We start from the raw sequence: 102,300 nt of genomic DNA, 5'->3' as shown, positions 1-102,300 counted from the left end.
GGGGGGTGGTGGAGGGGTGGGATGTGGGATGTGGGTGAATGACTGATGGTCACATTAGTAGCAGTCATAACACACGCCTACACAGGAATACGCCATTAAATGTTTTATGTACAGTAGTGTTTTATTTAAGAACAATGTGTATTGTCTGTTGGATCCATGTAGCACAATGCTAACTTAAAGTAATCAATAACAAAATGACGTTACCCTCCAGGAAACTTAGCAAAAGTTACGCAATTGCATCACCTGAGTTACTGCCTGTTAGCAGTTATGATTTTTCTAATATTGGTATCTACCTGCTGTACAGAATGTAAGAGAGGTAGTTATTTCATCATTTTCCTTAAAGTCTACCTCTATGCAGGAATACATGCGGGCATGGATATTTTTCTACTTCCAGAATATGGGAATTCTGGGTAGTATGCCCCTCTCCCAAGGCTGAACTGGGATTAAAAATTGGCCCTGGACTTCGGGGTCCCCCACAGTAAACTTTGCTGGCCCACATACCCACGAGCCCACTGTGGAAAATGCTGGTATGGCAGACCGTGTCCCCAGCCCTGCCCTCTTCATTACACTAGTAGCGAAGTGCAACTAGATTAAACTCAGCCATTGGGCAGATTGGGATTCATCCGTCTTAGAGTGTTACAGAGAGCCTGGAATCTTCCCCAGGAAACAGGACGAGGGGCAGAGGAGATGAGGACACGCGGGACATGAGACCAGTCCTTCATACGCTACAGGCAATGTAGAGAGAGTTTTTGGACTATTGGGGTTACTCACAGGAAACTTTCTCATGCACAGGCATATCGTGCAAACGTTTTTGATGCCTTTGGCAGGCTGTGCTGCCCGCACATCTCATTCTTTCTGTTTATTAAGCATATTTTTAGTCAACAAAAAAATAAAAGGACCATATCGCTCATGTTCTCTTCACACCTCACCTACCCGATCTTACAGCAGCCTGGCACAACCCAGGCTTCAGTCCCCATAAATTTCCTCTGTGAAACCCAAAAAGCGAAATCATTTTCTTTGATGCCTGGGAGAACGTTTCTGCCGATTCATGGGTGTGGTTTCCAAAGCGTTGATTAGTATAATAACTTTCTGAAAAGCTGATGTTGCAGTTTACTACTGACAGGACTTTACAACTTCACTGAGTCTGTGAAAGTAAGGGCAGGGTAACCCCCCCACGGAATCAAGCCTCTTCAATAAACCATTTACAAGAAATAATACCTGCACTGCATTTCACTGCAAGGCGGAATTCTCTCGCATACAGCTAATTTCCTGCCATCTTCTGTCCTTAACTAATCACACTAAAGAGTGAAACTGGGGGGGGGGGAGCTGACACCTGATAGTGCCTAAGTACTGTGGACCATGTCAGCTGAAATTCTTTAGGAATAAGGAAAAATGACTCAAACTATGGGTTTAACAGCCAACTTTCCACATGAGCGTGAGTCATGGGGTTTTCTGGAAAAGCCAAAACCTAGGCTTGTATTACAGGTCTGAGCATTCAGTTGAACAGAAAATAAAAATGGCTTTAAATCTCATTTTCTGTGTTTTACAATCCAATAATAAGGCGATACTGAATTTATGAGATAACCGTAACTCATAGTTTGTTATTGCCGATTTTTCTTTGTGTGTGTCGGGGGGGGATTTTTGTGACTTTACTGTGGGCATAGAACACTTGGCATCCTTGAGAATTTTTTCCCTAGTATTACAAACAAGACCACTGTAGTTAGTATTAGATGTGCTTATCCATCAGCATGTGATGTGACCTGCTTAAGTGAAGACAGGGAAATTTATTTAGCTTATAGCAAATTACCCGGAGCCTCCAGTGATGGAATGTAGCACTTGTTGGTGAGGATTGAATCCATCCCTGACAAGGCAGGCAGGGATAGATTGGGTGTCAGGAACAAACCTTTTTCTCATCAAAAACCAGTGCACATGTTCAGTGCCCTCAGGTGGCACTAAAAACAAAACATTTTCTCTGAGTACGGCTATGACCAAATGAAGGTATAGTTCTGATGCTGTAGATGAGATTATGGTAACCATGGCGACAGCCTGAGCACAGTAACCATGGTAATGTGGATCTAATGTAATGGCCTTCAGTGATTCAACAAGAATTTTGGCTTGTAACAGGTTGTTCGCTCCTGGAGCCCACAGAAACTGGGGGTTAACAGTCTGGTGGATTCAACCACGAGGGAGCTGGTCTAACCATTTACAGCAGTGGCTCTCAACCTTCTCTTCGGGGACCCCAGATAGGCCACAGTTTTGTTCCCTGCCAGCTCCCAGTAGAGAGGAAAATGTTTATGGCACAGCAGGGAGCTGGAAGGGAGCAAAAACATGGATTGTCTGGGAGTCCCCAAGTACTGGGTTGAGACACACTGGTTTACCATAATGTGACTATAGTCAAACAGGCTAGTATAATTCACTATTCTCATTTTACCAGGGTGTAATATTCATTCTGGTTATTAAGCTTCCATATTTTCAGCAACAGTTGCACCGTTTTAAAAACATTGCTGATGTGCCTCATTGAGGGACAAGTCACGACAAGCGGAGAATAATCTGCCGCTGTGACCTTTTGAGACACAAGCGTCCAGCCGCGTCATGGGATGTGTGAATTATTGAGAGGAATTTCTGAATAAGTAATGATAAGTAACCTGACTCAAAAGAGAAAGGGAATATCCAGTCTGCCAGACAGCCCTCGCTCACTCCACCCCTGTGTTCATCATGTGACCATCATGTGACTATCATGTGACAATGGCTAATAGGAAACTTGGTGAAATTATTGGGAAGGAACTCAAGACGTTCATTCGCGACTGCAAATCTAACAGAAAGGTAACACTTTAACAGAGGAGGACGACAGCAGCTTTCCTGTGAGTCTAGAGTCAAGTGCTTCATGTTTGGTGTAATGGATGTTGAACCTGCGTTGAGCCTTTGTCACCATGTCTCCCAACAAATGACCACACAAACTGTGAAACAAACACTTTATTTTCAGAAAGCTAAAGCAAATCAGTTATTTTCAGACAGAAGGCAAAAAACCTCTGAATAATAATCTGTACATTTCACAAGGGAACCTTTTTTTTGTTTTCTTCCGATGCCCTGTAAACAAAAACCAGACACTGATTGTTATTGTTCCACATCATTTAAAAAATTACATCTCTATGAACTGTATTCACTGTCGACTTTTACTAGGTTTTACCAAAACAGTCAAAATGTAAATTCTTCCATAAACAGATAAGGTACCACAGTGATGTTTTGTTTTGTAATAGAAAAGATGAGTAAACAAGTACAATGACTTCTAAAACCTTGAATGAAGATGAAGTGGAGATGAACTGCGACAATTTTAAAACATGGGCTTAAAAACCAAAAACGGAAAGAGGCCTTTGGCAGTGGCACAAACGCAGGCTGGGAGGCGGGGGCCGGGAGGAGGGGGCCGGGATGAGGGGGCCGGGATGAGGGGGCCGGGAGGTGCGCCTTGTGCTTTTGGGGAATGGGGTGGCCAACCCACTGGACTGTTGAAAGGGAACGTCACTCATGTGCAGCGTCCAGAATTTTTATATTTATTAATTTTTTTTTAAAAAAAGAATCCCAACTACATATTCACACTTTTTACACCCATCTCCTACTGAACACACCCAAAATGTAAAACACTGGACTGGAACATTGACACACATATTGCTTCTTACAGTATCTATAAACACGCTGCTTGGTATCAAAGTCACCACAGTCACAGGCCATTTCCCATCCTGAAGTTACTTTGTAATTCAAAAAGCATTAAAAGCAAACCGCCACAGTATGAGGCCCAGTGCATGTTGGGAAGTGCAGAGGGGGGTGCAGAATGGACGGCGGGGGAGGGGGCAGCTTCTCCCGGTCTGCACGGGAGGCTGTGTTGTGCCGTTTCGTTTTTAAACATAACACTTTTCTGAAAAGAACATCCCTTTTCACAACATTTGTTCAAAACAAAAAAAAAAAAAAAAAATCAAAAATAATCCAGCACTGACACACATGAACCAGGCGGGCAGGACAACATCATAAACTAAAACAGAGAAGCTCAACTGCACTTCACACGACGGACTTTTGTACCGTTCAGGTTACGCGAAACGTCTGAGTCGGCGTGATGGATCTGAGCGATCCGCAGTGGAGCGGACTGGAACGCCGAAGCCGGTTCTAAGAACGCTTTACCCGAAGACACGTTAGAACAGCTTTAGCGATGGTGTCCCATAGAAAGCAGAGCTGATGTCTTTCTAAGGTGCAGAGTATTAATCCACAGTCCTGAGGGTCAGAGATCTGGTCCCCCGTCCAGCCCGGGGTCGTAGTGGGTCGTCATTCCGAGAGGGAACCGCATTATGGTAACCATAGAAACGAGCGGCCGGGGGGTAGGACCCTCCCGTGGGGGTGGTCAGGACTGTAGCTGGGGGAAACTGGCCAGAATGTAGTTCTGTTATTGCTGGGAGACGTGGGGGGTGTTCAGAGTGAAACAGGAGGCACCAGAGAAGTCCTTCAGTGGTATTTCTGCCTAAAAGCTGTGGGGGGCGGAGGGTGGGTAAGGGTGCTTGTGGGGGGCAAGGGGGGTGGCGACAACTCCAAAAGGTCACAGGTCAGTGGAGAAGTGCAGGCTGATGCTGGGAGAACGCTGTTTGTGGGGGGAGGGGCCCAGAGGCTCCGCCCTCTCCACCACACACGCCAGCCGCTCCTCCTGCAGGCTGCATGCTGAGTAACGGTTGGCCTCGGGGGCGGAGGGGCTGCAGCCCTGGGGGTGGGCCGCATTGCCCGCAGTGAGCGCATTGCTGACATGTTCGAAGGACCGGGAGAAGACGGCACTGGCGGTCTGGGACAGGCTGAGCGTGCCGGACTTGGGCATTGACTGGCTGGAGGTGAGCGTCAGCCGTTTGAGGGACAGCAGCTCCAGGGTCTCGCTCATCGCTCTGCCCCCCGGCTGCTTGCGGCTCAGCTGGTCTCGGCAGCTCTCCGGCACCCCCTCCTTGTCTCTACTGGCCTTGCTGCAGCTGCCCAAACGTCGCTGGCCCTTCCCCGTCGGCCTTCCGCCACTGGGGGTGGCGTTGCTGCTAACCACGATTGCCGGGGGGCTCCCACCCTGTGTGCTCCGGGAGCAGAACCCCTCGTCCACCTCGGAGATTTCCATCAGCTCATCCGGGGAGCCCAGGTCCACCGCGTCTGTTGGCAGAAGGACAAGCCGCTCGTGACTCCTTTCGGGTTAAACGAGGGGCGACCAAACGGTAACAAAAAAAGATTAACTGAACTCTACGGCGGCCCAAACAGACCCACAGCAAGTGCACACCAGAGCTTAATTGAAATGTACCCACAGCACACAGGGCCGAGCCCAGGAAGGGAAGCAGGGATTAAGGTGAGAAGCCAGACCAGCAGGTAGCGGGATTACCACGATCATCACATCATTAAGGGGTGACAGACGAGAGAGAGAGAAGACACCGAAGACTGAAGGCCGGCCGATTCTCACACCGTGACTCCAAATCCCAGTAAGAGTTCCCGTGTGGGCGCTGTAAGTCACGGTGATGTCGTCGGCCTTGTCAGGGCAGCGTGAAAGGCACCTCGTCCTCCCACTTACCCAGGAATCAGCCCCACGATCAGACGGAAGGTTGGCGGCAACCAGGAAGTTAGGAGGCGCGGACTGAGGGTTCCCCCTAAGCCAATCAATGTGCTAGAACTCATGTGATCCCCCAAGTTTAATGAGGAATGATTTGCCAAAAAGGGGGAGGGAGGAGCAGTCCGTGGTACCTCCCCCTCACGGTTACGCATCCTGGAGTTGCAGGTAATGCCCTGTGGTTCAGCACCACGCCACCTAGTGGAGTTTAAGGGACATGGTGCCCTATCTATGGACACACAGCATACACTGCTGCCTAAACAATACACACTCTTGCCTAGCAATCGTTAGGCAATTCAACTCAAGGTAAGTTTTTGGTTGACCTTTCTCAGGCGGATGTGATCTTGAACTCCGTCTAAGTTGAGGTGCAGAACTGTACAATCCATTCCCATGCTCTGTGGTCACTCCTATATTCCAGACATACATTTTTTTTTTCTTCTCCAGGAGGCGTCTGAGTCGCGTTTGGTCAGCAGGTCAGTCATGTGATCAGGTGAGTGGGTGGGGTTAGTCAGCATGCCATGCAGCAGTCACCTGGTCTCCACCACTCCCACACCACCAGCAAACCACAGCCCCGACCCAATCCCACCATACCTCGGCAGCGTCACCTAGTGCTGGACCCGCCCAGAGGAGGACACGCCCTCCTCCACCATCCTTCTGACAGACTTCTGCCTCCTGACCTCTGCTCTAGAATCGGGCCCCGCCTCCGTGCCCCCCAGGGCCTCCCCATTGGCCAGCCGCTCATTGTTCACCCCTGTCACGCTAATCTCAGGGATGGGCCCAGAGAACACCGAATCTGGGGAGTCAATACTGTTCTCGAGAGACTCTAGGGGTGGAAGACACACACGCACACACACACACACACACACGCACGCACACACACATAGATATATGTGATGGCTGAAAATGAACAAAATTAACAAACAGCACAGCAATGCAGAACACAATGTTGTTTTTGTAAGACATTGTTGGCAAGGGGGTCAACAAATGATGACAAAAAGGCATGTTACAGATTCTAATTAACAGTCAGCGCCCAGTTTGAACCTGTTCGGGCCGCCGCTGGATCCAAGACGGTGTTCATATTGACTGGCCCTAAGCTGGTGATGCATGGATGACCGGCGGATACGGATCAGTGCTGAGGACTGTGGCCAGGCCCACAGGGTCCATAAAGGGAGCTGAAAGAGTCCCAGCCTTGGGCTGGATGATTTGATGCCAGAAAATAAAATCTACATATTTAACAGAAAAGGTGTGAAACTATGAGTCACTAACTGATGCTTCTCTATCGCTCTGGCTGCAAAAAGATCATCACATCCCCTTATTGCCATAGCGACAGTGGGAGATCGAATCCTCGTAATGATTTATTCTGCACATAAACAATATGTGCCAGTGGGACCCTAAGGACACCCAGTCACCTGCTCCTGCCCTGTTACTCATCCCTGCTCTCAGCTGTGTACTGACTTACCCCCCAAATCAGATTTTTATGCTCAAATTATTTCCTGCTGATGTTCGACGATACTGTGCTTTAAGTATTACTCTGGGTACATACTTTTGGTTAAACTGAGTGTGTCTGTGTGTGTGGTGAAGAGGGACCCCACCTCCAAAAATGACAGGAAATCTTGATAAAATAAAGTATCCGGAACATTCTGACCAGACGGCTCACGGGGGTACGAGACGGCCCTCATCCCCTGCACGCCTCTCACCGTGTCTCTTCCACCGATGTCCGCGGATGGACAGGCTGGTGACGGCATTCCTGGATATCCTGGAGGAAGTGGGAGTGATTTCGACATGGATCCGGCGGGATCCTTCCTTGTGCGGTTTCAGGGCTCCCCCGTGCTGGGAAGACTTGATTGCGTTACACACCTGAACACAAGCGGTGGTTAACACATGGGTACAAAGGAGTCCACAGACACTCCTGAACACTCAGCACATATTCAAACACACTAATAATCAGAGTCAACGATTTAAGGCAATTGGACAGCCGATGGACCAATCGGGAAGATGTTTATAATAAACAGACAGATCACAGTAATGGGGCCGGGGTCTGTGAGCTGTACCCACCAGCAGGGCCTCTGGAAACAGCTCCAGCTGGGCCCTGTACATCACATCATCCAGCGCCTTGAAGCCCAGCTCCGGCTCTCCATTACACCTGCGGTGTGCATGGGGAGGAAGTGGCATCACAACACTAATGAACGGTGGAACAAAGGTACCAGCAGTAAAATAGTCTAAACGTGCTTCAACAAAACCGGAAAAACTACCCTTTATACCACCTTCATAATGACAAAAGATTTCACCAATAAGGATAAAAAGAAGCAATAAATAAATGTACTTTTGGAACTACTGCTCACAAGGCGTAGTGCACGTCAGTGTGTAAGGGGGCTGCTCACAAGGCATAGTGCACGTCAGTGTGTAAGGGGGCTGCTCACAAGGCGTAGTGCACGTCAGTGTGTAAGGGGGCTGCTCACAAGGCGTAGTGGACGTCAGTGTGTAAGGGGGCTGCTCACAAGGCGTAGTGGACGTCAGTGTGTAAGGGGGCTACTCACAAGTCGTAGTGGACGTCAGTGTGTAAGGGGGCTACTCACAAGTCGTAGTGGACGTCAGTGTGTAAGGGGGCTACTCACAAGGCGTAGTGGACGTCAGTGTGTAAGGGGGCTACTCACAAGGCGTAGTGGACGTCAGTGTGTAAGGGGGCTACTCACAAGGCGTAGTGGACGTCAGTGTGTAAGGGGGCTACTCACAAGGCGTAGTGGACGTCAGTGTGTAAGGGGGCTACTCACAAGGCGTAGTGGATGTCAGTGTGTAAGGGGGCTACTCACAAGGCGTAGTGGATGTCAGTGTGTAAGGGGGCTACTCACAAGTCGTAGTGGATGTCAGTGTGTAAGGGGGCTACTCACAAGTCGTAGTGGATGTCAGTGTGTAAGGGGGCTACTCACAAGTCGTAGTGGATGTCAGTGTGTAAGGGGGCTACTCACAAGGCGTAGTGGACGTCAGTGTGTAAGGGGGCTGCTCACAAGGCGTAGTGGATGTCAGTGTGTAAGGGGGCTACTCACAAGGCGTAGTGGACGTCAGTGTGTAAGGGGGCTACTCACAAGGCGTAGTGGATGTCAGTGTGTAAGGGGGCTACTCACAAGGCGTAGTGGATGCCCGTTATTAGCTGGACCAGGAACTCGGAGGACACCAACATCCGGGTGCTGATGCCCTTGTAACGCCTCATCTGTTGCCGGGGGTAACCGCAGATGCAGACCCTGACAGAGAATGGAAACCATGGGAATCTCCATCTGGCCCACAGTCCAACGGAACGACATTCGGGCCCAAAGAAGCACGTGGGGAATTTTTACACATATGAACGAGTGAGCGAGCAAGCGAACATCCATCTGCCATGGTCAACAGTCACACGAGAAAAATCACACACAGCGACTGTGGCTGCAAACCTGGAGCACTTCCCGGGTCTGTAAAAGGATCAGAAACGGGGGGGTTTATACTCAGGTTTACCGTAATGTTTTTCAGCAGCCGTACTGAGCGGCGAGAGGTAATCAAACATTACAGGGGCTGCCTGTAAAAATGCCTTGAAAAAAGGACAGGAGGGGCCGTGTGTTTGCATATGCTTTCATTCCTAAGAAATGCTCTGACTGCAGCTGATGTAAAGTAAGCTTTCTGAGCAGATCGGCTGACTGTGATGAAATAGGGAGGACATATTTACATAAAGTCACAGGAGCGCAGTGAAAACCCAGAGGAAAAGCAGCAGTAAGGACAGCAGAGAGTTTGCCTTGAGGCCCCAGACAGAGGTCAGGTTGTACAACCTCCTGAGGTCAAACAGATTTTCTGTTCTTCTGGTAATGGTAAAGGCAAGGGGGGGGGGGGGGGTCCTAAGCTCTATGGGTGGTCTGTCTGACCTGATGTGGGTTGGCGGTCGGCAAAATTGCTACAGCTGTGAGATTTCAGGGGAAGGGGGCCTAGGCTTACCTAGAGCCCAGCTGACAGAGGGTCTGCAGTGAGGAGTTGGACATGTGACTCAAGGCTGCGTTGTAGCACAGCAGTAGGAAGCTGAGGACATCAAACCTGTGGGCAGGACCAGAGAAGCAGTTAGCACACCGCTAACACCAGCATTAGCTATGGGGGTTAAACTGCTAGGAGAAGTTAGCACAACGCTGAGACCAGTTTTACATTTGAGCGACAGGTTGCTAAATGCTAATTCTCAGGTCGGGGGCTGACAGAACCAACTGAGGGCAAGTAGCAACAGCATTAATGAAGTGCACACACTATTCACACAATCTTTTAAACATTTCAATTGTCAAGGCTCACCTGTTCTGTGCTGTAAACGTCTCCCTCTGGAGGTGTGGCCCGCTGTACACAACCCTGCTGAGCCCATGATTGGCTAGAGCCCCTTCAGTTAGGGCCAGTGAGCCAATCGTTGAGGGCTAAATGAAAACAGATTTCCTTTCAGGGAACTGCCTCTCAGTTATTTAAATCAGCACACGGGAATTAATCCCTTCTTCACAACATGGTTCATTTGCACTGAAACAGTTGAGTCTCCAAACAGAAGAGAAGCTGAGCCCTGTTCACTGACATCAGGGGGGTGCTCCTCGATGCACGATTAACACCTCGATGTCCTAAACCAGCCCAACAGCTGGACTCAGAGAGCTTACCTCATGGTACACAGACGGCTTGGACAGTGACGGGACTGTGAAGGCCAGCACTTTGCTCTGCCCGTCTTTGTCAACTATTTCCTGAGAGAGAGGAAGGACAGAAAGGGAAATGAGTCCGACAAACAGTTTGCTGGGTTAAGCAGAAAGTTTCGAGGGCTGCATCCTGTCCAGGAGGCCCCGTGATTCCTGGATGGGCTCCCGGCTCACAGAGACGATCCGCTGGATAAGCAGAAGACTGATGCATTCTGATGGACGCAAAAATCTTACACAAACACCTACGAGCAAAGATTCAGAATATATATATATATATATATATATATATATATATATATATATATATATATATATATATATATATATATATATTTTTTTTTTTCCCCTCCAGAATATTTTTGGGCATTTATAAAAGAGGCGGGGGGGGCTGACGTGGTTTATATTTTTTGTAGGGGAAAAAAAATCCATCTACCATCTTGCTTTTGACAACTCAAGAATGTCACTTTAAAAACATTTTATTTTAATCTTAAATTGATTTTACTTTACAGCATACAACACATACACAAAGCAGTGTACAGAGAATACAGGCTCAGACAGTCTCTGCAGTGATGGTGGGTTGAGGGTCTCGAGTTCAATGGTAAAACCATTCTGCTGACCCTGGGATTTGAACCAATGACTTTCAGATTACAGATAGAGTCCCAGCCCACCGAGCCACACGCCACCCCCCAACTAAATGGAAATTTGCATTTGTCTGAACGATTAGAATGGCGGCTTTCATTCACGGCGCAGTGCTGACAGTGATGCTGCTGACATCAGCCGCGGGGAAAATAGCATCTGGCACGTCAGGGTGTCATCGATGTTCTGGGTCACATGGACTCAGGATCTCAGACCAGACACAAACGCGAGCCGGCGGGCAGAGGCTCCACCAATCACAGCCTGGCATTCCCCGGTTGGTCTGTAAGCTGGAAGTAACCGACTGTGCAGAACCGACTGTGAACCCAATCGGCCCAGACACGAGTTACTGAAGCGAGCAGCTGGATGCTGGTTGACTTAGGGGCTCACGTCTCAGGTCAGAACAACTTCTCTTTATTTATCCAGCCTTTTGAACTGAAATTTGTAGAAGTCTGTATTATTGGGTCCAATTCATGACAGCTGATTCAATACACACAGCACAGGTACAGAGGCTGACATTTCAAACCCCCACCCCTTACACAGCAATCCTACAGTATACAAATAAAATGTGACTTCCCACAAGCAAATCGAACTCCCATCCAGGAAGTCTTCTGTACAAAGACTGATGTCAATTGGCCACATCAACCAGCCTCCTTTGCAGCCCTGTTCCAACCTGCACTCACCAGGTTGTAGATGCCCAGCAGAAGCGCCTCGATGCAGCCGCTGCGGTGAGGGTCCCGGCCCGCCCGCACTGACAGGTAGCTCCATATGAGCTCGGGCAGGAACTGCAGGGTGAAGCGCATGAGCCGCGGCTCCCCGCTGCGGTAGAACTCAAAGAGCTGGTGGCAGACCGGCTCCAGGAGCTGGAGGGGGCGGTGCCAGATCAATGGGGAGGGGCCAAAGAGCAGTGGGAGGCGGTCATTAGCAACAATAGTTGTTTTGCTGTGTTCATGAATACTATCCAGTTACATGCATTAATGTTCTAAATGCAAACCATAAAGCGTGCTGAAGTCTGAGCAGTACCCATACAAACAAACCATTTTACACATACTGTAAATATTATAATTTTTTTTTCTAATTTTTTTTTTATAGTACATATATATTTTTTTTAAACAGTTAACAGACAGTGAGCACTGTCCAGCACGTACGTCGCTGTCATTCTCCCGGATGACCCTGTAGATGGCCGGGATCAGAGCCGCCTTCACCTTCAGTGAGACGGCATAGTTGGAGACGCCGCTTTCCGGAAGGGTCTGAAATGCAAAGAGCAGAGATGTGGCCTTCACAGGAGCAGTCACCTGACAGAAGGCAGATTGGTGGATTCAGACCTGCATTTTCTAGGTTAACGATCGTTGAATTGAAAGGTGGTGGTGGGGAGGGGTGGGGGGGGTTGAGGAGGGGTCAATGCTCAGCTTGTGTGCATAGAGAGGCGGGGATTTGACCCCAGCCCCTGTAGGGTACAGGGCCCACGACCGTAACTACTATGCCATCTAGTGTTCCCTATCTTACCATTTTTGAAACCGACATGAGAAAAAAACTCCTCCGCTCTGCAAACCCCAAAGCGTTTTCGCTGCCAGAGAACAGCGACAAATCGAAACCCCACCCACTTTCTCACCAATAGCCCCCGGCGGAGGGAGGGAGGGGGCCTGGGCTTACCTTGAACTCAGATAACCACTCTTCCACCACTCCTCTTTCCATCGCCAGCATCTTCCCACATCTGCTGTCCGCTGATTTCAACCTGCGAGAAGGAGCGAGCGAGCGAGCGAGCGAGAGAGAGAGAGAGAGAGAGAGAGAGAGAGAGAGAGAGAGAGAGAGAGAGAGAGAGAGAGAGAGAGAGAGAGAGGTTCACATCGGGCCGTTATGTAAGAGTCCCGTGTGCACACGTTGTGGCTGGTAGACTGCTCCCTCAGGAGGCCGTAATCAGCCATCGCTCTCCACGGCGATACAAGAGCCGACGAATCAGCTTCACATTAGCCAGCCAATCAGACGGGCAAATAGTACCCCAACCAGTGATTCGGTGGTCAGTGGAGGGAGATGCCGTGATGTGAGCTGGTAAAAAGAGCCTGACGTCGATGTGGCTGCCCCCCCCCAGCCCAGCACCATGTTATTCATTCCCCTGACAGAGACCTCCCACGCGAGACTCACACATCCTCCTGCACATTTCAACAGCGCCACAGGTGAAGACATATCCTGCCCAGTAAGATACAAACAGTGCTGGCCTCCACACTGTACTGCTGCCCCCCCCACCCCCCCAACCCCACACTGTACTGCTGCCCCCCTACCCCCCCAACCCCACACTGCAATAAATATCCCCTCTCACAGCCCCAGCAAAAAGGACTACAGCAATTCTGTAAACAATGATAAAGTCAGGCACTATAAGTGCGAACGCGCTCATCAGCCAGCAGGAGGCGCCATAAGCCCACAGCCTTGGAAAACCAGATTACCACAGTAATCCATCCCGCTCCCCGCAAACCCGAAATGAAATGGTAACATGAGCTGAGTGCAGCCACCCCCGCATGAGGCAGCAGGAAGCCCCGGGTGGCCCCACACTGCCGAATCGTCACGGGTCTCCCCTCCCTTTGGGGGGGGGGGGGTTAATCACGACTTGGAGGAGACAATGCCAGAACATCACTGTACCTATTATCCTAGTGAATGTAATACAGAAAAAAAAATCCTAATTAAGGGAACCCGGCATATCCCATAATGCACTGCCCTCAGAGATTTGTACAAATGAGGTTAGAAGTAAAAGAAATACAAATAAACTGGGTTTGGCCCAATTTAATGTGTAATAAAACAAAGACAAAGTTTCCCTGTTTCTGCTGTAATAATGAGCACCCAGTTTTAAATCCCTCTCATGCTACATGGCTGAAATCAGCAGCCTTGCTCAGTGCGCGATACAGACCTGAACGTCTGCCCACCCCTCTGCTGGTTCCTATGGGACAGAAAGCCAAACAGCCCACAGTCACGGAGTCACTGCTGCTCTCCCTCAGAATCCCACAACCCCCCCCCCCCCCCCCCCAACAGAGATAACAAATGGTAGCAAAAGACTGCCACTGAGGGTGCAACTCCCTTAAACCGAGGAGGGGACCCCCTCAGCCCTCCCTGGGCGGCAGCAGGACGGCACCAGTGAGCCCCCCCACAGCAGGCAAGAAAGGAGCTTACCTCTGCGAGTGGGGATCCCCCCTCAAACACGCTCCGCCGCATGCGGGAGCGGGAACCCCAACGCGTTCATCGCCAATAACGGCGATTCCTCCAAAAGATGCCAGCGACTTCACAAAAAAAAAATACAAATCTGCGTAACGATGCGTAGAACAAAGCGAACAGTGATCCAATAACATGGAGGCGCTACGCGGCAGCGGGTGCCGTGTGAGTGGCTTCTCACGTGTGTGCACGGGGGCGTCTGCTTGCGGGGCGGGGCGGGGCGAGCCCCCCCCCCCCCCCCCCTCGGGAAGGGTTTGTGCCGTGTTAGTCATCGCAGCGAATGGTCCCTGTGGTTCTTGGGGGGGGGGGGGGGGGGGGGGGGGGCGGATGACAAGATGGCCCCAGAACTCCAGGAGACTGCCCACAGAATGACAACAAATGACACACAGTGTTTAATGTCACTGACGGAAAGAAATACATTCCAGGCAGAATAAACACAAAGTGAAACGTGACGTATTTTAACACCCTGGGCACAGTATTGCCAAGGAGGCGCTGTCTTAACGAGCCGTCATTCCCCCAGCCGCTGGCCGTGACTTGAAACAGGAAATTCGGGGACAGAAATCAGCCCAGGTGACAGATGCAGGTGACACACGTGCATGCAGGACGCAGCACTGAGAGGTCTGTCTTCCCGTTCGCTCATGGGTGCAAGTGATGACAATGATGTGATGACAATGACAATGACGGATGAATCTGATGACACGGAAATGAAAAGGATAAGAAACTCCGACCACGGCTTAGCTGACCTGACGGCCACACTGCAGGCTCTGCGGACAGACAGGAAATGGTGGGCGGCCTCTAACCAAACCCACCGGCTTCCTGAAGCATCGTTCGGACCTCATCTCCACTTCCTGCCTTTAAAATTGGTGACCGACCCCCCCCCCCCACACTTTCTAGGTGCCCGAGATTGCTGAAAATAGCACGCGTGGCACGGGGGGTACAGGGGGTACAGGAGAGCACATAAACGAAAAAGGCCGGCACATATTCTACCTAATTATCGTACAGGAAGTGAGCTTAAAATTAGCCGCTTCATTAAGGCCGGCCCACACAGCGCGGAGTGGAAACCCATTATGCCTTTTCAGCCCTCCGATGTAAAATTGCATTTAGGGTCGAGTCCCTTTTAAAACAAGAGGGAAAATGAAAGCATCCAGTGAAAGTGCTTATCTTGAAATATCACACAGATATCACACAAACACACAAATGCACAGCTGATGACACACACAGAACTGTGTGTCCAGCAAGGTCCAGCGGGTCCAACCGCGCTTGTAATAGAACCCGGGCATTAAGCCTAACAGATCCCATGCCAGAGCACGCGTCAACACGCCACAGCGCACGGCGCACCCGGGCAGAAGGAGAAGCAACTGGAGATTGCTTAACTCCTGGAGACCAGCAGACTTGCCCACATTTTTTCAAAACCTGTTTCTAAAGAATAAAGACAACAATAGCAAAATCATACTATTTGAAACACTTGTGGATGCATATGTGGGGGGGTATATGGGGAGGGTGAGGGGTGGGTCACAGAGGCTGACTGTTTCAGTACACACCCAAAACTAACTGACATGAGTACTTCATTCTGAACCGAAGTGAAACTACATTAACTTCCAGACTGGAGCTCAGCTCACAATCCAGTTGCCTACAAACATTTTGCTCAAATCCCTTCAGAACAGAGAGCAACCTAACCTTACCCTAATTAACTTAATCCTAACTCACACATTCATAAATGAGTTAGTTGGTCGTAAAAGCAAGTTAACACCATCCTGGGTACATTTCGACATAATTAGACTTGGCTACAAATGGACTGGTCTGGTTACGTTGTGTCTCTCCCTAGCAGTTGGTTCAGTTGCGCCACTGACAGCCATCGACCTACTGCAGAGGCAAGACGTACCAGATCAGATGTGAAACCGTGGAGATCTCCAAAGACACGCCCACAGCCGAACCCCCCCAAAACGGCTGAAATCTTCTGTCATTTCCTGCTCTCGCCGCTCAGAACGTCCTGCCCGAGCTGGGCAAAGCTGAAACATGTCAGACGTTTGACCGACTCCAAGCTGCTGTATTATACTCTGTGAGGGCGGTGACAGGAAAAAAGTGCCCACCAATCAGCACGCAGAGTGAGAGAAAGAGAGCGAGGCAGGGAGAGAGTGAGCGAGCTCTACTTCAGAGGGGCAGGGTGAATGACCAAGGCGTGTGCTCACTGACACAAATACAGGCCAGAGTTTCAAGTTGTGTAGTTTATTTCAACATCATCAGCATTCAACCATCTCAATATCAAACTAATTCCTTCACAAAGCCAACAAAGAACAAAAAAAAGTGTAGTGAAGAACCTGGCCGGCTCTCCCTGGGACTCCCGACGAACGTCACCTGACCTACAAAAGGAACCGACTGTTGTGCCAAATGTGGTTTAAGAGGTCACAGCTTCCTTAAAACATGGATAATGAAGCTGACTAATCAAGCAAAAAAGCCACCAGAGTAACAGCAGAGATCAAAGGTTCTACTTAATACAGTCACATACTATAATGTTTGCAATAAAACAGGCCTTTTGGACCTCTGGTTGGTGCCATTAGTCTAAACCCTGTGAAAACTTCCCAGTCAGCTCATTCTTTATCCACTGCACCATTAGAAAGCCCATTTCCCCTACATTCCAGCCTGGCTTGCAATCCCTCCCCCAAGTTACTGGTGAGATTTCCCAGCCACTCTGGATGTGGACAGTCATGGGGAGAATGTAAGGTCCTGAACCCCCCAATAAGCCCCGAGAGAAAGCTGGAAGGGGGAGTGATTGCAGTGATGGATTAAGGTACATCGAACTAAGATCTGCAAATCATGAGCCTGGTGAGGGATACTGCAGATAACAGACATATCTCCAGAAACCACCTACATAAAACCCTTCAAAATAACTACCCCTTTAATTCCTGACTTCATTCTCCTCACATATTGCCAGTCTGCTTTAGCAAGCTGTGGATAAATCGATTACCTGACAATGGTGAGGATGAATTCAGCGGAAGATAATACAAGGAGAAAGGCATATTAATATTGTCAAACAAATGTAACCCGAGACTCCAAAATAGCTTCTAGAGCCATCAGCGCCATAGAAACACGGGCAGCCGTCTCCGCAGCCTGAGAGTCCGCACACCCTGTGTAAAATGCGTAATAAAGTGACTCATCATCACCATGCCGATATTCTCGAAGCCCTTGCTGGACTGACGGAAAGAGCCGTATCCAGATCCATCAGAAGCAGTCAGACCACAAGAGTACCCTGCCCTAGATTTGTCAAAGGTTGTGTTCTCCAAAAAACAAACATAGAACAAAATTAAATATGGCACTAGCGGACCGCTGTAATGTGCCTGACGGTTTCAACCAATGACAGAAGACAAACCTGCAGTCACATGACAAGGCTTTTCGACAAAGCTCAGGTTATCAGGAACGCATCAAGCAGGTGTGAGAGAAGTATTATAGATATGCACGTCCCCTGCATTCAACCGAAACAATGATGGAGGCTAGCATAATACCAGCAGTCAACAACAGCTGTAGTTCAGCAACATGTTACTATCTAATCTACATTTTATGCTACAAAGCTTGCGCAGGCTCACAATCAAAGGCCAGCATAGCTTACGACAAAGCAGCTTATACATACAAGGTACCATTAAAGACAAGTTCAAATAGATGCAGTACTTCAATACTCTAATTCTTATTACACCAACTATCTGTCCTGGACATGATGCATTCGCTGGAATTACTTGGGTTCCTAAGAACTGGATTTAGCATTGTATTCCATAAATCATGTGGCACATTAGCAAATGCATCACAGGCCAAGCCCCTGTGTAAAGAGCAGGGTGGATGCACTGAACTACAAGGAAAAACTGGTTGCCTAATACTACAAAGTATCACATTAGTTTACATTTCCATTGCTATTTTTTATTATATAAAACTTTTTATATTTATATTTTTTTTCAGTTTAATGTATTTGTTGCAAACTGGCATCCCATTTGGTCTACCTCAGTCTTTTCACTAAGCTGGCTGGGATGGGTTCCAGGCCCCCTACCCCACCCACACTACTCTGAATAAGATAAGTGGTTATAAGATTGATGGATGGATGGATGGATGGATGGGCTGATACATGTATTAATTGCAGCAAACATTCCAAGCCTGGACCTTTACGTTATTAAATTCCATCAATTACACTAAAGTTAAGAATGAAATATCTTACATAGTAACAATGGGAAAAATGAGGCTTTTAAAGCCACAGCAGACAGGAACACCGAGAAACGTCAAACACGAGCCGGATTATCCAAAACGGAACAGATAAAGCAAGCAGGCATAAGTGGGTCAGTAGGTTACCACTGAGTCGCTGATTGACAAAGTATGATAAACCATCCTACTGAAACTAACCCTAACCCTAACCCTAACCCTAACCCTTTATCAGCAAATGGCATTTAAAATGCCTTCTAAAGAGCATCTACGAGTCAATTTCAGAAACTGCACTCAAGAACAAAACAGACCCACTTTTCGGAATGACAGTCAAAACGGTAAGCGATTTAGTCAGTCGGTCACTCTATTCAAACGCCACAATTCTCAAGTGCAGAAATTTCTTACTATATTTTTACTTATTGTTTAACATTACATTGCATTACTCATGCCAAACACAATTATTTATAGTTTAGACGAATGAGGTCCCTGGGTGCATGGGCACATTCCGCTGCCCCCTGCTGGTAAGGAGAGCACCCTGGTGAATGTGGCCACAGTCTTTGGTGCCTGGTAGGTGCATATTTTGGCTTCATGAACACCACATGTAAACATTACTGGCTCTGGAATGTTTCTCTTCATCATAGTGAGCCATCAGGGCCCTGACAAACCATTACTTACATGTCACATGACTGCTGACAGCTGGAAGCTTCTACAGAAATTAAGTTAAAGAGCAGAGTGCGCATCAGACCCCTCACAGATGCAGGAAGAGATCGCTTGGAAAAGCTGTAATTATGCTGGCGTCTCAAATTCCCCTCTGTCCAGGAAAGCAATTGCACTGTCTTCAGTACACTTAAAGAAAAGGACATCCAAAGAACTGGCATTCCCGCTACTTAAACTTTATTTCAGAGAATCAACCCACGCCACATACTGTCTAATGTGAACAGCAAAAGTTATTGACCTAATATTCTCATAATTGAATTTCACCATAATAAACCAAGACAGAAAATGAGCAAACTGACAACACGGTCACATCTCTATTTATCCGTCTTTATTCTATCTTTAATAACACAAATACCTTCACGTAACATAGCTGACACCTTAAAACATGAATTTATTCAAACGAAAGACTCGCAAACACTTCCTCTTATCGAAAGTACATGGTTTAAGTTTATATTGCAAAATCCACTGGGTATCTGACATTCTTGCAAAATCCTCTTACTTGAGGCTTAGCTCCATTTTCAGACCAAATATCCATTTCAAAGCAGGAAATACTCCAGCAGACATCCTCGTCACATTAAATTTAAAACACCAGCGATAACAGACATACTGCTCTCCAAAACAGCACCTGAAGATGACAGTCTATCGAAGAGGACCTTGAGAGCATTTCCAGGGGAGACAGTTACAGAACGGGAGCTTCCTTCTGGGTTAAATCACATGTTTCCACAGGTCTTTCCCATGAATATCAAGTACCCCTCTTACACTGGGGGAACGCTCCATCCACAAGTCAGCAAACTTTACCGAACTTTTGGGGATTTGCGTCAGAGGAGGCAGTTGATGGACGCCATAACCTCACAGGGTCTGAAGCTACCAGGGTCCCACAGTGTCTGAATTCAGGGTCTGCATCCTTCAAAGGACGCGGTCTATGTTGCCTTTGTAGGCTCTGTCCTTCGAAGGCCCATGGAATGAATCTTGGGATTATGTTGGGTTGTGAAGGATCCATCACGTGGATTCTCAGCAAAAGAAGGACAAATATCTAGACCGCAACTGAAGGCGATAGCCTGGTCGCATTACTGTGACACATTCGGCCTTTGACTGCAGCCTTGAGGATGCAGCTCCTGAATTCGGATACAGCCAGTGACTCAGTGAGCACTTCCCACACGTGTTTCCTAAATGGCCCAAGGGCAACCTTACCTAACCCCTACTTTTCAAAAAGCAATTTTCATTTTTAAAAGAAACATGCAGGGTTGCCAGCTTTGGTCAGCTGGCTGGTGTGAGATTTTCAAAATAAGACAAGTCTGCACACACATGCAGATGAATTTACATGTATGTAACAGTTTCATTACCTTGAAAATAGTCAGTAGGGTTTGCAAGCTACCCCAACGCTTTTGACGCAGCTAATTTTAGGTTTATAATGGAATAATGTAGATTTGCCATAAGATATCTTGCATGAGCGTGAGAGCTGGTAACCCTGAAGCGGCGACAAACTGACCAGACATGTAAAATTCAAAGTGTATGCTTGGGCTACATAGTTACTGCACTATTGGTGTTAATAGCTATATACACATCCCAGTACGTCACCCGAAGAAAAATCGGGAACAACGAACAACATAAAGACATTTTCAGCGTTTATGCTAGCTTTCCAGTTTAGTGTAAAAGTAGTTCTCCGGTGAAAGAAAGAAAAATAATATCTATATGCAAGTGTGCTAAAATATTTATTGACGAAAAGTCGGAGCGCCTGAACGTCACAAAGAAAAGGTCACAGCTTGAATGCAAAATGCGTTATTTATAATTTAATATTAACATGGAAATTATGTGGGAAGCGGGTAGCCATGCAGAGCCTTACGTTAAAACGAAAGTAAAACGGGATTATGGTAAATCATAAGACTGAATGCAGCCCATCTGCTGACCGGGCATGGAGACTATGAGGCTGGCACCCCTGGCACCCCACCACCAACCGCTTCGGGCACTTCACACGGCAATGGGGGCCGTGAATTAACCTCCTTAATGCTTAAAAACCCCGGTAATGCAAGGTTGAGACAGGTACGTTAGACTGCGAACACTCATCATTAATGGTGATCGATCTGCCCCATTTACTGGGCAATAAATTTCCACTAACACAATAACCCACGAGGGAAACAATTAACGTAGAAATCACTAACACATGTATAATTCTTCTAACCTGTTAAGTTTCCCAAATGCTGTAAGTTCAGGTAAATGGGCGTGTCTCCAAATAAAACGTCAAACAGGTATTACGCTTTCACTAATATTATTATTCGTTATAATACACTATATTATATACACATATATGCGTAAACACCCAGCTAAAGCAACAATTACATACTGAAATTCACTCGAAATAATTATATTAGTTTTCTGACACAAACCGTTTTTTTAATGCTGCGACTAGCTTGTCCATTTTTTTCGTTTTTACGGGGTATGAAAGTGACCGTTTGGCGTCTCGCGACCAATTTTAAGTGTCAGATAGCAGCAGATAATCCAGTTCTCATGGGTAATATTGAAAGGTGCACGCTGGCCATATACATATACTTAAAACCACGCTGACAAGTCTGGGTTAACTTACAATACTTACTAGCATGCTATCCTCCAAATATTCCGCTCTCCTGACGCTCGACTGTGCTTTCTGTGTAAGCTGCTAGCTATCAATTACTCCATAAATTCACTTAATAATTAAACAACACCAATTCCTCCATTTTCATTACTTTCGCCGCTCGAACAAACTTGATGCCAAGTATTAGAATGGAGTGGCGGTCGGTCTCAGCCAACTGCAGAGGAGGAAATCAAGCCATCAACGGGGAACGAGCGAATAAGGGGCGGCTTTTGGGGCGTGGCGAAATATTTTCCACGAAAGGGGTAGGTTGTCACAACCAAGGGGAAGATGTCCCGAATCTGGAGCAGGCTAGTGGGATGGGTCGATATTTGAGAGCAAGGGAAATATATATTTCCCCGTATTGTTTGAGTCAAGTTGATTATGATTTTTTGGTCAAATATAACGCATGTATCGCTTTGTGTGTTTTATACTAAGTAAGCGTTTTAACACCATTCTAAAGATCATTTCCTATAGTATCGTTTCATTAAAACACAAGTGTACGTGTACTCTGACAAATTAAAAACAGCATCAACTAAATTTGGAGTAGATTGCAGTCATGTTGCATGCATTGCTATCTTTACCGTGATACTTTGCCTGGAAACTGCTGACAAGGAACATGAAAACGTTTGAGAAAGAAAACAAGCTTTTGGCAGGTGCTAAGAAATGCATAAAGCCGGAGGTCCGACATGTAACGCAATTCCTGGTGAAACTCTTTTGGCGGTACAGACAACAGCTGCTGGTCACCCATAAATATTGTACATACAAAAAAGGTAAAGGTACTTTTAGCTACGCTGGAGATTGTAAAAGCTAGAATGAATGCAATAATATTGGAGGGCATGCAAGAATCTGAAAGAGCTCATTTTCAAAGTTGGGTTTTCTTTTGTATAGCTGGTAGAGTGTAATTTTGATTTATAGATCCCCCCGCCACGAATAACAGGTATAGATTGGAGCCAAAAGGACCGGTTTTATTCAGCTTTATTTGTAAACTGCGCTGTCAAGGACGGACATTTTGCGCTATGAGTCATTTACTCATTAGGAAAGGCTTCGTGCGTCAGAGTTATAAAACACTATACACAACAATTAATTGAAAATTGAATTTGATTTCAAATGAGTTGCAATAATACATAATGCTAAATGTTTATAACTCAGAATTCATTGTAGCTTTGCTATGAATTATACAGCTATTCAAAACAAAAACAAGCTGACGAATATTTAAAAAAAATCTTTTCTATTTCATATAAATGTATCACTTAATCATCTTAATCTTAAATTCAAATTCTGCATCACAGTGATTTCAAATATTGACAATGTTCATGTAAGCCTCCATAAAAACGTTTTTTTTTTGTTTAAAAAAGCAACAGGAAAGTTGCTCTCCAACAGGGGTCGTACTACATATTCTGTCAACTTCTTCCATGTTCACCAGCAAGCATACCTTCATTAACATTTGCATCAGTCACAGTCATTTCAAGGTATGACATATTAGTGAAAGCAACAGTTTTTAAAAATGTATTGATATAGGATTCGATGCACTGTGCTGACTGTGAGTCACCGAAGTACAGTGTTTTTCCTCAGCTTCACTCCGGTGGTGTACGTCATGTTTTGAAACCCCGCGGTAATTACTCAGCCTCTCCGTGCTGACCGTGGGAGCCAGCTTAATTGAGCCATGAATTGACTTGGGAAATGTTACGGTTAATAGCGATCCACCGTCAAATCCAATTAAGGTCACAGCATAACAAAGAATGGTGCTGTAGGCAGAGATCCAGTAGGACAGAAAGATTTCAGTGGGGGTCTTCAATTCAAATGCTTCTGACTCTCGCTGTCTTTGGAAGCCCAGAGATATGACAGGATGCTCATTTCCAGTAGTTCATGTTCTGTTTATCTTCTTATATTTAGCAAACATTTTTACCCAAATCAATGTACAGTTCCTGTAGTAATTGGGGATTAAGGGCCTTGCTCAAGGGTTAAATCACCCTGAGTAGTTTAGGATTTGAACCAGCAACCTTCCGACCACAGACGCAGCATTCCAACTCACTGAGCCGCTCACCACCCCTCTACTCTTGTCTACATAGCTTATATCTGGGAAAAGGAAAAATTGGAGCAGGCAGGACAGCCAAACACTGACCCTCTGATGAGAGCAATGAGCATGTTTACAGCTGGATAAATGGGGAGACATTTGCTTTCAAAACGTGTTCCCCATTTTAACAAAATACTAATTTACTGTTGCAACACCAATCTACAGTATTTCCTCATAGAAAAAAGGAGATTATATTTACAAGTTAGTTCCCTAAATCCCCCCCCCCCCCCCAAATACTGTTGCAGACTGTTTTTTATATGCAACAGGTATTAAGCAATACCATAATTATCCTACGTATTGGGTTTAAGGAGCAAGATTGACACCTGAAAGCTGGGCCACCTCCTTCATCAGGTCACCCGCTTCTTGTCTGTATCTTTGCGACAGATCCCTGGCCCGTTGGACCTCCTCCATGTTCTCCCTGAGGTTTGCTTCTACCCGTCGCTGGTCCAAATACGTCTGGGCAGCATTGCCGACTTGCTGGGCAAACTCTGCTTTGCACTGCAGCACCCAGTCAATCATCTCCTGCAACTTGGTGCTTGTCTCTGTGATGGTCTTGGCTGACAGACATATTGCCCTCAACTGCTGCTGGGTCTCCTGGAGTCGGTTGGGTACTGGGCCCGGTGGAAGCACCAGTGAGAAATCATAGCCCTTCATCTGGAGGCTGGGGCTGTAAGCACCTAAGGTCACAAACAGAACTCTGGTTAAGCTAATGCCATCAGCCACATCTAGCTTGGATTACACGCCTCATAAATAAAGTTCTTGGCATAATCAAGGCTATTTCACGAAGATATGAAGTGCCAACATGGGGCAGTGGAGGGGTCTCACAGTGGGGTCGAGGGCAACAGGGGAGATAACATGGTAAAAATTGCCAACCTGTAGAGGGGGGATTCTCTGCAAATTGTTGCACATTTTGCATGGCTGGCTGTTAAGGGGCACTTGGTAAAATTTGCCAGCCGGGGTGGTACACTGTGGTAAATTTTGCAGTGGGACCATCCACTGGTGCCACCTCAAGCAGGCTGATAGAAACAGCCGTCTGTTTGGTCAAAGCCCCTGCCCAACATGCAGAGAGGTAACTAATAAACAGTGAGAGTCACACATCTGCAAGGTACTCACTGTGCTCGTCCCTTATGTTCCTCATGCAGACAGAAAGGCCGTCTCCATGGGAACAGCGATATCTCCCCCTCAAGTCGGTCAAGCATTCTGTCATGGTCTTGTAATGTTCCTGCTGCCGATTAAAGGTCTCGGCGACGTCCGCGAAGGCCTGATCGATCTCCGGCACCCCCACGCGTTTCGGGGTCATCCTGGTACGCTTTTCCATGGCTGTGGTACAGAGTATAGCTTGTGACCCTCTTTGCAGACGGTGCCTGGACACGTCACACCAACTAATTACATTTACGGCATGTTACAAATTGCAGAAGTAAAGTGAATGCGTTTATAGATGTCATGAGTCCAGCAATGAATCAGAAGTTTACCAGTGGCCGTTGGGGAGGCTTGTGTGACTGGGTGAAGGAGAGACTGTCTCTGAAACAGATAAAGACTGGAGTTACTCTCCTCCAAAGACAGCTAAAGATTTATCACTAAAACCAAAGAGTCAGAAAAATAACCAAAAAATAAAGAAAATGACAAGTGTCATTTTATGTAACAATTTAAAATGATTTGCATATAGGAATATTTAAAGATCACACCTTAAGTAGTGACATCTGATATTTTTTTACATTAAAGAGAAGGGAAATTCCTTTATCACTTTTTAATGCATTCTAAGTACTGCAGAGTTGGTAAATCTGTTTTTTTTTTTTTTACAAGCGTACTAGAAATAGTTAAATATTGTGAACAGAAATCAAATTTCATGATAATTAATGAAGAACGGAAGTGCGATACATTCAAATTAATAGTTTTTTTAATCTGATACCAACAGCAACAAATAAATATTATAAAATCATAAATGGCACTGTACGTGTTCTTTCGCTGTAACGCGAAACATTCATTCAAACTTTTCACGGAATAAAAAGAACATCCATTCGAATCTGTTTATTTAGTTTTATAACTAAAGACAAATTCAGGATATCCATCCGTGTCCTTAGCCACCGTACACCCTGGCGTCTTCTCTGAACATTGACTGCAATGCCATTGAAAAGCCCACTCTTACTTACCGCACAAAACATAAATCCCATTAACTATGAATCAGGACACCACCACCCCCCTCCCCAAAAAAACAAGATTATAAAATCTATCTGAAAGTGCCTTTCATGTCGGTGCTGAGACACGCGCTCAACAAATAAATAAATGAATTTTTCTCATGTGCCGTCATCTTGGGTTACTTTTAAAAGACCTCCACAATCCCAGACGCTAAACACATACCTCCGAAGTATTTTCCCACTTTAAGAAGCGACAGCAACAGCAAAACACAAATGTCATGTTATTTTTTGGTCGGATCAGCAGTGGCAGCGCTACTTGGAGGAGGATCAGATCCAGTTCAACTGCCCCCATGACGTCGCTGTCATGGGATTAACAATAACCAGGTCATTTCATTTTCTACCTGTTTCACCTGTTTCAACTGTACCTACTGTCACCTAACCACGTCGACGGCGCGTTTTCTTTAAACTGGTCTTTCCACTATTGCAATGTTTTTCTAAAAGCACATATTCCCCCAAACTGCGTCTGATCGCTTTTTAATGTCAAACTGTACTCGAACATCGATGTCACCAGGAACTTTTAATTCCATTTCGATGTTTATATATCCCGTTGACCGTTGTAACTGGTGATTAAGTATATGTGTACTTTCACTCATTACGTCGTTGAATAGTCTGATTTACATAGATCTCGCAACAGAGTGGTACCGGTGTTCTGTCGATATATGCTGCCTTGTCGAAAAATGCTACCGTAGTGCTAATCGATAGCCCTAACCCTAACTCTTACCCTAACCCCAACCCCCCAAAAGCCCTAAAACCCTTACCTTAACCTTAACCCTAACCCTAACCCCTAAAACCTAACCCTAATCCCAAAACGGTGGAACTGCACGTGCGCAGAAAGGCTCGATAGAACATCTCGATAGGTAGTATTTTATGACAGAACACCGGACCTATGTGTTTGCATGCAGCTGGTCCTGTTTTTATAAGCTGCATTTCAACATAGTAAGGCTACTAAACAGCTGATCGGGTTATTACTGTAGACACTTATCACGTTTTGCACATTGATATTTCTTTCTTGCTTTTCTATTATCTTATTTTAATCTTTTATTTATTTTGAATTTTACTTATTACTTTGCTACAAGGAGCACTCGGTCAGGGGATTGCATTTCAATATCTGCATCTTTGACTGCATATTTGTTATACGGTGATGCACCAGTGCAAGTATGCACTTGGGGGTGATCAAAGCGTTATTTTTCGGGGAGTGCATCTTAACCCCGCACCGACGGCAGGTGGCGCCACTGTGCCTATTCACGCAGCCTTAGCCGCGGAGATCCACGGGATAGAAACAAATCCAGACGAACAACGCTCCGGGTAGCTGGCCCACGGGGATGCCCTGGCTGCATTGCTTGTAATCCTCACCCGGCGCTGTTTAGCGCATCCCCGCACGGACTGCGAGTGTCCGCAAAGGCGCAGCCTTTATAATATTTCTTTGCTGGCTCCGGATCAGCGCCCGCTGTCGCCGTAGCCCCGCCGCTTTTTCGCCGGGGACCGAAACCATGGCTTCCCCGGCCACTGACAAGGCGTCGGGCTCCAAGAAGAAGGGCGAAAAGAAATTCGCCGTTAAGGAGGAGTACAGGCTGCTCTCCAGCATCATGGGCATGATGAACAACCTACGTAAACAGGTGAGTTGGCGACATCAGTTTTACTGCCTAGAATCATAACGCAGGTTTCAAGTGGGTGTTTTTCTGAAGCTTTGTTGTCTGATGTCTGTGGTGGTTTCATAGGAGGCTTTGGGCAGTTAAATTTCTTTTCTTACACGGTACATGTGGATTTACGATCAAGTGTGTCTGTGTGTGTGTGTTTGTGTGTATATATATATGTATATATATATATATATATATATATATATATATATATGTGTGTGTGTGTGTGTATGTATTTGTGCATACACACATTTATATATGTACATATATCCATATACATAAAACAGATGTATATGGATGTGCATATATACACATATATGTGTAAAGTGTGTGTGTGTGTGTGTGTGTATGTATATATATATGTATATATATGTGTGTGTGTGTATGTATTTGTGCATACACACATTTATATATGTATATATATCCATATACATAAAACAGATGTATATGGATGTGCATATATACACATATATGTGTAAAGTGTGTGTGTGTATGTATATATATATGTGTATATATATGTGTGTGTGTGTATTTGTGCATACACACATTTATATATGTACATATATCCATATACATAAAACAGATGTATATGGATGTGCATATATACACATATATGTGTAAAGTGTGTGTGTGTGTGTGTATGTATATATATATGTATATATGTGTGTGTGTATTTGTGCATACACACATTTATATATGTACATATATCCATATACATAAAACAGATGTATATGGATGTGCATATATACACATATATGTGTAAAGTGTGTGTGTGTGTGTGTATGTATATATATATGAATATATGTGTGTGTGTATTTGTGCATACACACATTTATATATGTACATATATCCATATACATAAAACAGATGTATATGGATGTGCATATATACACATATATATGTAAAGTGTGTGTTTGTGTATGTATATATATATATGTATATATATGTGTGTGTGTGTGTGTATTTGTGCATACACACATTTATATATGTACATATATCCATATACATAAAGCAGATGTATATGGATGTGCATATATACACATATATATGTAAAGTGTGTGTGTGTGTGTATGTATATATATATATGTATATATATGTGTGTGTGTGTGTGTGTGTGTATTTGTGCATACACACATTTATATATGTACATATATCCATATACATAAAGCAGATGTATATGGATGTGCATATATACACATATATATGTAAAGTGTGTGTGTGTGTGTATATATATATATACATACACGCACCGCCTTATTGCACCTTACTGTCTATTGCACTTTAACGTGCTATTTGCACCCACTGTCTATTGCACCTTACTCTACTATTTGCACTCTCCGCTTACATGCTAAACCTCATTGCAGTGAAGTTGAATTTAATCTTATCTAATGGAATGTGTGCTTGTGGTCTTTGACTCTGGCGCACAGAGGACCCTCTGCGACGTCATCCTCGTTGTCCAGGGGAAGCACATCCCAGTGCACCGAGTCGTCCTTGCAGCTGCAAGTCATTTCTTCAACCTGATGTTCACCAGTAAGTTTCCCAAGCTCACGTCCACCGTCATTTTCTGATGCTCAAAATTACCATTCCGATTAAGTAAAATTTTGGTTGGTAACTTAAAGTGCTTAAATTACAGGTTTCAACTCTTTATTTGCTTCCTGACTGTTAATGCGTTAGTAATTATGGACGTCCTCAGTGCGTTTGATTACTGATTGACACTGTCTGCCAGTGAATGACTTTCCAAAAAAATGAGTGGGCGAAGACAAACTGTACCGCTAAGCTGAAGGATGTTATTAAAACATCTGCACATGCAGTTACTGATGCGTGCGTGTTTGCCGTGTGCAAACAGCCAACATGCTGGAGTCCACGTCATATGAGGTGCAGCTGAAGAACGTGGAGCCGGAAATCATCGAGCTCCTTGTGGAGTTCATCTACACAGCCCGGTAAGACCGGGGCATTTGGCCGGACCAGCTAGGAGCTGTTAGAGTTTGCTAAAGCCTTGGGGAGCAATAACAGGGGGGTGGACGTCCTGTCAAGCACTGCTGCTGTAGTCCAGATTAGTGGTCTAATGCTTTTTTGTTGGATTTTATTGGGGTGGGCGGTGTGTGGCTCAGCACGTGCTTGTGAACAGAGGGTCGTTAGTTCTAATCTCATGGTTGACTGAATGCAAGGCCCTTAACGCCCAAGTTGCTCCAGGGACTGGCTCAGCCTACATTTTCAAAGAAAAAAAAAACCAGCAAGCTCCTATGCTGATCCACGATCAGATTTCCCAGTCCCAATCCTAGAATTAACCTATATAAACGAGTCTCGAGTCTGCAAATGCTTAGAACAAAGCTAGTGAACACTCAACCAATCCAAGTAGCCAAACCACAGATGCGTAATTTAAAATTCACTGGTGCATCCAATCAGATTTGTGCGATAAGCATTGATTGCTGTAAATTGCAGAGTGCACTGTATGCTTGATCATAGCATTAATTTGAACCTATATTAGATAGAGGGTTGCGACTGAGCTGGCAGGGAAAAAATTGGGTCGTGGTGCAAAAAAGGTTGAGAACCACTATTTTCGTTGACAGTTATGCGGTGAAATATTCCCGTTTCTCAGGATTTCTGTCAACAGCAACAACGTCCAGTCTTTGCTGGATGCCGCTAATCAGTACCAGATCGAACCCGTGAAGAAGATGTGCGTGGAGTTCCTCAAGGAGCAGGTGGATGCGTCTAACTGTTTGGGTAAAGCCTCTCGCACCCTGGTCTCGTTTGCAATTGATACAGCGTGAAAGTTGTGTATTTTTTATAGAGTTGAAAAGGTTTACGCAGAGGTGGATAGTTCAGGTCCAGGAAGTAAAAATCCAGGTCAAGAATTTGTTTCAGCCAACCAGTTGAGTTACTCTGTGACTGTGACTCTTTATACTGAACTGGTTGGTTGAAACAAAATCTTGACCTGGATTTTTACTTCCTGAACCTGAACTATCCATGTCTGGGTTTAGGTATATAGATTCTTGTGTTCAACCCCCCTTGCTTTGCACTGTAAAAAATACTGTAAACCCCTCCTCTATTGCTGTTTGTATGGTGCACTGTGATGCTGAGGGGGACATTATTTCGTGCCTCTGTATACTTGTATGTGGGTGGTATGACAATAAAGTGCAGTTGACTTGACTAAAGATGCTCTGCGTTTATCTGTAGCCGGAGGTTTGCTATGTAGGTCACAGAGCGGCGGTTATTCCTGCAGGCATCAGCGTTCTCGCCGAGTGCCTGGACTGCCCCGATCTGAAAGTCGCAGCCGACGACTTCATCCACCAGCACTTCACAGAGGTCTACAAGATGGACGAGTTCCTGCAGCTGGACGTGAAGAGGGTCACTCACCTCCTGCATCAGGACACGCTGACCGTCCGTGCCGAGGACCAGGTGAGAGCCGTTCATGCGTTTGTTGGCTGACTGACCCCTTTGTATGGCTGCGTACTTCAGTGGAGCAAGTTGAGTGTGGAACCTCTCTTATAACAGAAGGTTCTTTCCAAGAATGTCTGTGATAGACCCCCTGAATTACAGGTAAATGTCCTTAACCACTGTGCTACCAGCTACTCCACTTAATTTACCAAGAGCAGTATTTCCCAATCCGGTCTTCGGGCACGCACACAGACAGTCCACGTTTTTGCTACAGGGAGCTGGGATGGAGCAAAAACATGGACTGTCTATGGGTCCCCAAGGACCGGGTTGTGGAAACATTGACTTAGACCAGGGTTTCTTCAGTTATGAACACTGAGTCCAAATACAGGCCTTGTTTTCAGTTCTCCCAGGTAGTGAGTTTTACAATTACTGATTTCTGATTGGCCGTAGAGTCTTCACACCTGGCTCACAGGTAAAGGAAGGCTGGAGAATCAGCAGGGCTCGGACCTTGAGGACCATGATTTGAATGTCCCTGACCTAGAGTGTGAAGGTGGAAACACCTTCCATACAACTAATCAGTATGATGAGGGGGAATGAGGTTTTAAAAGCTGTGGTGGGTGAGATTTTCGTACAATGTCAGTCACTGGCTCAACCAAAGGAGAGACGATGAAATAACCAAAAGCGAATGAGCTGACCCAGTCTATGATTGACAGTGATAATGAGCCCACCCACATTTTTGTTTGTTTACATACTAAATGTGCTTTAATGTCGCAATGTGGGCTTGTGCAGATATACGACGCGGCGGTGAGGTGGCTGAAATACGACGAGCCAAACAGGCAGCAGCATATCGTGGACATCCTGTCCAAAGTACGCTTCCCTCTCGTGTCGAAGAACTTCCTCAGCAAGACGGTACAGGCTGAGCCCCTGATCCAGGACAATCCAGAGTGCCTAAAGATGGTCATCGGTAAGTGTTGCAGGATGCTGGGAGATTCCTTATTATATTACTCCCTGTTATTCTGATAGATACATTTAGGCTTTGTGTGAGAACATCATCTATGCTTTGTCATCGTAGCTTAATGATTTTTGGATTGGCCTATTAAAAGGTTCATTAAAATATCATTGACAGAATGGTAGTAGGGCATTTAAGCTTGAGAGTAATCCTAATGGCTGTGTTAATCTGTGCTACCGGACTTTTTTGGAGATCAGGTGGGATGCGCTACCATCTCCTGTCTCCAGAAGATCGAGAAGAGCTTGGGGAGAGCAGCCGGCCTCGCCGCAAGAAGCACGACTATCGCATCGCCCTGTTTGGCGGCTCGCAGCCACAGTCTTGTCGCTACTTCAACCCCAAAGTAAGGAGTGCTGCTTTCCCCAAGCAGATCTGGTCAAGTCCTGAACCAGCAGCGGATCCATAAGAGCTTGGGGTCTGCTAGGTTCTCCTCTCCCTCACATCTAGGTTACTTAGGGAGTTTTCCTAAGATGAGATCTAGGTTCACCCAGAGTTCCAGATATAGATGATCTTTGGCAACAGTAAAGTAACCCGAAGATCCTCAGGCTCTGTGAACCTACACAGAAGAAAGCTGTCTAAACTTGCTCCGAACCTAAAGACATACTCAGTCTGGCATTCTGAATATGCCAAATGAATCCAATATTCAATTGATGACATAATATTTATTTTGTAAAGATCAGCTCTGTTTTTTGCTCAGTGGGTCTGTTGATGGACAGAGTTGGAGTGAGATGCTTGATGCTGATGGACATCTGCATGGGGTTGCAGGAGTACAGTTGGACAGACATCCGGTGCCCCTTCGAGAAGCGGAGAGATGCCGCCTCTGTCTTCTGGGACAACGTGGTCTACATCCTGGGCGGCTCTCAGCTGTTCCCCATTAAGAGGATGGACTGCTACAACGTGGTGAAGGACAGCTGGTACTCCAAGCTGGGCCCCCCCAACCCCCGGGACAGCCTGGCTGCCTGCGCATCCACAGGGAAGATCTATACCTCCGGGGGATCGGAAGTGGGTACGAATCCTGCGCACTCAGGACGAGCCAGACCCTAAAGCACTTTTCCTATTCCAGAGTGTGTAGTTTTTTTTTTTTTGCACCATCAGATGAGGAGCACGCTTTAACACCCTTGAGGTGTGATATACCACAGGATGTGTATTTTCTGACACTCTGGAGTGTAGACTTCACAGCCTTTCTGGTCACATGACTCTCTTCCCCGCACTCGCCCCTCCCCAGGGAACTCCGCCCTAAGCCTCTTTGAGTGCTACGACACACGTACTGAGAGCTGGCAGAATAAGCCAAGCATGCTGATGCCACGTTGCAGCCACGGCATGGTGGAGGCCAATGGGTTGATCTACGTGTGCGGGGGGAGCCTGGGCAACAACGTGTCTGGGAGGGTGCTCAACAACTGCGAGGTGTACGACCCCAGCACGGAGGAGTGAGTCAGCCCTGGCCTTTCGGCATGACGTCGACCTCTCAGTCTTTCGTAGCCACACTGACGTCGTCTGCTCCAACCACGTGGATCTTACTGTGTGACGGCTGTGTTGTTTAAGCTTTAAACTTGGGCAGCTCCATGTTAAGTCCAAACTTTGGTTTGCTGCCTTTTCAGGTGGAGGGATCTCTGTGCCATGAGGGAACCGAGGAAGAACCATGGCCTGGTGTTTGTCAACGACAGAATTTACGCAGTGGGAGGACAGAACGGCATGGGTACGGGACCGATGCTCCTGCTGAGTCTCACTCAATCGAAATGCGTAACCTAAAACAGGGAGCTCTCGATTGCAGTAGATTTCACACCTGAACAAGCTGTCTGTCTCCTGAAGCTTTAAAGGCACTGTGGCCTCCCCCACCGTCGTGGGTCTGATCCCAGCCTGAGCTCTGTGTTTGAGTGTGGGGTTCGAATATGTGTGGGTCTCCTCCCACAGTACCAAGACATGCAAGAATAATCTCTGGTTAATGCAGGCAAGATTGGTTGGTTATTAATGACCAATAAACTGGTCATGAGTAAGAGGGCGTGTCCATCGAGTATTTCCTGGTTGGTTATTAACGACCAATAAACTGGTCATGAGTGAGAGCGTGTCCATTATGTGGCTGTTTTCCCCGTAATGTTGCAGGGGGCCTGGACTCCGTGGAGTACTATGACATCAGCAGTAACGAGTGGCGGCCGGCCTCACCAATGCCGTGGAAGGGCGTGACGGTGAAGTGTGCCGCCGTCGGATCGGTCATCTACGTGCTGGCCGGCTTCCAGGGAGTGGGACGCCTAGCGCACATCCTGGAATATTACACCGAGACGGACAAGTGGGTGGCTTGCAGTAAGGTGCGGGCCTTCCCAGTTACCAGCTGCCTCATCTGTGTGGTGGACATCTGTGGGGCCAACGAGGAGGACACTGGCACCCAGACCCCAGCAGGAGACGTGCCCTCAACTTCCACGGTGTAGCTGGAGGCCTCCCCCCCCCCCCCCCACTTCAGTGTGGTGGAAGGAGTCAGTGTCAGCTTAACTGCCGATTTTGCTATTAGATCCCCTCCCCAACAAAGACATGCCAAAAATGCAAAAACATTTTTGCGTTTTTTTCAATCACAGGTTCCATTATGCACAAATCATTTGCTGTGCTGTTTTGTATGTAGGTGTTTATTTAATAGTTAAATTGGGATTCAGGAAAGTATTCGTACAAGGGGCCCTGTTTAGAGGACCGAGATGAATCCGGTTTCTGTATTTAGGTTATAACAGCTTTGCCCCCAGAATGTCACGGAAGAATATTTTTGGGTTTTGGACACAGGTTGCAAATATTTTTTTTCTGAGTCTCCTCTGAAAGGGCGATTTTCAAAATTTTATTTGACCTGTTTAGTGATTTAGAATTTTTGTACAATGCATTAATATATACAGTATATGCCCTCATTGTGAGAGTCGCAACTGCATCATGTTTCCATTTTACCAACATTGTGCCAAATGCACTTAAAAGAGCTTTGTTAATATTCTTGTTCATTACTTTCTTCGTGAGAATAATTATAAAAAGCCTAAAAATGGACTTAGCAGGTTTTATGCTGAACAGTTTGCTCAGATTTTTGTAAATAAATTTATGTTTGAGACGAAAACTTTGCGTCTTGGTTTTGTCACAGGTTTTTATATCTTATAAGCCTTAGAATCTAAGGTAATTGTTACCAATACCACGTTGTATGTAGGCTATGCATGTATGTTTATATTTCATATTGATTGTTCGATTGTTCAATAAAAATATCATTGAAAATTAGCCACTGCTGGTGGGAAGGGATGAAATTGATTGCTTCAGGTACACTTTTGGTCTCCCTAAAACAATTATGTTCGTTCAAACCAGACAGTTTTTCCTAGCATCAGCATTAGGCAGTGTATAGTTTGCCCTTGTAATAAGTTGCCTATTAGTGAGTATCGAACGTAAATCGTTATGTTTCGCCAGGAGTCCCACATGCATGTTCCCGCCCCGTAAGTAGCAATGCAGTGATTTATGTTTGGTATGGCATTTTAGCCAACAATTTCTGATTTATCAGTTTGTAATCGGTTGCGTCTTCATGGTTAATCGTGAGCTCTTGTCACGGATTTATTAGCGATGGTGCTCGAAGTGTAGTCCCGGCTTTCGTTTACTTCAAGCGTTTTAGATGTTCGCTTTCTATCGGGTTTGCGGTGCATTTTGGCCAGTCACGGCCACCATAAACATCAGATGCTATAATGATGACGTAGTAACATGGCGGCTCGCACCGGGCCTGCCTTAATTTTTTGAAAAGCTGGAAAGTCGAGATTTGTCGTTCTTACATCTTATCACAAAATGACAGTTTGTAATTTTTTTTTACAAGGCCGGTGTCGGTATGGAGAGAGATGCTGGAATGAACACCCACAAAGCGGCGGCGGTGGTTACAACAACAACCGTGGTCAGCAGTCCAGCAGTTACCGAGGCGGAGGTGCACATTTCACCAATCTTCGTTGTTATTACTTGAAAATTGTCAAAATAGTTATATCTACGCTGATAAATCACGTAGATCCTAACATGTCCCTTAACTGGATTATTACCGTAAATATCCGCTAAGACTTGTTTGTTGTTATTACTGCTGTTATGATTCTACAGTTACTGATATAATTACTGTGATTACCGGCGTAAATGTGCATAAATTTGTTTTTCGGTGATTTTCGGATAACGGGAATAATTTTCGTACAATAATGGCGTGTTCCTATATTAAGAGGTGGGGAAGCAGTCAAGCCTTTATATTGTTAATTTATACTGTTACGTGTATGCTGTTGGGAAATAGCAGTTTGTTGCGGCCTTGTTACTATCTGTAATGACAGTGACGGTGGATTTCATGTTTTATTTACCAACCACGTTAATCCAGGTCAGCGTGTACTTGTAGAAATATGACCCAGCGCAAAACGAGGCTTCACATTAGCAATACGATGAAAATGCAGTTAACTGTCATTGTTTTTCTCTTAGGCTATGGAAACAAAGTGTGGGTGAACCCTTCACAAAGGTCTGGACGAGACTATGTTGCACCTCCCTCCTTTGCCAGGGGGGGTAATGACTGGGGGAGAGGAGGTGGTGGCGGCGGTGGTGGAGGAGAGCGGGACATAAAGGCCTCCGGTTTTAGCTTCACTGCTCATAACCGCTTCACTGCCCTGGACACCCAACAGACCTTTGATCACAGTGGTCAAGATGAGAACGATAAACTCTTGTAAGTTCATTTCTGTTACCTACGACACATTTTTCCTCCCTCCCATAAAATATCAGCGGATAGCAACTTTATTGAATAATAAGAAATTATTAGGTTATAAGATTAAATTGAATTTCCATGATCTCTATCCAATGAGGCCTACATGCAATTTAAGTTCTCTTAAACCCAGTGCTTTCATTCTATTATATATGTGCAGTATTTAATTATGCAGAGGCCTTTTCAGGATTACTATAATTGAAGTTCTGTATGTTTTGTGTTCAAAGGGAGACTATCAAGAAGGATATGGAAAGCTGGGAAAGCTCTGGGCAGTGGCCACTTTCCTGTTATTCAGCTCAAAAAGCTTCCATCTCTGGTATCTGCTAAAAGCATGATCAGTCTAATCACTGGCAAAATGTCATTTGTGTCTGTTTATTTGTTATTTATAAAATTGGTTTGTTGTGCATGTTTTTCATAAGTACAAGGACAAAAGTAGTAGTCATAGCGTAGGACGATTGACAGAGTGATTTGAATGTTATTTTTTCCCCCCCCTCCAGGTTTTTCGGAGTTGTCTCCAGATGAGTTAAGGCTGGAATATTACAAATGCAGAGAATCAGGAAGCCTGCAGACCTATGTAAGAGCCACTGTTTCACCTATAAATTTAAAACGCTTGGGTTTGCTCCATGCTGCATGACATCACAGCGTCTTTCCAGAACCACACATGGAGGTCTACAAAACTTATCCTCACTGAGGTCACATGAAACCAGACATGCGGTTTCATGGTGTTTAAGATGTATGCTGACTACTTAACGAATGGTCCATGGATAATTCTGCAGGTGGATATGCAGTAAATACTAAACACAGTTGAAAAGTACTTCTGTGTGTTGTCTACATGCCTGAGTAATAATGGTGTTCTCACTATGTACCATTTTTGTCTGTCATAATAATGTTCGGCACATTTATTGACACACTCATGCCAGTTTTATTCCGCTCGCATGCAGTGACCTATAGGAAGCTCTACGGTCTGACCGTTTGTCAGAATGAGTGTGTCATGCGGGTGCATTTCAGGCCGCCTCCGTGCAACAGCTGTTCAGCCAGTGGAGTAACAGAGTGCAGGAACTAAAGATCTTGAATTCAGACTCACGTGCCCAGCTGGTAAGTCCTATGTATGGATCGGCATTCAGTACTAGAACAATTGGATGAGTAGATGTACAGTACTGTACAAAAGTCTTAAGCAGTCAAAGGAATTGTTTAAAATGATCTATCTGGGTAGTAAATATACATCTTTGCCCAGAACAAAAAACACAGTTTAATATCAGAATAATTGCATATTAAGAAAAACACAAAAAAACTAACAAAAAAATCTTCTGTTCTTTAAAAAATTGTTGTTCTCTCGTTGGCTGGCTAGATGAACACCGTTTCAGTTCCCAAACCTCTCTTCAGGGGCACCCCAGCCATTCTCTGTGTTTGTTAAATTTGATCACAAGTTCACTTAATTGATTTAAATAGCTTAAAAAGTCAGTGAGGTACTGATTAGCCTTATGAGGTGTGCTAGTGGTTGAGTAAAGAAAAAAAAAAGTGTATTGGACAGTTGCTGTAAATACTGGGGTGACTAGGAGAGGTTTTGAAATGGCGAAGCTGACATGTTTCGGCAGACATGACATCAAAGTTTTAAACAACATGAAGATTATTTAAATATTTATTATGACTGCTTAAGACTTTTGCACAGTACTGTACATTATGGTCTGAAATCCAGTTTTTAACATTGGTCAGATGAAGCTTCTGGGAAATACTCTGCTCTGCCATGACCCTGAATAGCACAGGTATAGAGGATGGATGGTGTGGAAGTGGGTTTGAAGCAGCTAAAAGGAAAGTGTTTATAAGATCATGGGTTCTTATGTACTCACATTTTTAAATAGATATCAGAATTAAACAACCCAGATCCTCAGCCATCATCAGTGAGTTTTGCTTCTACAGCACCAACCTTCACAAAAGCAGGTAAGGCTTGCATCTCTCTGTTTTGTTTGGAATGATTTAATGCAGAGGTTGAACAGGATTCTGGGCGTGTCATCTCTGTATGCGTGTACTGACAGGAATGAGCAGATGCTGATACGTTTCTGCATTATTTTCCCAGCAGGCTTTGGAGCTGTCAGTTCAGACATCAACAGCTTCAGTTTCAAAGCTTCCAGCAGCGGCTTCGGGTCTGCAGACACGCAGAGAAGCCCATCAGGCTTCGGGGCCACAAGTCTGGCACCGACCGGGTTCGGGTTTTCGGACAGCGGCCCGTCCACCGCCCCCTCTGCTTCCTCCTTCTCCTTCGCCGCTCCCGTTCTGACTGACAAGGAGAAGCCCACCGGTATTGGCGGAGCTGTTAATGTCTCTGAGTTCTCCTTCTCGCTGCCCTCGGTCGGGAACGTGTTTGTCTCCAAGGGGGACAGCTCCTTCGCACAGCCCAGTGGCACGATCGGTGCGAAGGGGCCAGCGCCGACAGTAGGTGGCGCTGTGAGCATGACGGGGAAACTCTACACGCCGCAGAGTGAGCTTACGGCGGAGGAGCTGAAGGAGTTTGCAGGGAAAAGGTTCACATTGGGGGAGATCCCTCTCAGACCCCCACCTGCAGACATGCTGGTTGTGTGATGCATGGACTCCATAAAGAAGGCTTTGTTTTGTGTATCTATTTTGTATTGTAATACATTTTAAGAATAAATTACCTAAACATTAAGTGTTGATGTTTCTCTGAAATCATGCACATCATACACACCAGTAAGGATTAAGAAATAAGGTAATTAAAAGTGATCAGCAAGTAGGAAGTAGTTACGTTTAACACAAATTAAGTAAAACAATTGAAACTCAAAACAGATGGTTAAGGATGGCATTCTTGTTTCATCTCTAAGACTAAGCTAGTTAATGTTGTGTGGTAAAGTTAGGTCTTACCAGCCATTCTTAGCCTTCTACTTGGGATCATTAGAGAACATCCTCACCATGGGAATCTCTGCCCTGGACCACAAAGCTCTGCAGAGGGTGGAATGTTCAGCTTATTGTAAGATATTTACCTCTGAAGATACAGGAGCAGAGCTGCCAAAATCTGCAGGGACACGTCCCACTCATGCAGTGACATTTTCACCAGGCTGAGGTCAGGTAAGCGCTTCCTGTGTCCCAGTGAGAGCTGAGAGGCTCAACTTCTACCCTCAAGCCATCAGACTGCTTAATTCCTGGCTGACACCTGAATTCACATCCCCTCCTGCAGCTTGTACTTTATACGAGCTGTCCTGCATATCTCAGGACCATTTATTGTACAGTATAACTTTTGTTTTTTATTTTTGCTTTCAGTATAGCCATTTTCCATATAACTTTCATTTTTTATGTCCATTCATTAGCATGTCGTTACTTTCTGCTGTCTTTATATGGTGGAGTTGGCCACCTTGCCTTTCAACTGCAGGTTATAGTCTGACTATATCTTGAATGTGACATATAAAACCCTTGAACCCTTGATGCGTTCTAGCCATTACATGCCTTTTTTGGACTCTTCATAACATAAGTGAATTCGGGTGTTGGAAAAGCCGTAATTTTGGCGCACGTAGTTGTGTGTTTCTCACATCATGAATCAGAGGAATACCGGCGTGAACGCTGTTGATCTTATGATCATCGCCCCTTCGTTGTTTTATTGGCTCGTATGAGTTGATTGACAGCCGGTATTTCCCGCGATGCAAAGTTTCCCTCGCCGTTTTTGCAACCCGCCTACCAGCTGAATAGTGGATTTTGATTGGTAGGTGTATACGCCCTTTCATTGGTAGAAATGTGGAGCGGTTTGCCGGTCCTTCACTGAAATACACGTTTTAGTGAACTGGCGGAACGTGCAGGATGTCATCCTACAAATCTGTTAAATTAACTTAACACAAACATGGCAAACAGTGATGTGACCCGGGTCCTTCGCTTAATTCGCTCCGTTTATCCGATCGTGCGGACGGCCCAGGAGTTCTCGGACACTATAGTGTTCAAGGAGGGAAGGAAGGTGTTGCTGGTGGAGCCGTCGGACAGCGCGCGCTACACGTTATTTATCGAGGGACTGCTGATCTGCTCGGACAGGGTTTTGCAGCAAGTCCCCAGCTGCACCCAGGTCAGTTTACCCAGGATTAAAGTGGATGCAGAGGGAGAGAATTTCCAAGCAACGAATCTGCTAAATAATTAATATAACACATACGTAATGCAACAATTCTATTTATTAAGTATTCAAACTAAAAGTTGGAAAACATATGCATGCTCTTATGATGTATATATGTAAAAAATATACCATTGAAGAGTATAAATACGAATAGCAATATTACATGGATGATTTATTTTGTTATATTACTAATGGATGATGCGACGTGAACGATGTATATGATTTAGGGTGACGCTCACTTGCATGGAATATAAAATAAAATTACGTGCTACTACCTCTTCGTTTTGCAATGGCTGTTATACCCGTATTCTCATATCTCTCGCACGTATCCTGTCCCATTCAGCCGTCGTCTCTCAATCCCGTTGTGCAGGTCATTACGCTGGCAGAGCTGCTGGCTTTAGTGCTGAATACCCTGAAGAGGAGGAGGAGGAAGAACGTCTTGTCTCAAGGCTATTCCCTCTATGAGGGCAAGCAGATGGACGCTGACGTGCTGAAGTTCCATGGCAACATCTCCTTGAGCGCCGCCTATGTCTACCATAGCGACTTCTGGAAGAAGCTGCACAGTAGGCTGGGCACAGACTTGACCAGATACGTGCTGGAGAGCTGTACTGTCTTCACCACAGTGCCCCCTAGCTGCCTGTTACAGGTGTGCGGCCCTCCTTTTTATGACTGCGTCCCTGCTGGGCCAGGCTCTGCATTTCAGCTCAGCAGGTTTAGATCCGCTCATGGAGCCGCAAAGCCGAGACTGGGGCAGGCGGCAGGGGACCAGAGGATGAGGGAGAGGAGGAGGAGTAGGAGGAGGGCGAGGAAGCGAAGGCGCAGCAGAGGGGAGGAAGCTGGAGAAGGGGAGGCCCAGGAGGACAAGGAGCCGCTCTCCAAGCGGGTGAGGTTGGAAGTCACGGGATTTAAACCCACAGCCACCAGGGGGCCGAGATTGCCTACCACCTTCCAGGGGGACGGTCCTTCTGGGAGAAAATTACCGCTGCTGAGGCCCACCGACTGCTTCTTCCGCGCGCTGGGGCTGCTGTACGGAGGGCGTGGCCTGGGGAACTTCCTGCTGAACAGGAAGTTGAGGGTGGGGGCTGCGGTGCCTCGGCGCCTCCAGGGGCGGGACTTGGTGCGGCTGGTGTTCTTTGAAGGCCCAGTGTTTGGGAGCAGCACCGAGAGGAAGCCCCGGAGGCTGCCGGTGCGGTTCCACGGCATGGTGGGCCTCTTCGCCGCGCTCCTCCGTCGACACCGCGGCTGTCCCTACATCCAGCTCTTGCGACGGACGTGTCCGGTGGGAGACACCGATGCTGATGTCACCGTCCTCCTGACCCGCCACAGCACTCCCCGTCAGGTTTACCTCTTCGTCCGGGAGTGCCTCCATCGGGTCGTCCCCGAGGAGTTCTGGGGATCTGCCCACAACCGGGTCCACTTCCTGCTGCGTGTGAAGCGTTTCCTGTCCATGGGGAAGTTCGACCGGCTGTCTCTCTCTCAGCTCCTGTGGAAGATGAGGGTGAATGACTGTGATTGGCCCAAGCTCAGCAAGACCGGTAAGGCGCCTCCCACTCAACCCCACCTATCCACCGTGAGTGTGTCCTACAGCTCCTCATCCCTCCTCCTTTCCCCATTTCAGGTCGCTGCCCTGCCAGCGAGCACCGATACCGGGAGCACCTCCTGAGCCGGTTCCTGGCCTGGCTGCTGGACCGCTTCGTGATGGGCCTGGTGCGGGCCCTGTTCTACGTCACTGAGAGTGCCGGCCAGAAGAATGCCCTGCGCTTCTATCGGGAGCATGTTTGGGTGAAACTCCAGGATCTGGCGTTTGGGTAGGTCTCTCTGCCTCAGAGGCGGCCCCTGCAACTGCAGGCCTCACCCGTGTCGCCGTTCCATCTTCATACCTCAATTTCCTTCATCCTATTCAGAAATTAGTGCTTTTTCATGTCGAAAACATGGAATGTGTCCGAGAGGCGGCGTACTGTTTAAGGACCAGGAGCCAGTTGCACAAAACACCTTAAGTATGACAATTAAGTGAAATTGTGCAGTTTCCATGGAGACTGTGTTTGTTTGCCCTCACGCCTGCTCCTGATACCTGTTATCGCCTCCAGTGTTAAATTTCATTGACAGAAATGTTGAGGAGAATATAGCCTGATGAAGGTTTTTTACGTGACCATAATTAAAACAAGAATGTGATTTAAGTTTTTATACCTTACTTTGGTTGTTAAGATGTTTTGTGCAACCATTAAGGGACCTTTAAGGGATTCCTTAAGTGTAAGACCAAGATAAGGGGAAAAACTTAAATACTTAAATAAAGATTTTAACGAAACCTTAAGGAGAAGACTTAAGGGTGTTTTGTGCAACCGACTTTATTTTAAGGAGATCTTAACTCATGCAACCGGCCTCAGAAACTTAGAATCCCTTCTTTAATGCTGTAGAACAGTGTTTCCCATTCCAGTCCTCAGTGACCCACAGTTACACCAAACTTTTGCTTCCTCTTAGCCCCTGGTAGGTCCATGTTTTTGCTCCCTCTGAGCTCTTTGCCAGACGATACACATTTTCGCTCCCGCCCAGCTCTTTAGCAGCTTGGGAAACACTGCTGTAGAACAATGTACAGTAGTTAACCCAGACTGCTGCAGAAAGACAAAACTGGTAAGTAGATGAATGCAAAACAAGCTATGATGGGTTGAAAATTATGCTGGTTTCAGCTTTTCTGTCAGCCCCGGGGTACGAATGTTGGCCGTCTCCGTCCGTTAGGAAGCACATCCTGAGGAGTCAGTGGGAACTCCTGCCCCAGCAGCGTCTCCCTAAAGCTACGGTGGTGTCCCGCCTGCGCTTCATTCCCAAGCCTGGGGGCATGAGACCCATTGCCAGGATGGCGAAGGCAGACAGCCGGACGTGGGTACGAGTCTCCAAGTTGCCCACTTGTACTGGTAGCTTTTGAATGTTTCCTGTAACCTTAGGATGGGTCAGTACTGTGGCTCCCAGCTTTGTGCTGCCTAACCCTAACCCTAACCACTGTCTGTTCCATTCTGCACCTTACTGTTGTCATGTCTCAGCCCTGCCTAATGGCCACGTTCTGCCTGATGTCATCTGTACTTCTGAATTCGAATTTCAGGGAGATTTTAATTCCAACTCCAGTTCCACTTCCTGAATTGGATTGGAATTGATGAATGCATTCCGGAATGGCCACAACCCTGCTTCTGTGAAACCAACCACTTTATTGACGCTAAAATGCACAGTCAACCTCTTTGCTTTAACCTTTAACCTACATGCAGCTTGGTCACTGGTATAAATCTTTTTTATTTACTGTATGGGTTTCAGACGAGTGATGTTTTATGGTCTCTGTCTCGAAGCTCTTTCAGTCTCGAATCAAGGACTTGCATGACTTCCTGCGGTTTTGCGTCCAGAAAAGACCGACACTCCTTGGCTCCACGGTGTTTGGCGTTCGCGACATCCACCAGACATTGGGCCCGTTCACGGCCCTCCATAAGGAGAAGCCCCGCCCCCTCTATTTCGTGAAGGTGATATTACGGAATTGAATGGCATTAATGTGAGCCAATGGCGATGCATATGAAAGATGCATTTGGAAACTTGTGCGTCTGTTAATGCGTGCCCTGACTAGGTGGACGTTAGCGGTGCCTATGACAGCCTGCCCCACGACAAGCTGCTGCAGGTCGTCACGGAGGTGCTCTTCCCCATATGGAACGAAGCCTTTGTCATTCGCTGGTGGGCCCAGGTGTGGTCCGAGGCCAACGACAGCATGAAGAGGGCATTCCGAAGACGGGTGAGCTGTTGGTATGGTTTTATTAACGGGGTGGAAATTTTAAATTTGTGTGTAGATTAATGCATTTGGTGGTTGTTAAATGTTGGGATCTTTGTGGGTTTTGGAGTAGTGAGTTACACTGCTGCTTAGGACTCTATTCCTGTGATCGGAAGTTTGCTGGTTCAAATCCCCTGGCTGACAGAGTGATGTCATCATTGGGCTCTTGAGCAATGCTCTTAACCTCAATTCGCTGCAGGAACGCCAGCTGACAATGCTCTGTGAGCCTCACTTGTACTTAGGATAAAGGCATCTTCTAAATAAAAGATAAATGCATCTCTGTGGTAGGTAGAGAAATGGGGCGAGACGGACACCACGGTGAGGGGCTTCATGATGACGATTCAGCAGAATAGCAAGATTCACGACTCCATTCTTATAGAGCAGGTGAGAGGAAACATGGAGCCAAACGGGCTTCCCCATTCTATTGGAACATCCATCCATCCATCCATCTGTCCATCATCAAGCACTAATACTGTACTTTTCTGTGAGCCTGGGGTCTCTCCCAGATGACACATAGCTTGTGGCTAGCAACACCTTGGTTAATTAAAGTTTTTTCGTACTTTCAGTGCCCACTTAATATCTCCCAAATTAATTGAACACGCAGACAGAATCCATTCTTGTTTGAAGGGTTTAAAGGTTTAATGTTAAGCTCACCGACTGTGGCGCATAAATGAAGCAGCTTAGTTCTGATGCTGGATAATTTTAATAATGCTAGAAGTTTCTAGAAATATATTATTGAAAGGTACAGAAGTTCTTACAGTTTAAATGTATTTTTTCCCAGCGATACTCACTCGACACATATGGTAAAGACGTCTTTGAATTCTTCAAGCAGATGTTGGCTAACTACGTCATTCAGTTTGGAAAGAAGTAAGTCCATTTTCTCAAATATCACCTTCCTGGGTGCTGGAGGTGGCGGTTCTCGTGCGTCTCCACATTCATCGCTTTTAACGTTTCTAGAATGTTCCGGCAGTGCCGCGGGATTCCACAGGGCTCTGTGGTGTCTGCCTTGCTCTGCTGCCTCTGTTACGGACACATGGAGAACTCCCTGTTTCGAGACATTACAGATGGAGGAGGGTATGGCTTTGCTGCATGTCATGTGACCTTGCCTGTTTGTTCCTACCAAATCTTAGGGTACATCTGAAATGTCATACTTTACTGTGTAGTAGTGAGTGGAATGTAGGAATCCTCAGTATGGATGAGGCAGTAAGCGAACGATACCTGGATGATGTAACTACATTCTGTGAAATTCCTAAGTAAACGATGGCGGCTGTGCTGTCCCACAAGGCCACTGGAGCGGCATCCAGAGACAAAGATTGTTTCTTGCTCAGAAATTTGTGTCAAGATGGTGGAGGAAGTGCCGTTTCTGTACAAACAGTACCGTTGCATAAGTTGACCTGAATATGAATATTTTTTCATTGATGGTTTTTAACAGTTTTTGAATCTAGTGTGTGTCATTAGTAAACATCCGGGTGAGGTAATATGAAAGATGGCGACCGCGGTACGTCCTTATGCATACATACTGCTCTCCTGTATATTGTGCATATAGTATGTACTACATTAACGGTCAAATATTAGACTTCAGGAATTTCAGTATGTACTGCCGTCAGTGGGCAATTTTTAACGCATCCTTAAAGTCTTAGTGTTGGTTCTTCGCAGAAATAAGCACACTAAGCAGTCAAATCATCACCCTGCAGAACTAACTTTGGCCAACAGGTAGCACTGTGGCAACTCATAGAATTTAAAAGTATGCTTCTTACACTAGAAACTCTTGAGGTTACGCCTACTAGGGATGCCTTCTTTACAAAGATGATTTCATGTCTTATTGTTTAGGCTGCAGTTTCTGTTTATGTGCGTTTTGCTGAGGTTTGCAAAGACTTTTGGCCTTTAGTACATGCAGGTTCTGTCAAAAGCTGTGTGGTTGGTTCTCCTCTTTGTGCGGGTTCAGGGCGGACTGCCCAGGTGCTGGCCAAGGCTTAAGGTACGTGTGTTTGGTCTTCACGCTGCTAGGTGTTTGCTGAGGCTGGTCGACGACTTCCTGCTCATCACACCTGAGTTTGACAAGGCCCAGATGTTCCTCAAGTGGGTCCATGACCTTCAGGGGTTATTTGGCATGAAACTATGCAGCCATTTTGGTGATAAATGGTGCAATATCATTCCGACACCTCTGGCGTAACAGATCCCTGCTGGCGGGCGTTCCGGAGTACGGGTGCTTTGCGAATCCCACGAAGGTCGCTGTGAACTTCCCTGTGGATGACATGGAGGGCATTCCCAGTGTCCGCCAGCTGCCCTTCCAGTGCTTGTTTCCATGGTGCGGGCTTCTTCTGGACACTGATAACTTGGATGTCTATAATGACTACTCCAGGTGAGGATGCGGGTTGGACATGACAAGCACCACTGGTAGCTCCTCAGGATGGGTTCAGGGCACAAAGCAATTGGGCCACAGACACCTAAAGTGGTGCTTTTTAAACCCCTAGGTCCCTATTATTCAACTCACGGTCCTCGAGGCCCGAGCACTGCTGGTTTTCCAGCCTTCCTTTACCTGTCAGTCAGGTGTGAAGCCTCTGACCAATCAGAATCAGTAATTATTAAACTAACTACCTGGGAGAACTGAACACAAGGCCTGGATTTGGAATCGAGGTCCAGATTTGAAGAACCCAGCCCTAGGTGAATACACTGAATATAGGGCTGCACGAAATCACCTCTCCATGTGCTCGTGATTATATGGTGCGATAATCACCAGGGCTTTAGATGACAGGCGAAAGGGACACCAGCTTTTCGATACTTTATGGGCATTTATTTATGCCCACAATTTGGTAAACAGATTAGCAGTATGCCTAAAACATTAATGAGATGCGTATTGTGATGCCCATAAGTTAGTAATCTGTATAAATTCTGCGTTTCCTTATGTGCATTACATTAGATTAGCGGAGCACGCCACATACAACTGCACGGTATGCACCGAAGTAGCGGTGAATTGCAGTTTATTCATATAGTACCGAAAAGCTGGTGTCCAATCAGATGTTTCGTTCGTCATCTGAAGCCCTGGTGATTATCGTGCATGCACCATGTAATCACCAGTACATCGCGATGTGTTATTGTGCAGCCTTGCAACCCTAATAAAAAATATAATTATTTCAAAGTGGATGTTTGCTAAGATAAACGTTTATTAGCATGAAGATTGTCATTCCCCTTGAAGCTGTGCTTTAGAGTAACTTGCTCTGAGTGAAACACTACAGATGTTCCGATTTCACAGGTGTTCCGACTATAGAAAAATGGCCTCCTTTTTATCACTGATGCCCAGAAATGTCACTTTAAGAAATACAAATAACTGAATGAAAATAGATTTTTTAAACCACTGAAATTTTATACTATTTTGAATGCTGGCAAAGTTCCCAACCCGTGTTAGTTATGCATATTATCTGTTAATAATTTATCTGTGTTGTAATGTGTGACACATTTTTTCCACATATTCTGGTTTAGCCCTAGTGAAATAGCTGCAATAAACCATCTGTTGTAGTTTAGTCCTCGTGGAATAGCTATGATAAAGTTTTGTTGCTACGTTTTATTGCCATCCTGCATCACAAGAAGATGCTGTCGTGACGAGTTCGTGGTTAAAGGCGCCATGCGAAGGGTTTTATGGGGAAGACGTTATGATGCGTTTAAATGTTAAAGGCCCAAAGCCACTTGATCTCATAAAACCTTTCGTTTGCTATGTTCTTGATAGAACCAGCTGTTCCCATGCTACAATGATGTGTGCTAATGATCTGTCCTGGTGGCTTAGTCCCATGGCTGATAATCCAAGTCAGGACTCGTATGTGTCTGTAGACTCTAACTGTGGACCCCCCACCCCCTCCCCCTCCCCCGCATCCACCCTGTCAGTTATGCCGGCCTGTCCTTGCGGAGCAGCCTGACCCTCGGCTCCTCGCCCTTCCCCGGACAGCACATGAAGAGAAAGCTCCTGTCCATCTTGAAGCTCAAGTGCCTCCCCATGTTCCTGGACCTGAAGGTGAGAACCTGGCCTTTGTCACCTCAGGGACGTTTGGACCTGATCAGTCATCTCCGTCAGCCGACACGTTTCTCGTTTAACCAGTTTATAAAGTTTGATATGTTACTAGAGCAGTTAAGTACCTTGCTTAAGGGTACGTTAGTAGAGCTTTTCATAATATTTTAATTATTTTACATTTGAACCAGGGGGCAGTGTTTACCTAAGTGGGTTCGCGATCTGTGCTTTTGTCCTTAAGGTTGTAGGTTCAAGTCCCATACCTGTAAGGCTCCTAAGCCCAGCTTCTCTATCTGACCCTGATCCCTGACTCAAAGCTTTCTGTTCTTGTACATTGTCTTGTACAAAAGCATTTGCTAAATGTATGAATGTATTGCATCTTCTGGTCATGAATCTCTGCTCCTAGGATCACCTGTTTGCCGGTGTTTTCTAGTCTCTTGTGGCCTCAGTGGTAATGATGTGAACATTGTTTTGTCTTCACGCAGATGAACTCTCTGCAGGCCGTCTACCTGAACATCTACAAGATCCTGCTGCTTCAGGCACATAGGTACTGCACCCAAACCTGAACCTGCCGTGTAGAATAATCTTTAAATCATCCATCTTATTTTGCAGGGATTGTAGAACGAGACTCATCGACCAAACATCTGTTGAGTCTTATAAGGAAGAGGTGGAATTATCTCTTTAAAAAGACAAATCCCAACCCTTGTTACATGTAGTCATCATATATGCGGTAATAAATGGACTTCAGTCTCTCGTACTTAGAATGCAGCTCGAATTCCTAACATCATTCAAATGGAGGTTGATGTTTAACATGTCTATTATTGCACAGGCCGGACCTTAGAGGTTAATCATTCTGATAGCAGTGGGATGTGCTCAGCTGGTGCAGATCCATAAGTGTAACCACCCCCTTCCCGTTACCCATCATTCAGCCTGGCTGCCACACAAACATTGCTGTCAAAGGCCCTCATGAAATTTAGAAACGCGGTCCTGTTTTTCACACTTAAAGATAAGAGCCCAAGGTTATTACTGAATACACATAGTGTGGCTTTTAGACTGTAGGGATGGGGAATTCCTGTCTTTGAGGGCAACTGGGTTTGCTGGTTAACTGCTTAGTCCATTAATTTGATAGGAAGTCACTTTGCATGGTGTTTCACGGGTAAATAACCTATTTCAACTGACAGGTTGGATGCAGCATGTCACCTTACTCACTCAGTATCTGCATCGGAGGCTGGTGGACCCAGCAGTGCTACTCGCCTTGCTCCGTGGGCATCACCATCTGTGACCTCCTCTGCCCTTGGAAGTTGTTCTCCTTTGTTGCAGATTCCATGCCTGCGTGCAGAACTTGCCCTTCGGCCAGAAGGTCAAGAACAACCCACGTTTCTTCGAAGTCATGATCTGGAACATGGCGAAGCTCTGCAACCTGCTGATCAGGAAAAATAACCAGGGCAAGTCCTCCCTCCACCGCTGGTACTTTATATAGGCCTGTACCAGTAGCGTGGTTTCATAACGTGGTGCATCTCCACCTCTCTCAGGAGACCATCTGGGCTTCAGGAACATGGGAGGCTGCCTGCAGTTTGAGGCTGTGGAGCTGATGTTCTGCATCTCCTTCCTCACCATCCTCTCGCGTCACAGAAGCCTCTACAAGTGCCTTCTTCCACGGCTGCGGACACGTATGTACTGGTGTCCATTCTCTCGGTTCCGATACTGCTGCTCCACCGGGGAATGATTGACAGCACTCAGTAAGCCCCGCCCTCTTCAAAAGCCTTATTGGTACAGGGATCAGTTCATGAGAATGTGTCTGGTCACCTACCCCTTTTGCTCTGCATATACTGATGAGAGACACACTTGGGGTACAAGCACAGAGTCACCAATTCAGCATTTTTCAGGGGGATAAGGACCTTACTTAAGAACCTAATGGTGATGTGACCGAGCACGGGATTCAAACTGAAAACCTTCCGATCACAGACATAGACGCCTAACCCACTGGGCCACACACCACATCCCATCTCCAGTTATTGTTGTATCCAGATCTTGACAGGTGAACAATTTCTATGACTCATCACCCCAGTTACCTTGTTAATTGTGTTTTTTTTTTTTTACATCATTTTCCTGGCACTGTTTTGTTGGACCAGCAGTTTCCTGATTGCTCAGTTACAAATGACCTACAAATGACCTTTGTGTAGTTATACCTGCAATGCTCTGGTTCCCTGTCACCTTTCCTGATTTTTCTCCATATCCTACCAGGTAAGAGGCAGCTGGAACGGAAGCTGGGAGCAGTGCGACTGGCCGTCGTCCAGCGAGCGTCGACGCCTGAAATCCCCGAGGACTTCCGGTGCATCTATGTCTAAAAGTCTGTTGATTTTCGTGAGGCCTGAATGATGTCCAGATGTTTTAACTGTTCTGTATGATATCCTGTACGTATTCTCGTGAAAATGTTTCATAAATCCTCAAATAAACTCTTTATTAAACAGCAAAATCCATCTCAAGTTTGGAAACCATGTAAAATGAGAAAGCAAACTCTGAATTGATGTTCGCATCGCAAACAATGATTATTGCTCCCCCCCCCCCCCCCCGGTTCTGCTGGGTGTGATTAATAGTGTTTCCTAAATTGCATTAGTGAGCCCTTTCACTCTACACGGTCCATTTGCCTCTTCAGTACAGTCTACAGTTGGCAGCGGGCGTCATTCAATTGGACCGGTTGCCAGGAGACGCTGGTGTCCACAGCAGTACTCAAAGTGCCGGTCATGTGGTGATTAACCTTCCTGGCTGCCGTTTCACTGTAAGGCTTCACCCGTGGAAGATTATTACGTTTATGAGATCAAATTCTATGCTTGTAAATTCTGTTTTTGTTTTGTTTTTACACAAATGCTCTCAGCTCAGACTGTTTTGCAGTCAGTTGACATTTTATTATGGATTCTGGATGGACGGATAGATACCTTTTATTGTAAATGTATTTCATTTTCACTTGGCAGTCGCTCTGCTTTGTGTTTAACATTCATTCTGTAATGTGCTCACATATTTATACCATAACTGAATCCAGACGTAATGCCCATATTTAGCTGGAAACAAGTACAGATAAGCCTTATAAATAAAACAGCTTGTCTATATTATATTAAGAGAAATGGCTCAGATTTGTCTGAAATCCTTTTGGGTTTCTTTCAAACCCTTTGGATAAATTCCATACTCCAGGATTATTTTACATTTTCTGTTGAGCGTTGATTTGATAAATACATGAAACAAGAACGGTGTCTGTCTGGTTGCCGTTCTCGTACGGATTTATATATGGCGTGCTGTTACCCCTGCAACGACGCATGAAAAACTTGTAGACCGTAACGATGGGGATGAAGACACACGGCAGGGCGGACAGCAGCACGCAAATGGAAAAAACCCAGTCGGGGTAGGGCTGGTCTTCAGTCTGAGGGAAGTCCACCTGTAAACGTTGGCTATTAGTCATGGATTCTTTGCACTTGGAACCTAATAGATGTTAAATTCAACCGATTTCTATGGTCCAGTGAGTCAATCTTTCCCACTTTGGTGGCTGTGTGCAGTTTCTGTTCATGATATGGTATGACTTATGTCCATTTTATCAAAATTTAGTATATACCAATATGTAAGTGATGTGCATTTACAGTCTGGGCTTGATGTGCAATAGATATGTCAATAGTACAGGATTATTACAGCACTGTTTCCCAATCCATTCTTCAGGGACCCACAGTCGCTCCATGTTTTTGCTCTCTCTCAGCTCCCTGCCAGACAGTCCACATTTTTGCTCCCATGGTAAAAACATTAGAGGAAAAACGTGGACTGTCTGTGGGTCCCCAAGGACCGGATTGGGAAACACTGTATTACAGTATATAACCTGGGTTTAGCTGAGCATAATGTATGTAGCTTCTGACTGCTGTTGGCTTTTTTAATACTTTTATGTATATGAATGGTTTTACATATTTCCTTTGTGCGCATGCATAGACGTGGTTCTAAATGAAGACGATACTAGAACGTACGTAGTCCGGGTTCCATGCCGGGTACTCTGGCACTCTGGAAGCCTCGATCACCACATAAGCCACAAACACGACCAGCAGCATGAGTGGGCTGATCACCATCCAACACGTCTGCCAAAAAAAGTTGGGTTTCTTGCCGGTCATCTCTTTAATGTCCTCTCTGAACCTGCAACGACATTCAGGTGACACTGGTCTCGCCACGTGCCGGCCTTGATGTCGAGTTACCATTACCGTCATTTCATAATTACGTCATTGCGGATTGGCACCATGATATTGGAAGGAAGGGAACGCAAAATGAAAATGCGAATGAGCAGTTTGACATCTGAAAATGACATGATAGTGACAATGCTGTGGTGTAAGAGGGCGGTGAAGAGGTACCTCTTCATGCCGTAGACATAAACCACAGCGACGATCTCAAAGAAAGCTATGACCAGCAGGGGCAGGGAGCCCACGTAGCTGTTAAAGATCTCCAGCCAGTAGTTACCAGAGCCCATTGTGAAAATCAGGCCGATTGCAAAAGAGACCAGACATATCAAACCTAACAGAATGAAGAAGAAGGAAACAATATTTAGGAAATCACACGTCTGGCCAAACTTCAAAACAAGACAGTCTTTGCAAAATAAACAATTAATCAAAAGTACCATTGCCAAATTAATTTTGAAAACCTTGAATCAAACTACACAAAAAATCCTGCCTGATCTGAGCTGTCTGAATCATCTGAGATTATCAGTGTATTTTCGGATTAACATTAAAATTCTGTTGCACATTAGAAGACTACTGGATTACCAGAGGTAGATAGCTCAAGTCCAAAAAGTAAAAATCCGGACGGAGATGTCTTCTGTGACAGTGATTCCTTATGCTTAACTGGTTGGTTGAAACAAAATCTTGATCTGCATTTTTACTTTCTGGACCTGAGCTATCCACCTCTGATGATTGCAGATGACCTGTGAGAATTTCCTTGGGCATCCACTTGGGCACCATGTGGAGGTCCTGCAGGGGTGCGAGGACCCCTTCCAGGTTCCCAAACATGGAAGAAAGTCCAAGGCTGAAGAGCATGATGAAGAAGAGCACGGCCCACACCTGTGAGGCCGGCATCTCAATCACTGCCTCAGTGAAGACAATGAAAGCCAGGCCTGTTCCAGAAGCACTCTGGTTCCAGAGAAGACAACATATATCAGTGCTTAAAGAGAAATGTTTGGGAAATTTTGAAAATTATGAAAATTGGTTCAAACATACATTGGTTCATCAAATAATTCTGAAACTGAGGTGACACCATTACCAATAGCTACTGTTTAAAAGACAGTTATTGTAATATTTATAGAATATGATTGGAGTACCTGGTCAAGGAAGGTCTGAATATCACAGTGTTTCAGGTTCAGGCTTAAAACTTGGTCAGGATTTGTTGAGTTCAGATATTCGAACCACTTGTCATAGTTTTCAAGGGTTATATTCGTGTCTCCAATGTCAAATTCATTAGTCAGAGCCAGGATATTTCTATAAGATGGCAAGTAATAATTAATCGTTTTTTGCCGAAACCCCATTGCCTTCAGCACCGTACATCAACATCTTGACCTGTCTGCAAAATTGTTGTGACCCACCTCTGCTGGCAGGAATTGAAGTTCGAATACGCCTTAAATCCTAGAATGGAGAAGATGGGGATTGAGGCGTAGAGCGACGTGGCGCTGTTGATGCACCCCACGAGCAGTGCGTCTCGCTCGCAGTTGTTCCTGAAAGACGAACTCGTTTAAGCCCCCCCTGAGCGTGAACGGCGTCACTCGTTGGGTCCAGCGCGGCACGACGCGACACTCACTTGGGAGGATTGTAACTGGAGAAAGCGATGAGTCCCCCGAAAGCTAAGGACAGCGAAAAGAAAATCTGCGTGGCTGCATCGAGCCACACTTTAGGGTTCTTCAGCGTCTCCCACTGAAAAACATACCACACAGGTCACATGACCAGGGCCGGTTTCCACCCTGTGATACCACATCCTACATAAATACCAGGCAACACCTGGCCTCACAACCAGAGGTGATTCTAGGGACACTGGGGGCCCCCCAACACGCCCCCCCCCCAATGTGGTAACATTTATGGCCATTATTTTACCATGAAGTCTAAATTAATACCAGCAAAGGGAATTTAATAAACACAATTCCATTATTTTCACTGCACTGTGAAAAGCAGAATACACAAATAAAGCAGATTTATCGTTGCTGTACTGTGCAAATCGGGCACCTTCAGGGGCCCCTTCCCAGCTTGGGGGCCCCAGGCAATTGCCGCTGGTCGCAGCTCCAGGCCTATGAGCTCAATTTCTACCCCTGGCTCTGTGTGTGTCTGGAGTTTGTATGTTCTTCGTAGGCCGTGCAGATCATCTCTGGGTACTCCTACAAAACTGCAGTTAGGTAGTTCACCCCCCCGTCCTACGCAATGTCAAATTGGCTTGCTAAGTTGCACCCCACCAGAAGATGATGGCCTAGGTGGCTGCCTATGCCGCCGGATGGGTTGACGGGCACTGCCTCCTGATTGTCAGCAGTGTGCGATGATTGTGCGATGATTGTGCGATGATTGTGCGATGATTGTGCGCCCTGAGATGGACTGACTCGCTGTCCAGAGTGCATCCCTTCCTCACGACCTTGTGCTTCCTGAGATCACCGTGAAGCTGAATGGATGAATGAACGCAAGAGGCATCTTCGGATGAAAAGCCAAGACTCACATCGGGGGTGAAGAGGTAACGGAGCCCAACGGTAGCGCCTGGGAGGGTGAGGGCTTGGACCAGGAAGATGGTGAGGACCAGGTATGGGAACGTCGCCGTGACGTACACCGCCTGTACAGACGCAAGCACAAGCCCATGTAGGTTTGGTGTGTCTTCTTTCACGTCACCAAAACCATGCCGGCATCAGTTCGCGTGGCTGACCTCGCACCCCCCACCTTTCCGATGGTCTCAATGCCGCGTATGAAGCAGAGGTAGACCACGCACCACGCACTCGCCAGGCACACCACCATCTGCCACTGCAACGAGCCGTTGATTTCGATGTTGGCTGTTATATTTAGTGTCTCGCGGTACCAGAAATAGTTAACGGGCGTGCTTTCCACGCATTCTTCCACGTAGCCTGCAACATTACACCAGTTGTTACATTCACCCAAAATAATATTTCACAATACACTCAACCCATTGTACTGAATACTGAAAATAATTTAACAATCATTTACTGTAGTTCCAAAGAAATTACTAATATACACTTGGTAACACTTTCAAGCTGTCATCTATAGTGCATTATAGATACCTTCATAATGCATTATAATGGTCGGTACAAGAATTGATAAAGCATTATTCTATTGTCAGTCATAAGGCATTTATGTGTTGATTGCAATACTTCATAAGCTCTAATGAAGCTCTCATCTATAATGCATTACAGTTACCTTCATTAGCTGCATTATAATGGCCAGTATAAGAATTAAGGATGCCTTATTCTGCATTATAAAGGAATCTATAGTGTATTATAGATGAGAGCTTCATGAGGAAGTCATAATGCATAATAAACATGGCTATAATGTTTTATGCCTTCGTATAAATAATTATAGCCATGTTTATAATGCTTTATGAATGCATTATAATGTGTACTGAATGTGTTCATAGATTCTTATAGACACGACATTCATAGAAAGTGTTACCATACATTCAGTGGGTGCTTTATTAAGTGTGCTTAGCTAGTACTGGGTAGGACTCACTTTTGCCTTCAGAACCACTTTAAGGATAGATCCCTCACAGAGTATGTCTACTCAGGTTGTTTGGTTCGGTACCTGTTAGGTCTGATTTGAGAGGGCAGTACTTCCAAGGTAGGGGCTCTTGAAAAGAATTGAATAAATACCAAAGGACCCATGCCAGGATGGTGTTATAGAAGAGGCCCACCAGAAAGGACACAACCAGGGATGCAACACCTACACAATCCGGAAAAAACCCAAAGAAAGTCCAAAGATCCCTTAGTCTGACACATGAGTAGCCAGCAAGAGCAAGTTTCACTATACAGTAGCTAAGAAGGAAAAACACAATAGTATATGCAGTTCAGAGTTATGAGCCCTTTTATGATTTTGGTATTGCACCTTTTAAAGAAGAGTAATTATCCTACTGAGACCTACCTAGCTGCATTTTAGCATGCTCCTAGCTGTGCTGTCGTGACATTCATCACCTTCAAAAAATGAACAATCTACACAGATTTCTAATACAAACACTGTTGCGTAATTAAACAGACGGACGGAACGTACCAACTCCACCCAAGTAGGGTGATATTGAATTCCACACTCCGATGCTTCCTGACCTCAGCTTCTGCCCAATGGCCAGCTCGAGGTACAACAGGGGGAGTCCCTCGAACACCAGCGCGATCAGGTAGGGGATCAGGAAGGCACCTGCTCAGTTACACACACATTTATAAAGACGTTTACATGCATTTTTATAGTGTTACATGCAGGGGAATAGCTAGAAATTCTAGGCCCCCTACTTGGGTTGGTACTTTTCAATCTGAAATACGGATCCCATGCTAGATAGAGTGTTATGGCTGGGGCGTCCCTTCAGTTGATTTTGGGGGCCCTACGAAATGCTGGGGCCCCTGAATTTTGGAGGTCTTTCAAACCCCTTCCACACCATTGTGAGAACCAGGTAGTGCTCATTTCGGTCATTCAGTGCTAGTCCTTGTGTTTATTTAGCCATTACTCAGAGAAACGACGCTGGTGTTTTAAGGACTAGGCCAGTTCTTAGCTATTTTATCTGTGTATATTTAGTCTTCAGTGAGACATTGTAAAAATCCATCCTTATGCCAAGAAACATTTATATTCTCGAAGCTCCCAGTAGTGCTGATAAGTGCTGTAGCATGTCTGGATAGCCTGTCCAGGTGTGGACAAACAACATCACCAGCATGCCAAGCTACCTCAGAAGCTAAGCTGGTGATCATTTGACATTCTCCACCCCACACTGCAAAGAGCCAAAAGTAATGTAATAATGTAGGGCTTCCTTGCTAACCTAGCTGCAACGTAGCATCCTCAGACACCAATTGGAAGGAAAGTTTTCCTTGAAAATCTACCAAATCCATGAATAAAAGTGGAAAATGTCCAAATCTCCAAGAAAACCATTTAAAAAAATAAATCAAGAAATCCAAAATCTAAGAACGTTAAATTGACCCAGTTTAGTATTGCTCTAATAATAATTTCTATTGTTCTTCAAGCACCATACCTGATTGATACATCAAGTCATGCTGTAGAGTATAGACAGTGATTTTAGTTGCCACATTATACCACGTATTATGGTATTATGAAGGGGGTCTTACCTCCTCCATAGATCTGGCACAGGTAGGGGAAGCGCCAGACGTTGCCCAGACCCACAGCGAATCCGATGCAAGTGAGCAGGTACTGAACTTTGTTGTCCCACTTGGGTCGCTCGTCGGTGGTGCTCGTGCTTTTACTCATCCCTGTGCTTAAAATGCTCACAGACTGCAGTGCGAGCTTAGCTTCTTGTAGACATGTGCAGATTGTCCTGAAAAATGTGTCACTGGAGCTATATAAGGTTTTTTTTTTTTTGGAAAGCTGAAAGCAGGAAGAGAATGACCCTGGTACGTGGGGGTTTCCTGTTCATTTGAGTGCTGGGTGTGTTTAGGAGTGTACAGCAGCTGCCCTCTGCCTAGATATTGCCATTATAGTCATAGGCAGAGGTATTCAAACTGGGGAGGCACCAGTGAGGGAAAAAACAAATGGGGGGTTTGAGGTTGGAGCAGACCTGCTTATATATGGTTACCATCCATTGAAAGGATTACAAATGATGTGTATATATATAAATTCTATATAATTGAAGTTTATGTCGGGTTAGTCTGCCTGTGTGTGTGTATGGCGGGGCGGGCGGTCGAATCGGCCCTGGGGGGGGGGGGGCAATGTCGAAAAAAAGTTTGAATACCACTGATCACAGGTAACTGGAAATATACATTCGCATGTCTTTGCTGTTATCAGCGGTGATTTACATATAGCACGAATAGTTTCAGATATATTTTTCGACAACTGATGATTAATAGATATTTGTATTGTTTTTACCTTGAGCACATTTGCAAGCTTGATGTGCACGCGGGCATTTTCTGGATAATGCAATGTTGTAAGACCTTGAATACAGCCAAGCACAGCTGTCGACACAGCTACTATGTTTTGCAATACTAGTTTTAGTCTGTTACTGCAGCCACGACGCCAAAAGCAAATAATCTCTTGGATCCAAGCAAACGGGTGAGGGTATAACAAGGAATTATTTTACTGCGACACCCAATGGACAGATCTGTGAAATGCCTCTAAATGCCACATCAATTTATGTAAACATTATAAAATTTATTTGCGGAATTAACAACTGAAGGGAATTTGCTCTGTATTTTTCTTTACGATTTATGAAACTAAAACTATGTATAATATATTGTCATATTATGATGCTTTGATTAAAACGTTTTTAATTAGTTTAATGTAATAAATACGTGATGTAATAAATATTTGTCAATTTTGCTAAAGCAACAAGCATGACTGGCTGAATAGGGAAAAAGATTTTTAATATAATAAAGAAATTTTTAACTACATATTGGTAACATGCATTTGGCAGCAAAGTATTTTATCTGACAGTAAATCTCCATCAGGCACCTAACATTGTCACAACGTTGAATAACAGTTGAAATTACGTTGAATAAGGTAATTATAATGCTGAGATTTCAATAACTGCTGTGAGCAAGCAGGGACAGCATTGCCACTATGTTGATCTCGCGTCGAAATATTACAATATAATATATTATTTATATAAGTTTAAAAAAATCATTCAGGTAGCACTCTGCAAACAGTTGACCACCATCTAACGTAAAAGTTAATGCTAATTTTTTTTTATATGTGAAGCAGATCGTTCGCGTTCTCTTAGTTAGTTGAAAGTAGTGAGTTTGGCGCCATCGCGTCAGCTCGTTAGCTGCTACTGATTCTACAGTATTTCACAAAACGTTTGTATCAGTAAGGTTGACGTTGTTTTAAAAGTGTTAGTTTGCAAAGAAAACGTTTTTAAGCGATCTGGATATGACGTATGTTTTGGTATTGCCATAAGCCGCTAGTGTGGCCTCTCGGTGAAGGTGTGGAGCTGCAGTGCAGCAGAAAAAGGGGAAAAGGCAGTCAACACAAGCAGAGCGCCCAAAAGAAGTGTGTTTATTTCAGCGTGCCTAAACACCCAAAAAGAACCTGCATCCCTGCTTGGGCTTGCGTCAACACCACACCCTACACGCATGAGCAAAGGTAAGGGAGAATAAATTCTGTCTAAAAGGTAGGAGCCCCTACAAAGGAATTAATTTTTTTTTTAAAGCGTTCTTTGCTTTGGACTTCCTGCTTTCTCCAACAGTCTTTAAATGATTAACAAATGTATTATTGCATTAATTTTTAGTAAGCATTTACTAATAAAATGTTTACTTTTCAGATTGCTGAGCAATTCCGTCATGGCCCAGTTTAGTTTTAAAGGAAAGGGTGGAAAGGCCAGTTTCACAGCAACTATGATCTGTTCAGTGCTAAAAGGTATTTATTCATTTGTATGTGAGTGAGGGTGTGTGTGTGATCTCTGACATTTTCTAATTTATGACATTGTATTGCTCAGCACCAGGAAACTCTTATACTTTTTCATGGATCAACAAATTAACAATAAAATGTTTCAAGGTCAAACATACACAGTCAGTATTTACATGCACAGTTTAGCTGAGCTGCGGTTATACCTCAGTTAGGCCATTTAATTGGAATACTGTACTTCACCCAGTATACAACCACAAGAGGGCAATTGTTTTTATTGTTTCAAGAATGTCGACTTTACTACCATAGGTGGTGATGTACAGCTACAGTATAGCTGCTTTTTTCCACTTGGCCTATAATGTTACAGAAAACAACTGACAAACAACTTGGGTCACGCCCACAGGGGCAGGGCCAGGCAGGTGCAACACATCAGCAGACGATTAGCCACCTTTAAAAGAGAAGCCAACCCAAACCTTCCTTGCGAAGTATTGCGCTGATGTTTCAAAGCCTTACCAAGCATTCTTTCTGTCTTCCGTCAACCCGTTTCCCCTTGCCTTGTCTGTTAGACCTGTGTGCGAACCTTACCTTTTTGCCTTCCCTCCTCAGTCCAGCTTCCGTACCTGACTCACCTGTCCTGCCGAGTCCAGCCTCTCCTGTTCGCCCCTCCTTTTGTGTCCCCGGTCTTGTGTGTCTCCGTCGGACGGATCCCCCTGGTATCGACCTCAGCTCACGGACAACGACCACGATTACTGCACGCCGCTTCTGTACCTACCTGCCAGCTTACCGAGTCGGTGATATCGCCCCTGCCCATCGCTCTCTCTCTCTCTGGTTACCGGGGAAGAAGAACCTGTGATCCCTCTCTGCGCCGTATTGGACATTTCCTGTATTCCTGCCCAAACTGACTCATTAAAGCTCTGTATTCCCTGCACCCTGGATCTCTGCTTCTCTCCCTTGCCTTACGTGACAACTTGGTTAGGGCAAACTAGCAAATTGTCTTTCAATTGGGCAACTTTATAGCACTTTACATTTTCTTTGTTTACTGTTTGTCACTTCCAGGTAAAAAATGTGGCACGTGCAGTATCTAGTTCAGTTTGGGTTCAATCGAACACATACATGCAGAGCTAAATCCATTCCAAACCACATTATCTGGGTAGACCGATTGAGTGATTTAGTGTGATTTCAGGTGGACTAACATGTTACATGTGTTTTAAAAGACCGGTTGGAGTCCGACTAACACTAATTTAATTTTTCTTTGTCATGTAAACATATTGACTGCACTTCAGTTGATGTTTGTGTATGTTTTAATGTATCATAAAACTGCAAAATGCATAACAACTACCACATTAATGCAAGTGAATATAATGGTCTTAGCACTTAGAATGTTCAGTGCCAAAATGTTGTCAATTTATGAAAACCTGTAGATACTGTATAACTTTACATCTTGTGTCAGTAGTACACATATGAGTCCTCTCTCTGCAATATGAGTACTCTCTCTGCTATATGAGTCATCTCTCTGCTGTACAAGTCCTATATACAAGTCCTGCTATATGAGTCCTCTCTCTGCTCAGAGAGTCTCATAGCATTCTCTGCAGCAGAGTGATGACTCATATAGCAGAGAGAGGACTCATATAGTACTCATATGAGTACTCTCTGCAATATGAGTACTCTCTCTGCTATATCAGTCATCTCTCTCTGCTATGAGTCATCACTGTGCTGTACGAGTCCTCTCTCTGCTCAGAGAGTCTCATAGCAGTCTCTGCAGCAGAGAGATGACTCATATAGCAGAGAGAGGACTCACATAGTACTCATATGAATACTCTCTCTGCAGTATGAGTACTCTCTCTGCTATATGAGTCATCTCTCTGCTGTACAAGTCCTATATACAAGTCCTGCTATATGAGTCCTCTCTCTGCTGTACAAGTCCTCTCTCTGCTCAGAGAGTCTCATAGCAGTCTCTGCAGCAGAGAGATGACTCATATAGCAGAGAGAGGACTCATATAGTACTCATATGAGTACTCTCTCTGCTATGAGTCATCACTGTGCTGTACGAGTCCTCTCTCTGCTCAGAGAGTCTCATAGTCTCTGCAGCAGAGAGATTACTCATAATTGTTATTTCATCTTTCAAAACCAACACTCTGATAACGGTTAATCAATGTGACGAGACAACGTTGTAACAACATGTTCACAACACAAAATGCCTGCTGGGTCAATACAGTTAAAATATTTATTCCACTAACGCTCCAAATAATTAACTGCCTAGATATTGATACTGATAAATGATATTGCACCTGTCCAGTTTATAAGTATGGACTCTGGCTGATTGACGATAAAACTTCCTAAAACTGCTGTTGAATGGAATCGGTGGTCATTTTCTGGTGTTTAGTGTCTTTTTCTGACTTTGTGAGAGTCACGATATCAGCTTTCTGGTCATCATCTTTCCTTTTCATGAAGTTCCACAGAAGTTTAATGGTTGCAACAAATGGTACCGTAAGGCTCGGTACGCCGGCCAAGATGAGTATTATAAGGTGGACCCAGTGAGGGTAAGTCCGTTTTAGCATGGTGGGGAAATTTTCCTGTGAATAAAAGCATACAGCAATGTATTTAGTCGATATTACTGATTATTAACTAATTCCATATGAATAGTAGCCTCGCCCAGTCTGACTACAGACAGTTCACAGGTTACGAACAAGATCCGTTCCCTAATGTTGTCTTTAAGTCGAATTTGTAGGTAAGTCAGGAAAATAATAATACAGCCCTTAATAATAATAATAAATTCATATATACGTGATACCAATCATAGTATTTAACCCAAATTTTGAATAAAATAAACTTTATAGCAATCCGTTTGTAAGTACGCGTTTCCATAAGTATCGTAAGCCGGGAGACCGCTTGTATTTTCCTAAGTGTCATACATACTGAGGCTGGATCCCAGACGATGTAGGTGAACTCCACACTGAGCTTGGTGATGAGGTAGAACACGAAAATGACCAGCACGATGAGGGGACTTATGAGCCGCCACGTCGCCTGCCAGAAGATGTTGGGCTTGTGTCCAATCATGAACTCAATGTCTCTGTTAAACCTGTCAGGAAAGTGGCAACAACTAAGTCAGATGTGGCCCCCTCAGTGATGATGAGTGGTAATGTCTCTGATTCATAGCTGTAATGAGTTAGACGGGGTCTTTATCTGTTTGGCAATTCTTGTTGTGGTTATGCAGAGATGTTTGCCTAATGTGTTGCGACCCACCTGTCTATTCCGTAGATGTAAACCACAGACACCATCTCGCAGAACGCGATGATCAGTAATGGGATAGAACCAGCAAAGCTGTCAAACAGAGCCAGCCAGTAGTTACCGGACCTCTGCACAAATATCACGGCTATGATGAAGGAGACCAGACATACTGAACCTAGAACAGACAGAATTATATTATAGACATCCACCCATTCAACCATCCATCTTAAAATCACTTTTAAGGTGTTACAAATGCATTCACAAAATATGTTTTAATTTTTGTGGATTTTGATCTGTTTTATAGTATTAGACAGGTCCTCTTCTGGAGATCAAAACAATTTATTCCAGCTGATGATGATTATATAAGTTTACATACCTGTAAGTACCTCCTTGGGCCAATTTTTAGGAAAGATTTTGAGGTCCTGCAGGGGTGCGACCACACCCTCCATGTTGCCGAACATGGTGGACAACCCCAGACAGAAGAGCATGATGAAGAAGAGGATGGACCACAGTGGAGAAAACGGCATCTTGGTGATGGCCTCTGTGAAGACGATAAAGGCCAGACCGGTGCCCTCGACACCCTAAGAGAACGACAGATGTCCTCAAACTAGAATCCAATAAAATACTGCATACCTTGAGTTTTTTTGAATATTTAGAAACCGAAATCCACTAATTTCCAGAAGATGACTTTTCTGGAAATTACTTACATTTGATTAAGGCTGCAATACCAAAAACAAGATGGAGGGTGTGGTCAAGATTTTTAGGTGTTACTTCTAAATTCTTTTTTCAACAATAGGATAATCACACACAAAATAGGTACAACATCGAATAGTTTCATTTGACTTGGAATGAAGTTTCCATATATGTAATGAAAGACTGGATTTATTGGTTATATGGCAATAGGTACCTCATTAAGAAATGTCTTCATATTACAAGTCTTCAGTTTCAGACCTTGGATGACCTGTGGAGATGTGCTGTTAAGATTCTGTAGAGTGGTTTCATAATTATGTTTTGTGATGATGCCTTCAGGTAGATTGAAAGCATTCATCAGTGAAATGATGTTTCTGGGAAAGCAAAACAGGTGAATCACAATGAAATTTAAAATGTTTAGTCATCTCGTTATAAATCATTATTGTAACCTTTGATCTTTGTTAGCTGTCTATTCCTATCTCTTATGTTAAATGGGTCGGTGCCGACCCGGGTCTTAAATCAGCCATAAAATACCCTCAAAACAATTATTTATCAAACAATTTGTTTCTTACCTCTTTGTTTGTGCATTGTAAACTTACAAAGGGTCGATGCCGACCCTAACATGATAGCATGGTTAAGCTGTAACATGACTGCATGTGATACTGAATGTGCTTAGTCCCTGTGGATAGTGTGCCCCATCCTTGTGTCCTGTGCTGTGTGAGATAAGCTTCAGGCTACTCTCTGATGCCGACCAGGACGAGCACTTAGAAGATAGGTGGATGGATGGACTTTGATCCTGAGAACATGTACCTTCCAAAACAGTCTTCATATTTCTCTGTGGCGCGGAAGCCAATGATGGAGTAGATGACAGTAGCTGAGTAAACAGATGTGAGACCGTTGATCACTGAAAGAGTCACAGCGTCACGTTCACAGTTGTTGCTGGAGGGAAAAAATGAATAAAAATGTTGCATATGTTAGTAGTATACGGCACCAAGTATTATATTGTAAAATGAGCATCTGCATCTGTCATGGGAATCAGGCCTAGACAAAATCTTGTAGTCATGGATACATACTGGACTGGGTTATAGCTGGAGAAGGAGATCAGACCCCCCCAAGCTAGTCCAAATGAATAAAAGACCTGGGCACCAGCATCCAGCCAGGTAGTTGGATTCATGAGTTCGTCCATCTAAATGAACAGAAACACAAATACACCTGGTTTTACGTCAAAGAAATGTAGCTAGATTTTTCATAAGCAGTTAAAATTGGGAGAGAAGCAGTTCTCACATTTGGGGTGAAGAGGAACTTGATGCCACTCAGAGAGCCTTTGAGGGTCAAACCTCTCAACAGGAAGATGGTGAGCACGACGTAGGGAAGGGAGGAAGTCACGTACACAGCCTGAGGAGAGGGCGGGACGATCAAGACTCACATTCTTAATCTGTACGTCCAGGTCACTCACACAGTAGCCTGTACCTTGTTTTAATGGGAGCCCTACCTTGCCAGTGGTCTCGATGCCCCTGATGCAGCAGACATAGAGCACAGTCCAGGCACATATCAGGCACAGGACCATCCACCACTGCAGGCCCCCAGAATCCTCTATGGCTGTTGAGATATTGAGGGTCTCCCGGTACCAGAAGTAATCCATTGGGGAGCTCCTGGCGCACTCTGACACCAGGCCTGCAGGGGGCGACATTCATGCTTTTTGGGTTTTTGGATATCTAAGAACCAAATATGAATGTGAACATTATCACCAGTTTTTCTTAAACCAGTATTGTAATACTGCACCTGTTTTGTTTTCATTGATAGGACATTGACTCCATGGCAGCGGCTCCTGGAAGGAGTTGAAGAAGTACCACATGACCCAGGCAATGATGGTGTTGTAGTACAGTCCAACCAGGAAGGAGACAAACATGGATGCGATTCCTGTTGGGGACATCAACAGAAATGTGGTTTCTTTTGTGTTTATGAGAAATAAAATGTTATGGTCTTGTATGTATTTTTATTTTGACACACAACACTGGTGGATTGATGGATGGCCGGAAGGACGGACTCACCCACACCGGTGAGGTAGGGATGAATGGCCGTCCAGACCCCCACGCTGCCCTTCCTGAGTCGCTGGCCGATGGCAAACTCCAGGTGCAGCAGGGGGATTCCCTCCAGGACCAGCAGGATCAGGAACGGGATCATGAACGCACCTGGGAACAAAGATAATCATGATAAAAAAAAATAAGGCAATTCAACTCACCGAGTAATATCTCTGCGAAAAATATCTCTGTAAATGCAAAAAACATATAATATGGTTTGTGAAAACAAAAATATAAATTTTCAACAAGGTACTTCACTTAATAATACCTGGCGGGTCAGTTTCTGTCACATGCATTCTTCTGCACGTAAGATAAGATACTCTCATCCATTTCTTGCTTATTAGTAATGAACCTTTGACCATATTTTTTTCTCTTTTCTCCACACTTGGTCTCACACTGACTGCTCTTTTGTCCTCTGTGGTGAACATTATCAGGATTATTGTCATCCTAACTTCCAGTTAGTTATTAACTAGCGGTGTTATTTTTAGAGCTTCGTTAAATTAGATGTCATTGTTATTTACATGGATCATTGATCATGAAATAACCACCATGATCATGCACGGACAAGACAAAATGTTCTTGAAAAATGCTATCTATGGAGTTACCTGTTTCACAAAGCGGGATTTATTTCTTAGCCAGATAACTTGTCGGATTTAAGGTAGCCGGGGCTATATGTAAGTGAATGAAGATGAAGTGCATTTAAACTACGGTACCTTAAATCAGACAAGTCATCTGGCTAAGCAAGTAATTTGGCTTCATGAAACAGGCCCCTGGAGTGAAATCAACATGATGGAAGATGCTTTATTGTTGTTGTTATTATTATTATTATTATTAAGGGTCCAAAGCATGAAATGCTTATGGACCATTATTGTTGTTGTTGTTGTTGTTGTTATTAGTATTGTCAATAATAATACAAATAATATTAATAATAATAATGAGTAACACTTTACTCATTAACACTTTACTACTTTAAAAAATGTGTGCATTCGATTTATGTATTAGAAAGATAAGAATGAAAAGTTTATTTTAAAAAGTACCAGAGTATCATGCCTCAGCTTTATATGAAACATGAAGAACACCCCCCCCCCCCCCCCCCCCAAACACACACAAAACCTTCCTACCTCCTCCGTGACTCTGGCACAGGTAGGGGAATCTCCAGACGTTACCCAGACCCACACAGAAGCCCACACAGGTCAGCATGTACTGAGCCTTATTGTCCCATTTCGGTCTGTCCCCAGCCTCCTCCACCTCCATCTTCTCCAGCTCCTGGTGGGACGGGATCCGCTCCTCCAGACCTGGGTTGGGCAGCTGCAGCTTCATGGTTCCTGGGGATCTCCTGGTGCAGAAGGTGATGGTTACCTGCCTCACTCGGTGTCACTCTGAGTGGGAGTGCGGAGCCCCTCTGTATTTATAGTGACCTTTAGCACCTAAACTCCCCCCCCCCCCCACCCAGAAAACTTGTGCATTCATTACTAAGGAATTGTGGACCATCAGCAGTATTAATGTGACAGACAAGCATAAATAATAATTAATTACTCAAGTGGAACATTGTTGCCATCAGCAAATGGCAACACAAAAACTTTTTTTTAAATCATCTTTCGGTCTTAAACCCAGTACTTGATCCTGTTAGATTTTTCAGGGTACAAATGGCATGATGTTTCTCAGCCATTTTCTCTATATGTGGTTCAATACACAAAGCTAAGTAATATTAATGAAGTTACTAATTTACATGCAATCATTGAGTGAAGGTGGGATTCAAGTCTCCAATCATATGCTAACCAATGAGCCATATGCTATCTAGTTCTAGTTTGAAATATTGAAATAAATTTTCAAGCATTCAGTTCTGACTTTCCTTTCACCTTTCACTTTCTCACCTCTGTACATTCATCTAACTTCGGGTGAGCAGATAATCCATGAGGACCTTTTGAGCTACTTCAGATTTTACAAACTACTTTAAAACTGAAAAGTGTTGGCTAAATAGTTCAGTTCTTCTTGTGCTTTGACTGGTTGGTTTCCTTGATTGAAAGACTCATCCAGCGGTTTCACATTAACATTAGTGACACGTGCATGATTACCGGAGACTGACCAATCAGCACACAGCAAGATCTCGGTGCTTAAGTGAAATCTATGTATATTTAATTGAAATGGTAGTTTACAAATTCTGTCTTAGCTCATAGCTTATCTGTCACCCTAGCTAAATGGAATAACAAAAGGTGGGATAGACAAACTAAACACAGAGAACTTCAAAGAATTTATTTTTAAAAATGCATGAGGTTACATTTAGAACTTAGAATCTAATAACCAATCAAGCTTCCTCCAGTGAATAGTCTTTCTTGTCCACCCTATCATATTCATTGTCTTTTAGTTTCTGGCCGCTGAGGCAATAAAAGTCACCTGAGCCACGCCCCCTTTGTGTCTCTGACATCAATCACCTCAAACCCTCTTACCAACCAATCAGAGATTTCCAGCAGTTCCACCCACATATAGTAGCTTGGACAGAAAATGGGTACAATGCAGTTTCCTATTGCAATCCATCCAAAATTAAATATGGTAACAGCTGAGATATAAAAAATATTTTCGGTATAAAAAATGCTTGTATGCCTTTTTTAAATACAGCACATCTTTATGCCTTATACAGTAATTTTGTTGCTTCTATTGTTCAAGTAACTAAATAGCACTGACAGTCAGAGACAGAACGTTCAGGTTCAGGAAGTACATACAGTATCCTGACCAAGATTTTGTTTCAACCAACCAGTTGAGTATAAAGTGTCACATTCTGTCTGGATTTGTCCTTTCTGGACCTGAACTTTCCATCTCTGCTGACAGTAAATATATTTATTTAATTATGTTGCTGGTTATAGTTCACATTGTATATTATATACATTTCTGCATATTTTGTGATGAAAGGTTACAAGAAACACAACAGTGTATGTTTTTTTTTTTTTTAAAGTGAATAGTCAGTATGATATTTAAAATAATGTATTTAGGTATTATTAAATATATATGCATAATTTTGCTATTTTAGCAAATAGTTAAGGTTAAACATGCCACATTTTATAATTTAACATTTTTAATACAAAGCAAAAACTTTTTCTACCCCATAATGTTATCATGTGTTTGGTTATTTTCATTGCCTTTTAAGTTGAAGTTTAAATTTACAGCCATCAAGCATGATTCATGCCTTAATGTGTTTGTAAAACATAAATGCTTGTGTGTGTAATAGTCTTACCAAATTACTGAGGTATTCATTAAGCAAAGGTATCATGTTCAGATCGCACAGGACCTATTAACTGATGTAACATTGGCTGTACATGTTTATGTCTTAGTGAATCAATAGTAAAAATGTTATTCTAAGTTATCCTTTGGATGGTGGCACTGGAAGTGTGTCTTGTGCACTTGGTTTAAATTATAACTAAATTACAGATTTCCCTTCCCTTACATTGAATTCCGCTCATAAACAATGTGACGTCCAGGTGCACAGGAGTTTCTCTATTGGCTTGAACATATTTGTAATTATATTTTACGTTTAAAAACTGGCTTCCCTGAGTTTGAAACTCATGCTGTCATCTGTGAGTCCATGGCTCAGTTGTCAAGGCTCAGCCTCAATGTGGAAGATTATCGATCAAAAAAAAAAAAAAAACAGACAAAGCTCAACAATTTTGTATTACGCAGTCTTCCTTTGAAAGTGTCTTCAGTGTTCATTTTTCTATCATTTCTATTCTGGCAGAGATGGTGGTGACTTCCTTGGTCTTGAATTCCTGACTTGCATTCTTTCTGGAATTCCTGATGAATTTGAAGACAGCCACACAAGGGACAGCAAGACTGGGTAATCCGGCTAAGAGGAATATTATAACGTAGATCCAATTTGGGTAATGTGTCTCTGCCAGAGTCGGGAAGTTCTTCTGCAAAGATTTGAAAGAAATTTAGTAATAGGTCAGTTATTAATTTCCGTACATGGAACTGTGTTGATGCTTGATGTTCTGGGGAGAGAAGCTGTCCTAGACATTCGGTCATATGCCTCTTAATGACCAGGATACGCCCTGAGAGAAGCGTCGTTAGGTAATTTCGTCACTGTGTGTACATCACAGTGCGCTTACACATACCTACATGGTATAGCCTACTGTTTTACATGACTTATTTTTTTTTTAAGTAGAAAGAGTACATGCTAAAATAACGATTAAAATACGGTATTATGAGGGTGAGTAATTGTGACAGACATTAAAGATCTGACAGTTGACTACAAGTAAGGGATATTTTTAAATCCCTTCATTGATGCATAATGGAGATTCTTAAGGTATGCCCCTGCTAATCCACTTCAACAGACTGCAAGTCGTATCGTGTAGCTCAATAGAGCTTGGTGCCAGACGTAGGCCTGACATATATGTGATTACTGCCAACCACCATTCACACGGAACCTGACTCCAGTAACACGTACCGATGCTGGATCCCAAGTCTTGTAGATCAGTGTCTCCCTGACTTTGGTGATGAAGTAAAAGAGGAAGATGATTAGCATGATCAATGGGCTGATGACCCTCCATGTTGCCTGCCAGAAGATGTTGGGTTTATGGCCAATCATGAACTCAACGTCCTCGTTGAACCTGCAAAGAAAAAACATTCAGTGTTCTTCAGAGGACTGGCGTCCAAGGAGTCCCCCTTGTGCCCTACATTGCCTTGGATTGTGTCTGACTTTGCTCAGGATAAGCATTTGGATGATGTAGAGGTGGAAAATGTTGCCCGATGTGATGGTTCTTCAAGGATATTTGGAGGGGTGGAAAAATACATAGACTGTCATAGGCTATCCTAGGCTATAGCTTAGAGCCCTGGCAAATATCAGAGCCCCATCCCACCACAGGAAAAATGGAATGGTTAGTCAAACTGGCAACACCTGAGTGTCTATGCTAATGTCAGCCAAGGTCCCCCAGATAAGTTAATCTGCCCCTATATGTTGGCTACAGTTGAAAAATATTGATGAAACCATGAGTATCTACAGCAGTCTTGACCCACCTGTCTATCCCATAGATGTAAACCACAGACACCATCTCGCAGAACGCGATGATCAGTAATGGGATAGAACCAGCAAAGCTGTCAAACAGAGCCAGCCAGTAGTTACCGGACCTCTGCACAAATATCACAGCTATGATGAAGGAGACCAGACACGTCAGACCTGGAACACAGACATAACACTTGCCATTTTTTTCCAGTCACAATCCAAATATTGCCTAATAATAATGAGAAGTGTCATTAAATATTCCTTCAGGGTAGATACCTGTAAATACCTCCTTCGGCCAATTTTTAGGAAAGACTTTGAGGTCCTGCAGGGGTGCAACCACACCCTCCATGTTGCCGAACATGGTGGACAACCCCAGACAGAAGAGCATGATGAAGAAGAGGATGGACCACAGTGGAGAAAATGGCATCTTGGTGATGGCCTCTGTGAAGACGATAAAGGCCAGACCGGTGCCCTCGACACCCTAAGAGAACGACAGATGTCCTCAAACTAGCATCCAATAGAATACTGCATACCTTGAGTTTATTAAATAATTAGCAACTGAAATCTGCTCATTTCCATAAGATGACATGCTTACAATTCATTAAGGCTGCAATACCTAAAACAAAATGGAGACGGTCAAATACAATCAAATACAATCTATAAATATTCATCCATCCATCCATCCATCCATCATCTGCCCTTTATTGGGGTTTCGGGTTGCAGGGGCAGCAGTCTAAGCAGGGACTCCCAGACCTCCCTCTCACCAACCACCTCCTCCAGTTCCAGGGAAATATCAAGGCATTCCCAGACCAATCCAGAGATGTAATCTCTCCAGCCTGTGCTAGGTCTGCCCCGGGGTCTCCTCCCGATTGGATGTGCCCAAGAAAACCTCCCTAGGGAGGCGTCCAGGAGGCATCTTAGATAGATGCCCAAGCCACCTAAACCTGTTTCTTTCAATGTGGAGGAGGAGCGTCTCTGCTTTGAGCTCCTCCAGAACGGCCAAGTTCCTCGCTTCAAAGCTGAGTCCAGACATTCTGAAAACTCATTTCTGACGCTTGTATCCATTATCTCATTCTTTCGGACCCTACCCAAAGCTCATGACCATAAATGACGGTAAGAACTTAGATCAACCGTTACATCGATAGCTTTGTCTTCCAGCTCAACTCTTGCTTAACCACAACAGAATGATACAGTGTCAACATCACTAATGTAAAACTATTTAAAAAAAAATATTTTCTCACCCTGACCTCTTAGGGGCTCCGTAGTAATATATTAATTAATCTAGAACAAATATAGATTAGAAAAGGTTTCCAGAACTATCAATATTTATTGTTTTGAGCTGAACAAATTGAAAAGACAACGTTTAAATACATGCCACCTACTGGACATACCCAATCATCTTGCACATGCGCAGTCAATGCACAAGGTTTCCGCTAGACATAAAAATCTGGGCTACATGCGCAAGAACCGCAGCCATCCGCAGCCAGCCCCTTATGACGATATTTATGTCACGTCCCTTCGTCCTCAACTGAAAGTGGAGTATGAATTGGCCTTCACTCTGGCAACTCACCTATGGACTAATTTGACAACATAGCTCCTATGAAGGTGCACCAACCTCTCTACTATGGCAAGGAGGTGACTCATCGTGGGGCAATCTATTAATAATAGATTTCAAATAAAATGAAGGGCATGGCCATCTTTTATATTTTTAAAGAGACAAAATCAGTCCAGCAGACTAAGAAATCTATATATATTTTTATTATGAGAAATATTTCTTGACAAAATGACCCTTTTCCATAAAAGTAATATCTAAACTAGGAAATATTTTGCACAGAAATTCTGAACCTCATATATACCAGTGAAGTTAGGTTAGAGATGAAACAAGGTTTTGGTTTGAGGGGAAACATTCAGGACAGACTGTACCTCACTGAGAAAGACCTGCATATCACAACTCCTCAGGGTCAGATTCTGAATGGTCTGTGGATGTGTGCTGTTGAATTTATGTAGAGCTTCTGTATAATTATTTTCTGTGATGGCTCCCTCAGGAAGACCAAATGCATTCATCAGCTCCAGAATATTTCTAGAAAAAAAAATATTATCCTCATGAGACCTAGATTTGTTTCCAGGTTGTGTATTGGTTTAGAAAAACTGATAAAAGAAGTGTTGCATTGCAGGGATTTAATGTTTTATGTAAAATATACAGTACATATAAATTATACAGGTTTTGCAGACTTGCTGTGTTTTGCTCACTTTCACTACATTTATGTCTAAACCACATTTCGAAGCATGAAGCCTCACTGTCTAGCTCTTCCTGAACTTCGTCAGTGGAAACCAGTTAATTAACCAATGGGAAGTGGGTTCTTTATGACGGACACTTACTTGCTGAAGCAGTCGCCATACTTCTCAGTGGCACGGAAGCCGATGATGGAGTAGATGACAGTGGCAGAGTAAACGGATGTCAAGCCATTGATCAGTGAAATAATCACAGCATCCTGTTCACAGTTGTTGCTGGGAAACAAAGATATTGACCAATTGTGTGATTCCAAATGATATGTTGTGAATGGGACTTTAATGCCCCATGAAGAATCTTACTTCAACCTGTAGCAAAGCTCAGTGTCATAACTTACTGTACTGAGTTGTAGCTGGAGAAGGAGATGAGACCCCCAAAAGCCAAGGAGAATGAGTAGAAGACCTGGGCTCCAGCATCTAGCCAGGTCGCTGGGTTCGCCAGCTCTTTCAGCTGAACAGGATAAACACAAAGGAATTAAGTCCTTGTGAAAGAGACTTAGACGTAAGAAGGGGGGAACATTTTGCACCACCCCCCCGAGAAATTTCCCAAACTTCCCAATGGTCAGTCATGTTTGCAATCATGAATGGAAATGTCTGAGAAGTCTCAGTGGACTTACATTTGGAGTGAAGAGGAACTTTATCCCGTTTAAAGACCCTTTTAGGGTCAATCCTCTTATCAGGAAGATGGTGATTACCACATACGGCAGGGACGAGGTCACATACACAGCCTGAGGAGAGAGTGAGAGGAGAGTGAGTGGTTTAAACCAGAATGTCAGCTCACTAATTTCACAGGCTATATCTGGTTTGGTTGTTAGACTTGGAGATGGGAGCCCTACCTTGCCAGTGGTCTCGATGCCCCTGATGCAGCAGACATAGAGCACAGTCCAGGCACATATCAGGCACAGGACCAACCACCACTGCAGGCCCCCAGAATCCTCTATGGCTGTTGAGATATTGAGGGTCTCCCGGTACCAGAAGTAATCCACTGGGGAGCTCCTGGCGCACTCTGACACCAGGCCTGCAGGGGGCAGTGCACAGACTTTAATCCAACTAATCTAACTAATAGCGTTAGAAGGTGAGCATTCCATGTAATACTGGGCACACACTTGTGACTGAAATTCAATTCAATTCAATTCAATTCTTTTTTATTGTCATGTGTTCAATGAAATGCTTGCTTGCATGTGCTCCTGCAGACAGTGAACATAGACAACAAGACGGATAGACAACAGGACAACAAGTGAATGTAATGATAAAGTGAATTATAAATAAGTATATAAATAAGACCAGAATCCCAGGAATAAATAGAGACAGAGACAGAAATATACAGTATGTGTGGGTAGCAGTGGAGGTGATACAAGGTTACTGATTATTCATGAGTCTGCAGTTGGGTAGAAATGGTGCATCAGCATCATTCAGGAGAACAAAAAAAACAGCTTCTCTCAGATGATCTTGATTACCTGTCCGGTTCATGTTGACAGGACACTGCGCCCAAGGTAGTGGCTCCTGGAAGGAGTTAAAGAAGTACCACATGACCCAGGCGATGATGGTGTTGTAGTACATTCCAACCAGGAAGGAGACAAACATGGATGCAATACCTGCGAGGTACAAACATTTTTAAGCACATCAGCAGGAAGTAGAGGAAGCTTTGTTTTGGTCAAACTCATACGTTAATTACTTTGGTGAGTACAGAGTTCTCAATTCATTGGCCCTGATTGGATAAGCAAAGCCAGATAGAGATTCTCAAGTGCTGAGATGTTCAGTGCTTACAGATTAGCTGTACATATAAAATGTATGATATGTTTCTCGTTGGTTATTGGTTAGAAGACTAACTTGACGGACTTGATGGACAGGTAGACAGAATGCTCAGAAGTGTCATTTACAAAGAAGTACAGGAACAGAACGAGATCTCATTTTAGATAAAAGTAGTTTACTGCTACTAACACGTTACTACCCACCGATGCCAGTTAAATATGGACTAATGGCTGACCAGACCCCCACGCTGCCCTTCCTGAGTCGCTGGCCGATGGCAAACTCCAGGTGCAGCAGGGGGATTCCCTCCAGGACCAGCAGGATCAGGAACGGGATCATGAACGCGCCTGGGAACAGGTAGAAAGCCAAATTCACCAAGAGAAACAACACTTCTCTGAGTCTGCTGACCAGCTGAGCAGATGGATTTAGGTTCCAGTCTCATGCTTGGGGACTCCTTTCTCCCTGCTATGACAGTGTTAGTTTAAGCATCTCTTTGCTCTTCGCTGAGTGGTGACTGAATGTTTTAGTTTTTTATGGGGATAACCATTCTTAAGAGTCACAAGTAATTGTGCTGTTTATGGCTATAATTTAGCATCCAAAAGGTTGTTGGTTCAAGTCCCAGGAGGCATTTGTGTAATAAGGAGTAAACAATCATCTTGACACAGAATGTATATTCCTACCTGTGTAGAATCGCTGCTTAGGCTGAATATTTACAGTGTTAATAGCGGGGTCTCACCACATCTTGATGAGTGGTTATGGAAGATGGATGGATGGATGGATGGATTGCAGGTTCAGGTACCATTAATTATAACCACTTTTTGTGGTCAGACTCATACCATCCAAACTTAAAGATAATCACTAGAAATCAACCACATTGATTATGGAATGATACGAGCTTTTTAAGCAAAAGTATTGTTTCTATGTCGCAAACAAAACAAGATGTTGTTGTTGTACATGTGGATAACCAGCCGTTGAGTGATATTGGTTGAGGAGGTCATGATCTAACCAAATTATTAATAATCAACAGCTGTTGGCTAATGTGTCCTTTTGGGCTTCCCTTTCAAAGCTCTCCTCCATTTTTCTGTTCTGTTGAATTGTTATTGCAGTCTATTGACACATACAGTAAGAGTCGCTACCGTTATAGTTCCTTAAAATGGGGCATTTAACCAGAAAAGTTTTCGTTTTCCAGACCAAACACCATTTTCTATCATTTTGAGCATTTCATACACCATATTGAAAGTTCCCTTCCTACCTCCTCCATGACTCTGGCACAGGTAGGGGAATCTCCAGACGTTACCCAGACCCACACAGAAGCCCACACAGGTCAGCATGTACTGAGCCTTATTGTCCCATTTGGGTCTGTCCCCAGCCTCCTCCACCTCCATCTTCTCCAGCTCCTGGTGGGACGGGATCCGCTCCTCCAGACCTGGGTTGGGCAGCTGTAGCTTCATGGTTCCTGGGGATCTCCTGCTGCAGAAGGTGATGGTTACCTGCCTCACTCGGCGCCGATGTCACTCTGAGTGGGAATGCGGAGCCCCTCTGTATTTATAGTGACCTTTAGCACCTAGACTACACCCCCCCCCCCCCCATCATGTGTGAATGACCGTAAGAATCTGTAAAAGGCCAGTAAGGAATTGTGGTTCATCAGCAGAATCGAAGAGCTACAGTCACAGACAAACGGATAATAATTAATTGATTTTGGAGACGAACAAGAGAACAAAATCTTCCACTGTGAGGGAATTTCATCCATACTTCTTTACGGTGGTAACAGTTGTGGGCAAAACACCTCAGTGAGCTACCAGAATGCAGAGAGGTTTGTTTGTGTTTCCTTTCATTCGTGCTTTAGTTGGGTTTCAGAAAAGTGCATTATGAGTGGAAACTTGTAAACTCTTGTTTTTGTAAACACATTCCCCTAGTCCTTTGCTGAGATATAATACCTCAGATGGAGACACAGGAAATCAAACCATGAGAAAACCATTTTTTGAATTTGATTTAATTTCTGATTAAATGTGATACCCTAGTCGTTAAATCTTCACAACCCAGGCCAGATTTCCATCCTGATATACTAGCAACAGGACTAAAGAGTGACATTTCCTGGTAAATTCCAAGTAGGTGGAAGAACTGAAGTTCTCGCATCCTCAGCACAATAACTTGAATATATGAATAATAGAAGTTTGGGGGATTGTTTCCATTTAGATGATTCCAAAAAATATATATAATTGGTCCTCAAATGAGTATTTATAGACTCAGAGACCATGGCAGCTTCTACTCATGCCATCCAATCTTCATTTCTTCTCCAAATCATCTCCTCCTGTTTTCCTCTTCATGATGTCCAGATGGAGGGGGTGGAGTTTCAGAAATGTTTTTATTTTTTTAAATATTAAAATAATGGGCTGGTTATTATCTCCCACTCTTGACTGATTTGTTGACATGCCCTGATACTGAGCTAATTTGCTTGTTCCTTTGCCCAATCGATTGCTGCAAATATTTGACAGCTGAAGGTGGAAGCTGTGCAGACCAGATGTGAGGCAGAGGGTTTGGAGCCCCGTTTGGGATTAAACCAATTAAGAGGCTACAATGATAAGACATGAAGGTCTCAGTTTACGGGTTAAGGTGAGGTGTGGTGTCATGGGGGTTTGTAACAACATATTATGTAACAACACATTATGTATTAACATTGCGTTATGTAATAACTCGACAAAATGTAACAAATTTATAGACTACGTTATAATTTGATATTGCAACATTACCCTATTATCATCATCATCATCAGTTATTACCATCATTCAATTTGTTACATTCTTTTAAGTTATGTATAATGTAGCATTATTACACAATACATTGTACAAGGTAACCTGCTACATTAAGAAAAACCATGTTAATTTGAACTGATAGAAACAGCTTAATTTCCTTTTTATTCTTTATTAATGATTCCTTCAGTCTTGTTGACATTCTTCACCATTGTACAAAATGAAAGCATAGTCAGGATATGAATAAACCATCAAATCCATATTTCTGTTTGAGTTCATCTTCAGCCATCCTGATCCAATTTTATGTGAACTTGATTAGTCTGCTCATATTGACTAGCCTGTGAAGTAGAGTTTGAGGAGGATTTGAACGGGAAACAGGAACCGCTGCGATGACTCTTTGATGGTGCAGGTATGGTGCAGTTTTAAAAGACTGATTAGATGAAAATTCACAGTGTTTCCTAGTGGGAGAGGATGGGGATTTGAAACCTGATCACCTGCTTGAATAATCGGCAGGTCTTTGTACTTGAACACTGATATCTCCGGACACGTGGACATGGGACTCAATTAATGTGACTTTATGACATCATAAATAACGTGAGATTTTCACTTCTGGATCCCAACCCAGCTGCTGCTAGACAAACAAAGGAGCAGAAGGTTCAGGTTCAGATCCAGACCAAGATTTTAACCAACTCAGTTGAGCGAATGTAACTCTTTACACTCAGCTGGTTGGATGAAACAAAATCTTGGTCTGGATTTATACTTTCTGAACCTAAACTTATCACCTCTGCAGAGAAGATTTGGACAATCATGACAAAACACAGATTTTTGCTGCTCAGTAATAAAACACTTTGTTGGTGGCAAAAAATGTGATCTTAGATTATAAAATAGTATCCGAATTACTGTTTGAATTTTGTTGACTTTTCATGGTTGTGTTGATTGCCTTTCTATCCCCCCCTCGCCCCTAAGAAGGAAGCTTTCCCCCCAATAGACATGGTCCAGCCCTTGTCACATGGTCTTGTGCAAAGTAGACGCATGAAGATAGCATGCATACATGCCAAACGACTCCTAAATTTACCATACTTACTACTGTTCTGACCTCAAACCATGCAGCTCGAAACTGCTGAGGCAACCATGAGATTAACCTCCAGTTTCGTAATATTCACTAAAAAGGTGAGGATATAACAGTAACTTGGTAATGATTAACCCTAAAACATTTAAACGAGCCTCAGGTTCTTGTTCATTATCATCCAGTACTGGTAAGTTGGTAAATTGGCTCCCTGTCAGTGTGGCGTCTCTGTGTCTGTAGCGACCTTTAGCACAAAGACCAGAGGACTCATTTACAGCCAGTCAACAGCATTAAAGAAGAAACAATTTGTGAAAAAGATCTTGATTTACAATTTAGAGAAACTAAACAAAAGGAAGCTTTTTCTATACTTATAAAGAAAATGAAGTACCAAAGTCAGTGATTGTTTTTAGCAAATGGTTTTAATTCACATTAACAAGGATGTATTAATATAAGAGGTGAAATGAGGAGGTAGGGTGTTAGCTCTGTTGCCTCATATTGCTGGGACCTGGGTTTGAGTCTCTGCCGTAACTCCATGTGTGTGGAGTTTGCATGTTCTCCCCCTGTCATCGTGGGATTTCCTCCAGGTGCTCTGGTTTCTCACCACCATCCAAAGACATTCTGAGGTTAATTGGAGTTACCAAGTTGCCCATAGGCATGAATGGTGCGTAAGTGTGCCCATCCTGGGTTGTGCTCTGGACCAGCTCCAACCCTGACCCTGAATAGGACAAGTGGGTATAGGAGATGGATGGGATAGATGTAGTTTAGGATTGAAGTTGGTGCACATCTCTGATTAGGCACCAGGCCATTGCTACACACTAAAAAGGCAACTTAAAGAGCCAGTCACCGGTTTTTTAGGGTCTTTGGAAAATGAACCCCCCCACCCCTGTAGTAGGGGCCGGTCTTCTTTTCAATCTTATGTCCATCAAACAGTGCCAGGACAGCAGTGGGCAACAGTGTTGGCTCATCTTAGCTACAAAAACTACTTCAGAATGACAGAAAAGTAACAATGTAAATAATCAACATAATATACTCCATGGAAAAGTCCAAATAGTTCTTTAAATTGAACTAAACTATAACAGAAGAAGATACACAGAAAATTTTAGGTACAGCAATAACGTATGGTCTATGTTTAGTCTTTATCTATCTTTCCATCGTGTTATAAAAATACTCAAAATGAGTAATAAGCATGTGACACAGTTTACCAAAATAAAAGCCTCGTTAAAATCAGCCGCTAATGAATAAATCCGCAGTAAATTTTCCTTTGTTATTGTGTGAATTTCTGTGACTTTTTAAACTTCCTGTGAACCCATTCTGTTCCGATGACAAGTCTCTGAAAACACTCCAGTCTCCTTTTGGCTATCGAGCCTCACTAAGACATTCAGCTGGTTTCTATGGGTCCGAGCTCATCTGTACTTTATCAGAGATGGTGCTGATAGAGTCTGATTTGTGCTCATTGCTCCTCGAGCAGCAGCGCCTCCTGATGAATTTAAACAAGGCTGTGGCGGGAATCACTGTGCTGGGAACCCCGGCCAGGATGACGATTATTGCGTAGATCCAGCCTGGATACGGAATCTTCTCCTGGGTGGGAAAGCTTGGCTGAAAATAAACAAAAGTAATTCAGCACTGATTCGCCAAACATCGTGATAGACTTTGGCAAGTTTTTATCTCAATTTGGTGTTTCTGTCTATGTATATTCTATTTATGTTGCAAAAAAAAATTTAGCAACAGAATTATCATTAGGAAAAATGCTAAATATATGTATTTAACTTTATTTGCCTTAATTTGTAGATACCAGCCGGTCAGTTGACACTAAAAAAAATAGCTAGTTATGATAAAAATTATTATGATTTTCATTAGTAACACATTTGTACAAAATGGATTTTCGCTGATTAATTTCATAGGCTAAGAGACCAAAGATAGCATGACTTTGAAACGCTGCTGTTGCACATACCGAATCAGGGTTCCAGACAATGTAGGTGAGTTCTGCACTGACTTTGGTGATGAAGTAGAAGAGGAAGATGACCAGCATGATCAATGGGCTGATGACCCTCCATGTCGACTGCCAGAAGATGTTGGGCTTGTGGCCAATCATGAACTTGATGTCCTCATTGAACCTTAGGGAACACAAACACAAAAAAATGATTGTTTTTCCATAGCATTTGTATCCCTCAGTGCAGCTAGTTACGATTGAACAGAATCTTTATCTGGAGTTAGAAGTGGGCTGGACTTACCTGTCTATCCCGTAGATGTAAACCACAGACACCATCTCGCAGAACGCGATGATCAGTAATGGGATAGAACCAGCAAAGCTGTCAAACAGAGCCAGCCAGTAGTTACCGGACCTCTGCACAAATATCACGGCTATGATGAAGGAGACCAGACATATTGAACCTGGAACATATATATGAAAACATAATAAGGTTAAACATTCATAATTGGATTTGTGATTCTGTTTGAAAGGATGTATGAGAATAAAGCTGAAGTACTAAACATTGCATGGATGTTCACTGGGTTTTGGGACACTCACCTGTGATGGCTTCCTTGGGCCACTTTTTGGGAATGATTTTGAGGTCTTGCAGAGGCACTAGCACGCCCTCAATGTTGCCGAACATAGACGACAGCCCCAGACAGAAGAGCATGATGAAGAAGAGGATGGACCACAGTGGAGAGACTGGCATCTTGGTGATGGCCTCTGTGAAGACGATGAAGGCCAGACCGGTGCCCTCGACACCCTAAGGGTGCAACACCAGAGTGCTAATATTATACACTGCTGACTTTGTTGTGAACCCAATGGATGCATTGTAATTTAGCTAGATATGCTATTTATATAGAATGCTATTTCTGCATTAAAAAAATAAAAATTGCTACGTAAAGTAATAATATTCATTGAAGAAAAAGTTTCAGCCTCATTCATTTTCTACAATACCACTTATCATATGAAACAGGCTAATTTCAATTCTGGACCAAAAATTTTAATGAAACACAGGGGTATGAAATGGTACAGACCAGAATAAGCAGTTACAAGATGGGTGAACACATGATCTCAAAACGTTGTTATTGTACCTCACTTAGGAATGTGTTCAAGTCACATGTCTTCAGGTTCAGAGTTTGAATAATATCTGGAGACGTCATGTTGTGATACTGCAGAACTTCACTATAGTTACTTTGCGTGATGCTTCCCTCAGGAAGATCAAATGTGTTCATCAATGCCAATATATTCCTAGAAAAGACAGATAAAGAGAGCAGGATATTAAATACATTTAAATGTGATACGACCTGATCTCCCGCATTGTTCTATTAGTCTAATTAAACTGCAAAGCTGCTCTATCCTCATCACAAACAAAGACACGTACCCGCCAAGACAGTCATCAAATCGTTCGGTGGCACGGAATCCAATGATGGAATAGATGACGGTGGCAGCGTAGATTGAGGTGAAGCCATTTATTATGGAAATAATGACCGCGTCCTGCTCACAGTTGTTACTGTACAAAAGAATGACTCCATAATATTAACATGCCATCCCTACATTACCACAATCTCTACATGTATTCTTTAGATGACATTTCCATCCTTTTGTATAACTGCATTACTTGAAATGTGATTCATGTTCATAGCCTCATCATGATAACTTACTGCACTGAGTTGTAGCTGGAGAAGGAGATGAGACCCCCAAAGGCCAAGGAGAATGAGTAGAACACCTGGGCTCCAGCATCTAGCCAGGTAGCTGGGTTCGCCAGCTCAGCTACCTGGATGGATTGAGGAGCAGCATATAAGCATGAAGGTAGCGCTTAAGAAATGAAATGGAATGACAAGCAGGCTTTTACTCGCCAGCGAGAACAATCTGCTGCATAAAGATGCCACAAGCTTGTTCATTCTGTCACGCTACTGTCAGGGTCGGTGCCCGTCTGGCCCTGTCCCATTTGTTTTATCCCTGTTTGGCCAGCAGGTGTCACTGACCATCCTGTTCCCTCTGTCTTATAGTCCTATGTCCCTAGTGTGTTTCCCTGCTCCCTGGTCTGAGCGAGTGGCTCAGATGCTGAATCCCTCCTGTCATCAGTTCAAGGCTGACCAGAGGCCAGCCTCACCTGTTATTTAAAATGTATTGGTTTTCTGTTTTCCTCTGCGCCTGTGATTGTCTTTGCTTTATGTTCTTGTTTTAGGTTTACTTCCTTGTTTAATTTTGTTCTGCTAACTTATATTCTTAGTCTTTCCTAGTGTTGTTAACCCTTAGTGTTTGTTAAGGTTTCCCAGTTTTTGTGTTTGTTAGTTGTAATTTATTCCACCTGCTTCTTGTTGTCTCATGCCTGTACTGATTGGTTGATTTTGTTATGGTTCACACCTGCCCCTTGTTAGCCTTGTTATCTGTATGTATTTCAGTGCCTGTTCTTGTTCTGTTTGTTGTTGGTTCGTTGTGTCTAACACTAAGGGTTAATTAGTCCCGATGACCAACCCATGGGCATCTTTATGCATATTTATGTCAGCCAATCATGGAGAGTGGGTGGGATTAGAACAAATGAAAAAGTTCGACCTAGGAACCCTGCACAGGTGGTGCCTCAAAATGGCGATTACCACAGTGATTATGCATCACATGATGTCATATGCTGTCAATTTTGTCTGAAGATACAACCAGCTTAACTGTTGAAATCTACAAAGAAATCATCTAGTTTTCCTTGGCTAAATGGACGTTCAAGTGAGCAGATGACTTCTTATCATGTTATGTAATCAGTTGTCATCATTTAACATTCTCTTATTCTTCACTAGATGTACCTCGGTGCCTTGTGTCATCTAATCTCCAAATGATGAGATACCAAGGTCTACAAAAGTTGGGTTTCCAATTTCTACATCCATGCATCCTCTGCAGGGCCATGGCAAGTCTAGCTGGAGCCTCCTGACACAAGCACAAGACACAAGGCGGGGCGACACTCTGGATAGGGTGCCAGTCCATCCACAGACTCACTATAGACGCACTATAGGTAATTTAGAGATGCCTAACAAGAGGAGAACTCTGCTCAAACGGGACTGGGGGAGGAATCCAACCTGCCCCACCCCCCTAAGGGTTAGCACTGGGGCTGTAGTACTGGGATACAGTCTCCAGGCATTTTTCTGTTGGTTTAGATTTGTCTTGGACTAGTTCGTTTTCGCACTCAGTCTTTAACTTGGCCATTGGTCTTGGCAAATATTCTAATTGGTTTCGACCGAGTCCAGTTGCCTTTTAAAATATATGTTTTAATTCTCAAGTAACTCCTCCTTTAAAACAAAATACTTTAAAAGAAAATGGACATTGGTGTAGTTCATTCAAAATCCATCTGGAAAAGGGCATTAACATTGGCTGGCTGGTAATCAATCATATACCTGCCAAAACTCATCTTTGTGATGAATCCATGCTCATCATTTGCATTTTGGCCAAAAACATGCCGCATCTCTAGCATATATTGAAATATACTGTGTCTCTAGCATCACACAAAAATTACAAACAGGTAAGTAAGTAGTCTCAAAGAGGACTCTTTTTTCTCTCTCTCTCTTGACCGTCTCTGTCATTTGAACCTCTTTGGACTCAGTCTTGACTTGGTCTCAACTAGTCCTGGTCTTGGACTTGACAAAGGTGGTCTAGCCTAGAGCTCTAGGTTTCAGTTAAACTTTGTTGTTGTGTCCCATGCTGAACTTTTTTTTTTTGTTCTATGCATATAAAATACCATAAAATGAATACAGGGAAAAACTTACATCTGGAGTGAAGAGGAACTTTATTCCATCCACTGAACCTTTCAGAGTCAGTCCTCTAACCAGGAAGATGGTGAGGACCACATATGGCAGTGTGGAGGTCACATACACAGCCTGAGGAGAAGGGCATGTGTTTGAAACAATTATATCAGACCTGTGTGTGATTCTTAGGCTTTTGAGATGGGAGCCCTACCTTGCCAGTGGTCTCGATGCCCCTGATGCAGCAGACATAGAGCACAGTCCAGGCACATATCAGGCACAGGACCATCCACCACTGCAGGCCCCCAGAATCCTCTATGACTTTTGAAGTATTGAGGGTCTCCCGGTACCAGAAGTAATCCACTGGGGAGCTCCTGGCGCACTCTGACACCAGGCCTGCAGGGGGCGACATTCATGCTGTTTGCATGTTTTTACAACCGAATAAAAATGAACCCATTGTTCTTAAACCAGTATTGTAATACGGCACCTGTTTTGTTTTCATTGATAGGACATTGGCTCCATGGCAGCGGCTCCTGGAAGGAGTTGAAGAAGTACCACATGACCCAGGCGATGATGGTGTTGTAATACAGTCCAACCAGGAAGGAGACGAACATGGATGCGATTCCTGTGTGCCATAAAGTTCAGGAATTGCTGACGTAGTTTCAAGCATCGTTTATCAGATTGTGCATGTCTTCGGACTTTGGAACAAAAATGGGGAGCAATCTGCCCAAAATCTGAGAGTGAGGGCAGCCCAAACCCTTAAGATATGAGGCATCATAGCTGGCTTGGACATGCTGGACTCACCCACACCGGTGAGGTAGGGATGAATGGCCGTCCAGACCCCCACGCTGCCACTCCTGAGTCGCTGGCCGATGGCAAACTCCAGGTGCAGCAGGGGGATTCCCTCCAGGACCAGCAGGATCAGGAACGGGATCATGAACGCACCTGGGAACCGATATTGAGTTAAACTCAATGGCTGGTATTTCATTGCACTGTAGGTGAAGGTGTAAATTCTTTCAGGATAACGTCAGTAATGATTCTTCTGCATGCTGTGCTTATCAGCTATTTAAGCTATCTATATTCACAGGATACCATTGCATAATGTTTGTCAAGGTCATCATATCTGTACAGGAACTTGTGTGCTCGCTAGCATTTGCAGAGATCTTCTGGCTGAAAATCTTCTGGGTACTAATGCATGGGAACCTTGAATTAGATGAAACCACGGTAAAACTCTGGGTTCTTCCATGGAGAACACAGTAATGTCTGAATGTAAATGGTATTTTGTGGGTAGAGAGTTTCCCTTTTCCTGTCTTTTACTGTCTTCCAGCAAGGGACAGATCAGATAAAGCATGTTAAGGGGACACTTAGGACAGAATTTGTAAACTGACCTTTCATTTAAAAGGACCTAGATTTCACTTAAGCACTGAATTCTTGCTGTGTGCTGATTGGTCAGACACAACGCATGTGTGACTAGCGTTAATGTGAAATAGCTGGATGAGTCTTACAATCAAGGAAACAAACAAGTAAAAGCACAAGAAGAACCGGACTATTTATCCAAGCAGAGGAGCCTTTCAGTTTGTTGCTTAAAGCAGCTCAAACTGTCCTCACTGACATGCATTATCTGGTTACCATAATGGTTACCACACAGTTACTGTATATATAATAAAGGGTTTTCCCCATCAAGCAGATAAAAATGGCTCTGGATACTGATTACCCTGGGAGCACTGCTGAACCCAGAGATTTAATCCTGAGATTTTAATCTCAAAATATACCCTCCACTGGAGGTGAAGTGAGACAAGTAAGTGTACAAGCTGCATTTGAAAGCTGGCTGCTGTCACTAAGAAGAACTTCACTGCAGCCTGGCAGTGTGTCTAAACCCGCAATAAATGTTAACATGTGTTTAACGTGCTCTTAATATGTTATTATGAAGAATAACAAAAGAAAGAGTTCATATAAGGCAAAATCCATCCATTATAGAGGCATGCATACAGATTGAAATTTGTATTACAAATGAGATTTAAATTAAATATGCTTTATTTGGTATAAAATTTGTTTTTGTTTTTGAAACTTAGAGACTTAGAGATACAAGAAAAGACTTTAAAGCTCATAGTGGTTTGGTCATGAGTGTCATGATATGACATTAATTGCCTGGTTGGTCCACACTAGGACTAGTAAACTAACAATTGAGGGGTAGGTTTAGTCTATGATAGAGAGTACCAAGGATCCTGCCTGGGCTTTCAAAGCCAGGCTCCCATTGCAGCAGTAAGTGTCCCTGTTTACATCGCAGTGCATTACAGACCACTTCTGATGCCCTGTACTACATCAAAATGCATTACAGACCACTTCTGATGTCCTTGACTATACCAAAATGCATTACAGACCACTTCTGATGTCCTTGACTAAATCAAAATGCATTACAGACCACTTCTGATGCCCTTTACTACATCAAAATGCATTACAGACCACTTCTGATGCCCTTGACTACACCAAAATGCATTACAGACCACTTCTGATGTCCTTGACTACATCAAAATGCATTACAGACCACTTCTGATGCCCTTGACTACATCAAAATGCATTACAGACCACTTCTGATGCCCTTGACTATATCAAAATGCATTACAGACCACTTCTGATGCCCTGTACTACATCAAAATGTATTACAGACCACTTCTGATGTCCTTGACTACATCAAAATGCATTACAGACCACTTCTGATGTCCTTGACTACATCAAAATGCATTGCAGACCACTTCTGATGCCCTTGACTATGTCACAGTGTATTACAGACCACATCTGATGCCCTTGACTACATCTCAGTGCCGTTTGCTAATTGATTTCACTCCAGTGAACATTGCTTCCTTCCTCAAACATCTGCTTCCTGCCTGAAAATTTAATAATTGCGTTCTGCAGGCTGTAACAAATCTTCATACTCGCATAATTAATTGAGAGAAAAAAAACAGCAGCACTCAGTCATGGCACATGTGACACTTTTAAACATTTAGAGGTGTGTCAAAATGGGCTTATCGGTTCTTCGAAAAAGGGTGCTGGGTGATTTACTGTCTAATCGTTCTGTGCTAATAGCCACAATGTTTGCGCACGCCATAAAAATGGGTAATGGAAAACACGATGCGGAGAACATGAAGTACACAAGTATTTGCAGATGTGTAACCTCCTGTAAAGGGTTAATGCCAGGCAGCATTATTTTCCTGTTTGTATACATTGATGCCGTTGTACCATCTTCGCTTCTCAGTAAAACCTCCTTATTGCTCATTAACAACATTCCCATCTTACCTCCTCCGTGACTCTGGCACAGGTAGGGGAATCTCCAGACGTTACCCAGACCCACACAGAAGCCCACACAGGTCAGCATGTACTGAGCCTTATTGTCCCATTTGGGTCTGTCCCCAGCCTCCTCCACCTCCATCTTCTCCAGCTCCTGGTGGGACGGGATCCGCTCCTCCAGACCTGGGTTGGGCAGCTGCAGCTTCATGGTTCCTGGGGATCTCCTGGTGCAGAAGGTGATGGTTACCTGCCTCACTCGGCGCCGATGTCACTCTGACTGCGAGTGCAAAGTCACTGTGTATTTATAGTGACCTTTAGCATCTGACTCCCCCCCCCCCACCATCTTTACATTTTTATTTATCTCCATAATCACTTTTTTGTAGCTTGTCAGCAGGACACTGGATAGGAAGGTGAGCGCTGATTATGGATGTGACCAGGCTTCTATTTCTTACCAAATGGCTTTTCTATAAAAACCAATTGCTTGATAAGAATTTTGTGTGCCTGGTTATATGGGGGCGTTTAGAACAGGCGAATATGCAGAATCATCCTGTGTTAATTAGATGCTTATCAACATCTTCCTCTCTTTCCTTTGGGTTGGTTTTAACTCCCAACAGCCCACGATATGCCGTTACAACCCTGTAATGAGGAGAATAGACGAGTGATATTGCTCAAGCTGTGAAATGTAATAATGCTTATTGCCGAAGGGTAATAACTAATACATGTCACCAAAATATAACACATCATTATTGATTTCAGTAGCTCTTGTAAAATGAAATGATACATAGACTTGGCTCCTTGTTACTATAAACACAAACAAATAAGAACATTTTAGTATACAAAGGTTAGGGGTTTTAAACTAATATTCTGAAAGAAAGCCAGGGGGTGCAGATCTGATGCCTTGACGGTTGTGGGTGTCACATTCCCAGCTTGTTTCCTTGTGTTCCTGTTTATTTCCTTGATGCTCACGCCTTCTTCACTCATTCACTCACTCATTTTGATTTTCCCAGAAATAAGGCATAATTCTGGGCCCTTCATTGTCGAATCACAAACTAAACTGTTTCCGTTGAAAAATAATATTGCTGCAAACAATTGAAAGTGATTTACATATAAACAATAGGAACAAACAAACAAATGCATACTATATAGATATAAAATACATCAATTATATTTAATGTTATATATATATAAAAATATATAAAAGAAAGGATTGTATAATTATATTTATAGAAAAATGTTGGCAAGATAAATTATCTTGTCAATGATTAAGTAAAATTGAGACATGGATGTATAAACATTGATTTTCTTGTGCTTGAATGTAGCTTGTCATGTTGGTGTGTGATGAGTAAAGCTAAACCTGACGTGAAGCTATTCAAAACCTTCTCCACATCTGAAGGTGAAACTGGAGTTAATAGCTAACCCTCACGGTCGGGCTAGTGAGCTTGAAACACATTTGAGAAAGCAGCAACTTATCTATAATCCCAATTTTACATAAAAAGCAAACACACCAAACACCATTTTTAAAGAATGTTATAATTAAGTTGTCAGGCCCAATTAAATACATATATTGCTATGCTGCATAGTTTTATGTTTCCATATGTGTTTATAAACCGTGTGGAACTTTGGAGGTGGGTGTGCGGTCCAGTGACTAATGAGACTTTTGTGATCTTCGTGATCAGCAGGTTGGCAGTTTAAATCCCAAAACTGGCAGAATAATTTCATGACTGGGCCCTTGAAAAAGGCCCTTAACCCGTTAATGGGCCCCAAGAATGGACTGAACCTGATTTCCCGAAATGTTGCTTTGGATCTGGATCTGCTAAATAAGTGATATATAGTGATATATAGTGATATATAGTTCTTGTCTACAAAGCAGAAATGATATGAACATACTTCTATAATGATGTTTAACAGTAAATTGCCGTCAAGGCAATTACTCAATAACTTACTTGGGATTATGTAAAATAAAATTTGACTGCTTGGTTGAATGATTCAGGGATTTTAGGTTAAAAAGAGCTTTATTGCGGCAAAATGATTTAATCAAAAATACTTTAATGTTGCATTTGAAGAAAAAAAGATGACTTTTTATGTATATAATTTTAAGCTACATTGTTCTCAGAACTTCTTTATTACATAACTATGGAAAATGAGCTGCGATTGAATCCCGGCTCACTTCGACTTCGTACTGCATAAGCAGTTACACAGGATGGAAAGACAGGATGAATGGAGAAATAACATTTGCTAATAAGTTTGTATATTTGGCTGTGACCGTTCGGGATATTGAACCTTGGTAATCAACACCATATCCTTGATCCCCTGACTATCTGCTGAAATTCTGGTCTGACCACCAATCAACTAAGGCCTGACTTACAATATTTTTAAAAACAGTAGCACCCCAGAAGATTATCTATTTCCCTTAGCAAATATTACCTCAACTTACACAGTGTCAACAGCAAAGAAAATGGCCTTTGAGTGAATTCTTTGTCATTGTACCTTTCGGGTGATGATGTCATTTGTACAGTATGTCTGTATCCTTACAATAACACATGGAATATAAACTGTTAATAAGTAGCAGTTACACTGATTCCAGGCTCATCTGTATTTTATTGTCCCTCAAGCAGCAGTGCCTTCTTATTTAAGCAAAGGCTGTGGCAGGAATCGCTGCCCCGGGTGTCCAGGCCAGGATGACGATTGTCGCGTAGATACAGTGTGGATACTGAAGCTTGTCCAGGGTGGGAAACCTTAGCCGAAAATAAAAGAAAGTCATTTATACACTGACAGGCAGGGGGCGCCATAAAGGGGGGACAGTTAGGAGAATTCCAAGGGTCCCTGAACGACAAGGGTCCTAAAAAATTTAGGTGACTATTGATAACATCAGATGTGCCACTACTGGACAGATAAAAGTAAACTTGCCATGGCTAGTCACCAAGAAGCCAGTTCAAAGAAATTCTTTTCACACTTTCCAAAGAAACTGTTGTCTTGATGTGTCAGAATAAGTGTCCTTTCTGCCAAGGTGGTCAGATCATTCATGCAGACTTGTCCATCCTTATCTGCGAGTGTACAAACTCATTTTTATTGTCATGGCACGTGTCGAAAGTCCATTCTAGACTTTTTATCTTTGATGGAAGCTTTTTTTTCAGCCAACTGATAAGAACGACTCTGCCTGGATATTGCACACAGGTATATTGTCGCTGAAATAATCCTCCTGGAAAACCGTTTCCTGTGACCTCTATCCAGAGCAACCTGCTCTTTCAACAGCGGAGATGATACCATGTCAGCCTTGGAGATTCCAGCTCAAAAGCTACAGTACGTTCTGTGATCCTGGGTTTTTTTTTTTGATATAAGGAGTCCAACTTGGGTCGTAACATTAAACATACTAAATCACGCATGAGTTCTGAATCAACTGCATACCTTTGTTTGGATTTGTTCATGAAGAACAAAGAAATCCTAGTGTTTAGCACAAACCATTAACGATGCACCTTGCCAGAACATTTCACACCCATACGTTGGTAGATTTGGTGCAGCCGGCAAATCCTCAGCATTTTTTCCACATGGCCAAACTATGACGTTGGGAGACTCATCACCTTTGGCTGATGCTACCTAAAATGGCTTTTTGGGTCTATTTCAGTTGGTTTTCTGTCTGCTTTCCCCACATGTAAGAGATCCAAAGTGTGTTACACAGGTGTTAATCTGCACATGCCTACTTCTCCATGTGGTAAATATAAATATAGTCGGCTGTCGAATTTTGGCCGTGCCCACAGAGGCTGAATTTTTTATTGGGTTATGTGTTAGTATAACAAGATGTTTTGCGTAAATCATTATTGAATAGTGTCAAATAATGCAAAATATTATTGAGATCTACTTGCATCTTATTATTCTTCCAGCTAAATATACATAAGTGTTATCCCTTCAGAAAAACTATGAATTCTTTTTTCATTCGTGCTTTCAGTACATTTGTGCACATTTGCACTTCGTGCAAAGAGATTGAAATAACTGCCCCTTATTTCACTGATATGTAATATATTATAACATTGTGTTGTTTAACTATTAACATACGTTTTCAGGAACTTGTGTATTACTAGTCCATAATTACCACGATTTGACCCTTTTTTTCGGTTGGGTTAAATTTCCTTGCTCGGAGAAAACAAATTATCAAAATCTTTAGTAACTGTGATCCCAGGAACATTCACTAATCTAGGGCAGCATCACAGCCCCTGTCACTCACAAAGCCTTTAACGCAAATACAAAGCAGAAATGTGTAACCACCTCATCTGTTGCTTGGTAACAAGTCCCCCCCCCCTTCTTACCTCCTCCGTGACTCTGGCACGGGTAGGGGAATCTCCAGACGTTACCCAGACCCACACAGAAGCCCACACAGGTCAGCATGTACTGAGCCTTATTGTCCCATTTGGGTCTGTCCCCAGCCTCCTCCACCTCCATCTTCTCCAGCTCCTGGTGGGACAGGATCCGCTCCTCCAGACCTGGGTTGGGCAGCTGCAGCTTCATGGTTCCTGGGGATCTCCTGGTGCAGAAGGTGATGGTTACCTGTTGTCAGTGTGTTTCAATGCACAGATGCATATGAGATAATGTATGTAAACCACGTCATTAGTGAGGTAGTATGGGGGGCATTTACCATTGTTTCACCTAAACCCTTCCCACCTTAATAGATCTGTGTTGGCTTCACTATATCAGAGGCCACTAAAAATGTCTCTGGACTATGTACTACTTTGCAATTTTGCATTTATATCCAGAAAGCATGGTGCAGGTTTCATAGAAAAATGCACCATAAAATTCTCTTGAATACTGTTGTTAACTCTATACTAAGTTCACACTATTCGAAACAGTTACAGATTAAACATTCCTTTGTCAATCAGTGCCTTGTCCAGTTACATTACAGTGTCAATGCACAGATGCTGTTCCGTGCATGTGAAGTTTGCGTGTTCTCTTCATGTCGTGCAGGTTTGATGTGCTTACAATGACTGACTCCCGCAGTCCAAGAACACACGGTTATGGGAATCAGCATCTCCAAACTGCCATTTGGGCGTGTGCAAGAGTGCAAGGCGGAAGGATGAACAGGAATAAACCAACAATGACCTGTTCCAGCCATTAGATGGTGAACAACAGCTTGGGTCCATGTCTTCTTATCTTCAATCCTCATTCAGCATGTGAAAAAACACACCACTTCAGACACACTGTGGGATGATGTACCTCTTCTCCCCAGTGATTCAGGCCCAAAAAGCTCCTTAAATGCCCTAAAATGGCCACACGTGTCCCAGCTAGGTGAGACCCCCAGCTGATATGCAGACACATCTCCCAGCTCACGTTTAATCTCCGGACAGACAGCCCCAGAAGGAACCTTGACCTCTCTGGCGTTAGTCTCGCCTGATACGTATTAACGTGCGGAGATCTTACTGAGAAGGAATGATTAACAGATGTGGACGGCACTGAAAATCAAGGAGTGCTGAGGTACGGCAGAGAGAGTCGGCTCTGATCCGCAAGCATCCAATTAGTCCCATGAAGTGATTAAGAGGTGGGATAGAAATTTTGGTAACACTTTAAAGCCATGTTTTTAGTAATTTATAAACACATTCATAACAAATAATAATGCATTTATAAAGCATTATAACCATGGCTATAAATATTTATCTAAAGGAATAACACATTATAGCTGTTAAGATCGCGGCGATCGTGCAGGCAGGAAGCGGCGAGGGACGAGGCCAGCAGGCAGGATTGCGGGAAACGAGGGTTTATTCGGGGGAAACAGGGCAGACAGCGACGCACAGAACATCAATGACGGACACCCAACTAAGGAAGACGTGGACTAATATACAGTACATGAAACAAGCCGAAATAACAGGGAACAGGTGATCACAATCGGGAATTAACACGAGGTAACAAGGGGGGCGTGGCACACTGGAGGAGCGAACGAGCAGGGCATGACAATAGCCATGTTTATTAAGGATTATGACTGCCTTATGAAGGTGTCCTCTATAATGCACCATAGATGCCTTTATTATGTGTTTTGCCTTTTTTATAAATATTTATAGCCTTGTTTATAATGCTTTACAAATGCATTATAATGCATTATGAATGTGTCTATAAATGACTAAAAACATTGGCTTAAATAAAGTGTTACTGAAATTTCCAACCAAGGAAGAAAATATTTTATTGCATAATTGGTCTAACAGTCAAACTAAAGTATAAACATAAGTTCCCCACACTGTTCAAATAGGACACGTGCACATCGACCAGTGCTGAGGCAGTGGGCAAAGTTAAACAATATTCTCAGGTAGATATAGGGCCCTCTAAGCAGGGTTAGATGACTGCATAATTCAATGACACCATCATCTAAGATGCTACAGGCTAAATCTTCCACGACATCAGGCCAACATTGGCGCCTTGTGTACCGAGCTCAGGAAGACAATCTCCCACTATCAATCCCGTCAATCAACTGCGTCATTGCATTTCAGCTGTGTTAATAAACATTCCTTAGCCTTCACAAGTTTCTATGCAGGTCACAGTGGGCCGTCGATGACCTTGAGTTGACCAGAGGTGTGAAGAATCCTGCTCTCTTCATTCTTTTTCCAATATAACAGTTCTATCATGGCAACCTGTTTGGCCTAGAACAGCCTCCGGTATTCCGAGCTGCATATATCGCCTCAGCAGTTCTGCTTGTGTCTCGTTCCAGATTACAGAACAGGATGTGAACCCACATCCATGAGGTGTCTGACATCCGACCGCAAAAGGATAAGACTCGTGTTTTTTTAGACTGCTCAGATTTTCCCTCCTGAGAAGAGATCCGGGAAAATCCCACGAAAAGCTGAACCGGAGAGTCGCCCTCTGCGATACTTAAAAGATCCTCTCTGTATCTCCAGACATCTTGATTTTAGATTACTGTTGATTACGTTGTTTCTTCTCCTGATATTAAACCATGTATCAATCTCTTGGTTGTAACTCAGTTACAAATATCACTTTACATTGACATATATTCCGTTTAGCAGATGCTTTATCCCAAGCGACATAGAAGTGCAGCGAATAGCGTATTACAAACATATGGCGAGTGACCAGACAGGCACATCTGCAGTTACGCTGAACTTCCAATGAAAGCCCAGGTACAAGTGTAAAGCAGTACAGAAGCAAGGACTACATACCATCGTCAACAAAGTAAGAACCTATTAAATCTGTCGAAGAGCTAATTTCCAAAACTTAATCAGGTCACCAATGACCTCAAGTCAGGCTTCCTCATCATATCTTATAATACTGGCAGCCAAAACTCTATCAGTCCCAATGGAATCCAATGAAGCAGAAAGCGTGACATTAAGATCATTCAGGGCTGACGGAGTGGTATAGTCTAGTAAAGGCATCGCTGAAGCAGATGAGTCTTGAAAGTGGAGAGGAGAAATAACTCTATTATAAGGAAATGCTTGCAAAGTTATGCCACGGCGGTGAGTGGTTACTGTGATGAGAATCTGATGCCTAGATGAGATCGGCAGGCAAGATCATGAAGCATGGATGAGCTGGAACCTCAAGGCTGAGATTTTATGGCTTTGGGACAAAGTCAAGCTCCTTATCAGGAAAGTGATCCGCAGCAGTCTGACGAGAGAAGTACAGTGACCGTCCATTCAGGTAAATTACCTTCTCTCTCTCTCTCTCTCTCTCTCTCGCCCCTGCAGGTGAGCAGACCTGATGATTCATAATATTTCAGCTTTAAAGTAAATATAGCAGAAAGAAAGCTTCACAAAATTACTTTCAGCATGAGCTCACCATGTTGTTTTCTATGGTGTGGAAGTGGTATCATTTTTAGCTCCCATTCTTTTTTTTGCCCCCCCCCCCCACCAGTGTGCCATCCTAAATATGTACCCCAGTCCATGAGCCGCATGCCTTTTAATAGGCTTGCCTCCCTCTTATCTTGGTGTGATATGGGCAGGGCCTTTGCCAGGCTGATAAGGGTTAGGGACATTCCGTGCTGAGCCCAGAATCATTCCAGTCACTCGCCAAAACACAGTGTACCCGTGACTTTTCCACCTGGGTGGCAACTGTGCAGCTGGGACACGTGTCCCCTCAAGCAACAGAATCAGGAAACACGGCATCCTTTGTCCAAGAATCATTCATATGGCTCCACATTTTTCCCCCATATTCAGCAGTTTAGCTAAATATATTACACTCATCCTGCCATATTTATAAAACTCATCCTGTGGTTTAGTACTTAGTCATGTGTTTTTAAAAGTGCATCATGAGTTTAATGAAATACAGCATACAGTTTACTTATAAGTCAATTGATGCGTTTTTCCATTACCTTTCAATCCAATATGAATATGAAAATATGAATACAAATAGGGAACAGACACCAACAGACCCTCACAGACACCAACAGACCCACAAAGACACCAACAGACCCTCACAGACACCAAGCTTTTAATTATTTGGACTGGTTGACAGTCAGAAATCTACCACAAGGCAGCTACAGAGGATCTGGACAGCTGCGTTCCAACAAACAAAGGGACTTAATTACTTCAAAACTGACATAAAATCAGGATAAGGCCCCTCGAAATAAAAACTCCTACAAACCCAAAGAACCACAGTAATATAAGCCCCCAAGACCACCCACATGCAGATGCAGTTCTCTTCCCCACCAGTCCATCCAAGAAAAAAAAAACGAGGCAATTAGGCTGAACAGGGCCAGCCGGGTCTCGTTAGTGGGTCACCTGTAGACTCGGAGCTAGAGAGTAGTCAGAAGAGATCACCAAACCTATCCGTGTGCAATTAACCTGCTGTCTACCGGTATATAATATACAGATAAATATATCATAGACACATAAAAGATAAATAACTCATGGAATGGTTATACGCAATATCTTCAAGCACAACAGATACATCTCTTCTGTGCCTATGATTCCTCGGAGAATTGGTACAAGCTCTCAGTTACTTTTACGAGACCTGACAAGTAGCTTTTATGAGAGCATATAAGCTTCAAAAATCGCCCCTTTGACTGACGTCGGCCTGTTGCTAGATAAGGGTGCGTTGGTCTCTTTCTTCCTGATTGAAAATATGCCATTAAGCTGCTATATTGCGTTTGCAGTAAAGCACTATAAATGGTAGCTTATATGAGGCCCACTATGCGTTAAGGAGCCGCAGCCATTCTGATATTTTTGGCCGTTCGTTTATTATTGCATACTACACTGAATTCATAACTCGTGCTTAATGTCATATTTTAGTACATTCTCAGTACAGATGCACATGCATAGAGAGCCCCGGTCAACTTGACAACTTAACGCCGATCTTTAATACGCAGATATAAAAGGACACACTAGCAGAGTGATGTAATATAAAGCACTTAAATGTGAAGCACTTAATTAAAGGTAGGCCTACCGCAAAACACCAGCAAGTACAGTTACCAAGGCAACCGGGTAAAAATAATGAAACTAAGCAACACGTGGGTTCGCAACAGCGCAATAACAAAGTGCAGCGCTGCCCTCTAGTGTTGGTAACCAGAACTTACATCGGTGTATTGACACGATTAGTTTAGGCAATGAATAGGCTATTTCTTAATTTTGTTAAATCCATTACATAGTAAGATACATTTTAATGAGTATAAATATATTATGTTAAACATAACTGCTGTTTGAGACTTTAAGTATAATCTCTTGTGCTCTGGAAAATGGATGCATGTTGCATATTCAGACACGCACGCGAAAACTCGTCCTAGTTGCATCTCACGTTGACATCACGGACCTCCCGTTATTAATCATCAGATGTGGGTGTGATATAATAAACGAACCAGGTCTTTAAAACTATTGAAACAGATCGTGTTCAGTGTACACAAAAGAAGTTATTCAGAAACCAAAAAAGCTATTGCCTACCACCAAACCCGCGAAATAAAACTAAAGTCTACTTAACTAGCGGTTCGAGAATAAAAACATTACATTGATAGTATGTGGTATGAAAATAAAACAACAAAAGGAGTCCTAAATAAATGCAGACACAGTGACCACAGCTGAAACATTAGTACTTGCATACACCAAATATTATGGGCTACCGACGAACAACAAATATGCAGTCGTTACGATCTGAATCGGATCATAACTGTCTCCTTCGTTTGTTGGGGCTGCTTAGAAATACAAGGAAAGTCTATAATCTTAGCTGCTTCTAAACTAAGCAAGGGTTGGGTTATAAACTAAACAAACACAGTACAAAACGCTGTATAAACAGCACCATATAAACCAACGTCATATATTGTCATAAGGGTAACTGCAATATGTATAATTCAGAGATGAGCAGTCTGTTGGCCGCTGGAGGTCGCCGCTGGAGGTCGCCGATACACTTGCATGTGAACTATGCTTTACGTGTGGGGTGGGGGGGGGGGGGGGGGGAGGTTTCTCCAGAGGTCTCCTGCAGAAGCCGAGACTGGCAGTCCGTCCCTGCACCCTGCCTGCTCGCAATGCCATTGCGTCGCGCTGTCCTTCTCAAGACTGGGGGGCAAAAAGGCACATTAACGCGAACTTAGCGGGACATACGAAAGGGATAGAGACGCCGCTTCTTGATGCATTGGAGTGACAACTCGTCTATGGGGATCCGACGCGACAGATAAAGCACTATTAAGCCGTGCAACCTGCACTCGGTTTGTTGTCGTTACGCAGCGGTGACCGCCGTCGCGAGAATCCTAATCATCAGACTGGACTGTCCCGGCATCCGTGCATGGATGCATCATGGCCACTTTTGTGTGCAGGGTTCAGTTTTTAGATGACACCGATCCGTTTAACAGCACCAACTTCCCCGAACCGACGAGACCACCTCACTACACCTTCAGGGAGGATATTCCTCTAATAAACCAGATCGCCGGAATCCATCGGCTTCTCAGAGCGCCGCACAAGGTACGACGGCTTAACTTAATTTCCCTTAAATTAAAACTTAATAGGGGCACTGCGTGGTGTCTGCATATAAATCAGTTGCGTAGTTCGTGCTGTGAAAATGGGAAAACTAATTTGATACATCATAGGAAAACTATCAAAACAGGCATATGGGGTAAGAAACAACCTGCATTGAACTTTGAATTCACACCATGTGAAATGTAATACACTGTTACGATCGTCATTTTTGCACATGTATATTGAATTGTCATGCTCAGTTAACTGCATGGGCATTCTCAGTGTTTCGACCGAATTGGTGTGCAGCCGGTATGTCACCTTCCTATTCTAGGGTTTGGGTTTCTTATGTTCAATTTTTGCTAGATCTGCCTAGCATCTCCGGTGCCCAAAGTCCTCCATTCGTGTAGAAGCAGCCGCAGAAAAACCGCAGGACGGAGCGGGCAGCAGGTTCGCTGGTGCGCTGCAGTGGGAGGCGACGCGGCGGCGGAAGGGGGACAGGGCGAGCGCTGCTTTATGAGGGACAGTGAATCGTCCAGTTTCCCACTCTGAGGGAATTGTTATTTTTGTTCAGTTTTCCTCAGTGTAACGGCAAAAAACAATGAATACCTGCAAGACTGAGATCATTCGCATTATGGCATACCACTAATTACAAATTTGGAAAAAAAGGCTTTGCTTTTAGTTTTTCCGTATTTGGGATTTGGGATGTGTTTAAGGAACAGAATTTATGGAGAGTAGGGTGGTAGTTTGGTTTGTTTATTCACATTTTAGCGCAACAGGTGGATAGACACTTCATTTTAATCTTAAAGCAGGTGACTCGTGTTGGGAGGCTTGCACCATCCTGAACCCAGGGGGGGGGGCGTAAAGATGGGGGAGGGGGGAGTTAGGATGATTCCAAGACCAAGAGTGACAGGGACGCAAAAAAAAAAATTGGAACATAAGTGGATTGGTGGCCCAGTAAGGGGCAAAAATCAATAGCGGCATCCCTGTTTGTACCGCGGAGGGGAGTGTACTGGTTCTCAGTGTACCGGTCACCATAGCACCTGTCTGTTTAGCCTGGTCAGTTACCACGTGTTTTGTGATTAGTATCCATGTGATACGCTATTGTGAAGGGCACGGTTTGCTGGTTCTTCAGCACAGAATAATCCACGTCTCCCTTTCGTGGGTGCTCCTGTAGCTGTGATTTGCACTAACAGTGTAGAGGTTGTGGGATTGAATCCCAGGGAGTGTACATAAGTCATAGTCTTTCCATCTGCTATAATTCACTTTGGGTAAAAGCATCAGATAAATGAATTAATGCAAATCTTTCATAAGAGCCGTCAAATTCTTGATAGACTGTGTGATCAGCATGAGGTTTAGCCCTGTATGTGATCAGTGTGAGCCAATCAGGTGAAGCGCAAGGTAGGGGTAATTTCAGATTAATTCATGTTCGTCTAATTCAGTCCCAAATAGAGAAATGTGCCTTGAACCCGTAGCTCCGGATTCCTGCCACCCTACATACGACAAGCGTGTATAGAAAATGGATGGAGGCGTTAGCATAAATTATGGGGGAGATGGGGAAGTTGTCACCTCCTAATAATCAAAACCAGTCAATACAACCCCCTGGACCCCCTTAAATGGGTGGATGCCTCAACCCCCCCCCCCCCCAACCCAAAGTTATGCCCTTGGATGAATATATGTTGAAATGCCTGGGCACTGAATCATTTGCTTTCGAAGCATTCTCTTTTGAGCTGTTTTCCTAATAGGCAAGGCATCCCGTTTCTAATCCACGTCTATTTCTGAATGCTATTTATTTTTTATCACGTCTGTATTCCTGATATATTGCGCAATAACACATAGCCAGGTGACTCATATCACAGTTCTTACTCATAGGTAAAGAAGCTTTTGGAATCTGGTAGGATTTCAGCTCCGCACAGTTTGCAACTGCAGCGGCGCATGGAAAATAAGACGGAATAGTCTGGCCTGGTGGCCACTTGGCTGCCCTGGGCTCCAGGAGGTTGTGGGTTCTAAGCCAAAGTGAGTCACGGCGGAGCAGGTTATGTAATCCGGGCCGGTGATTGTCCCGCAGTTATATCAGCATAGGCGTGTTATAGGTCATTTAACCGGTCGTTCCAGAATCTACCAGGAGAGCAGAACGATAAAGCAAGTGTGCGCGCGCACAAACAGTCCCGTGCGTTTGCTGCCGTCCGCCCTGCTGCGTGAAGGAATTCTCGTGTGTGATTTGTGGTCAGCCCATCCCGGATCTCCTTTATCGTCGTGACGTGGCCCATGTAAAAATGCTGGAAGAGGAAATGTTTTCGCCGCTTTTTATCTTCTCCACGTGGCAGGGCCGCCGTCCGCCTGCCAGCCTACCTTAAACGGATGGGCTCCCCGCTCTCCTGCTTGCACAGACATCCCTGGGATTTACGGCCCGGCTCCTGGAAACGCTCGGAGCGACTTGGACGTCTGCAGGATATTAGAAAAATGTTTCATCCTTTGAGCCACCTGTGCTATTCTGTCAGGAATCCTCGCTCAGGCAGACGCACGAACACACACACACACACACACACACACACACACACACACAGGGCTTTCTTCAGCTTACGGGTTGTGCATATTTCCAAGCAGAAGCATTAGTTAGTCAATGAACTAATTATTTGTAATCATAACAGTAAACATTACAGTGCTGGAGTTTTAAAACAGAGCGCAGTTTTAAGCTGATCGCTGCCCCTAGTCCTGAAATCAGTCTATCAGTAGTGATAATGTCGTAAATTTACGTGAAGCACTGACAGTCAGTATTGTGATATAATTCAGTGAGTATATCAAAAATACCATCTGCCAGTGGTAATGATTTTGTTTATACAGCCTGTCAGACCTGCTGTGTGTAAAGAAATACTACCTTTCAGTAATGCTGTTATTTCAAATTTATAGTTAAAAGGTATGATTACTGAGTATATTGAGTAATAAAATATGTGAAATGAGGCAATATGGAAAAAGAATTTGCAGGATATCTGGTAAATTCAGGTGCTATTTGGAGGGGAATCTGTGAAGTGAATTGGTAAACAGGCTAGTCATAGGCTAGGTTATGGCTTTCACACTAATAGCCAGAATGTGTGATGTGTCTCTTTCTGTCACTGACCATATGGTAGTTTTTCCAGACAAATGCTGTTCTTTTCTCACCGTACTTCTGGCTCGGTCATCAAAATGATTTGTTTAAGGCGTTTGTTTTGCAGCCCCTGGGTCAGAAATGGCGGCGTTTAGATCCTAGCTGACCGTGTGGTTACGGGAAGGGTGTTTGCTTAGGACGTGTTTCCGATACGGTTAACAGAAAAGGTTAGGGTTAGGGTTAGGATTAGGGTTAGGGTTAGGATTAGGGTTAGGGTTAGGGTTAGGGTTAGCGCTCCGCTGGAATTCACAGTGTGGTCACTGGGGGGCGGTCGTGCCGCGGCTGTCTTTGGTAGCCATTAGTGCTGGGGAGTAACGAGGAACCGGCATATGTTGGCGGGGTATATATTTAATGCAGAGATTCTTTTATCTAGAGCAGCCCCCCCCCCCCCCCCCCCACTTATATGGCCAGACGTT

The 102,300-nt window shown here is 44.0% G+C and overlaps 9 protein-coding genes and 1 long non-coding RNA gene across 19 annotated transcripts; 4 read left to right on the top strand and 6 right to left on the bottom strand.

The window, feature by feature from the left end:
• Window positions 1–2,958: 2,958 nt before the first annotated feature.
• Window positions 2,959–21,785, bottom strand: hycc1 (hyccin PI4KA lipid kinase complex subunit 1). 6 transcript variants are annotated; one of them, XM_072705356.1, is made up of 12 exons: window positions 21,393–21,462; window positions 12,568–12,649; window positions 12,063–12,164; window positions 11,598–11,777; window positions 10,249–10,329; window positions 9,905–10,020; window positions 9,566–9,661; window positions 8,731–8,847; window positions 7,664–7,751; window positions 7,306–7,465; window positions 6,200–6,431; window positions 5,025–5,163 (listed from the first exon to the last, which is right to left on the bottom strand). In XM_072705356.1, the coding sequence occupies exons 1-11, from the start codon at window positions 21,422–21,424 to the stop codon at window positions 6,214–6,216; spliced, it is 1,272 nt and encodes a 423-aa protein (XP_072561457.1). In that variant the 5' UTR covers window positions 21,425–21,462; the 3' UTR covers window positions 5,025–5,163; window positions 6,200–6,213. The 6 variants fall into 6 exon arrangements, with proteins under 6 accessions (XP_023673420.2, XP_023673418.2, XP_023673417.2 ...); XM_023817652.2 differs by lacking the exons at window positions 6,200–6,431; window positions 21,393–21,462 and adding an exon at window positions 21,590–21,785 and having other exon boundaries at window positions 2,959–5,163; XM_023817650.2 differs by lacking the exons at window positions 6,200–6,431; window positions 21,393–21,462 and adding an exon at window positions 21,599–21,784 and having other exon boundaries at window positions 2,959–5,163.
• Window positions 21,786–23,930: 2,145 nt separating this feature from the next.
• LOC140581837 (uncharacterized) lies at window positions 23,931–26,600 on the bottom strand. Its single transcript, XM_072705358.1, has 4 exons — window positions 26,049–26,600; window positions 25,163–25,211; window positions 24,804–25,010; window positions 23,931–24,367 (listed from the first exon to the last, which is right to left on the bottom strand). Exons 1-4 carry the CDS (start codon window positions 26,175–26,177, stop codon window positions 23,994–23,996), a joined length of 759 nt encoding a protein of 252 aa, XP_072561459.1. The 5' UTR covers window positions 26,178–26,600; the 3' UTR covers window positions 23,931–23,993.
• A 517-nt stretch (window positions 26,601–27,117) lies between these two features.
• On the top strand, window positions 27,118–34,985 carry LOC140581836 (kelch-like protein 7). The gene is made up of 11 exons (XM_072705355.1): window positions 27,118–27,501; window positions 28,950–29,052; window positions 29,369–29,462; window positions 30,122–30,246; window positions 30,746–30,921; window positions 31,690–31,864; window positions 32,107–32,249; window positions 32,672–32,912; window positions 33,132–33,333; window positions 33,505–33,602; window positions 34,007–34,985. Exons 1-11 carry the CDS (start codon window positions 27,376–27,378, stop codon window positions 34,327–34,329), a joined length of 1,806 nt encoding a protein of 601 aa, XP_072561456.1. The 5' UTR covers window positions 27,118–27,375; the 3' UTR covers window positions 34,330–34,985.
• A 569-nt stretch (window positions 34,986–35,554) lies between these two features.
• On the top strand, window positions 35,555–39,282 carry LOC140581944 (nucleoporin NUP42-like). Of its 2 annotated transcripts, none has more exons than XM_072705869.1 (7): window positions 35,555–35,822; window positions 36,347–36,584; window positions 36,848–36,936; window positions 37,118–37,194; window positions 37,629–37,715; window positions 38,480–38,558; window positions 38,698–39,282. In XM_072705869.1, exons 1-7 carry the CDS (start codon window positions 35,690–35,692, stop codon window positions 39,195–39,197), a joined length of 1,203 nt encoding a protein of 400 aa, XP_072561970.1. In that variant the 5' UTR covers window positions 35,555–35,689; the 3' UTR covers window positions 39,198–39,282. The 2 variants fall into 2 exon arrangements, with proteins under 2 accessions (XP_072561970.1, XP_072561969.1); XM_072705868.1 differs by having other exon boundaries at window positions 35,556–35,822; window positions 38,695–39,282.
• A 1,039-nt stretch (window positions 39,283–40,321) lies between these two features.
• On the top strand, window positions 40,322–50,997 carry LOC140577592 (telomerase reverse transcriptase-like). Of its 3 annotated transcripts, XM_072705810.1 has the most exons (16): window positions 40,322–40,677; window positions 41,093–42,257; window positions 42,341–42,530; window positions 43,456–43,600; window positions 44,055–44,222; window positions 44,324–44,485; window positions 44,810–44,905; window positions 45,303–45,388; window positions 45,479–45,595; window positions 46,529–46,600; window positions 46,698–46,883; window positions 48,401–48,527; window positions 49,007–49,068; window positions 49,842–49,966; window positions 50,054–50,191; window positions 50,766–50,997. In XM_072705810.1, the coding sequence occupies exons 1-16, from the start codon at window positions 40,462–40,464 to the stop codon at window positions 50,867–50,869; spliced, it is 3,159 nt and encodes a 1,052-aa protein (XP_072561911.1). In that variant the 5' UTR covers window positions 40,322–40,461; the 3' UTR covers window positions 50,870–50,997. The 3 variants fall into 3 exon arrangements, with proteins under 3 accessions (XP_072561911.1, XP_072561912.1, XP_023673368.2); XM_072705811.1 differs by lacking the exon at window positions 46,529–46,600; XM_023817600.2 differs by lacking the exon at window positions 50,766–50,997 and having other exon boundaries at window positions 49,703–49,966.
• Window positions 50,998–51,425: 428 nt separating this feature from the next.
• Window positions 51,426–58,373, bottom strand: LOC140581888 (sodium-dependent neutral amino acid transporter B(0)AT3-like). The gene is made up of 12 exons (XM_072705649.1): window positions 57,832–58,373; window positions 56,777–56,917; window positions 56,315–56,452; window positions 55,442–55,623; window positions 55,227–55,337; window positions 54,330–54,442; window positions 54,118–54,246; window positions 53,857–54,013; window positions 53,464–53,668; window positions 52,898–53,057; window positions 52,523–52,685; window positions 51,426–51,951 (listed from the first exon to the last, which is right to left on the bottom strand). The coding sequence occupies exons 1-12, from the start codon at window positions 57,968–57,970 to the stop codon at window positions 51,718–51,720; spliced, it is 1,872 nt and encodes a 623-aa protein (XP_072561750.1). The 5' UTR covers window positions 57,971–58,373; the 3' UTR covers window positions 51,426–51,717.
• A 63-nt stretch (window positions 58,374–58,436) lies between these two features.
• On the top strand, window positions 58,437–60,986 carry LOC111846936 (uncharacterized). The gene is made up of 3 exons (XR_002838979.2): window positions 58,437–59,797; window positions 59,976–60,070; window positions 60,665–60,986. It is a non-coding gene; the product is annotated as an uncharacterized lncRNA (long non-coding RNA).
• A 1,282-nt stretch (window positions 60,987–62,268) lies between these two features.
• Window positions 62,269–67,433, bottom strand: LOC140581887 (sodium-dependent neutral amino acid transporter B(0)AT1-like). 2 transcript variants are annotated; one of them, XM_072705647.1, is made up of 12 exons: window positions 67,179–67,433; window positions 66,028–66,168; window positions 65,759–65,896; window positions 65,469–65,650; window positions 65,261–65,371; window positions 65,050–65,162; window positions 64,787–64,915; window positions 64,194–64,350; window positions 63,663–63,867; window positions 63,302–63,461; window positions 62,975–63,137; window positions 62,269–62,631 (listed from the first exon to the last, which is right to left on the bottom strand). In XM_072705647.1, exons 1-12 carry the CDS (start codon window positions 67,375–67,377, stop codon window positions 62,395–62,397), a joined length of 1,935 nt encoding a protein of 644 aa, XP_072561748.1. In that variant the 5' UTR covers window positions 67,378–67,433; the 3' UTR covers window positions 62,269–62,394. The 2 variants fall into 2 exon arrangements, with proteins under 2 accessions (XP_072561748.1, XP_072561749.1); XM_072705648.1 differs by lacking the exon at window positions 67,179–67,433 and adding an exon at window positions 66,326–66,393.
• Window positions 67,434–68,289: 856 nt separating this feature from the next.
• On the bottom strand, window positions 68,290–76,615 carry LOC140581925 (sodium-dependent neutral amino acid transporter B(0)AT1-like). Its single transcript, XM_072705801.1, has 12 exons — window positions 76,338–76,615; window positions 75,292–75,432; window positions 74,794–74,931; window positions 74,173–74,354; window positions 73,954–74,064; window positions 73,675–73,787; window positions 73,427–73,555; window positions 72,971–73,127; window positions 71,324–71,528; window positions 71,062–71,221; window positions 70,493–70,655; window positions 68,290–69,959 (listed from the first exon to the last, which is right to left on the bottom strand). The coding sequence occupies exons 1-12, from the start codon at window positions 76,534–76,536 to the stop codon at window positions 69,756–69,758; spliced, it is 1,902 nt and encodes a 633-aa protein (XP_072561902.1). The 5' UTR covers window positions 76,537–76,615; the 3' UTR covers window positions 68,290–69,755.
• Window positions 76,616–79,301: 2,686 nt separating this feature from the next.
• Window positions 79,302–88,157, bottom strand: LOC140581922 (sodium-dependent neutral amino acid transporter B(0)AT1-like). Its single transcript, XM_072705798.1, has 12 exons — window positions 87,893–88,157; window positions 85,403–85,543; window positions 85,086–85,223; window positions 84,813–84,994; window positions 84,623–84,733; window positions 82,535–82,647; window positions 82,255–82,383; window positions 81,965–82,121; window positions 81,429–81,633; window positions 81,133–81,292; window positions 80,853–81,015; window positions 79,302–80,497 (listed from the first exon to the last, which is right to left on the bottom strand). The coding sequence occupies exons 1-12, from the start codon at window positions 88,089–88,091 to the stop codon at window positions 80,291–80,293; spliced, it is 1,905 nt and encodes a 634-aa protein (XP_072561899.1). The 5' UTR covers window positions 88,092–88,157; the 3' UTR covers window positions 79,302–80,290.
• Between the last annotated feature and the right edge of the window lie 14,143 nt (window positions 88,158–102,300).

Source organism: Paramormyrops kingsleyae, chromosome 23 (assembly GCF_048594095.1).
Source record: "Paramormyrops kingsleyae isolate MSU_618 chromosome 23, PKINGS_0.4, whole genome shotgun sequence".
In the NCBI taxonomy this organism is placed as follows: Eukaryota; Metazoa; Chordata; class Actinopteri; order Osteoglossiformes; family Mormyridae; genus Paramormyrops; species Paramormyrops kingsleyae.
This window is presented reverse-complemented; position numbering and strand designations above follow the sequence as displayed.

What these genes read in the sequence shown, in the direction of transcription:
- LOC140581887 (XM_072705647.1), bottom strand. Translation starts at nt 67,377, where the DNA reads ATGAAGCTGCAGCTGCCCAACCCAGGTCTGGAGGAGCGGATCCCGTCC. An exon ending in TCCCTACCTCACCGGTGTGG is followed by an intron (nt 65,897 to 66,027) that starts GTGAGTCCGTCC and finishes TGTCCCCAACAG; the next exon opens with GAATCGCATCCATGTTTGTC. An exon ending in GCATCGAGACCACTGGCAAG is followed by an intron (nt 65,372 to 65,468) that starts GTAGGGCTCCCA and finishes CCCTCTCCTCAG; the next exon opens with GCTGTGTACGTGACTTCCTC.
- hycc1 (XM_023817649.2), bottom strand. Translation starts at nt 21,424, where the DNA reads ATGGACAAGCTAGTCGCAGCATTAAAAAAACG. An exon ending in AGTGGTTATCTGAGTTCAAG is followed by an intron (nt 12,165 to 12,567) that starts GTAAGCCCAGGC and finishes TTTGCATTTCAG; the next exon opens with ACCCTTCCGGAAAGCGGCGT. An exon ending in ACGTTTACAGCACAGAACAG is followed by an intron (nt 9,662 to 9,904) that starts GTGAGCCTTGAC and finishes TCCTGCCCACAG; the next exon opens with GTTTGATGTCCTCAGCTTCC.
- LOC140581922 (XM_072705798.1), bottom strand. Translation starts at nt 88,091, where the DNA reads ATGAAGCTGCAGCTGCCCAACCCAGGTCTGGAGGAGCGGATCCCGTCC. An exon ending in TTTGATGACTGTCTTGGCGG is followed by an intron (nt 82,122 to 82,254) that starts GTACGTGTCTTT and finishes TGTCTTTTCTAG; the next exon opens with GAATATATTGGCATTGATGA. An exon ending in TTGTCTGGAACCCTGATTCG is followed by an intron (nt 80,498 to 80,852) that starts GTATGTGCAACA and finishes GTTTATTTTCAG; the next exon opens with CCAAGCTTTCCCACCCAGGA.
- LOC140577592 (XM_072705810.1), top strand. Translation starts at nt 40,462, where the DNA reads ATGGCAAACAGTGATGTGACCCGGGTCCTTCGCTTAATTCGCTCCGTT. An exon ending in GACATTACAGATGGAGGAGG is followed by an intron (nt 45,596 to 46,528) that starts GTATGGCTTTGC and finishes TCACGCTGCTAG; the next exon opens with GTGTTTGCTGAGGCTGGTCG. An exon ending in CCATGTTCCTGGACCTGAAG is followed by an intron (nt 48,528 to 49,006) that starts GTGAGAACCTGG and finishes GTCTTCACGCAG; the next exon opens with ATGAACTCTCTGCAGGCCGT.
- LOC140581837 (XM_072705358.1), bottom strand. Translation starts at nt 26,177, where the DNA reads ATGGGGGCAGTTGAACTGGATCTGATCCTCCTCCAAGTAGCGCTGCCA. An exon ending in AGTGGGAAAATACTTCGGAG is followed by an intron (nt 25,212 to 26,048) that starts GTATGTGTTTAG and finishes TATCTGTTTCAG; the next exon opens with AGACAGTCTCTCCTTCACCC. An exon ending in GAACATAAGGGACGAGCACA is followed by an intron (nt 24,368 to 24,803) that starts GTGAGTACCTTG and finishes TTGTGACCTTAG; the next exon opens with GTGCTTACAGCCCCAGCCTC.
- LOC140581836 (XM_072705355.1), top strand. Translation starts at nt 27,376, where the DNA reads ATGGCTTCCCCGGCCACTGACAAGGCGTCGGGCTCCAAGAAGAAGGGC. An exon ending in TGAACAACCTACGTAAACAG is followed by an intron (nt 27,502 to 28,949) that starts GTGAGTTGGCGA and finishes TCTGGCGCACAG; the next exon opens with AGGACCCTCTGCGACGTCAT. An exon ending in GAGTTCATCTACACAGCCCG is followed by an intron (nt 29,463 to 30,121) that starts GTAAGACCGGGG and finishes CCCGTTTCTCAG; the next exon opens with GATTTCTGTCAACAGCAACA.
- LOC140581944 (XM_072705868.1), top strand. Translation starts at nt 35,690, where the DNA reads ATGACAGTTTGTAATTTTTTTTTACAAGGCCGGTGTCGGTATGGAGAG. An exon ending in GATGAGAACGATAAACTCTT is followed by an intron (nt 36,585 to 36,847) that starts GTAAGTTCATTT and finishes TTGTGTTCAAAG; the next exon opens with GGAGACTATCAAGAAGGATA. An exon ending in ACCAACCTTCACAAAAGCAG is followed by an intron (nt 38,559 to 38,694) that starts GTAAGGCTTGCA and finishes TTATTTTCCCAG; the next exon opens with CAGGCTTTGGAGCTGTCAGT.
- LOC140581888 (XM_072705649.1), bottom strand. Translation starts at nt 57,970, where the DNA reads ATGAGTAAAAGCACGAGCACCACCGACGAGCGACCCAAGTGGGACAAC. An exon ending in TCTCAAATCAGACCTAACAG is followed by an intron (nt 55,624 to 56,314) that starts GTACCGAACCAA and finishes GTAATGTTGCAG; the next exon opens with GCTACGTGGAAGAATGCGTG. An exon ending in TCCAGTTACAATCCTCCCAA is followed by an intron (nt 54,247 to 54,329) that starts GTGAGTGTCGCG and finishes TTCGTCTTTCAG; the next exon opens with GAACAACTGCGAGCGAGACG.
- LOC140581925 (XM_072705801.1), bottom strand. Translation starts at nt 76,536, where the DNA reads ATGAAGCTACAGCTGCCCAACCCAGGTCTGGAGGAGCGGATCCCGTCC. An exon ending in TCCAGCTACAACTCAGTACA is followed by an intron (nt 73,556 to 73,674) that starts GTAAGTTATGAC and finishes TTTGTTTCCCAG; the next exon opens with CAACAACTGTGAACAGGATG. An exon ending in TGCAGGTCTTTCTCAGTGAG is followed by an intron (nt 71,529 to 72,970) that starts GTACAGTCTGTC and finishes TCGTTCTCTTAG; the next exon opens with GGTGTCGAGGGCACCGGTCT.